Here is a 131,160-nt window from a genome sequence, read left to right as displayed (position 1 = left end):
CCCATAGACACCATAAAAAATTATAGGAGTAATGTATTAAACTCGTCAACGGCGATGTCAACTATGCTATCATCATGAGGTCATTTACAACAAACTCAAAAATTTTGTAAGCAAAAATTTCAACAAGTCATTATTGATAGCATTATATGAAAATGTGGATAAAATCATTATTTACATAGCAAAGTGGACACATCAACGCGTCTATCCTCTGTATTGCAAAATGAGTTGTCAATAAGATACAGTAAATCCTAAGAAAGTCCAGTTCCCTGGAATATTAAGAAATATTTAAAGTAATTTTTCAAAAGAGATAATAAAAAACTAATATACATATGAAACCTCAGTTTTATCTAACCCCCAACTTGTATCAGTTTTAAATCTTTGGACAAATTTGAAGCTTTAGTAGAAAAAATACATATGCGGGTCTCTGTCTGTGTTTCTATCTAGGGTCTCCCACATATTGTTGCTTAGTTAATACTCCACTTCACCAAAATATGTGGAGAATCTCATCCTTAAATCATTTCTCATGGTTCATTAGTCCCCGCGCTCCTCCGGTCCACGGAATAATATACACATGTATTAAAAAATATGTAATTTAGTAGAAAAATATAAGAAAAATGAGTAAAATAGTGAGATCAACTAATATTTACTAATATATAAAGTGAGTCTAGTGGAAAAAAATAATAAATGTAGTTAAGTACTTATATTATAAACTATTGATTGATTTAAAAATGTATATAATTGAATTGAACATTCAAAAAAAAAATTACATAGAAATGAACGGACAGAAGTAATAGTTGTTTCTGTTAGCTAAATTCAATGTTAGAGTATATTTGTACCAAATTAAGCTAAAGAAATGATATAAAATAAATCGATTGTCCTGACTTTTTGAGTACCAACTAAAACTGTACTTGCAAGTAAAGAAGACTTTGAAGACTTGAATATAACGAGTTGAATCATTTTTCACTCCTCTTGCAAATTATTTTCTTCTTGTTTATATGATTCAAACCACATATAAATTCATAACACCTCTTGCCAGACCTTCATCCAATACTGCAGTATCTAGCTGTTATTGCAATGGAATTTTCTGTAAGCAGATCAAGCGAAGGACTCGTTGCGCCTTCTGAGCCGACGCCAATTGAAGTTCTTGATCTCTCTGTGATCGATAAGTTGCATGTTCTTAGATGCAATGCTCGAACGTTGCATGTGTTTAGGCATGGGCCTAATGCGGCTGGTATAATTCGACAAGCATTGTCCAGAGCCTTGGTTCCTTACTATCCGCTCGCGGGGCGGCTTAAAGATGATGATCTGCAAGGCCAGCTACAAGTTTCATGCACTGGTGAAGGTGTCTGGTTTGTGGAAGCAACAGCAAGTTGTGAACTTGATGATGTTGCTTATTTTGATGATGTTATGTGCATTCCCTATGATAAGCTTCTTCCAGATTCTCCTCCCGAAGAACAGAAATCTGATCCCCTCATTTTAATGCAGGTATAGCTCATCACTACTTAATTGTAAATTATCTTCCCATTTGTTGGTTTTATATGTGCAACTAAGGTAAGTATCTGACAAGATAGTTTAGAGCTAAAAAATGAACTTAATAGTTTTTACTTGTTCAGTCCAAAGACTTTTGTTCTTCTTCAAATCTTTTTGGTTCTAATTTCTAAAGATCCCGTGATAATTCAAGGTTTTGAAAGAATTGGTTACTTAACATGGTATCAGAATTCAGTTTACGTCTTTCTCCTCACATAGGCCAATTAAAACACCCATGGGGAAATTTCCATAAATTTACTCTTGAAGGTTTGAAGTTTTAATAGTACATAAAATTTGTTTACTAATTTACTCGAGCTAGTAATGACTGCTCTGTAGAGACTATCTTCTGTCGAAAACTCATGGAAAACAATCTCAGGTAACACAATTCAAATGTGGTGGATATGTGATCGGCCTTGTATTCTGCCATAGCATTTGTGATGGACTGGGAGCAGCCCGGTTCTTGAATGCAGTCGGTGAGATGGCTCGAGGCCTCAAGCATCTCAGTGTTGAACCAATCTGGTCCAGAGACTTTGCTCCACCACCAAGCAGCCAATCAACACAAGTTACTCTCCCAATGCCAAACTTACCACCACCAATGCCAAATTACCAGCTGGAGCATGCAAACATAGACATAACTTTGGATCACATCAACCAGCTCAAGCAAAAATACAACAAGTCCACAGGGCAGACCTGTTCTGCCTTTGAGATCATAGCTGCAATGACATGGATGCATCGAACACGGGCCATAGACCTGCAAGAAGATACAGAAATGAAGCTTGTGTTTTTTGCAAATTGTCGCGATTTAATAACTCCACCATTGCCCCAAGGTTTCTATGGCAACTGTTTTTTTCCAGTGACCATCACTGCCTCAAGTGAAATGATCAAAAGTGAATCACTCTTCAATGTGGTAAAACTGATCCAACAGGCTAAGACCCAACTTCCCAATGAGTTTGGCAGATGGATCAGAGGTGAGCTGAGGGATGAAAATGGGCCTGTGGATCCATTTGCACCACCTCTTGTATACACCACATTGTTCATATCAGAGTGGGGAAAACTAGGCTTTAACCAGGTTGATTATGGACATGGGCTGCCAGTGAATGTAGTTCCAATACAGGGATCCAGTATCATTCCAGTTGGGATAATAGGCTCTCTTCCTGGGCCCAAGAAAGGCATCCGTTTGATGACTTGGTGCGTCGAGAAAGCCCATATTCAGCCCTTTATCCAATATATGACAAGCCTAATATGAGTTGCTTCTTGCCATCAACAAATATGGTTGTGATCGGATACAAATGCAAATTAAGTTCTCGAGTTTCGTATTTGTTTGCTACTATTCTTGTGTGTTATCCTCGTTTGCTGCTTTCTTGTTTTACAAAATGGTGAACTATCCTAACCAAATTGTACTCGCATGGAATTTGATAGAGAATATAGACAAAAATAACTGTTTGACAAGAACAATCTGTTGGATCGTATCAAGTTTGAAATACATGTGATGTTGAACACCTTCCGAAGTATAATTAATCACTTCAAAAATAATTATTGTTTTGTGACAAAAAAATAATAATAATAATTATTATTATTGTTTTTGCGGTACTCGACATCCTCTTCCATTCTCATCACTCGTCAGACAAGTCACATAACCGGTGATGGATGCATAAATTCATAAACGGGATCTCATTAGTATATAATTGTTTCCGAATATTGATAATTCTAATATCATGTATAAACTCATTAATTTTAAACTTATTTCTAAAAAAATTTAGTTTTTATATTAAATTTTATACTGGAATACTTATATAGTTATATATAGAAGATTTTGAATTTGATTGAGGTGAATAAATCGGACGAATGGAATGAAATTTGAACCATGTTATGGACAATTGTTTATGAATTTCATTTATTCCTTTGTTTCATACCTTACACCTTATACTAGAGATCATACCATCAAGCACGCTTGAATAACGGTTAATAATTTATCCTGTGTCGTTCAACGGTTAATAATTTATCCTGTGTCGTTCTAAATCCTAGGTTCGACCTACTTGTAAAGTTATAAGTAATATTTGTCAAAAAAAATCAAAGTCAAAATCAAGAAACTGGTGCTCGTACTTGGAAATAGAACTACAATAATTTGCACTCTTAATATAAGCTTTTAATACCTAACAAAAAAGATTGTCGAATGAACATGAGCTTCTCGAACTCGATTCGAACACGAGCTTAATGAACCGAGCACCTTAAAAGTTCAGTTCGGTTCGTTAAACTTATCGGACTGAAAATGTTGTTCGAACTCGTGTTCGGTAAGTTTATAAGACGAGCTTACCGAACTCGAACACGAACCAAACCTAGCGAGCTTACCGAACAGTTCGGTTCGTTTACTGCTCTAATCAAAATGAGTTGCGCTAGAAGTGCAATATAAACGAACTCGTGTATCCTCATAGAAACGAACAGGCACATCCAAAATTACAAAATTAATCATTAAAAAAGAAGCATAACTATCCCAAGAACACAAAGTAATTGTTCATTCCAACAATAGTGTAAAATAATAGAAAGGCATAACGATTTATAAGATTCTGATAAGATGCTTATAAGATTTTTTTTCATTAAAGATGCTTATATGATTCTTTTCCATCAACATAGGTTGCACGGAATCAAATAATCTCAAAGCCTCAATGGAACCATTCCCGAAGAAAATTGAAGTAACAACACCATTGATGATGGAGGCGTCCCCTATGAATCCCCTGACTTTTTGTCACATTTATTTCACACCCTAACACATCGCTGCAAACTATTTTGGTGTAAAACATATCTCGTCGGTATGAATCAAAAGGTCTCCATCTTAATTACAAACATCAATGCCATTTTCATTCTGCAAAATTTTGCCTTACATTATCCATAATATAATAGTACTGGAACCACAATATTAACTTTCACAAACTACAAAATACAAAGTTCTTAACATTAAAAAGAAAATAACAAGAAGGACACGTCCTTAGAGTTACAACATAAAACTTCTTGCAAGCCTTTTATGCGTCCTCCGCTGCTTTCTCCGAATCGTGGTCCGCTGTCACATCGAGACTCAATTAAATTATTACAAGAACACAATCACTCTAAATTGAATCAAAATTGGACAAGTGAGAATTAATAATTATAGAATACCTAATCACATTTCGGACGCTTGGACCTTAACCCCGATCCAGACTGATTGTCCAACCTCTCAAACTGGAATATATTGACAATTACATAAAAAGATTTGGATTTTCAATTACAGTCTTGTAAAAGTCAATTGCATTATCCATAATATAATATATACTACTAGAACTAGGGGAGAGCGTGGGCCAGTTCGGCTCGGTTTTGGGATAAAATTGGAACCGCAACCATATATCTTCGGTTTTTAAAATTAAAAACCGCAACCGCCGGTTCGGATTCGGTTTAAAAAACCTCGGTTCGGTTTTAGTCGGCTCGGTTTCGGTTATAAAACCGACAAATATAAGAAAGAAAAACGATATATGAACGAGACACATTGATATGCGTAATTTAGATATAGTAATTAATATAATATTGGAGGTTAACAAAAGTAACGATATTTCATTTGTTCAAAATTCTGACAGTGAGAATATAAATTAGCCTTAAGCAGAATTTCGATACATAATGCTTCTGTGTTACTGTGATCTGATATTAACTTGATCATAACAAGATTTGAAGGCCTACTTTAAGCTTTAGGATAAGAAACTCAAGTTGTTAGTGAAATTGGTGAACAAAATCTTTATTCAGTGAAGCTGGGATGATTCCATTGTCTATGTGCATGTCCCGAATGGCTAAATAAAATTCCTAATCTAACCATTTTCTTATGTTGTGAACATTGGACTCTTGTTCGCCTAATTTTATATGAACTTCAGGGAAATTTTCAAATTGATACTCAAACAAGCTTATTAAATATGATATAAATTATACATTTATTATATATTATATATATAATTTAATAACTTAGTTATTATTTTAATAAATGGTTCAGTTCGGTTTTTATCGGTTCGGTTGGAAGGTATAACCGGAACCGAACCATTTACATCATCCCTCATCTCTTCGATCTGCTTTAAAAGTTCGGTAAAAAAAATTACAACCATGTTTTAAATAATAAATAACTATTTTTGCACTAGTTTTCTTAGTAAAGAAGAGTATTAGATTTTGAGGAAAATTTTCCAACTAGTAGTATTGCACATAATGTTGTGAACGGTAAAAAATTACATAGTCTGAATATTAAATTTTTGTTTTCAGTGTTATCATTTTGGTATTGAACATTCTAATCAATGTGGACATGACATGTTTATGTTGTAAAATGGTAAAGATTTACATTATATAGACATTAAAATTTTATTTTCTGTGTTATTACTTTGATCTTGAATATTCTAATCAAGGTAGACATGACTTGTTTATTAATAAGTATTTAGATGTTCAAAAAAGATAAACTTAACATAACATTTAATGAAATCTGTGAGACTATCATATACAAAAGAATCAGATGAATGAAAAATAAAATCCAAACAATAACAAAGAGCAAGTGTCCCCCGAACTCCATAAGTTTATATGAGACATATGAATTCACGCACTTGGAAACTTGTCTTGGCATTTCAATTTTCCCAAAGACCTCGTTGTCAAAGTCAATTAACATCAAAAAAACTAACTAATGTGGTTACAACGGTACCCTCTCTCGTTCAGCATTTGTAACCAGTAAAAGCTACTATTAAAAAACACCTCATCATTAGTAGGGGTGTGCAGTCGGTTCAGTTAACCGAAAATCGAACCGAATAATCGAAATATTCGATTTTCATTAGTAATAAATTAATATTTCGGCTTTTTAACCGCGGGTAAACGATAACTGTTCGGTTAACCGAATTATTTTATCAATTATTAATATATTACTATCTTAGTAAATAACATAAATATATAGTACTATACTACAATTCAGTTTATACTCTACATCTACACTTTACTACTTGAAGCTTTTAACCATCAAAGCTGTCAATTGCATCATCTCAGAATCACTATCCTTACAGTCTGAGGAGATATCAGAGTTTGAGTCACTTTCAGAGTTTGATGACTCAATATCAGATTTTGTAACATGAGCCTTCCCTTTGTGTTTCACAGAAGCAGCCTCTTTTAGAACTGACTCTTGAACCTTCAGAGAAATAGGCTTGGGTTTTCCTCCATGCCTCTTGCTTCTCTGTTCCATCTCAAGTTCATAAGTTTTCAGCATTCCATAGATTTCATCAAGAGACATCTCTCCAAGATCATGATTGTCTCTTACGGTTGTTGCTTTCACTTCCCATTATTCAGGAAGAGCTAGTATGAATTTCATATTTGAATCTTCAAGATCATATTCCTTATCCACCATGGATAAGTCATTCGGTAGTTTGACAAATCTGTCATACAGGTCTGTCAATGATTCACCAGACTTTTATTCATAGTGTTCATACTCTTGGGTGAGTATTGTCTTCCTGTTTTTATTGATGGCTTTGGTTCCTTGACATCTGATTTCTAAAGCATCTGCTAAACTCAAAAACTAAAGTTGCGTCGAAAGATCAAAAGCTGCCTAGCTACTTAAATAAAGATAATTACTAATAAAACACTAAAATATATCCAAAAAAACACATAATCGAAATAATATATGGTACTCCCTATGTCCCATTATAACCGATATTTGACTTTTTGACACGTATATTAAGATGGAAAAAACAATATCTACACTTAATAAAAAAAGTTTAGATTTTAAATTTATTTGATATAAACTTAATAAAAAATAATTATGCCTAGATGTGATTTTTTTAACTCCTTAAAATACGTGCAAAAAGTCAAAGCAGTTAAAATGGGACGGAGGGAGTAGTTTATATTTGAAAAAAAAAATTAGACCACACACTAATTAGAACTGTTAACTACTGTACTTAACAATTATAGCTCAACAAAATGGGTTAAATGGCATTTTGGTCACTTAACTGACTACGAATTTAGTTGGATCATCAAACTCAAAAAGTTTTCATTCAAAACACCTAACAGCGTAAATATTTCACACGAATCACTAAACACACGAAAATTTTCACGGCTGTTATGTTAGGCCGAATATTAACACTATATAGATATATATAGTGAACACAATCAAAGACAATTCACAAGAACAAGAGAATAAATTAACTTAACTTTTATTAACTTTAATAAAACTCAATCATAGTAGCATACAAATAATCTCTCAGTGATTTATATTTTATCACTGAGAGCTGCTAGGTTACAGAGAATGATGTACTTAATTTCCAACTCCTCTAGAGTAAACACTAAACTGTGTTTATATATATAGTTACATGATATCTTCTGATTGATTTAGTAATGATCTGCTTCCTAAAATAAATCAATCAACAGCTATCTTTTGCTGTCCTGAGTTGTGCAATCTCCTTAGTCTTTATCTTCCTTGTTTATCCAGATCCGCTCCTAGAAATCAGCCGCCTCTAAACTCTGATCATCGTAAACTCTGATATCGCTTGTAGGCTATAACCTCTGATTTCCAGCTAAACTCTGATATGCAATTCTGAAACTAAACAAGTCGATTAGCCAAGACATCATCAAATATGTAACATGTTAAATAGGTTTGACTTTAAACGGTATGCCGTTTAATAGTGACACATCAGCTTCTTAACCCACTAATCTTTAAACCTGATCTAGCACAAACCTACATATTTATCCTAATTTAAAACCCTCAATTCAACCTCCAAATTAAACCTAATTCAGAAACTCCACCCTTAAATTATACATAAAACCTGCAAGGAAGATGTAGACAGCGAATCAGACTTATCAACTTTGTACCCAGGTTTGAGCCATGATTAGAATCAACTTCGTTGGGGCTTTATTCGCAAGATCTACGAAATTGTCGCTCAAATGATATTAACTACGATCATCTCCTTCGTCACCGTTCTTTATGCTCCGGTGAATGAAGTGCTTCGTAGGAATTCCGGGCTTTTGCTCTTCCTCCTCGTCTTGCCTCTCGTTTGTAAGCCTTTTCATATACATGGAACTTTAAATACTTGATTCCTTTATCGCAAATGCTTAAGAGATGGTGTAGTGGCCAAATGTATAAAAAAGTGGTAAGCTCAAGCAGTTACTACGATAAATAGTAAGAAAACTACAACTTTAAGAATCTTTCCGAATAATTATGCAAAAAAGTTATAACATTGATGAATGAGCGTAAAAATCCAGTCCACTTTGAACTACTATTGTCACATGGGTTTGATATCTTGCATAAACTTCAAACTGCATAGTTCTATAATGAATATAAGAAAGTTAAGTTTAATGTTCAGTTTTTTTTTCATTTTGCAGCAGCACCAGTCATGAGAGGAGCACCAATAGCTTGTATGTCTCCAGGCTCTAGCTAATCAGCACTTCAGCAGTCAGCCCTTAGCAGTTGCCACTTGCTAGTCTTATGTCTAACTATGATTCTTTGAACCTGTGAAGACTGTGATAGATATTAGACTTAGATATGAAGCGTTTTTGTTTTTAATGCTAGGGATGTATTTAAATTTTCAGATTCAGTAATCGTCATAACTTGTAAACTTATAATTTCTGCATTTGTTTTTTGTAATTCAAGATTCTGCAAATTTCGGTTTTAAAATTATGTTTTCGGTAATAACCGAAATATCAATTTCGGTTCGGTTTTAAAACAAAATTAATTTCGGTTCAATTTTCGATAGCATTTTCCTGTTGTTTCGGTTAACCGAATTTAAATTCGGTTCAGTTTGTTTTTTACTGAATGCTCAGTCCTAATGATCAACGTCAACATGTATACAAACAGAAAGTGAGCTAACCTCCTTCCAAGTATCCTGACTCGAACTATAAATCTCTACCTTACGCATCAGATTCGTAGTTGGAACTAGGGCTGAGCAAAAAACCGGAAAAAAACCGAACCGAAACCGAAACCGGTAAAAACCGGTAAAAACCGGTCCGGAAAAAACCGAGCCGAAACCGAAACCGAAAATTTAAAAACCGATCCGACTTCATGGGTTCGGTTCCGGTTATTAGTTAAAACCGAACCGAAAAAACCGAACCGAACCGATTATTTAAATAATATATATATTTATTTATAGTTTATTAGAAATTTTTTATTAAAATTAAATAAATAAATAGAAAATATTTCTAAGTCTGTGTAGTGTTCGGATCACAGAGTTGATGTATGGAGGTTGGATCACAGAATTGAGCTCTTTATCTATATTTGCAAATATAAACAAATCTATCTGTAACAAGAAGTATATTTTATGTGGTTTCAACTGCACTTCTCCATTTACTCTATGAACATTGCGGTCTGTCCGTAGCCTCTTAGTAAAATTCACATTCCAAGCTTTATTTATACCTACTTAAAGAAACAGTATTATCCTCGGCCTTCACAGACATGCAATACATTATGTCTGTAATGACTTTTTTATATCTCTTGCCCTGAAACCTCTCCATCTTAAATACAAATATGATGCCTGTTGTTCAAGGGATACTGAAACACTGTCTGTCTGTCGTTTTGAAATGGAAACTAATATAGTGTTTTAAAAATCTAATTGTTTTAATCGAAAACTTGAAATCCACTGTTTATTACTTATTGTTTCTGCGCTGTTCAATTTATCTTCATATTGTTTTTCAATCGTGTCGTTGTCGGTTTTGTAACCGAAACCGAGCCGATTAGAACCGAACCGGGTTTTTTAAACCGAAACCGAAACCGAATCCGAACCGGCGGTTGCGGTTTTCGATTTTAAAAACCGAGGATATATGGTTGCGGTTCCGGTTTTATCCCGAAACCGAGCCGAACCGGCCCATGCTCTCCCCTAGTTGGAACAGTAATTATCCTAATGATTACATAATCATTACTAACTTTGCTATATCCCAAGCCAACATAATCATGCCATACAAATTTTTTAATAAGGTTCTCAAAACAGGGAAAAGTAACTTTCCAGTAAATGTTAAGATTGGGGTTCCACAAATGCAAATATTGACAGTTATAGTAAATGTTAAGACTGGGGTTACACAAATACAAATCTCGAAAGTTATATTCTATGCATTACTTAGTAACAAAAGACCATGTACTGAATTGATGGTATCAGTTCCAGTAGTAAAAGAGAGTTCAAATTTTTTGACGGTATCGATTGTTGAACAGTGTGCAATATATCACTTGATGGATAAGAGGAGGGATAACTAATACATTATTGTGATCACAGAGGGATGCAGCATGCTCGATTGAACAGAAATGAACTCAGGATTATTGATTAGAGAATACCATAATTTGTTGACTCCGGGAGAATGAATGAGGTCTTTAACATGCAGTCCTAGGAGGATTTTTGTGGTCAATTGTCCAGGAATATCATTGAACGTAGTCAACTTCCTCGTCTTTGCACCGGGGTTAAACGTAATCCTAGCTAAATCGGAGTAAGTTTTTTAATGATAGTAAAAATCAATCTTTTCTACTTTCAATTTTTCTGAAATGAAATATCTAATTGGTTGGTTGGTATATTATATTATAAAATTAAAATTACATTTCTGAGTTTCATACGTTTTTGTGGGGTACTGTATTGAAATTTTAGAATTTTAAAAATTAAAAAAATTGTATATTAATTACTATATCTTAAAAAGTATGGAATAATATTTTTAATCATTTAAAAAACATCAACAATAAAAAATAATTGATAAAGTGAATTAAATTATATTAATTTTAATTTTTTATGTTTTAAATATTTTGGAAGCAAGTTTTTAATGGATTGGAAAGAAAAAATCAAAGCCGACTATTTTCAGTTTGTAATTGTTTGGAACGAAAATTTTTAAATCGTTAAAAAGACAATATTGAAGTCTCATGAAATTTTTCCGCATAAAATATGTTGTCGGAGAAAAGAAATTTTTGAGATATTGGGGCTGTTTGTATTGAAGAAGGAGAAGATGCTTCTGGCTTCTGCTTTTCTTGACCCGTTTGTGTAAAAAAGTAGAAGCATTTTTAAGAAGCTGGGAATGCTAACTTCTCCCTCAGAGCTTCTACTTCTTTTCCAAACGCTTAATTAATTTATTTACTTCTCATTTCTGATCCACTTCTTTACTTTAAGCACGGAATCACTTTTTTTAAGTTTGCCCAAACGGCCCCATTCTTTCGGAGATTGGATGGCACCACTTCTTCTGTACTCCACATTATTCATATACGTGTGGGGATAACTAGATTTTAACCAGGTTGATTATGGACATGGACAACAAGTGAATGTAGTTCCAATTCAGGGCTCCAGCATTATTCCAGTTGGAATAATAGGCTCTCTTCCTGAGCCCGAGAAAGGCATCCGTGTGATGACTTGGTTTGTCAAGAAAGCCCATATTGAGCCCTTTATCCAACACATGACAAGCCCAATATGAGTTGCTATCAACAAATTGAGTTCTTCTTATGTTTTGTTTTTCCTTGCTGCTATGCTTGTGTGTTATTCTCGTACCCTGCTTTCTTGTCCCACAAATTGTGATATATCCTAAACCAAATTGTATTATGCATGGAATATGATCGAGAATATAATGAATATAACTGTTTGACAAGAACGATATATTCTATTTTAAGTCTAAATCAAATTCGAAATAAAATTTGATTTTGTGCACCTTGGGAAATTTACTGAGCTTCCAAAATATATTGAACCACTGAACCGGCTTCTGAAGCATTTTTTAAACCTTTCATAAACTTTTTCGAGCAATAATTTTTTAGAAGTGTTTACTTAACAAAGTTTGCATGTCAAGGGTCTGTGACTCTGTGTTGCTTGTCAAAACTGAATACTCCTACAAGACTTACGAATTAAACAACTTTTGTACCTAAAGAAAAAACATTTGAAAAGTTGATAGCAATGTTTCTAGCTGAACAACTTAGACTAGTCTAAGTACAAGTTAGACCTGTTATCTATAGAGTCGGGATCCTCTGTCCTCTCTTTGTGTTCTGCAGTAACAAGAGAGAGATATTTAAATAACTAAGATATATTCTGTAGATTTGAAAAAGTTTATATAATAAACTCCGTGAGAAAATAAATAATAATTATAGAATTATAGATCACGTGATAAGTAAAAGAACTGACCAATAAAAAAAAAGAACACGTAGGTAGACACAAAGAGGGGACAGAGGATCCGCACTTTTATTTATATCAGATAATCATATTATACGGTTATCGGTAAATAAAATATGCACACAATGCAACGAACCAATTCGCAAATAGATGTATATTTTATTTTTTTACTCTAATTTAGATTAAAATTCCTAATATATATTTCTTTCTTTCTTTTTATTATATTCCTTATTCTTTTTTCTTTATAGTTGACAAGTTATGATTTATATTATTATTATTATATATAAATCGATACTATATTTTTGTATTAGTGCTATTTTGAATATAATTGTTATTTACAAAATCATTTTTTTTCCATCTTTTGTACAAATATTTTTAGTGGATTGTTAATATATAATTTATGTTTCTTATTACAAATTATATATTACTATAATTATTACTTTTTTCTGTTGTATTTATTAATATATTTAAAACACTAAGAGAATGTCCAACGGTGTTGGCTATAATCGTTGGCTAAATAGAACTTGTAAGACATTATGTAAAATTTGCTGAACCTGTAAGACATTGTACTTTAATGGTATTGGCTATATGGGTTGGTTATAATTTAAAAATAGAATGTTATTAATATTTTAGTTTGTTAAAATAGAATATATCAGTTTAATATGATAATAAATTATGTGCAATCATCTTACAGATTTCTTACAGACCTGTAGAGGTTCGACAAATATAGTCATCCATAGGAGGTTGGCTAAAATTATAGACAACAGGTTCACGTGGTTGGAGTATGAATTTTTCAACAGGTTAGCTAAATTTTTTATATTTGGAATGCTAACTCATTTTTTCGCCAAGAAGTTTGTATGGTTGGAGATGCTCTAAGAAGTTTGATAATGTCAGATTTTCACTTTTAAGTTCAGCTTCCAGTTAAAGTCATTCATATTCACGAGAAATCACCGGGACCTGTGTTATTCACGAATCACTTCACGAGTACAATTGTAGTAATGCATTATAATGCATGTATTTGACTAATCTTCGCATCATGTTCACCTTCTGTTCGCCATCCAACTCACTGTAATGGAACCTCATTCATATTCTTGGCCCCGGAAACTATCGAAAATTTTATTAATTATGATAACTGAAAAGGCTATCATTTTAAAATATATTAATTTAACAAGTAATTCCGTTGCATCACTTTTCTTGTCCTTTTGTCAAAACTAACGTTTTATTAATCATAAGAAATAAAGAGTTAATTACATTTTGTAATCATTTTTTTTGACAAATGCAAGAAAATTTCATTAACTTGAACATAATACAGTCGGGACAAACCCCCAACTGCCAATACAACCAGGTGGTAAAACAAATAACATACTAAAAACAATTAGATGATTTGTTTCCTGATCGTTTAACACATAGAATTTAACAATTCTTGAAGTTAAAAACGAAATCAAAGACATCTCAAGCGATCCAAATTGCACCAACACCTCTGGAAATAATAACATCGCAATTGACCATATCACATAAAAATCATTGGTAGCCCAATGTTCAGAAACACCAATCGCATAAATTGAGAAACACTTTGTAATCATTAGGTTTGCTCCAAACGCAGTTTAGTACCCGAACTTTAAAACGTGGCAATATGCACCCTAAACTTAACATTTCTGTGCAAGTTGTAACCCCTAGTCACTATTCCGTCCAAATCTGCCGATTACTTTAATTGTTTGAGAACAGTGTGTATATTAGTTTCTAACAACTACTTTACCCCGTGACCCCTCAAAAATTATGTATTATACTTTGAAATTATTTTTGAACAAACACAACGATGTGAAAAAAATTAAAAACAATTTTTAGAATATGTATCTAGATTTAGAATCTAAAAATTTTAAAATGTAACTTTAAAATTTTTAGAATATGTAACTTATTTTAAAATTTTAAAATAAATACATATTTTAAAAATTATTTTAGTTTTTTTTACATCATTGATTGTGTTCGGAAATAATTTCAAAATATAATACATAAACTTTGAGGGGTCACGTGGGTAAAGTAGTTGTTTGAAACTAATATACACACTCTTACCTCTCAAAATGTTAAAGTTAACGGCAGATTTGGGTGGAATAGTGGATAGGGGTTACAACTTGCACGGGAATGTTAAGTATAGGGTGCATATTGCCACGTTTTAAAATTCAGGTACTAAACTGCATTTGGAGCAAACCTAGGGGTTACAAAGTGTAATTAACTCATAAATAATTATATGCTATTAAAAATTTATACAACTCTATCATAAAAGTTAATAAACTTGACATGTAATTAGTCATATTAAGTTGTTTTTTTTTTTTTTTTGAAACAAAGGTGTTAATCTAATAATAAAAGGCCATACGGCATCTACACCAATGATCGAGTCGAACAAACAGTAAATTGCAATCGCCTGATCTCACAATGAGACAGTTAAACGATATTTTGAAGAAAATGTATGTACAAATACAAGTACCCGCTTCATGCATTCTCGTTGAATTACTGGTACCCTCTTCACCATGCTCCGATAGAGCTATCGTTTGAGCTATCGACCAAAACTGCGATTCCATACAAACTTTCATACCAAATCAAACCCCGCTTACAATTAAGAAGCGAAAAACAAAGCTCTCACCAGGGAGAGAAAACAACCTTAGATGAAACCACAAAAACAAGAGAAATCCGACTGAAAATCCACCCACTTGAAATAATAGAGGAGAAAGACAGCGAAATCTCCGATGGTTTAGATCTAAGAATCCCTCGAGAATAGATCTGGAGCAGAACCACAAAAACAAGAAAAATCGAACTGCAACTCACCCGCTTGGAAGAGAGACAACGAAATCTCCGATGGCTCTGGATCTAAGTTCCGAGAAGAAGTATTATTCAAAAACTAAGAATAAAACAAAGTAGTTAACTGATTCGGGGCTTTCCACCGGTGAAAACCGATGGAAGCCCCAGGCGGCTACGACAAAGGAGAGACTAGAAAGAATTAGGGTTTTTTTTGAGAGAGAGAAAACGTTTTTTTTTTTCCATACTTTTTGGAATAAATAAATTAAAAAATGAGAAACGGAATAATTGACGGTTGAGATATAACACAAAATTCATTTGGGACATTTCTCTTACACCTTAAGATTTTAGACGGATTGATTCTTAATATGATATTAGAGCTCTGGTTTGACGGAAGTCTCAAGTTTGATTTTGATACGTTAATATTTTCACAATTTAATATGGACATGAAGACATTAATTGTCCCAAAAATAAGCCCCGTCCTTGTGATCCTCTTATACCTTAAATGCTAGATGAATAGGTTTTGAACATATATCGATATTAATTTGAAAAAGTTTTAACTAAAAAGATTCTATTGTATGAATTCGATATGTTATAATACAACAATTTTCAAACACTATTTTCATATTTAGCTTTTATAAAAACAATTTATTATTGTCGATATCTTTTCGTATTCTTTATTATTATAGTTTATAATTTAATTTATATTTCTCTTACTAGTTATCATGTCTCTACATTTTTAAATACTTTGATTTATTAAATACTTTGATTTATAAATAGTTATATTTGGTTGTTGAGTTTTTAATTGAGTTTCAAAATTTTGATATTGGTGTATTAGTTGGTGTATTAAAATAATAATTTTTGTGAAATTAAAGCAAAAATTATTTATTATTAACATAATTACTTAATCAAATTTTAATAAAAAATATATTAAAATTTCAAATTATACTTATACTAGTCTTAAACCTTGTATGAACCATAACGAGTATATAATTCAAAATTTCAATGACATTTAGTCACTCAACTCGATACTAATTTTCAGTTGGGTCATCCAACTCAAAAAACTTTCAATGAGGTCAGAGATCAAACAATAATATTCAATTTAGTTATCATACACGATAAAAATTTTACAACCGCTAAGTGGTGTTGACAATAGACAAAACTCCGTCAATTATTGCCGCATCAAGTAACATATCACCTGCTACAACAATAATTAACCGCCTAATTACAAACACAGCCCACAACTCACCACCTTATAACTTCTATGGTGAAAATCTAACTTTCAATACTAAAAATCAAATTCTAATTGTAAATTTAGCTTCAGAGATGATTCAAATTCGACTAGGTGTTGAAATGAAAACCCAGGAGGAGTTTGCGTTGCGTGGGTGCATGCATCGACACCGAACTACCGAAGGAGTACGTGGTACTACTAGTCTACTATCATCAGAGAAGTAATACCTAGTCCCGAGGATGCTCCAGAATACGAAAGAAGATATGATTAATGATTAATAATAATAAATATCATATATTACTTAAACTTTTATAATTTAACTTTTTTAATATATTAAATTTATTTAAAACAAATTTTCACCGAATTTAGTGCATTACTTTCATTATCCTTGCATGTGATCATATTGTTATCCACCATAAAAAGAATTTGTGAAGTCAAAATTTCTTGGCCACGAAGGAAAAACCAAGTTTGACCCGAATCGGAAGATTATTAAGAAAAGTATATTATGGCGAAGTCACTAAAGAAAGTACTGTATGTAGCATTGCCGCTAATATTCCGGGAGCAGCTATGAGCATCTCCTCGTGAATAAACACTTAACTAAAATTTGGGTTGACATATAAAAATAAAAAATATAATCAATTTTTACAAACAAATCACACTCCAAACATAATGACCTCTTGTTTATAATTTACATGTAAGAATAAAATATTATATATCATTTATTACCATATTAAATTCATATATTATATTTATAACAATCTAAATATTAATAACATATTGTATTTAAATATAGTCGATCAATATTGTCAATACCATCCCAGCCCAATGTCTTTCATGTTCAACAAATTTTACGTTTTGTAAATTTAATTTAGCCAAAACCATTGGATGCTCAACTAGTTCTAGACTGTGTATGTCCTAATATTTTATTCCATTTGTCGAAGTGACAGCGGTATTTTTTAGGCCAACTCCAACCATGAATCCAAATTTGAATCACTAAATGATCCAAATTTAGGGTGGGATTCAAATCTTATGGATTCCAACCATGTGATCCAAATATATATCCAAATTCACTCATCTTTATAATATTCATATACTTTGATTTTAAATATTTAAATAATGATTAAATTTCATCAGTAATTATAATAATACAATTCGACTAAACAAAGATAAAATATTACAAAATAATTCAAAAAGTTGAAACGGTACATTTCGAAGTTCAATTGGCAATATTTATCTTTCATTTTTCTGTAACGATCGATAAATTGTTGAAATTGTATGTATTTTGAAATTTTATATATTTTGAAATTTTAATTTATAATTAATCATTTTTTTAATTATATTCTAATCTTAATTAATCTATCTTTAATAAGATTAACAAAATCATCAATTAATAAAAGTAATGATATTTTAATGTTAAAAAGATTTGGATCAGTGAATAGTAGTGATCCAAATTTGGATCAGTACTATTCACTGATTCAAATTTGGATCATTTTTTAGTCCACGATTGGAGTGGTTTGGGACGGAACTGCTCCAAATTTAGATTTTTGGATCACGGTTGGAGATGACCTTAGGACTGACAACAATTCAACTTATATTGGGTTTTGAACATGACACATATTTCTTTTTCATTCGTTCTGTAAATGAATAAAATCTGCAAAAAATATGTGTCCTAATAAAATATGATCCCGGATGTGAGTATTTTTACACCCCCTCTCACTAATTTTTTTTTATATAAAATGATATTACTCAAATATTCAAATATAATTCAGGGTTTGTATTTGTGTAAAACTCATATATAAATTTATTTTTAACCTATCATAAATTTTAATATCCTATTTGTAATGATTATGTTTTTGTAATATTATGTTTATTTTCGAATAAATTATAATTAGTTAAATAGTTAAAAAAAATCGATTTGTAGTGGATTTTTAATATTACTAGCCTTTAACCCGTGCGAAGCACGGGCGGGTATATACTTCGGAATTTATTATTTATAATTTAAATTTAAACATCATTTTATTTGTATTTTAGTATTAATAGATTGAATTTTAATTAAATTATATTATTCAACTGACTTATATATATATTAGTACATTTAATCTGAATTCAGTACATGTAGATTTAAAAATAAAAAATCAGAAAATTCAAATCTTTTCCAAACATAGCCGATCGTGTAATATCTTCGAAAGATTTATTAATCTAATCAATCGAATTTCAAACGTAATTTTGTAATCTTGATTTTTTTGACAACAATAACTTATAAGATTAGAGTTGCAGAGAGTTATGTAATGGTTCGTGTTTATATTGAAATAGAACACATTAAAGTTAAAAAGAATTATATGAAGGTTCTTGTTAAAAAAAGATATTCAAAATTGTATATTTATAATTTTATTTATAACATCATTATAATTTTTTTAATGAAATATTATATGATAATGTATTGTTATGAGTGTTTTTAGTATTTGAAATTGTATAACAACAATATAATACTAATAGACTCCACATTTGTAGAGTTGTAGCACCAAAAGGAGAGTACCAAACCAAAAAATATAACTAAAACTTAGGACTACAAATTATACCCATGTTGGCTTATTATAGTATAGTATAAATTAGATCATATACCGGTCAGAAAATACAGTTATGTTCAATATTCAGTTTGGATGCAAATCTCAAGTATTCCGCATCGATATATCCAAATAATACGATTCCAAACCCAAATCTGGACACAATAAAAATAATACAATCACAAATTTGAGTAAAGTAGCGCCAGGTTTCAGTGTTTCACCCTATCATTTTATAAGCCGGAATTTTAATGTTGGCTTGCTTTTGTTCTCTGTAGTCTCCCATTTTGGTAAATTGGTAAATATAAGCTACTTTCTAGATAGTTCCTTCACGTGTATACGACCCATTTGTATGTTTTAATGTAACTTTTTAGTCTAAATTTTCGGAGTTATACTCGCATGATTTTTGATTAGATGATAAATTTTCTTGAAAAAAAAAATCTCAATTGCAGTTTATTGTATTTCGATGCAATTACGAGTACGTAGATATTAAAAAAATAAAAAATAAAAATAAAAATCTAGATTGTTTTTGTTATCGTCATTGACTGGTATAATAGGACCTGAAGGTGTGGGGTTCAAGTATCGGGCTTGATCACCAAGTAAGCCTAGACTTTTCTCCCCTGCGTGTGAATAAATAGTTGCTGCTACAAGCACATAATTTTGAAACAAGTATCAAAATTCCATTTCTCCACAGGCATAGGAGTGCTGAGCTCCTTCATTTCAGGTATAAACATGTTCTCACGATTCACTTTGATTTCATTCTTATTTCTTCTTTACATGATTCACTTGGTTACGATACCATTTTATACGAGTTCTCTGGCAAAAGGCTTATTTTTATTGGTCATGTATAGTTAAAGGGCGTTGGAAACTAGCTGCGACTAATCGAAGAATTTGTGTCATGGCAACGGAGAATGAGGTAGATGGTGGTGATACAGAGTTCAGTTTAGCCTCTACATCAAGAGCTCAAATTCTGGAAAGAGAGGCAGAGAAAAGTACTGAAGATCTAAAGAAAAAGGAAACAGAGAATACCAAAGTAGTACCATTCTACAAGCTCTTTTCTTTTGCGGATTCAACGGATGTTATTTTGATGAGTATTGGTACCATAGCAGCTGTTGGTAACGGAGCCTGTCTGCCTCTGCTGAGTATTCTTTTCGGGGAATTAACGGATGCTTTTGGACAGAATCAGACTAATGATGAGACAGTAGATAAAGTTTCTGAGGTCAATGCTTATGATTTGTTAATTTGTATGCTTTCAATGTGCAAATGATCATGATGCTAATGTTTCTGACTCATTTCTTTCAGGTTTCGTTAAAATTAGTGTATCTGGCTATAGGGGCGGGAATAGCATCATTTTTTCGTGAGTCATATTTTTCTGATGATTTGTGTGCAGAGCTTGATGCTGGATATTGAAGTGTTTGAATTGAAACCTTTTTTTTAATTTTTTGGCAGAGGTGGCTTGCTGGATGGTTACAGGGGAGAGACAGGCTGCGAGGATAAGGAGCCTATATCTTAAAACTATATTAAGACAGGACATCAGTTTTTTTGATGTGGAAACAAATACTGGGGAAGTGGTGGGGAGGATGTCTGGTGACACTGTCCTCATACAAGATGCAATGGGGGAGAAGGTACAACCATCGTAACGATTTTATATTACTTGTCTTTCCTTCCCAAATGCAACCCTGAGAACATGTCAAGCGACCAGTTCTCCTAAAACCTTGAGGTCTTAGTTAAAAGGCTTTTTAATAGGATTGTTATATTTCAACAGAACATTAAAACCTCTATGTTGGTAACAAGAAAATATTATTAATTTATCGAGGTTGTTCTCAATGTAGATTCTTTTTGCTGCAATCTGCAGGTTGGAAAATTTATACAGCTGGTAGCAACATTTATTGGGGGTTTTACAGTAGCTTTTGTTAAAGGATGGCTTCTTACACTTGTTATGTTAAGTTCTATTCCCCCTCTTGTGGTAGCTGGTGCAATCATGTCCATTGTTATTGCCAAAATGGCATCACGCGGGCAAGAAGCTTATGCAAAAGCATCCATTATTGTTGAGCAGACAATTGGTTCAATCAGAACGGTATGTCACTAATATGGATAAGATATTATGAGATATTTACTTGTATGTTTCGCCAGCCAGAATAGGTATTGTAGAACTAACAGAATTCCTGATTGCCATCATGTAATTGACTGATTCAGGTGGCATCCTTCACCGGGGAAAAACAAGCTGTGGCAGATTACAGCAAGTCTCTTGTTAACGCCTATAAATCAGGGATTGGTGAAGGTTTGGCTACTGGATTTGGGGTTGGAACATTGTACTCTTTCGTCTTCTACAGTTATGCATTGGCTGTATGGTTTGGTGTCAAGATGATACTGGAAAAAGATTACAGCGGGGGTGATGTGCTCAGTGTCATTATAGCTGTGTTGACAGGGTCCTTGTAAGTTTTTTTTTTTTAATCAAGAACTTTGTATTGGTTGCTTCTCCAGTTAGTAATATCTAATCATATCCACTAAGACAACTTTCACTTGTCAGAAGTTTCTAAACATAATGTGTACCATCAAGCTAATTTTGCATTAAATTAAATATAACAGGAATCTGGGACAGGCTTCTCCATGTTTAAGTGCCTTTGCAGCAGGTCGAGCTGCAGCTTACAAGATGTTTGAGACTATACACAGGAAGCCAGAAATAGATGCATATGATACCCGAGGAAAGAAACTGGATGACATTCATGGTGATATTGAGTTAAGAGATGTGTGCTTCAGTTATCCAGCTCGGCCAGATGAGCAAATATTTAGTGGCTTCTCACTCTCTATTCCCAGTGGTACCACTGCAGCTTTAGTTGGACAAAGTGGAAGCGGAAAGTCAACAGTGATTAGCCTAATTGAGAGATTTTATGATCCACAAGCTGGTGAAGTACTTATTGACGGAACAAATATTAAAGAGTTTCAGCTAAAATGGATGAGAGAAAAGATTGGTCTCGTTAGTCAAGAACCTGTACTCTTCGCATCCAGTATTAAGGATAACATTGCATATGGAAAGGATGGGGCAACCATGGAAGAGATCAGAGCAGCAGCTGAGCTAGCAAATGCTGCTAGATTTATTGATAAACTTCCTCAGGTCCCAGCCTCTGTGATATATCTTTTAACCTTTTAATTTAGTATAAGGTTATTTGTTGCTTGACACCTCTGTGTTTCGTACAGGGACTGGATACCATGGTTGGTGAGCATGGAACTCAGCTTTCTGGCGGACAAAAGCAAAGAGTTGCTATTGCAAGAGCAATGTTGAAAAACCCGCGAATTCTGCTTTTAGATGAAGCAACTAGTGCACTCGATGCAGAGTCTGAGAGAATTGTTCAAGAAGCACTAGACAGGATAATGGTAAATAGAACAACTGTCATTGTTGCACATCGTTTGAGCACAGTTAGAAATGCTGATTTGATTGCAGTGATTCATCGTGGAAAAATGGTTGAAAAAGGTATATCCTGGAACAACATTTATCCTTCATATTTTCTCTTTATAGTTCTATATTTTGATGGAAAATTATGCTTTATTGAACTTCAAACTGTTCCCTGTTTATTTTAATAATTTAATTTTTTACCGAGCATAAAGGGGAATGCCTTAGAACCTGGTTTACCATTAGCTTTACCATTTTCTTCTACTCTGTTTTGTTATCAGGATCACATTCTGAACTACTTGAAGATTCTGAAGGTGCATACTCTCAGCTAATAAAACTGCAAGAAACGAAAAGTGAAGGCGTAGGGGACAATGACAAGTCAGGAACTAGAGCAAGTGACAGATTATCAAGTCGGGGAATGTCAATCAAACGATCAACAAGTCGGGACTCATCTGGACTGGGTAATAGCAGTCGACGGTCACTCTCTGTATCATTGAATCTAGGCACTGGACCTAGCTTTACTGAGGCTACATTAGTGGAATCTGAAGGCCCCGGTGAAAATAAATCAGAACAGCCTCCAAAAGTACCACTACGCCGACTTATGCATCTCAACAAGCCTGAGATACCAGTCCTAGCAATTGGAGCTATATCTGCTATCATCAATGGTGTAATATTTCCAATTTATGGTATACTACTAGCTAGCGTGATTAAGATATTTTATGAAGCCCCCCACGAAATGAGAAAGGATTCAAAGTTCTGGGCTCTAATGTTTGTCGTCCTTGGATTGGCATCTTTTATTGCTTATCCATCACAAACTTACTTTTTTGCGCTAGCTGGTTCTAAGTTGATAAGAAGGATTCGAATGATGTGCTTTGAAAAGGTCGTGAGGATGGAGATAGGTTGGTTTGACAAGCCTGAAAACTCAAGCGGAGCCATTGGTGCAAGGCTATCTGCGGATGCAGCCAGTGTGCGTGCTTTGGTTGGAGATGCACTTGGACAGGTGGTTCAAAATACATCTTCGGCAGTGGCTGGCCTGGTCATTGCTTTTGTAGCATGTTGGCAGTTGGCGTTCATTGTCGTTGCTCTGCTCCCATTAATAGGACTGAGCAATTATATTCAAGTGAAATTCATGACAGGATTCAGTGCAGATGCCAAGGTTTGTATAAGAATTGAAATAGTCTTTAGATAGCATTACTAAAACGATCTAGATCAATGACATTGTTTGTTTTTTTTGTAGTTGATGTATGAAGATGCCAGCCAAGTTGCTAATGATGCAGTAGGAAGTATAAGAACAGTTGCTTCTTTCTGTGCTGAAGAGAAAGTGATAGAGCTGTACAAACAGAAATGTGAAGGTCCCATGAAGAAAGGGATCAGGCAAGGGCTGATTAGCGGGGTCGGGTTTGGGGTGTCTTTCGCCTTGCTATTTTTACTCTATGCTACTTGTTTTTATGCTGGAGCACGGCTCGTTGATGATGGAAAGGCCACATTTGATGAAGTTTTCCGCGTAAGCTCTAATTCTATCTCAAATACTAATTTTTTTATTCTTGTCTATCGAATTTCTAACATATTTGTCTGCCTTGCAGGTTTTCTTTGCATTGACCATGGCATCTCTTTCAATTTCTCAATCAAGTTCCTTGACACCAAATTCAAGCAAAGCCGATAGTGCTGCTGCTTCTATTTTTGCAATCTTGGACCGAAAATCTGAGATAGATCCAGCTGATGAGTCTGGCGAAACTTTAGAAAATGTGAAGGGAGAAATAGAGCTGCGACATGTGAACTTCAAGTATCCATCTAGACCAGACATCCAGATCTTCCAAGACCTCAGCTTGACAATTCGTAGTGGCAAGGTAAAAGTTGTCCAACTCCTCCAAAAATTTTCAAGTATTTAATAAAAAGTATTAAATTCAGCTATTAATTGGGTAAAAATTGTTTTTCCATGCTTGTAGACTGTTGCCCTGGTTGGGGAAAGTGGAAGTGGAAAATCAACTGTGATTGCATTACTGCAGCGGTTTTATGATCCGGATTCGGGTCATATCACCCTTGATGGGGTTGAAATACGAAAGCTCCAATTGAAGTGGCTCAGGCAGCAGATGGGTCTTGTAAGCCAAGAACCGGTTCTATTTAATGACACAATTCGAGCAAACATTTCTTATGGAAAAGAAGGCGGCGCAACTGAAGCAGAAATAATATCTGCAGCTGAGAAGGCAAATGCTCACAAGTTCATCAGTGGGTTGGCCCAGGTTAGTATATTATATCTTCAGATTTTAACATTTTAATTGAAGCATAACATTATGTAAGTTTTAATAATGTTTGACATGATGCAAACATGCAGGGATATGACACTGTAGTAGGGGAGAGAGGAACACAATTGTCAGGTGGACAAAAACAGCGTGTGGCCATTGCGCGTGCCATAGTAAAAAGCCCGAAGATACTACTACTGGATGAAGCTACCAGTGCTCTGGATGCTGAATCTGAGAGAGTTGTTCAAGATGCATTGGATCGTGTGATGGTTAATCGGACAACAATAGTAGTTGCTCATCGACTGTCCACAATCAAAGGCGCGGATGTGATTGCAGTGGTGAAGAATGGAGTGATTGTAGAGAAAGGAAAGCATGAGGCCTTGATCAATATTGAAAATGGATTCTATGCCTCCTTGGTTGCCCTCCACATCAGTGCAGGAAAGTAGCATTGTTTTGATACTTTTGTAGTTCTTGTTGTTCTACCACTCTTGTAAAAAAGAGATCTTTTGTTTCAATGTTTGTAGTAAAGTAGTATAGTAGCAGTAGATAGCAGAGCAGGCCAGTCTTTCATTCCCATGTGAGCTTTTGTTCTTTCCTTTTTGTTATTGGAGCATGAATATCAAGTGATTAAAAAGGATGCAGCCAAATTCCAGAAAGAAATAAAAATCGATAAGGTTGATGTATTGCTATTGTCAAAGTTATCATTCACTGAAGATCATTATGAAAACATCGACGATATCCAAAATGAGAGAATATCCAGAACTGTATTGACTCAAATTTCTGAAAGTGTTCAATCCTCATAGAATCTAATCTAATCCAATCAACAAAATCTATCTCCTTACACCTAACTAAATCTACAAATCAGAGAAACAATATGAGAGAGATTTTAGAGAGAGAAAGAGTGAGGAGAGAGAACTTTTCAAATTTTCAAATTTCAAAACCAAGGGAAAGGGTATCAGATCTCCAGGCTCAGCATCATCAGTGGTTCAAGGTTGTTCGTGATAATAGGAATGGCAAACGCAAGTATGTTCCGCTGGATACAGAAAGGGAGGGCAATATGAAACAAAGTTGGTCGTATGCGGACGCAGTGCGAAGTACCGGAAGCAATCCAGTAGGAAGTATCAGGCTTAAGGAAAAGATAGCAAAAATAAACTGTTTGTCAGTCATGATTGTTAATCTACCATTGGAGGCTACGGTAAAGGATATCTGGCTTTACTTTAACAAACAAAGGAACATCAAAGATATTGTCCTGCCAAAGAGAAGGGATAGAAATAATAATAGGATTGGGTTCCTGATAGTAGAAAGTAAAAAGGAAGTGGAATATCTTATTACTAGTTTCAATGGAAGAAGAATGGGAAGAAATCATCTGGTGGTCAAGATGGCTCAGAATAATGGCAGTAGAGCTAAAATGCAACAGTCTGAGAACAACTCAGTCAGGAAAGGGGAAGAGTTAGGAGACAAAGCTGGGAACACTATAGCCAAGCCTCAAAATGGTGCAAATCATGAATGCATGGAGAACTTGGTTACGCAACCATCTTTCCGAACAATTGTTGGAAAGGTTGATGATGAATTTAAAGACATTCTTGGTAGAAGTTTAGTTGGAATCACAAAAGAGATAGAATGGGCAGATTCGATACAAGAAAAGATAATTGGACTAGGGTGCTCATTCATCAGGGTAAGAGGTATTTCACACAAGTCATTTCTACTCACAATGGAGGAAGATATTTTCAAAGCAAATGTTAACATTGAGTTTTTATATGAAATATTCACTGGGGTCTATAAGGCTACACATTCTGATTTGATAGTACCGCGTTTAGCTTGGTTGGACTGTGATGGACTGCCAATCTCAGTATGGAATAATTCTACTTGGAGTAGCATAATAGCAGATTGGGGTTATCTAGTAACGGAGAATAATAAACCACTTATAAGCTCTATGTTTTCTAAGTTGAAACTTTGTATAGCCACTTGCAAGGTAGAACGAATAAAAGAAACGCTCAAGGTCGTAATAGATGGAGAAGGCTATTGGGTAACAATACAAGAATCTGGGGGACTACAAGAGGAGTTGAAGGGATGGACTTATAATAGCCTTCTCAAGCCAGACAAGGAGATTTGGAATCAAGAAAACGTTTCAGGAATTTATAAAATAGGGGAAAATGGTCTTGAGGAAGTAAAAAGAAAAAATAAGGATGGAGAAAGAGTTCGCTCACCAACTACTTATCCAGACAGTAGCAATAAAAGGGGAGCAGATTCAGTTGAAAAGCCCGCAAATGATGTTGAGGATTGTAGGAGAGTACTGAATGATCCTTTGGTTGAGACAGTCAATGAGGTTGTTAATTCCCTGGCTGTGGAGGAAAATGAGGGAATCAATGAAAATCTAAACTCTCTCCCTGGAGGGGATGGGAAAGGGTCAAACGAGCATACAACGGTTGAAGAAGTTAGGAAGAACATTTGGCAGGTCAGAGATAAGAATACTTCTTTGTCTTCCTTATCAAGGGAGGAGGAATCCATCAAAATTCTGGATTCGGAAGAAACTGATTTTGTTGGGGTGACAGGTTCGAGTTGTTTGGTCAATGAAAGGTTCTTAAATCGGGTTGGTATGATGAATATAGGGAAGAAAAGAGGTCGTCCCAGGAAACATAGTAGGGTGTATAACTTTATGAAAGTGGGAATGAAGAAGAAAACAGGGAATCAGAATAAGGTTAAGGAGAGTGAAACGGTTAAAACGGTGAAGAAGAAAGGTTCTACAGCAAAGGAAGCAAGAAAGAAATTGCGACTAGATAAATTGAATGAAACAGAACATATTGACATAGATAAAGGCCTCCAAGTAATGCAAGAGAAAGATCTAGCTCTTCAAGTATTAGAAGCGGGTGAGTTGATGGGCCTGGTAGCCTATAAGGACAGAGAGGAGACGTTAGAAAGGATACGCCTTCATTTAGAAGACTAAGGCACTTTTCAGTTTTAGAATCTACCTTTTGATATGGACAAGTTGATTAGCTGGAATTGCAGAGGTGTAAATAATGGGGTTGTCAGAAGGCATGTAAGATCTTTCGTTAGGAAATTTGATCCGCATGTTGTGTTACTTCAGGAGACTAAATTCACGGGCTCTAGCCTGGAGTTGAAACGGCACTTGAGTTTGGATAGTAGTCTAGACATCATATCCGCTCCTTCAGAGGGGCTATCAGGAGGCCTAGCAGTGATCTGGAATTCAAATTTCTTAAAAAAAACGCACTCATGTGTATCGAGATATTGGATAGGAGTGGTTTTCTCTGAGACAAATCAAATGTCAGGAACGCGATGTGCAGTCATTAACATATATGGTCCGCATAAATATGACAGGAAAGTTGAAGTCTGGAACCAAATTTCGGATTTCATCATCACTATAGAGGAGGATCAGCTCTGTGTTATGGGGGATTTTAATTGTATCACGTGCAGTGTAGATAGAATCAACTGTGCATATCGAGCTAAAGATGTCGAAGGCTTCCAGAACTTTATAGACATTAATCATTTGATAGATGTTCCTCTTATGGGTCACTCATATACTTGGTTTGGCCCTAAAGGTAGATGTAGCAAACTAGATAGAGCATTAGTTTCGATAGAATGGCTTGCTTCAGCTACATGGCAACTCCAATCTCTAGGAAGGAAATCCTCTGATCACCTAGCATTACTGTTGAGTAAAGGTATAAAAGATTGGGGACCAAAACCGTTTAAGGTTTTTAACATATGGCTGGAACAAGATAGTTTGCAGGAAGTAATGAGGAATTGTTGGACATCTTTAGATGGGAATATGAATATTCATACCAAAATTAAACATCTGAGGAAGTGTATAAGTGAGTGGAATAAATCTGAGTTTGGCAATTGTTTTTCTCAGATTCAAGATTTAGAAGCTCGTCTGGGCAGATGTGATGAGAATGTCAACCTATTCAGTGAAAGGAGAGATCTCGAGATTGCACTTCATCAAGCCTATTTGCACAGAGAAGAAATCTTGAAGCAGAAATCTCGTTTGGACTGGGAGGCCAAAGGGGACCAAAACTCCAGATATTTTCATAGGATGTTGTCCATAAGACAACGAGTAAATCAAATTGATGGAGTAATGTGGAATGAAGAATGGATAACTAGGCCGGATCAAGTTAAGAATATTTTCAGAGAATACTTTCAACAGTTCTTTCTGAACAGAGGAGTGGGGAACTTATTCGGCATAGCAGATTTATTCTCGAAAAGATTAAGTGGGGAGGAAAGGAATTTTCTGGAACAAAGTTTCAGTAGGGAGGAACTTCAGCTAGCTTTGAACTCAATGAATTCCAACAAAAGCCCTGGCCCTGATGGTATCAATGTGGCCTTCTTGAAGAGTTTATGGTATTTGTTAAGTGATGATGTGTATCGTATGGCTCTTCAATTTCATGCAGATGGTTCCCTTCCTTTAGGTCTAAATTCTTCTTTTATTACACTTATTCCTAAAATTGCTAATCCGTTGAGAGTCACTGATTTTAGACCCATAAGCTTAATTAATTGCACGTTGAAAATTTTATTGAAGCTTCTGTCTAATCGGTTGAGCAAAGTGTTGAAATCTATTATTTCAGAGGAGCAATTTGCCTTCATAAAGGGAAGAAATATTTCAGAGAGTGTTTTAATTGTCCAAGAGGTAGTCCACAGCATGGGAAAATGTGGTGTTGAAGGTATTATCCTAAAATTAGATTTTGCCAAAGCTTTTGATTCGGTAAATTGGAGTTTCTTGTTTCAAGCTTTAGAGGAATTTGGTTTTGGAGGAAAATGGATATTATGGCTGAAATCGATACTCTCAACAACCAAAATGTCAGTATTGGTGAATGGTAGTCCCTCAACTGAATTTGGGATAGGCAGAGGGCTTCGTCAAGGGGATCCATTATCCCCTATGTTATTTAATATAGTGAGTGAAGTATTTCATTTGTTAATGGTTAGAGCTTCTCAAGTTGGTCTGATAAGGGGTATCTCATTGGGGTCAGGTCCTCCCCTCTCGCACGTTCTCTTTGCAGATGACACGATGGTTTTCATTGATAATTGTTGGGCTTCGTGCTGGGGGGTTAGGTTAGTTCTTATTCTTTTTGAAATACTCTCAGGTCTAAAAATCAATTTTGCCAAGAGCAAAATGTTTTCTAGTTCAGGAGCAGATCAACTGAAACTTAAATTTGCTAGTTGCCTCAAGTGTGATATGGGCTCCTGGCCACTTAATTATTTAGGTTATGAGATCTTTCCAGGGAAAAGGAGAGAGACCTTTTGGGCTCCCTTCACAAAAAAGATCAAAATCAGACTTGCTTCGTGGAAAAATAAATATTTGAATAAAGCAGGGAAAATGGTGCTAATTCAGTCTGTCATTAACAGTCTTCCGATTTATTGGATGAATATGGCACTTATACCTAAGGGTGTGATCAACTCTGTTGATTCTCTTAGAAGAGGTTTCTTCTGGAATTCTGCATCGCATAGCTCTGAATATCAGAGAAAGTTACATCTTATTTGTTGGGACATCCTGTGTAAATCTAAAGAGAAAGGTGGGCTGGGTTTATCCTCTCTTCGTGTAAAGAATATCGCTTTGTTATCAAAGTGGTTATGGAAATTGAAGAAAGACAGATCCTGTCTTAGTTCGAGGGTTATCTGTGGTAAATACGGGGAAGATCTGGTAGAGGAGTTATTTGAGAAAGAAAAGACACTCAACTTAGCAAGAGCATCAGATTTCATCAAAGACTTAGCAAAGGTACCAAAGGAATATCAGGAAGATATCTGGTCTAATAAGTCCTTTAAGTGGAAAATTAATAGTGGTCATACTGTTAGATTTTGGACAGATTGGTGGAATGGAGATTCATGCCTGAAAGAGAGATTTAATTCTTTATTCTCAGCATGCAAATTTCAATACATTACGGTATTTCATTTAAAACAGGTTTGGAATTTGAATTTTGAGGGACTGTGGATCAGGGAACTTACTAGTTATGAACTTATAGAGTGTGAATCTTTAGGTCTACTGTTAGACTCCATTCATCTCTCGGACAAAGAAGATGAAATACAATGGAAAGATGTTAATAGATTTTCTTCCATGTATTGTGTGAAGTTGTTGGATAAGTCAGTGTGCAGAGAAGGTCCCTGGTCCATGATATGGAAATTGAAGGTTCCACCTCGAGTTCGATATTTTTTGTGGCAATGTAGTCTCCAGAAGATCCCTTCTTTAGTCTTCTTAAAAGCAAGACTAGATTATATAGATGTGAAATGTCATAGATGCGGTCTTCAGGAAGAAACTCAGTCTCATATCCTATGGGAATGTTCGTTTGCAAGAAATGTTTGGAGGGAGAGTTGTAAATGGTTGGATGTTAAACTCCAACATGAAAGTTTTGTGAGTATGGAAGATTGTTTCAAGATGAAAGCAAAGTTAATGAAATCAGGTGGTGGTATCTGTATAGCTGCAATACTCTGGACACTATGGACCTCAAGGAATGATCTTATATTCAAAGGAGTAGTAGTTTCCCCTCAACAAGTGTTAGTGTTGATAAAATTAAGGTCGTTCTGTTGGGCAAGGATAGCAAACATGGCTTCAAATCAAGTCTCCAATCTGTGGCAAATTAGTCCCATAGACTCAATGAAAATGCATAGAAGGCATAGGCTTTATAAATTATTGAATCATTGGTTTTGCAGAACGGATTTCATTGGATTTGTAGATGGCTCATGGGGTAAATCTAACAGCAATATCTCAGCAGGAATTGGGGGGTTCATAATAGATAAAAATAGAGCAGTAAAGTTTATTTTTTCGGGCCCAACCCAACAAACTTCAATTTTTGATACAGAATTAGAAGCCCTCTTCTATCTACTCAACTCCTGTTATAATAGTGGGCTTAGGAATTGTAGTCTGGCCATTTTTCTGGACTCTCACCAAATCATCCAACATCTGCTAGCCTGCAAGCTGAAATTTAAAGGCCCAATAATGGAATGGGTGCGTAAGGTTAGTCCAGTATTTATAGAGAGTTTTTTAAATTCGTCTGCAGATCAGTTGGCGTCAAGTGGACGCTCAAAGAAGGCCATGATTTCTTCTTGGGTGTTCTAGTGCTATCCCCTATTAATGGTGTCATGTCTTATCAAGAGTTATGAAGACAAAAGGAATATTATGATATGATTCAATATTTATGGTGCCAAAGTCTCTATAAGCTCTGAGATTGGTCAATGGGAGGTACATTAATGTTGGATTAAGTGATTTCTTGCAAGCTTCAGCATTTTAATTAATATGAATTATGATCCATGATCTTCAGTATCTACTGCTATCAGATAGATTTCTTGCAGAAATGGCCATTGCATTTAAGACTTCTTCCAAAGCTTGGCTATTTAAAGGACGTTGTAGTTGAGGGCTCTACAACTCTCTTTTGTATCCTTGTATCACCTCTCTATCATGTCAGATTATGTGTTGCATTGGTCTCCGCCTCCTGAGGGGGTCATCAAAATCAACGTGCATGGGCACTTTTCTCATACTCCTTTAGCAAATGGTAACAAAACTGGAATTGGTGGAATCATCCGTGACTCAGAAGGGGAGCTGAAGTTCCTTACTGTGGGTGTCATTCCCAGGCTAACGCCTCTGGGAAATCAGTTGTGGGCGATGTACGCCCCCCTGCGACGTGCTGCTGTCCAGGGTTTTGATGATGTCCGTCTTGAGACTGACAATTATGAAGCTTACTTGATCGCGAAACACTTCTCTGAAGGAGCCCCGGCAACAGTCTTCGACATAGCACACCAGCTTGATGCTCTCATCCATAGTGCCAGCTGGAAGTGCATTGTGTCATATGTGCACCCGTCTCGCAGCCGTGTGCCTCGCTTTCTTGCAAAACTGGGTATGGAAACCTGCATGCAGCTCTATACACTTGATAGGCCAGTGGGAGGCGTCGAGGAGCTACTTGATTGGGATCAGGGTATGGGAATCCATCACCCTGATTTCATGGATGTGCTGGTGCCTTCTAATGCCCCGGACCCAGTGAACTTCAACGTTAGCATGTCTCTGGCAGAGCAAATTGATGATTTGGGTTTAGGTCAGCTCAATGCTCCAAAGTTGCCAAGGATGGACATGGAAATTGAAGAGCTTGAGGAGATAATGGAGGGAGCAGTGGAGGACTCGTTTGTTGGTAGCTTGGGACCGAATCGTTCTCTCTTGGCTCGTGAACCCCCATTGGGGGACCTGGATTAATCTGCAGGGTTTACATACTTGTGGTAGGAGACTATAGTAGTGCTACCTCCATAAGTTTAAGGGTTGATGGGAAGAAGACTATAGTAGAGCTTCTTCTTAGGGTTTCAGTTGTTGGGTTTGTCTGGTTCTAGTACTAGTTATGTGTGTTGTTTAGCTATGCTGCTCCTAGCTTAGGGTTCTTTTGGTGTCTCTGTTTTCGATCCCTCTGTGATGAGGATAATGTACCCTTTCTTCTCTTTCATAGAAGTTGTTAATAAATAATTTGGCTTATCAAAAAAAAAAAAAGTTATCATTCACTGGTGTAAAATGTCTTTATATAAATCACTTGCTATACAATTTATTCCATTTAACCGTGAGTGTGATTATCATTCGAGTTCAGTTTAGAATTTCATTCAAAATATTTTATATTTTCACATATTTTTTAAATTTACGTCGGTAAATTTGACTATGAACTTGAATTATGTCATGTTCAACTGCATAAACCGACATGAATATTTGTTAGTTGTCCAGGTGTTTCAACATACCATTAGGACATTGTTGGAGCTCACTTGGCATGTAACTTTGCCTAATTTTATTTTATGTTTTATAACAAATTAATTAATGGGAAATCTACAAAACTACCTACCTTTTCTTTTATTGTTTTCAAAAATACTACCTTCCAGAATTATTTTTAAAAATACCTTTTCATAAATTTTTTTTTTCAAAAATACTGTTTGCAACTTTTGCAACCTCATTTGCAACTACAGGCGGCGCCAGCCGTGTTGCAACCTCTTTTGCAACTTTATATGCAACTGAATTCCTGATTTCAAGTTCCAGTTTTCGACCTCATTTTCGGAATCGATATATATATATATATATATATATATATATATATATATATATATCGATTCCGAAAATGACATTTGAAAACTGGAACTTGAAATCAGGATTTGTAATTGCATATATGGTTGCATATGGTTGTATTCAGTTGCATATGGTTGCATTCAGTTGATTCTATTGTAATCTAATGGCCCCGCCAGGGGCACACTATACATCTGTTGTTACTTACAGTTTTCAGTTGCATTTAGTTGCAACTGAGGTTGCAAATGAAGTTGCAAAAGTTGCAACTGCAGTTGCAACCTCATTTGCAACTTTTGCAACCTCATTTACAACTATATATAGTTTTCAGTTGCATTTAGTTGCAACTGAGGTTGCAAATGAAGTTGCAACTACAGTTGCAAAAGTTGCAACTGCAATTGCAACCTCATTTGCAACTTTTGCAACCTCATTTGCAACTTACAGTTTTCAGTTGAACTAGTTGCAATTGTAGTTGCAACAGTTGCAACATTCCATTTTTATTTGCAACTTTTGCAACCTCATTTGCAACTTTTACGGCTGCGCCGCCCAAGGTTGCAAATGAGGTTGCAAAAGTTGCAAATCGTATTTTTGAAAAAAAAAATTTATGAAAAAGTATTTTTAAAAACAATGAAAAAGATGGTAGTATTTTTAAAAAAATAATTTTACAAATGGGTATTTTTAAAAAGATCCCTTAATTAATTTATTTTTATTGATGATGCATATTTATTTTATATATTTTTTTATGATGCAATTTTGATCAAGGATCCGGCCACGAACTGGGAAGTGAAGGTTAATCCCACGCGCACTCCTCAGATGCGCAGTTCAAACGCTCATTTACATTCATGCAGAGAAAGCTGCCTGTAAGAAGTAAAGATTATTGGCCTTGATCACATTCCTCGATTCGAATTTCTGTTATTCAATACACATCATCGTTTTGTTCCTGGTACATTTTAATATACTTAATTCTGTATTAATTCCTATTTTAATTTCTTATTCAACATTTTTGTTGTAATTCCTGTATTCTTTTCATTGTTAGGTTGTTAATTTGGAGGAAATCATGTTATATATGGGCTGTGTTTTGTGATTATGATGAATCTGTGTAAAGGTGAAATCTTGGTGTTTTCTTGAATTGGGTCATGATGATTGGTTATTGAGGCTTAATTCTTCATGATTTGAAATGGGGTTTTAAAAATACCCAGTTTCTCCCATTTAATGGGGGTTTTTAGATTCTGGGGTTTTAAGTTTTTGATGTATATTGCGGATTTTGTTTCTTCTCGAATGATGTTGAGCTGATTTCATGTTGTTATGGCCAATCAACCAAAAATTTCTAGTGCATATTCTGTTACTTTTGCCCCCTCTAACCCCAAATCACCTGAAGTTCGCCCGGAAACAAAGTTCACCCCTCCTCTTTCCTCACCAGTAGGGCCTACATATCCTTCGCCACCAGTTATAGTACCGAACCAGATTCCTTTGCCTTCTGTTAGGGTCCCCAGTTTGAATACAGCTATACAGACGAATTTTATTCCTTCGCCATATGGTAGGACCCCAACTCCAAGTTCAGTTACACCGCCTAATCATATTGCGTTGCAGCTTGCGAGGTCCCCAAGTCCAACTTCAGTTTCACCAGCAAATGGAATTAGGGATGGTAGCCTTTATCCGTATTTAAGCACTCCACCTGGTCCTCCTAGGTTCTCTTCCCCACTGCAACCTGCGTCTCTGCCCTTCCGAACTTCTACTGCAACTCCTCAGCAACTTCCTCTAACTTCCGGTTCATCTTTACCTACGTCAGCATCCCCTAGTCCTCGTTATTCGAATAGTTCAGTTGATTTGCAGGATCAAGTCTCAGAGGCTTCTGAGGATCTCTTGCCTTTTATAGAAGTAACAAATGTCTTATTCTCAGCTAGTAAGGTAATTTTATCTCCTTTTTTAAAATAAATTAATATATTTTAGTTTCTAACAATTTAAGGACTTCATCATATGCTTTTAATATATTGAAGTAGAATTTTTTTAGAATCGGGACAGTTTATATAAATAAAAAAATAAAAATACTATTAAAATAGTCCATTTCTAATGCAAATGTATACTAAATATACTGTTTTATTTAAACCTGTTAGACCCACATGGCCCAATTTGCGTACTAATGACGGAGGATCTCCCATTGGCTTTTATATGTAGTAAAGATCCATATCTATGCCCTTGGTAATATATCCTAATAATTTCTGTAGCTGTTTCAGGTTCAATTACAGTTAAGTTCTTCTGCAAGTGAATGCCGCTGATTATTTGTGGCTAGGACTTAAGATAACTCCTTTTTGTAATTTTTTCAGCTGTGCAAAACTTTGACATATTTCTAATAAGAGAGTATAGGATTTATTTATTTATTTTGGTGACAAGAAGTTCTGGATAAAGAGGAACTATGAAATGTTAAATAAAAACATTGTAAAATCATTTAAATAATTCTACTTAATCGGTTGATTACTAACTTGAACATGAAAATCAACAGTATCAAAAATATATGAATGATAAAAATTTAGATAGCAATATGAATCATCTAACTTCAATTAGATTCTGCCTTGATATTAACATTCTCTGTATTTTCTGTTCAATGAATAGACTCTCTGTTCTTTATTTTTAAAGATAATAATTAGTAACTTGTTACTTTAGTTGATGTTGATCTTTTGTTTATGTTTCTAGTTTTTATGAGTTGTAATTATAATTTTAAATTATTTGTTAATATACTTGATTTCGTTCTTATTTATTTTTGACTTGTACTTTCATAGTTTGTACATAGATAAATACTAATAGTTCTATAGTAAGCATATAAATTATGGCATACCTCAACTTAGCGCCTCACACCTAGGCTATAGGAGGGTCGTGGGACTCAAAGTGCCTTTTGCCTTATATAGATGCTTTCGATATAGGGATCCGATATCTGTTATAAAAGCCTATTCTTCCTTTTTTCCGAAAAGAAGAATATACTTTTAAATGTGAGATAATAAAATATTTCTTGTTAGATAATATAACAATTTATCACGGGGAGCTCAGTTTACTAGTTGGTTTTTGCTATGGTTTTTGTTTCGGTGATTTAGTCAGCTGCATTACTTTTAGTATATTATCCATCACATCACATGTTGGCATGTATAGTTGTTCAAGGTCTGTTATTTATTGGATCTATTCTTTTGGTTTTATGCTTGATAGGTATTGAAGCACAAAAAATTGGTAAACAGAACTAGTTTAGGGTTTGGAGCATTGGTTTCTTCTGGGAGAGATATTCCTTTGGGTCCTCAAATAATTCAACAGGATCCTCATCGCTGCCAAAATTGTGGAGCTTATGCAAATTTTTATTGTACTATACTAATTGGTTCAGGCCAGTGGCAGTGTGTGATTTGTCGAAATTTGAATGGAAGTGAAGGAGAATATATTGCTTCCAGCAAGGAAGAGCTTCGTACTCTTCCAGAGCTCTTATCTCCATTTGTCGATTACGTTCAGACCGGGAACAAGAGGCCTGAGTTTGTTCCGGTTTCTGATTCTAGAACGTCCGCACCTGTTGTCCTTGTCATAGATGAGTGTTTGGATGAGCCTCACCTCCAGCACTTGCAAGGCTCTTTGCACGCATTTGTAGATTATCTCCCCCCAGCAACAAGAATTGGGATTGTGCTCTTTGGGCGTACAGTGTCAGTATATGATTTCTCTGAAGAGTTAACTGCATCTGCTGATGTACTGCCTGGTAGAATCTCACCAAGTCGGGAATCTTTAAAAGCTCTAATATATGGAACTGGATTATATTTATCACCTGTTCATGCCTCTAGGCATGTTGCTCATTTAATAATTTCATCGTTGCGGCCATACGAGCTAAACTTTCCTGAAGCTTCTAGAGACCGTTGCCTGGGCACTGCAGTCGAGGTTGCTCTAGCTGTAATCCAAGGACCTTCAGCGGAGCTGCCAAGAGGAGCTATAAAGAGGTCTTTAGGTAATAGTCGAATAATCGTGTGTGCCGGAGGGCCAAATACTCATGGTCCTGGATCGGTGCCACACTCGTTTAGTCATCCTAACTATGCTTATATGGAAAACTCAGCATTGAAATGGATGGAGAATCTTGGCTGTGAGGCTCATCGGCAAAACACAGTGGTTGATATATTGTGTGCAGGAACGTGCCCCGTACGAGTTCCTGTTTTGCAACCTCTTGCAAAAGCTTCTGGGGGTGTTCTAATTGTCCATGATGACTTTGGAGAGGCCTTTGGTGTGAACTTGCAGAGGGCTTCTACTAGGTCAGCTGGTTCCCATGGTTTGTTAGAGGTGCGCTGTTCTGATGATATTCTTATAACTCAGGTTATAGGCCCTGGTGAAGAGGCAAATGTAGATAATCATGAAAGTTTTAAAAATGACAGCTCTCTGTCAATACAAATGCTTAGTGTTGAAGAAATGCAGTGCTTTGCGCTATCCATGGAAACAAGAAGTGACATCAAAAGCGATCATGTATACTTTCAGTTTGCAATTCAATACACAAATGTATATCTTGCTGATATATCAAGAGTGATCACTGTGAGATTACCAACAGTGGATAGTGTTTCTGCATATCTTGAGAGCATTCAAGATGAAGTGGCATCTGTTATTATTGCCAAAAGGACTCTCTTACGAGCCAAAAACTCTTCAACAGCAAATGATATGCGAGCAACAATCGATGAAAGAGTACGAGACATTGCTCTTAAGTTTGGGACACAGACACCAAGCTCAAAGCTTTATCGGTTCCCCAAGGAGCTTAACCTTTTGCCAGAACTTTTATTTCATCTTAAACGAGGGCCACTTTTGGGAAACATTATTGGTCATGAAGATGAGAGGTCTGTGTTGCGAAATCTATTTCTAAATGCTTCCTTTGATCTGTCTATTCGCATGGTAGCACCACGATGCCTTATGCACCGTGAAGGTGGCACCTTTGAAGAACTGCCGGCTCATGACCTTGTTATGCAGTCTGATTCAGCAGTTGTGCTTGACCATGGGACAGATGTCTTCATTTGGTTGGTATGTCACTGAAGTTATTTATTATATTTTTTTTGCTTTTAAATTTTGCATATATTTGTCAGAAAGCTACACGTTTTCATTTACCATATTGTTGATTAATAATGAACTTTTGCCAAAACTGGGGCTGGGCAGTCACTTTTTAAATAAGTTGGTCTGTAAGTTTTTTTTAACTTCCTGGTCTTCCAACTTGTTTAGACTTTAGAGTGAACTTTAAGTGTTAACTGCTAATTGACTACAATAAGAAACCATGAAAATGCAAACATAATACCTTTTTTAAGTTCTAATTTTCACTTCATGATGCCCAATCATCTATCATTATGATGTATTTGGTCAGTCCGTGATGAAAATTTGTTTAAGGCTGACCCTACCATCTTACTTTGTGTGTGCTTTCATAAAATTGGTTAATAGATCAGTAAGGTTAATTTTCAATCGAATAACTATTATGGCTTCAATTTATTCACTGTAATATAGGTCACTGGTGACTGAAACAAGTAATGATGTGCTTATCGTCCCTCCTCCTCCTTCCCATTTACATGAAGTTGTAAAAACTGTTGTTACCTTTTTGCCCCTGTAAAGTCTTATAATTTCTGCACGAATATGGATAAAGAATTTCTTTTGTTGAGTAAAGAATATAAGCAAATGATCACTGAACACTCTTTATTCTTTATTATGCATTACATTTCCGTTTCGGGGGAAGCAACAAATGATAAAGAATATTCAGTGATCATTTGCTTTTTGTATTTTATGCATAACATTTCCGTTTCGGGGGATGCAATCTATGGTTGCTGTAGATTGTTTTAGGGGTTACATTACTTGATTCAGATACCAAGCCAACTTGTTTGCCATCTGACAATGTCACTTACAAAAGTGTTCTTATAAAGTTTATATTTTTATTTGACTTTCTCTGATCCAGATTATATATACTTTTAGGGTATATATCTGCTTGCTAGTATATTTGAAAGTCAAATCTGCTCAATCTGAACCTGCAGTTACTTCATTGTAGAAGAACAGAAGATCTGATGTAATGTGAATTATAAACTTTTTCTAGATATCCACCACAAATATTTGTTTTGAAGATTTCTCCCTGGTTGTTTTCAGGGTGCTGAACTTGCTTCTCAAGCAGGTAAATGTGCTGCAGCTTTGGCAGCTTGTCGAACATTGACGGAGGAACTTACTGAAATGCGGTTTCCAGCTCCTAGGATCCTTGCATTTAAAGTAATTATGTGTCTTTATTTTAGGCGCAGTAGTCTACTTCCTTCTATGTCCACGAAATGTATACAATAAAAATATCTGATGTTAATGCATTTTCACAGGAGGGAAGCTCTCAAGCTCGGTATTTTGTTTCAAGGCTAATACCAGCACACAAGGATCCCCCATATGAGCAAGTAAGTAATAAATGGTGCTGACTGTTTATATTGGTTGAATGCAGATACTATAAGTGTGCCTCTATTCGATATGAGCCCTTTTCAATCGGAGTCATGAAACAACATATATACTATTAATGTTTACAGGAAGCAAGATTTCCACAGCTTCGAACTTTAAGTGCAGAGCAGAGAACAAAGTTGAAGAGTAGTTTTATTCACTTTGATGAACCTAGCTTCTGTGAATGGATGCGCGGTTTGAAAATCTCACCACCTGAACCAAGTTAACACAACCTTCTAAATGTTTTGTATCTACCTGTTTGAGGTATAGTGAATGAATCTGTATAGTGCATATAACTCGTGCTTGTATAATGTTCCTTCCATCAATTTCTTTAGCCTACACTTATTTATCTTTCGCACCCCCTAGCTCTTTCAAAAAGATGCAACTGAAGATCAAATGGACATAATTCTCGTTTTGTAATCCTTTTTTCTCCTTTTTATTTAGATAAACATTCTATACTTGTAGAAGGGGTTGCATATTTCCATTAAGAGTTCAAAATGTCAATTCTCAAGGCTAATCAATAAACATGTGTAATATACATTTTTCAGACTCTGTAACACTCACACACAAAATTGTTCCTAATAGATCGATAAAGATTCAAACAGCCAATCCAGGGGAAGAAATATTAGCGATTGAGCTGTTTTTAAGCTCCAGCTTCTTCCTATGGTATATTATTGTCATGTTCTATACATTCGTTCAGTTAACCCCATTAGTTTTATATAAAAAATTACACTGATGGTAGTGACAAGTGAATATGATGATAAATACAGAAAGTCGTGTATGAATACGGATTCCGGAAATATGTTCCGCAAACAGTTATTCTGTTGTGCTAAATCGAGCATATGCAATAATTCATTGTTAATTTGTCAAAATTGTTCTAATGCATATTCTGTCTGATTATGCAATTATTATTATTAGGTTTTTTTTCGGGTTAAGAAACTTATGTCTGTTTTGGCAGAGCTGAAGTTTGAAGTCTGAAGGGCAATTGTTTGAAGGGAGCTGATCTTGGCCATTAATGGGTGGGGAGCTCTTACCTAATCATCAGTTTCTCAGTCGTTGATAACGGTCGAGATTACAAATTCTGCTCCCCTCTGCCGGCACAATGAAAGTTTAGATTAAAGATTCTGCTCCCCTCTACCAGCACAAAAAAGTTGCAGGAGTTTTAGCTTCCACTCAAAAAGAAGTCACTGGAAGGAGGGTTGGCTTTCAAAAAATTTTGTCCTGCCGGAAAGAGCATCTCCAGTAGTATTAGGTAAATTGATCAGTATATAATAATAATTAGCTATATTATAGAATTATAGATGATGAAAAAGTGATTTTACTTCAATGCTATTAGCTATAATTGTTAGTTATATTTCGAAATTAAAATCTTATTATAATTATTGGAAGGAGATGAGTTGGACATGCAATAGGGAGACGAGCATGAAGTTGAAGGAAGAGGAGGTGGACATTTATATCTCATGTAAAAAAAATTATTGCTAACCGATTGTGGTTGGAGAAGGCAATTATATAAACGGCTTAGCTATACGAAGTGCCAACTAGGATTTAGCTAATAGATTCGTATGGGTGGGAGCTGAAAAAATGCTGATCATGTAAAAGCTCCCTGGACATTGATTGTCAGGGATCAACTCCCTTGTTTGAAGCTATTAATCTTTCTAATTGCAGAAATCACTTAAAAATATTCTTTAATATCAAATTTAGGGGCCGTTTGGTTTGCTTCGGAGAAACAGAATGTAGAGAAAGGAAAGGAATGATTCTGTATTGTTTTAACTGTTTGGTTTTGATCCGGAGGTGGAATGAAAAATTATATGACGAGTTTTATATTTGATTTTCATATAGCCAACCCAAATATAAACATTTGTAAAGGGCATATGTAGTTAAGAAAACAAGTAAACTGATGGTGAAACGATAGAAAAGTGAGGATAGCGATGAAGAGCGATTGATTGATATTTAATGTATAAATTAAGTCCAGTGGAGAAAAAGTATTTGGAATGTAAAGAATTAGATGGAACATCCAAATTTAAAGAAATGTTTGGGACATAGGAGTACTGTACTTGGCTGCATAAAAAAAAGTTATAAACATATATCACAAGAATCAGTTCAGGACAAATTCTATTCATCATGTTCTTCAAGTATTTATCAGAAAAAGCCCTTTTTGAACAAATTTACATAAAAAGCTGGTAAAAGACCGTTTATCTCATGAATCCATGAAATCTCGTACCTATCTTTTATTCTGGACTTTAGGTGACATCAATCTATATTCAAACTCATTATATACTATTAATTCACCATTGTTCCTCCTTCCTAAGATATTGAAACTTTAAGTGACATCAATCTATATTCAAACTCATTGTATACTATTAATTCACCATTGTTCTTCTTACCTAAAATATTTCAATCCCATCTTCTAGTTTTAGGGATATTAAAACTAATCTTCTCTCACAGCCGATCTAGAGAACATACGAAATATATTAGCATATATTCAGTCGAAAAAAATGTTTGCATGTGAAAAATCTTATGACGAGAAAAGTTTTAGCTGTATGATACTCTAACACTCCTGATATATACATCAAAATCTTAAGATTAAACTGTTCGAATTTATTTTTTCCTCTGAGTGTATGCTATTAACATACGACCCATCTTTTTTCCCCAGCAACCCTAGCCTCCTAGTACCCGCATGTAAAAGTCACATAACAATTTTCACCACTTTTGTAATTGCTGACAGAACCGATGTTGATGAGATTAGTATTAATTGTCTTTAGAAGATTGGTAGTTAGACTACAAATGTGAGCAAGATTAAACTGACTCTATTCAAGAAAATAATTGTCATCAGCATGTAATCCACATTAACAATCTTCACTACTTTGATATCGTTAAATTTTGGACAAAATCCAAAAGTCAGACCTACCGGCGTAAAACAAACCTACCGAAGTAAAACAGCTAGGAATATTCGGTATTACATAATACACAATTTCTGTAACAGAACATATTAAATCTTTGATACATATTGTACATCATCAAAACGTACTGGCAATAACCAGAAACCCCGTCTCAAGAGGAGTACATCATCAGGATGTATTGACAATAATCAAAAAGCACATCTCAAGAGAAGATACTTGTTATTTATTTTTTTACAATATTCTAAAATTATGTTTTTGTGTTTGTTCAATTATGTTTAGGTATTAGCCCACATGTCATTATTTAAAAAAAAATGTATCATACGTCACTTCTTGAAATTATGATTCCATATTTCATTTGAAAACGATACTTCGCATAATACTTTTAGAAAACGGAATTTCAGTGTACGTTTTGAATTTTTTTCCTTCTCAACAGCAGACGCAACATGAAGTTATGTTTTGAGGTTCAATCATTTTTTTTAAACACTACTTTATGTGGTGTTCTAAAGTCATTTAATGCTTTTGTATAACGTTTAAAAGCTATTTTAAGTACACGTATGATTCTATTTATTTTATCTTTATAACTTTAAATATTTCTAAAGCCCAAATGGAAAATTGTTGAACCTAAAATATTACAAATCGTTAAATTAGAGCCTCACGCTTGAATTTATAAATTAATTTCAAATTTGAAAATTTTCAACTTATGAAAAAATACTGGAAAATAAATAATATTAATAATAACAAATTTTTTAGTTGTGTTTTATTGTTAAAAATGTAACGCCAAATGTTATTGACTGGATCAAAATGTGACTTCAAAGTTATATAATTGATTAAACATAAAAAAGAAGTCTCAAAAATGGCAAATGAAGTCGCATTCTCTTGATAAAAGAAAACGTGATTTCATCCTATGTTTTAAAGTAATATATGGGATCTTTTTCAAATTGTGTTACTTGGGATATTTGTATCAATACAGTAACATTTGGATCTTTTCTTACTATAATTTGTTTTTTGAGCCTTTTAAAATTTAATCCGAGTTCGTAGAGATTTTGACCTGATTCAGGTTCAAAATTGGATTTTTAGAGAAGGATTCGAGTTATAGTCAAATAGCGTTTAGATATAAATTGAATACGTGTGTTAAAGCATAAAATATTTGTAATCCAACACAATTATAAAAAATTTGTAATCCAACACAATTTTATGATATAACTTATTCCTTATTTATCTTCAATAATAATATTAATTTCCTGTTTTATCTAAAAAAGAATTGATCGGTAATGAAAATTTTTAGATATCAAAACAAAATTTTTATCAATAACAAATCAAAATTTCTAATTTCAAAAAATGATCAAATAAATACATAATGATGGAAGCCGGTCTACTAATACAAAACACAGTTTGAGTTTGTATTAACACGTAAATTAAATATTAACAAAATATTTTAATTTAGTTATTTGTTTGTTTCCAATTCATTTACACAAAATTCAAATAGAGAAAAATAAATTGGCTAAAAATACGCGCCTTATCCTTACAACATCACCACCTTCACTTCCATTAATCCAATTATCCTCCTTCATTTCACAATGACAACGACGGTGGTGGTGGCGCCGCCGTCAAACTCGCCGGCGCTCCGGCTACTCTCATCTCTCTCCTCATCCAGCTCTCTACTCCCACTAACCCATTACAAAAGACCACTACCGGGTCGGGTCGGGTCAGAAAATGGGAAGTTTCTTGATCATGGGTCGGTCAAATTGAGAAGACCCATCAAGGCAATGGCTTCATTAGGTGGTTTATTTGGTGGGATTTTTAAGAGTACTGACACGGGCGAGTCGACTCGGCAGGAGTATGATTCTGTTGTGGCAGCTGTGAATCGTTTGGATAATGAAATGTGTGGATTGAGTGATTTGGAGTTGAGGGAAAGGACTAGTTTGTTGAAAGAGAGAGCTAGGAGTGGTGATTCTTTGGACTCGCTGTTGCCTGTGAGTATACTACCTATTTGATCAATATTGAAAATTTCTCGAATTTTGATGGACCATTGTTGAGCTTAAACCGTAATTTTGTTGTTTTTGTCGATATTATTGGTCACATTTTGAATAGTGTTTTCATAAATGTGTAGGGCTAGAATTGTTCAGAGTTTTGCATGTTTAAATATTTGATCGAGTTGAGTTTATGTTGTTCGCTGGTTATGTCTGAGTTGAATGTGATATTAATTGTTAAGTATGGTTAATTCTCATTTTTTAGCAAGTTAACACCAGCTTAAGCTGGACAACATCTCGTTCGGCTCAACTTAATTACAACTTGTACAACCTTGTACACAAACTGAAATGGTATATGTTGACGTTTTATAAACAACTGACAAAAGTAAGGGGTACAATGGCATAATCATAATCGAACTGGCACTCAACTTGCGACTGGGTGACTGAACTCAAAAAACTTGTGGTCAACTAATCAAACTATTAAAAACTTGCAACCGGGTAATCTCCGTCAACTCTGTTAACGGGACTAACGGAACACTGATGTGGCGCACTGATGTGTTCAAAAAATTACACGTTGGATGCTTGCTAGATGCTTACCTGGTGGAGTCTGACCCTAAATAAACCATCCAACATGACTCATCTATAACCCGATCAAACAATACCTATACATACTTTAAATTCAATTAGGTCTGAACTAGATTGTGTGAAATGAATTCTTCAAACTCGACTAACAGCAGCAATATAACATAAAAACCTACACACACTTTATATGGGATAAGCAAGTGCAGAATCTGCAACCCAGCTTCGACAATAATGTGTCATCAGCACATATTCCGACGACTCATCTCCAGTCACTTAATTAACATCCATAGAATCATTAACATCACCACCACCATCTTGTTTCTCTCTTGTCCATAATAACAAGCTGGGTATTAAGACATGCCGTGGTTCATTTTATGCAATTTCTTATTCTTTTGAAATCCGTGCCTTCACTAAAAACTATGTTCACATACTTAAAATCAAAATAAATGTATTAACAACCAATTTTATCCAGCCCTAGTTTACGTGTTTAATCTAAGTCAGGAGGTTGAAATTGGGGGAGGGTTATATGGATATGGGTTACATGGATATAGGTTAAATGTATACCCGGTTCGGGTCAGTTGGGTTAGGCTTGAATGATTATTGGGTAAAAATGTTATGTGGCAGCTGACTGGGCACATACTAACGGCCCTCCGTTAATAGTCAACGAGATTTCACGTTGATGCAAACTATCGTGAGTTTAGTTACCTGATTGCAAGTCGTTATTACTTAAATTAGTTGACCACAAGTTTTTTGAGTTCAGTCACCCAGTTGCAAGTTGAGTGTCAGTTTAATTATGATTAAGCCATTTTACCCCAAAAGTAAACTAAAAGTAAAACAGAAGTGTTCTATTATTATAACCATCAAATAGATTACATCCATAAGCCTTTATATAGGCTGTACATAAAACAAATTCACTAGAAAATAAGTACTAACCTTATTACTGCTAAACAAAACACTCAGAAATATACAACTATGTCCTGAACATTAGTATTTATTAAGATGAGATTATTGACACTCTTGCAACACAACCTTAGGTGGTATTTGGGAGACCACCCAATCTCCACTCACGTACTTTACTCTTATTTCTTCCCCCCCTTCGATATACCAATGGCTTTCCTATTTATAAACCCCAACATCAAATCATAATCCCTAAACTAAAGCTGAAATGATAATATTCCACCAATCACTCCCTTTTATATCCCAACTGATGCACAACTAATCATTCAGATTTTGTAACTGATTAAACAATTAATATGTTTATTATGTTTCTAACACCCATCTTTTAATTATTGCTTTACTTTTTATTAATGCCAGAAGAGTTTTGGTAGTACTTTGAGGGGGGTTAATATAGAGAAAATAATATTTTGGCTCTGAATTATCTGACAAGTCTACTTGAATGTTAGTAGCCATATAAATTTGAGTCTAATAAGATTGTGTTCAAATTAAAAAATGTTCAGATCTGCCTAAGCGTTTAGCTGACCTGCTTAGGTCCATGCCTACTCTATATAAATAACAATTATGGATCCTATTAGTTTTAATATGACTCTATGCATTGGAATTCATCCATACTGATTTTTTAACATTACTGTTGATGGTAAATTACAATAATATTAACACAATATGTTGGACCATAAATGCTGAAATATCATATTAGCCTGTTTTTGACCTGTAACTAGTAAGTACACCATTCAAACCTGAATTTGTCAATGCAAGCGATGGTGATTCCTAAGTGAGTGCTCAAAGATGCACCAACTCACTCTACTGTATTGGAGGCAGCGAAACCCAAATGTTTTTTCTCCTCAGTTTCTCAATTAATTGAAGTATAACAACCTGTTTCTGCAGGAGGCATTTGCAGTTGTGAGAGAGGCTTCCAAAAGGGTTCTAGGCCTTCGTCCATTTGATGTGCAACTGATAGGTAAGATCAGCTACCAATCCTTACTGTCTGGTGTTCAATTGCAAGCAACTTAGTAACTTAAAGTAGGAATTTAGTTGAATCATAATGACAACTGGGAAGAAAAATACTGAAAGTGAAAAGAAGCATGGTACTCTTACTTAAATTATTGCCATACTTGAATTTTTCGAGTGTATGATAGTTCTACTGATGTCTGATAATACATTGGATGTGGCACCTCTTGATCTAAGTTACACCAGGCGTGTCTGTTACTGGCACATCATTATCTTGCAGATGGGAGTCTATATTTACCAATAGGAGCTGTTGATCAGGATTTTGGATCTTTTTGAAAGATGTCTATATCTCTCTTACTTGCCTTGATTTCTTATTCTAGGTGGCATGGTTCTTCATAAAGGGGAAATTGCTGAAATGAGGACAGGTGAAGGAAAGACTCTTGTTGCCATATTGCCAGCTTTTCTGAATTCCTTAAGTGGTAAAGGAGTTCATGTTGTTACCGTTAATGATTATTTGGCTCGGCGTGATTGTGAATGGGTTGGTCAAGTTCCTCGATTTCTTGGACTGAAGGTTGGCCTAATTCAACGTATGTATTTTTTACTTCTAAATTTTTTTAATTTCTAGCTTGTATTGGTTTATCCTATAAGTCTGTGCCAGTCATAAGTCATTTAAAATAGGCCCTATTAATGCTTTATTATATCTTTCATTCTGTAGTCAACTCTACGACAAACTCTTAGTTTTATAATTGTGGTGCTCGTACTTCATATGAACATCATTGTTGCATATTAGTCTTAGATAAAACACATGTATGCACATGCATACATATGTGACTATATAGTATATTGCATGCCAACATCTTTTTGATGAACTGTTATTCGCCTTTTGGCAAATCACTAGTCCTCATTGTAAATACATCTGATAACCAATATAATTGATAAACTGTAAAAGTGTTAACCTGTTAAGTTTCAAAATGGTGTAGTAGAGGATTCAGTTGACTTGCCCAATAACACGTAAAAAGAAAAGATGTTAATTGTTGGTTTGATACTTGCTCCTGAATTTGGAAAATCTGATTTAGTTGTGCCTTCACTTTAACTAGTTGTTTATGTTGGCAGAGGATATGACAAGTGAGCAGAGGAGGGAGAACTACTTGTGTGACATCACATATGTCACCAATAGTGAGCTTGGTTTTGATTACTTAAGGGATAATCTTGCCACGGAAAGTAAATTTGTTAAATCAGAAGTTAGAATATCGATCTATATATATAGTTTTCAGTTTCGCTTTCATCGATATAAAAGTTTTTTTTCTTCCCTTGTACAGAGTGTTGATGAGCTTGTTATGAGGAAATTCAATTACTGTGTAATCGATGAGGTTGATTCCATCCTCATCGATGAAGCAAGAACTCCTCTTATCATATCAGGCCCTGCTGACAGACCAAGTGAACGTTATTATAAAGCTGCAAAGATAGCGTCTGCATTTGAGAGAGATATACATTACACCGTAAGTTGATAAGCTAATGTCTTTTCCTTGCATCAGTTTAGTCATTCAAGTGTAAACCAGAGAAAGGATAATCTGCACAAACAAAAGAATGGAAGTGGAATCCCTTTTGATAACCACTGCAATCTGATAGCATTTGTTTACCTTCTCTATTAATAACTATTTAGAGGACACCCTAGATACTTAAGTTAATCTCCAAGCAGTGCGATGTTATAGTAATAGGTGACTTTTTGGCAAAAAAAAATTATTCTTTATATAAGAGTCATAACTCTCTCGTGTACCCCAATGCAAACTGGGGAAGGCTCTTTTACTGCTCAAGAGCTGTCTCTGAAAATAAAACAAATTGTTGTATGTGTATCATCTCAAAGGGATGCAAACAGAAAACATTTGTTTAAACAATTGACATGTGCATCATGCAACATTTTGAGATTTAAATTTGACCTCTAGTTATATTGATACTCCTAGGCTGATGATGGATCATAAAAGGTTGTAAATTTCTGCTTTTTCTTGATTGATTGATCACTGATGGTCGTAGTGCTTCTGTATTTAGCTCTCTTTTAGAGATATAAAAGTCATTCTTACCAACATTAAAATCTTGTATAATCTCTCAAGTTATTTGCAGGTTGATGAGAAGCAGAAATCAGTATTACTTACAGAACAAGGTTATGTAGATGCGGAAGAAATTCTGGATGTAAAGGATCTATATGATCCCAGAGAACAGTGGGCATCATATATTTTGAATGCAATAAAATCTAAAGAACTTTTTCTGAGAGATGTGAACTATATAATTCGTGCGAAGGAGGTCCTAATCGTTGATGAGTTTACTGGTCGAGTTATGCAGGTGATTAGTTTCGGTCTGTTGTAATTTTTAAATGTTTTAATGAATGTTCATCATTTGTATACTATATCTTATTTTCTATGCTCCACAGTTCTGCCCATACCTAAAGCCAGTTGAATCTTAGTAACGTTTATGGACTTTATACCAAATTCTAAAAATTATTGTGGGAATCATATTTTTGAATTATAACACACACGAATTGTTACTTGGATATTAGGGGAGGCGGTGGAGCGATGGACTTCACCAGGCAGTAGAAGCAAAAGAAGGCTTGCCCATTCAAAATGAAACTGTTACATTGGCTTCTATTAGCTACCAGAACTTCTTTCTACAGGTCTAATCCCCCTTCTACAGACCTCTTGCATCAGGCTAGTTAATTTCCAATTAATTTTTCTTTTTCTGATTTTTTTATGTTCATGCATGACCTCTATGTTATAGTTTCCAAAACTCTGTGGCATGACGGGCACTGCAGCCACTGAGAGTGCTGAGTTTGAGAGTATATACAAGCTGAAAGTTACAATCGTACCCACAAACAAAGCTATGATTAGAAAGGTTTGTCAAACTTATCTTGTATTACAGTCTTTAACTGCCGTATATTTATATTCAGATGATCAGATCTATAAACATGAAACTGAAGTTATGTCAAATAAATTATTATATCTCATCTTTATCTCTTTCATCTAGTTGTTTAAAGCTTATCTCGTCTTTACTGCATTCAGGATGATTCAGATGTGGTGTTCAAAGCAACTTCTGGAAAATGGCGAGCTGTTGGGATCGAGATATCTAGAATGCACAAAACAGGTCGACCAGTTCTTGTTGGTACAACTAGCGTTGAACAGAGCGATACAGTATCGATGCAGCTCCGTGAAGCTGGGATTCCCCATGAGGTCAGATTTATTAGCTTAATGATCAGTTGTATCACTGGCTTCCTTCATTTACTAGTCGATGTTACTTGCTTACTGTGTGTGCGAATATAAGATTTTGGCATTTTGGAAATTATTTTACCTACTACATTTATGTAAAGGTTCTCAATGCAAAACCAGAAAATGTGGAGCGAGAAGCTGAAATTGTAGCACAAAGTGGTCGACTTGGGTCTGTCACTATTGCTACCAATATGGCAGGTCGTGGAACAGATATTATCCTCGGGGGAAATGCAGAATTTATGGCGAGGTTAAAGCTACGAGAGATGCTCATGCCAAGGTATTTAAAGTTTCAAGTATTTTTGCCTAATGTCAGTCTACTTACCCAGTTGGATGTATGGTTACACTCATTATTACAATAATAGTTCTGAGACGCATTCAAGTTGTTGTTGAGCTTGTTTTTTAAGCTTCAAGTTGAATCTGATAGAAGATAGTTTTTCTGGTCTATTATCACATATCCTGCATACTTACTTGAGTAGTAGCATGTAAGCATACTAATTGAAACTCTTATTTTTCAAAAAAATAATCTAGTAATATTGCGACCTGACTTCACTATATATACTAAGATATTGCCCATTGCTGCGGACGTTTTTTTTGTTGAATTTGTATTTTTAAACTATCGTAGATGGAAGATCTTTGTCGAAAGAAAAATATTTGTTTGCTTTGCAATCATTTTATATATGTCTCTTTAGTGCAACATTTGCAAAATTTTGTTAGTTATTCATGCTAATCACTTAACAACTTGAACCCGAAAAACTTAAAACATATGAAATTAAAAGCAAACAATTTATACAAAATAAAAAACAAAAATATTGTCAAGGAAGGAGACCCATGACTGGATATCCAATATCTCATCTGTGAAACAATTTAAGTTTTACTTAGTTTTGGAAGTGGTGGTTTTTCATTTAATGTTCTGACTGCCTAATTCCTTATCGATTAAAGAATCTGGTTCCTGACAAGTGATTCTTTGCAACCATCTCTGAGCTTCTTTTTTTTTATTGCCGTAAAACAAAAAGCCTAAAATGGGTGATTAAAGCGCTGATAGGTTGACGTAGCCCCTTATTTTCACATAAGAATTTAGGGTTAAAGCTTCTGGTGATAAAAACTGCTCAAAGATGGTTGTTTTAATCGCTTGTTAGGGACCAGACCCATTAATTAATACTGCAATGTGACTTCTCTATAATTATATTTATTCCCTTTTTTGCAGCATTGTTAAGCCAGGTGATGGTGTATATGTTTCTGTGAAGAAACCTGTTTTAAAGAAGTCATGGAAGGTCAGTTGCTCGTGGTTTCTTGTATTGTTCTGCATTAGATTTGCTGGCTATAAATATATTGTATAACCAATATTATAATTACGTAACTGCCAGGTGAATGAAAATCTATTTCCATGTGAACTATCAGAAAAGAATATTAATTTGGCTGAGAAAGCTGTTGAGCTGGCTGTCAAAACATGGGGGCGACGATCATTAACTGAACTTGAAGCAGAGGAACGGCTATCTTATTCTTGTGAGAAGGTGAAATATAGTAAGGATGTAGAACATTCCTGGCAGATAATTAATAATATGTGAACCTTAAATTCATATCTATGATATCTTCGATTGGTATGAACCTGTTCTTGTAAGAGATTGTAGTAGGGCACCCCTCATTCTCTTAAGTAGCATATCTTCCTGAATTGCAGGGTCCAGTTCAGGACGAAGTAATAGCAAGTCTGCGCAATGCATTTCTAGAAATCGGCAAGGAGTATAAGGTCTACACTGACGAAGAAAGGAAGAAGGTAGCTTTTTTTTTTTTCCCCTTTATTGTCTCACTGTTAGCCTTGTCAACTATTGTGAATTGTATCCAAGAAAGCCTGTTACAAGTTAAGCATCTAAGTGAACTGTTATGCAGGGAAAATTTTTTGGAAACTTAAAAACCTTTTTTTATTTTCTCTTACGTGTAATCCTTAGTTATATAAAGTATCCATGTTGAAAATGATTAAAAAACGTCATCATTTTTTAAAAATAACGCATAAATAAATTGTGCATTCAACACATTTATAATAGGGTTTAACATCGTGTTTTGAGTAGACCTGGCAATTCGTGCAGATCGTGTACTTTCGTGTCGTGTACCTTTTCGTGTCGTGTACTCAAAGGCCAAACACAAAACCGACCCGTTTAGTGTTCGTGTATTTTCGTGTCGTGTACCTCCGTTTTCGTGTTGTTCCCGTATCGTGTTTCATGTAAAATCGAATTTAAATATAAATATAAATAAATATATAAATTAATGTAAATATTAGATTTCTAGGAAAAAAATTTACAAAATAGTATGAAATATATATATTTAAATCATTTACACTTACAATATTATAAACTATGTATTATTTTATAAGAAAATATACATATATTTATTATAAATATACATATTTATAATTAAATATTAATATTTAACTATTAAATTATATTTATTTCGTGTACCTCGTGTGTCGTGTACCCGAAGGGTAAACACAAAACCGACACGACATCTCAGTCGTGTACTTCGTGTCGTGTACCTTTTCGTGTCGTGTACTCAAAATGCAAACACAAACACTAAATTTTTGTGTCGTTTTCGTGTCGTGTATTTGTGTCGTGTGAAAATTTGCCGGGTCTAGTTTTGAGCACTAGTTATCATGGTGTTGAATAAATTTGTAGAGGCATTTAAACTATTCTTCTGGGGTTGACCAAACCCAACTAGGGTATAGAAACATAAAATATTGTTTATATAATACATTACCTTAGTTCTACCATTGGAAAATTAGTTAGTCTATCTTTTCAACGCATATTAAAGTGATGTTCGACAAATTATGTTAAAAAAATGTTGAACGCAAGTTATATGTGTTGAATGCACAGTTTAGCTATGGGTTTTCTAATGAAGTGGTGATGTTTTTTCACTTATTTTCAACATAGATACTTAATTTGTAAATTTGTAACTTTAAAAGTTTTTATCGGAACCCTCCCTCATATATATATTTAGGCAATTGCTCACATACAAACCAAATTAGAGTATAAAAATACAAACTTAATTTAGGCCCTTAGATGAATCTATCTAATGGCTCTCTAAAAGTCATCACATATAATTAAAGTACAACCTCCCGCACAATCTCACATAATCTCCTCTGTTTCTAATTTGATTTTTCCCGTCAATGGGCGAGTTTTTTTTTTTTTTTTTTTTTTAAATCTGACTTCACTGTATTTTTCTTCATCTCCCAACGATCAATTTGCATACCATATGTGCTATATTTCGATGTGATTTAGAATTTTTTTATTTTAGTTTGTACTTTGTATTTTGAGGAGGTTTGTATTGGAGTAGGACCCTATTTATTCAAGGATGTTTAGCTCGCATTTATATTGCAGAAAATCAATTAATTACTAAATAGCTGGCATGATGGCAGAAAGAGCATGAGCTTCCATGTTTTAGAATGCAAAATGGACATTGCTTTAAACAGTGTCGATCCAGTAGGTTTTTTCTAGACAACTTTGTTTAGCTTAAATATGGACAGCATCTTCTTAAATTTTAACAGTAAATTGGTCTGTAGTTGCAATTGCCAAGCTTCTTACAACTCATCAGGAGAATCTGAACTTTTTTCAAGCAAGTTCAATTTTATTCGAGAATGACTGTTGAATTGTCAGGTCTTTGATTATTAAATTATTCATGTATCCTGATAGGTGGTATCTGCTGGGGGACTTCATGTGGTTGGGACAGAACGCCATGAGTCACGTCGCATTGACAATCAGGTACAAGTTTTTCTGGTCTATATTTAGATAAAAAGAAGCTACCATTTTCAATTCACTCATTACTTCCCTACTTCACTCTGTAGTCCCACCTTTGTTTCACACACCTAGTTTATTTTTGATATCCTAGTGTTTAGATTCAATTTTTTTTCTAAAAATGCAATATTTTACAGTTGCGTGGTCGAAGTGGTAGACAAGGAGATCCCGGAAGTTCTCGCTTCTTTCTTAGTCTTGAAGATAACATTTTCAGGATATTTGGTGGAGATCGGATTCAGGTTTAATCTTTTACCTCCCAATGCTACAGTTGCTGATCAAGTTAATGATGCTTAAACACAGTCATTAACTGTTACTATCAGGGGTTAATGAGAGCTTTTAGAGTTGAGGACTTGCCAATTGAATCCAAGATGCTCACCAAAGCACTAGATGAAGCTCAGAGGAAAGTCGAAAATTACTTCTTTGATATTCGTAAGCAATTATTTGAGTATGATGAGGTCTTGAACAGCCAAAGAGATCGTGTGTATACAGAGAGAAGACGTGCACTAGAATCTGATGATCTTCAGTCTCTAGTTATTGAGTATGCTGAATTAACAATGGATGACATCTTAGAGGTAATTTAAGATTAACATTGTTATTATATGTCTCTGGAAAGACATTAGGTGCTTGAACATGCTTCTACAAAGTTTAAAAATAAATTGGTATCTTTAAAAAAGAAGAAGAAAAAGAATAAACTGGTTATAATATACTAGAAAAAGAAAAGGGTTTGGTATATTTCGAGGAAACGACTTTTACGCTAAATCTTATCTTTAGGTGTACTTATTCATTGTCCTTTGAATACCTGTAGGCAAATATAGGTTCTGACGCTCCGAAGGAAAGTTGGGATCTTCATAAGCTCGTTGCAAAAGTTCAACAGTAAGAATGTCCATTCTACTTATATTGAAATGCTCTACTTATCTTCATGTTTCATGATGAAAAACTGGTCATAATCATGGGTCGGAACTTGGATCTTATAACTATCTTGTTTAGTGATAAAGTCTGTTTGCATTAGCTTATTTTGACAAGCACATTAATATAGGCACAGGTACTTTCAGGAAAAATCACGTCTGTGACTAAGATAAGCTGAAAAAAGGGTGACGTAGACTGCTAGCATTTAAGCTACTAAATTCTTAGTGTTATAATAGTTCTTACCCTACTCGCACACGATTTCGTTTAGGTATTGCCATCTATTAAGTGATTTGACCCCAGATGTGTTGGCAAGCAACTGTTCAAATTATGAGGAGTTGCAGGATTACCTTCGACTTTGTGGACGTGAAGCTTATATGCAGAAAAGGGTATGATTTTAATTCTTATGGAGTTGGGAATTGTTTTTATTTTTATAGTAAGGCATTTTTCTTAAGGTAGCATCTCAACTATTTCCATATTTCACCTCTTTACTTCCAAAATTATCTTTAGGAAATTGTTGAAAAACAAAAATCAGGCTTAATGAAGGAAGCGGAAAGATTTCTCATTTTAAGTAACATTGACCGGCTGTGGAAGGAGCACTTGCAAGCATTGAAGTTTGTTCAGCAAGCAGTAGGTTTACGTGGATATGCACAACGTGATCCACTTATTGAGTATAAACTAGAAGGCTATAATCTCTTCATAGAGATGATGGCGCAAATCAGAAGAAATGTTATATATTCCATATACGAGGTTTGTAGTATGTTCCGTTACATAATAGTAGAAGTGCTGCCAACTTATTTTATGATCCTTGCTTGTGCACTATTACATATATCTAACTACTATAACTAGGTAAGTTTTGTTCACAGTTTAAACCACTGGTGAATGATAAGGAGAAAGCACGACTGGAAAAATCAAGCAAGCCTGTTAAGAAAGGAAAGGGTGGTGTTGGCAAAAAACCTAGGCCAGTTGGCGCTTAAGGCACTTTTTTCAGGTATATGAATTGGTACATTAATATTCTTGATCTGTCCATTTTTGTTAATATATTAATGCAAATTATATAATGTAAAGCATTGTATGTTATACATACACACGTCCTGTATATCTTATAAAGGTGTTGTAATTAGTATGACAGACGAATCTAGAAGGCTGGACCTTAAGGAGCCTGTAGTTTGTAGGTTAACGAAAGGCTTATGTATTCAACAAGAACATTCTATTAACAGTATATAGCGGTTAAATAACAGTTGACTACTATTTCTGATCCATGAAGATCATGTTTGTTTGAATAAATGTTGCATTTCGACTTGTATAAAAAAAAATTGCAAGTATCTCAACAGAGCATCTTTCTGTTAAAGAATGTCTAACAGTAAATCAAAAATATGAAATTAAAGACATTGCATTTGATAACAAAATCAAAAGAAAATATTGACACTAGTTCTGCTCTTTGGAATGTTCCTTGTCTCCATTTAACGGTATATCATATGCACAATTATTCCCAGAGAAGCACATGTGTTGAAAGTTGAAATTAAGCCACTGACTCTACTCATACCATTTGAATAACATGTTTTTCTGAGAAATGAATGTTTGACTTGAATGACAATTTTTTAAAAAAATGAATGTTTGACTTGACAAATGTTCTTTTGACTGACATATTTTTTTAAGAAATGAATATTTGACTTCAGAATCACCAAAAGAACAAAAATGAGATAATGGATATCAGATAATATGAATGTATATGAATGTGCGGTTGTAATGAACTTAGATAAATGTAACAGACGGAGATACAATCCTAAAATGACACCAAAATGACACGCGAACTTAAATAAATGTAATAAACGGAGATACAATCCCAAAATGACCATGTTAACCATGTGCTCTAACATTCACACAGCATTATGAAGCCATTCCAGGTATCAGTTGCTTCTTAAAACCAATCTCAATTGTTTTCAGTTTTCTGCTGACCGGCAGCTATGAAGTTTGAAGGTAGGCAAATGACAAATGTTGCATGTTAAAGGATCGCAACGAATGATCCGATCTTCATACTGGATTCTATCCACTCCTTTGCCAGCCGATTAATCTTTGATGAGTGGCCCAAAAAGTGTTGAAAAATGAGAAGACTATTTCATAATTGTTAATGAAATGCTTGAATGAGCATAGCTGCAAAGGCAAACTTGTAGTCTAGGAGATTTATGTTGTCCATATTAGAATCTATCCACTCCTCTGACAGCAGAATTAATATCTGATTAGTGGCCCGGAAAGTGTTGAAAAATGAGAGAGACTGTTTCATAATTGTTGATGAAATGTTTGAATGAACATTGCAGTAGTCTAGGAGGTTGTTGTTTGTCTAAAAGCAACCCAACCATAGAGCCTTTTGCAATAATTTTCATTAGCTACACTGCAACTGCTTCAGAGCTTCCATTCCAGACACCCGTGTTTCGTTCCTTCCGTATCCATTCACCCCGACCAAAGACAACATAGATCTGTAGACAGGAGAACTTCCTTGGCAAGAAGCAGCCCAAGTAAAAAAGACTCTACATGATCCACACAACTTGTGCTCAGAGATAATTAGTTTCACATCATATTCATACATGTATCTGTAGGATCCCAAAAAATTAGTACTACATACAGATTTAAGGTACAATCAGAGCCTTTCTCAAAGGCTGAGAAAAATCAAATTTGAAATTCTATCTCGGAGAAGCTTCACACCCGGTTTCTTTCAGTACAGAACACAAAACTTGCCTCGATATATAAGTCTCAAGCTCCTGCGAGACCTCAGTTAACTTTAAGTCGAAACTGCTTTTATATCTATGCTTTGGTGAAGCTGCTACAGCAGCCGCTGTTCTTGATGGGGAGCTGGAAAACCGTCTCCTTGGACTTGAAAATAGTGATGGTGATGTTGAATGATTTGCTTGGGAGATGATAGTTGTTGAACCGGAGACCTCACTTGCCATATCTTTCTCTATGTTAATAGATGGTCCTCTTTTCGTCTCCAGTGGTAATGGCTTCAGCGAATCTTGTTCAGACGTTGCCTTTTCTTCCGCGAGCTTATCCCTGGCTTTAGCAGCTGCCAGGAGAGCTTTCTCCCGATTCATTGTTATTAGTTTCCATGGATTGATACTTGCATGGAAGCCTTGCTTCTTGTTCAATATGGGTTGTTCAGGTTCTTTATCTATTCTTATGGACAATCTTTGTGGTTTCTGCAACTCAAAACGTAATTAAATTAGACATCTGCTGTTTACCTGCGAACAAAACTACTCATTTTACAAATATACCTGATTAACTTGGTCCCTGCATATGAACTTCGAAATAAAAGAGGGCTTTTCAGACAAGTCTGAGTCGATGCTCTCGTCGTCTGAAGAGAAATCTGAATCATCAATTGATTCTAGTTCCATAGACTGGTTTGCCTCTTTCATTGCCAATATGTAATCATAAGTTTTCATTCCCTACCACAAAAGAAAATTCCATTTACTTCTAGTTTTGAAATCAATAAACTTAATATATAATATATGAATTGGAGTGAAACAGCAACATCCTAGCAGATAGCAAACCACGCAAATAAACTGTAATCTATCGATGAATCATTTAACTTATTATTAATACCTTTCGGATGAGAACAACGTGAAAGAAGAAAAGTTGTCCCAATGCAGCAGAACTGTATGCTGTCAATAAAACCAGCAACATCTGTAGCATAGAGACAGTTAATATCATTCCAAAACTAAAGTACATTGATCATTGATGTCAAGAAGAAAGCTTACAGATATTGCTGCCAGAAGTCCTCTGGGAAACTTCATGTACAGCCTTCTCTCTAATTCGTGCTCTACACCTCGTTTATCAGTGAAGCATCTAATAAATATTGCAAGAGCAGTCCCTCCTTCTATTAATAGCTGAAATTGGAACCATTGGATGAGCTTATACCTCTATGCCGTTATAAGCGTACTCAGGAAAAAAAAGAGGAAAGAATTAGGATTGCTTACCATCAACAAGACAAATACCATGAGAAGGATAAATGTTGTATAGTTCCTTTTACCAACACAGTTGTTCAGCCACTATAACATCCAAATGCAAGTCTTGTTATTACTGGCTCAAACTCTATACATAGACAAACAATGAAAGAACATGCTTCTTACTCTGCAGTGATGGTCGAACCCTTCAACACATCGGTTGCAAGTCCTGCAGTGCTTGCTATGCTTTTTCACCTGATAAGAAACAATTCTTGTAAGAAAGTATCTTATGATTCATAATACATATCACGCTTTCTCATTTCAATATTTCCATCTACTCAAATTTGCATTCATGTATACAATCTTTCTCTCTCACTTATTCCCTACAATAGCTCATTATCTTACTTACTATCACTGACATTATAGCCCAGTTGATACTCCCCTAATCTTAGCAATACCAACCTCCATGTCGCAGAGAGCACAGAAGGAGATATCATCTTCTTTAGGATCAGGGGCAATTGCATCATCTTTCATGACGAGTGGAAATGGTAAAAGGGGTTCCATTTGAGCACTAGTTTTCCATGGATCAAGATATTTCCTCCTTATAAAATTCCTCAGAATCTTGCGCTCCATCCTTCTAAAAAACCTCACAATCAGCTGACTAAATACAAACCCATAATTTAACTTCAAAACCAAATTGGCTCTTTTTTTCAGCTTCCTAGAGCTGGTTTTATCAGTTGGGTTGATGGCAGTGCATCTTACGAATAAAAACATAACTGCAAGTACCTGAGAATTGAACAATTTGTTAACGCCTTAAATTTCTTATCAATTTCATGAACATGTAAGAAGAAGAAGATAAATGATGAGTAATATGTGCCATTGTCGCATTCTCACCACAAAGGAATATATTGTAGTAACGCTGATCTCTGCACTTCGATTTCCAAGGAAAAGCCCCAAAAAGCAATAAAAGGCCACAACCAAGAAACTGAAAATTGACATTCCTACAATCTGCAATACCACCCAAAAAACACATACAACAAAATTAAGCAACATTACTCAATATCAAGGGTTTCAAAACACCAATTTAGTCAATTTCACATGAGATAAGATCTGGTCTCATGTTACCTTTCCCTAGACCTTGTGGGATATACCGGTTATATCTCGTATGTTTGCTTAAAAATTTTCATTAATCAAGAAGTAAATTGATTTAATATGGGTTTCGAGAATAAGCAAAAACCAAACTATTTTAAAGTGTGTACAATGCAAATCTAGTCAATTAACACAAAATTATATCAAGAATGTTATAAAGATTGAATCTTTGCACTAAAAGTGAGATCTTTAATCCAATTTGCATAAAAACAACAAAAGGGTACACAGAAATTTACCTGCAAAGGGTGCAGAGGGCGTTGCCAACCATGGCTTCTCATCATTTTCTTGTTTGTATGTATAACTTATGTATACAAGATGATATTGTGAGCTTCAAGAATCCATGTGAGAGACTTTAGGGGATGAAAAAAGGGGTGTGGTTGACAATTTCATTATGTTTAAAACTGATTGGCGGCTTGTGCACTTCCTCCAACGGTTCATTTTCTCTGTTATTTTTGAAATTTGAAAAACTGAGAGATCTGATTTTGATGATCATTGTGTGGGCTTGTCTCATTTGTTCTGCCAGGCCCACAAAACCTATCGCTATACTTTACATTTTTCTCCTTCCAGCTATACTTCACATTTTTCTTGACTATAATTTATTTACAATTTGTAGTCGGATACTTGTAAATAATATTTACACTATATCAGCATTTTCATTATTATTTTATTTTTATCTTTTTGTCAGGAGCATTTTCATTATTAATTACAGTAAAAGTGTATTTTCATACGGTTAAGATTAATGTGTATGTCAACCCACTATATAGTTTTGAAATTTAGTTTTAGTCGCATACAAATTAAATGCAAAATTTTCTATGTGTTTATATAACTTTAAGGATAAGTACATTCTTACTTAAGTGCATTATATCTCATACAAGTAACCTTTATTATTTATTCAAATTTTTTAAATTACAATTTAAATAATATAATATTTGTTATTAATTGTATTTGTATTCAGTTTTAACTTAATATGTGTCTGTTGCTAGAGATATATTTTATATTTAAAATATATTTGTAAGACATTTTACTTTGATGGTATTAGTTATATTGGTTGAGTATAATTTAAAAATAGTATGTTATTAATATTTAAATTGTTGGAAATAGAATATATAAATTTAATATGATAATTAGTGAGGTGTAATCCTCCTCCTACATGCGGCTGTAGTGGATCGACATAAGAGCTTAGACAATAGATTGGTATTGGTTGAAGTGTCATTTTTTGAAGCGATTGGCTATAATTTTTATTTGTGATATGTCAACTCATTTTTCAGCACTTTGCTGGAACCAGAGCCGAGCAAACTATCCGAAGATAAAGGCAAACAAACAGGACATAAACATGCAGAACCTTAATTTTACATGCGTTTAAGAGGAGCCAGGAGGGATACTTTGCTGGTGTCCGAAGAAGTTAGTAGGATCAACTTTGGACTTGATGTGAACCAATCTATCAAAATTATTCTTATAGTACATTTTACCCCACTTGCTGGCTTCTGTATAGTTTGTGACACCATTTTCATTATTCACTCCCAAGTCAAGATCAACAAAATTCACATACGCCGTCCTTGGAGACGACACGTATGGAGTCAAGTAGCTGTAAAAGCTTCTGATCCAGTCCAAGGCCTTTTTGGTATCGCGCAGCACTCTGATGGAGGTCATGTATAGTGTACCAGCTCTATGTGGGAATGGAATTGCAGATTCTGAAATTTCATCCATTTTCCCCCCATACGAAGTCAAGAACAGGCTTGTCGTGTCCGGATCAGATTTTAGCATCATTTCCCAGATTCCATTCAAGCCTTCTTTTGAAATTGGTCGTGTCACGTAGTCTGTTTTCACCTTGCAAGGAACTTTGAATGTAGTCCTATCCAAGAGAGTTTCAAGAGGTTGTTCAACAGAATTGGTGGCGAAATACAGCACAGACTGAATGTAACTAACTTGAACACAATCTTTGTGAACCAAATTCAGTTCTGGGAATATTTCTTGCATTAGTGAAAGTAGTTTATCTACGCCCCCAAGGTACGAGCCTAAAATTCTTACTACTATTGCTGTATCATCTGCAAGGCTGTCTTTCTTGACTGTATTTGCTTGGATTCTTATCTCCGCGTCTTTTGGAAGGCTGGGAGCAAGCGTTTGCCAGCGCCAAACAATATCAGTTGCATTCTGTTGTATAGTCCTTGTGACACTAAATATGGTGACTCTTTCTGGGACAGAAACTAGGTTCAACTTCCAAGAAAGAATAATCCCAAAGCTGGAAGGGCCACCACCTCTGATGGCCCAAAATAGATCTTCACCCATTGATCCGCGATTAATAATTCTTCCATTAACGTCCACCATACGAGCATCAATGACATTATCAGCAGCAAGGCCATACTTTCGTCTCAAGACACCATACCCCCCTCCACCGATTAGTCCAGTCACACCAACACTGGCATAAGTTCCCCCTGGAAAACCAAGTGTTTTACTTTTTTGAGCAATTGCATAGTAAACCTCACCCATCGTTGCACCAGATTGAACCCATGCAGTTGCAGCTACAGGATCAACATCAACTGACCGAAGATTAATCATATCAAGCAACACAAATGGGACCTGAGATACATAAGATATACCCTCGAAATCATGACCACCACCACGAATCCTCATCTCCAACTCATGCTTCTTGGAGCAATACACCACAGTTTGGACCTGAGATTCTTGCATGGGGGTCACAATGACAAGAGGTTTTGGAGTTTCAGGTGTTGCAAAACGCAGGTTGTGCAAAGAAAACTCCAAGACAGAGGCGTAAGAGGAGTTGCTTCGGGTGTAAATAACTTCTTTCATAGATGTGGAGTTTGAAACAAGGCATCCAACAAAATCTTGATGATTGCCATAAGATGCAGATGCAGAAGAAATTACTGGCAAAAGATTAAAAGAAAGAAGCGAAAGCAATAAGCAAATGAAGTTTCTCATTTTGTTCTTATTACCTGAACATATTAACAACATTTTCATCCTAAACACACATTTATAGATGATGTCCAAGTGCAAGTTCAGCAGTATGATCATTTTTTATTTTCTTTTATTTTCTGGATAAATTCCGGGATTTTTGGCTCTGTTTGGCTTATATACCGACTTTTTGACTTAGAACAATTTCTTCGTAATAAAGAAGCTATAAACAAACTTATGACCTGTAAGTCAAAATACGACAAGTTGAAAATCTTAACTTCTCTTGGTGACTTTTTTTAATTTAGACTTTATAAATATGTATAGGATCACTTTAAAAATAATTTATAATATTTTATTATTATATTAATAAGTTTTATGCCTGTTAAGTATCAAAAAAATTATCTAAACATATAAACAAAAAATCTTTTTACTTACCAGCAACTTTCACTCCTCACTTATAAGCAATAAACACCTTTTAAAGTTAAACTAAACCACTTATGTCTCTGCCGACGGAATAAAATATGTTACAAAGATGTGGCTTCGGGCTTCCTGTTTATGCATTTGCTGGCAAAATTTCTGATGAACTCTGAGATTATTTGGTCAGTTAGTTAGCTAGATTGTTAGTTACTCCTGTTTACAAGGGCCTGGTAACTTGCGTAGTTGATAAAACTCCAGATTAACATCTTAATGGCAATACACCTGGATTAACACATCTTAACGGCAATACACCTAATAGTGAATGCAGATACGTAATCCAGATGTGTACAATTTAATTATCTTCATTGGTTTCTATGATTTTAACATATGGAGCTATGTTAACTACAATTTAAATTACTACTCCATCTGCAGATCCAGAAAACTAATCCCAACAAGTCGGATCGGATGCCTAGAGGGACTACGGCTACAATTTACTCATCAGAGATTTTGTGCTGGTATCTCGTCGGATTACTCAGGTTTACTTGATTATCTGGCGGTATCCTAGAACATTTTAAATTTATCGCAACAAGCACAATTAAACGTGATTGTTGTATTCGTAAACAGAATGTCAGCAATCACCATATTCTTACTTTAGTTCTCTTGAGAGCTGATATTTTTGTTTAAAATATCAGCACTAAGGGGCCGTTTCAACACTAAGCGGCCGTTTGGGTGAGTTTAAAATAAGTGTTTATTGCTTAAAATATAAAAGTGAAGTAGAAGTTAGAGACAAGTTAAGACTTATAAGTGATTAAAATATTTGGGAAAGAAGTAGAAGCCGTGAAACAAAAAAACTAGCATTCTCAACTTCAACTTCTTTAAAGTACTTATTGACTTTTTACACAAACGGTACGAATAAGTGCTTCTAGCTCATAAATCCAGAAGCCGGACTTTTAAGCCCCGGCCAAAACCCACCTAATACTGTCCCAAACATATACTATCCGTTGTGTTGTACAGAGTATCTTTTTTGATAAATCCCCTCTTAACACATTCCTAAGGCTACGTGAATGTTGTATTCCTAAGGCTAAACAGACATAAGCTCAAGAATGTGAGCTTTTTTTCACTTCTAGTTCTCTTGAGAGCTGATATGTTCTGTTGGGTTAATTAGCACAAGAAACACATTATTAACTGTAACTAGCTGATAGCAAAAGATTAACAGAAGAAGCCTTAGAACAAGTCTAGCCATCATCGTTATCATCTTTTCATATAATTAATCATCTATTCAAATAAAATCATATAATCATACTACTATATACTTGAACCCATCACTAATACCATTTCTATTTCAAAAGTCAACTGTAATTTTGTTATGCCCATTCTGAAACAATATAAATATGTCCACTCCCACCACTTATTCATCCACAAACTAACAACATCAAACCTCACTTGCACCTTACATATGGCACCTCCCCTTTCATTTCCTCTGCTTCTTCTCACACTAATAATCTTCTCTTCAACTACATTCTCTTCGTCCCAAGCAACAAAAACTTCACAGATTATCACCCGAGATCTTTACAAATCAATCTTTTTGCATAAAGACGACTCTGCATGTCCAGCTAACCACTTCTACGGTTATTCTGCTTTCATCAAAGCAACCAAACGCTTCCCCAGTTTTGGCAATTCTGGAAGCCTTGCAACCCGAAAGCGCGAAATAGCAGCGTTTCTTGCACAAATCTCCCACGAGACCACTGGAGGATGGGCCACTGCACCGGACGGACCGTATTCTTGGGGTCTGTGTTACAAGGAAGAGATTAGTCCTGGGAGTAGCTACTGTGATTCCACGGACCTGCAATGGCCTTGTTATCCTAACAAAACTTATCACGGAAGAGGACCTATTCAGCTTTCATGGTACTAGTGTCTTTCTCTACTAAACTCAATCATTTCAAAATGTTCCTTTTCCTTCTAAAGCACCATCTAGCTGGATACCTCACTAGTTACAGAGTCTAACTACAATTAGAAACATGGCTTGATACTTCAATGCTAGGAATCTAGGATTTTACGAGATTAATGAATACTGTGCACAAGAACTGGTCACTTGATACAGTATCATTTCCACATAAGTTCCGATAGACTTGTATGACATTAGAGTGTTACTGAAACTAGCTTGTAGGATAAAAATTTAAGTCACTTTCATTGATGAACAACCTGCCGCCTCCACAACTAATACGAAATCACCCAAAATTTATTAAATTGATAAGCAGGAACTACGGGGATCTGCAGTTGTATTCTAGTATTCTACTCATTCAAACTTTTATTGGAACCTTCCTTGTATGTAGATGTCAACTGTGTGCAACTGATATTTTTATGAAGTAACCTCTACCCAAGCGTTGTTGACTTCTGCACGTGTGTGACAAATAATAACTAACTCAAACAGGCCAGCTGCTAATCGTTTTTTTATAATTTTTAGTATGAATTTGGATATAAGTGGAATGATAAAAGAAATTACAAAAAAATTATGCAAATAACAATGATCTTATAGGATGAACTTGACATGTGCAGGAATTTCAACTATGGTCCTGCTGGAAAGGCCTTGGGATTCGACGGTCTCAAAACGCCAGAACTCGTATCCAACAGCTCTGTGACCGCATTCAAAACTGCGCTCTGGTTCTGGATGACTGAGCAAAAGCCAAAGCCATCGTGCCACGACGTCATGACAGGGAAATACAAGCCCACTGCTGCCGACTTGGCTGCTAATCGGACAGCCGGATACGGGTTGGTTACAAATATAATTAACGGGGGACTAGAATGCGGTATAGTTAGTGATGCAAGGGTCAATGATAGAATAGGGTATTTCCAGAGATATGCCAAATTGTTCAAGGTTGACACTGGACCTAATTTGGATTGTGAGTCTCAGAAATCATTTTAATCAATGTATTCCGCCTTCGTTTCAATAATAGATATGCGTATATCTCACCCTCTCGCAACTTATCAACGAGCAAGTTACACATACAAAATCGAGATAGGACAAATAAATATACAAGACAACAAGTAATGTACAAAAAAACAAAACTAAAATGTTGAAAGTGTTGTATTCAATAGTAGTTTTCATTCTCAGAGAAACATAAACAATAGTAGTATAAAATTGTTAAAGTAGTTACATTCCAGAAAATGATGGATGATGGCTGATACTTTAGTAGACGGCATGAGAAGTGGAGCCTCTGAGTTTTTGTTTTTTTTTGTCCGGCCAAGGCAATTTGGGATAAAATATAGCAAAGGGTTCTCACTATGTTTTCTAGAACACATTAATTAACTGAATTTGTATATAAGTAGTAAAGAAACTACTCCTGGTAAAATTTTAGCTACTAGCTGTTTTTATTGTCAACAGCTATACAGGAAATTCCAAAATACAAGAGTCCAAGATGAGATAATCAAATTAGGGAAGTAACTGATGTGAGAATCAAAGTACGAAATGCGCCACCTTCGCAACCCTAAAGCGAAAGGTTGTGGTAGAATTTATCAGCATCTTTAGTTGGTCATGCTCAACTGCTTCCGCAATTTGGCCTTCGCTCTGCAGTTTTTCAAGTCCTCAAAACTGCTTATGAGCTTATCATCATCTAGATGAATGATAATTCCAATATATAGAACGGGAAATCTTGTTCCTAACGCAGGTGAACTTGGAGTCATTGAGCGGAAAAGCGTCTCATCAAAGAAATGTATGATTTATCAAATTACCTGCGCAGGCTGTGGCTGTCATCTAGGTCCTAATGTGTCACAGAAGTAGTGCCTGTAACGGTGAGATACAAGTTTACGGGGCCGTTTGGACGAGTTTAAAAGAAGTAGCTTTTTGCTTAAACCAAAGGAGTGGAGTAGAATTGAGAAGTAAAAGCAAAATTTTAACTTTTAAGTTTTTTTTAGTGTTTGGATAGTTTGACTTCTAAGATAAGTCCAAGAGTGCCCTATATTGATGTCCTAAATCAAAATTTAAGGCACATGAAGCAAATCAATGCTACAACAATGTCCAAGTGGTGCCTCAAAACACTAGGACATGTAACAAGTGCCTTATTTTTGAGGCTCCACTATGCATGCCCTATCAATAAAAAAAATAGTTTCGTATCATTCCACTACATCTCTCTCCTCCCTCTTTTTCATTTCCCTCAAATAACAATTCAAATATATATTATTATTTTAGTAACAGGGCACAATAGTGAGGCATGTTGTTGGACTTGATACATTAAGATAATCTCTTAAGTCACTAGGACACAATATTTTATTATATTTATAAAGCATTTGCTAGGACACTGTGGACTTGCTCTAAGTTGGTACAGTTTTTAGTATTATAATTATTTTTAAATTTTTTTATATTGATAATAGATAAAACTTGGTAATAAATTAAAATACAAAATGATTGAAATATATTTTAAAAGTAATAAAACTTGATACAAAATAATTAAACTTTAACGCATAATAATTGAAATACAAAATAATTAAACTTGATATTTTTTAAAATAGTTTTTTCCATTAATAATAGATAAAACTAGGTAACAAATAAAATAAATCAAAAAAGTATTTTTTTTTTTTTGGTTTATTTTAGAATTAGAAAATATCGTAGGGTGAAGGGGTTAGATTGTTTTGTTTCTCACGAGACACGAAAGAAGAGAGAAGCAAAAAAAGAAGCAAAGGAACGTAGCTTCTCACTTCCAGCACTGAAATCCCAAAAAAAAAAAAGCACTTCGACTTTTTTATCCAAACAGACCTCGGGCTCCTGAAGTGGGCTTCTCCTTCAAAAAAGCGAGTACTTCTTCAATCCAAACACCCCCTGTGACTTATCAGCTTCAGTTAAAATTCTTATTCATCGAGGCTTGTCTTGAATAAAATTCCAAAAATATTTCCGGGCGTCGCTCACATAGGATGAAGAAGTGACAACATCATCATCATATTTCATTGATAATGACATGATCCTCCTCTTTATCAACAGGCACATCATCAACACAGATTGAAAAACTACCACACTCTTCATCACCTGTAAGTAGAGGTGGCAATATGGTTGCAAAACCATTAAACCAATCCAAACCAAACCAAAAATGTGGATTTGGATCAATATAAAATCACATTTAAAAAAATGGATTTGGTTTGGTTTCTAATCTCATATTTCTCACAAAATATGGGTCTAACCACATTTCTTGGGGAAATGAAGGAGCCTACGTTAGTATGTTATTAATATCCATCAAAGTAACGGCAGTTTTATAAGAAAAACACAAATTGCGAATTCTATAATGATGGGGCTGCTTTATATTTGGTGTAGGAAATAATAACGAGAGAGATTTTGTAGAATATCAATACACACACTGTGCAGACACGCACTGTGCTTTAGCGGAGGCGGTTGTTTTATTTCTCATTCTTCAATCTGTGGGGCCCACTCTCCTCGTCCCAATCTATTAGAACCAACAATCTACTGTTCATCCATAACTGTGTAGCAGTTCCCCTTGGTCGATTTTGTGTTTCTTTCATTTTTGAATTTTGTTTGTTGACAGAGCTGCTGGCTTTTTCCTTAAACTTAAAATAGTTTATCCATAATTCAAACTAAAACCATAACCATATTTATTGAAATATGGTTTGAAAATAGTTTTGGTTCACTTATCCAAACTAAATCCATTTCATTAGAACCAAAACCAAAGCAAAACCACATTTTGCCACCTCTACCTGTAAGAATGACAACATCATCATCATATTACATTGATAATGACATGATCCTCCTCTTTATCAACAAGCACATCATCAACACAGATTGAAAAACTACCACACTCTTCATCACCTGTAAGAATGATAGTACTTATGTCATCTTCAACCTGGAAAGATGAAAATAGAGAAGATTCGGTTTGCCATGTAGTAGGATAACTAGCCAACTGTGTGATTTGAGCCTCCATAATCAATATTTTAGCTTTAAGTTCCTTAATCATCTTGATACTCTCTTCAAAACTTCTCTGAAAGTTCATAATACCATCCTCAAAACTCATGTTCATATTTATCAACATATCGCATACCTCATTCGTCTGATTTGATAGCACATCTACATTGGTAAGAGGAACTTGTAGCTCTTGTTGTAGTTGATGAGTATATAGATATTCTTGAAATTATGATTGCTCATATTGAGGTTGATAGTATTGTTGCTCATGCGACACATATTGTTGTAGTGGCGGTTCTTCATTGTGTTGTTGCTGAAATTGGTGTTTATCATGATATGAGAAATTCTGAATATTATTATCCATGAAAGAGAAATCTGGTTGATCCATTCATTGTTGATCACAAGAATCAAAGTACTGATTATAATTTGTACCCATGTTCATCTTGATAATCATTCACTTGTCCCAACTGAAAATTTTGAGAATTGAAAACATTATATGAACATTCATAATCATAGTGACCCTAAACACCACAAATTTAACAGAAGTTGTAAGTCTTAAGGACAACTTGTGAGATCTTGTTGATACTAAGTAAAAGTGTAATAGGCTATGTAGCTTAGTGAGGCATTTTAACGAGTATATGCCTCGACTACGGAAGATAGAAGTGCAGAGTTATCAGCTTCCTCCGTTGTAAATTTGTACGAACATACCAAAGCCAAAAAACGTGGTAAAATCTACCTCTCTTGAAACAGAAATCCCAAAGAGTTTTTGGTGCCGCTGTCGGGGAGACTCTATTAATTTTGTTTAGTTATTTAGACCGTTAAAAGGACATTAAACATTAAGGTTAAAAGGAACATGTAATGTATTGTAATGTACTCCCTCCGTCCTCTTTTATATGTCATTTTTGATTTTTATCAGTCAAATTGATTATATTTTGACAGAAATTTACATATATTATTCAATAGAAAAAAACAATAATAAATATATCATCATAAAGTATGTTTAGTCTACTTTATTATGCAACTTTCATTTTAAAAATAACAAACTGATAATTTGTAATGTTTAGTCAAAAATTAGTCAATTTGACATATTAAAAATCAAAATGGACATGTAAAAGGGGACCAAGAGAATATTCTTTGAGGGTCAAAAGAAACATCTAATGTATTCATTAGGGGTTAAAAGAAACGAGCAAAATTGATGTTAAATAATAATTGTCAAGTTTATTTTCTGTTATATATTATTTTTTGACTTCATCCCGATACGAGGCCTAATCAAAACATATCGGAGGGTTGAATCGGGTGAGTTAAACATTGAGTTCGCATCTGTACGCATCTATATAATAACAATCTCTTAAGATTAATTATACTCCTTCCGTCCCAATTTATTTGTTTTGTTTGATTTTTTACGGTCAAATTGACCAAACTCTTTACATATATAAAATAATTTGAAAAAATTATAAAAAATATATTAATAGAATCTATATACATTCTAATTTAAAATGTATTTTTCCGATTTTCAAGATCATATAAGTATAATTACTAAATGCCGGTCAAAATTTGTTCAATTTGACCACAAAAAGTCAAACAAGATAGATAAATCGGAATAGAGGGAGTATTTTTTTTCATTATAACGGACACGTGCCCTCAAACCCCAAATCCTAATTAGCAATTATTAAACGCGATATTCCCGAATTATAAACGGGAGGAAAACAAGTGAAGATGAAGTAAAGTTATAAAACTTCCACTTCTTTTTGTGCGCCGAGTTTTTTAAAAGAACGAAAACAAGTTAAAATGGATGCAATTATAACATAATTTCACTTCAAAACTTTTACTCTAAAAATAGATAAAAGTGAAAATATATTTTATTTTTACTTACATTTACTTTTTTCCCTACTAAAAAAATTTCGAGAGCAAGGCCAAGAAAAACTAATTTAAATTATTCTTACAACTAAGCGCGAAAAATCGTTAATCTATTGTCATGAGCTTAACATTTTTTTTCATTTTATGCCCCGAGTTTGAGACGCATACAGTGGTCTCTCCCCCAACTTATTTTCCCGCGTCCGTGGTGCATATTGATCTCCCTCCCGTTTAAATTTCAACCTCTCCCCGATCGCAAATCACATATCGGAGCTTCTAACCACCGCTTCCGCTTACTAGAGCGCCGTTCCGGTATGTTTATCACCGCTTGCTTATTTTTACCGGCTCCTTATGTATCAATTTTTATCATTTGCATATCTCTCCTCACTCTTAATTACAAACACACTCTCACCAAAAGACACACACACACACACAGAGAGAGAGAGAGAGAGAGAGAGAGAGAGAGAAGACTACTTGAATTGTGATAATGTTTTATTTTTCCAAGTAAATTTCTGTCTGTAATCATTGATTTCGATTAGTACGGACTGTTTGTGTCATTCTAATTTTGTGTTTATGTACGCATTCGTTTATATATGTATGATACATCTAGGGTTTTGATGCTCGATTGGTTGATTTACTCGATTCCAAAGTGCTTCGCTTAGAAACATATATGAAGAGTATCTGACTATAGAAACTTTTGTAATATGCTCATGATTTGTATTTTACAAAGCTGTATTTGTCTATATTAAGACGTAAGCAGCTGAGCGCTTGCTTTTTTACATCCTATACACCCTGTCTTGACTCCGATTTCACGTGATTTAAGTTTGTTATTTCTTCTTAAGTTTACTTTTGTGGTTTTTTACACTTGGTAGTTTCTGTTTGTTGTAATTTGTTGCAGCATGTCATATTTTAGTAATAGCAAGATGTATTTATGGATTCATATTGTTAATACTAGGATACAATGAGTCAGTGTCGGAGTTTTGGGAGTAATTACCATCCGAGTAGTCAATCCAGGAAGGTGTCTATAGGGATTGTGGTGGATCAGTTTGCAAAAAAGCCTAGTGACATAAGAGAATATGGTGCTGTGCCGTTTACAGGGAATCTGGGCTCTAGCAAAGAGAATACTAATGAAGAAACGCGCAAGAATGGGAAGGGCAAAGATGCAGGTAAAGAAAAGGAGAGTGAGGCTGCAGTGCATGAGGCTTCCCTGTTGGTTGCCACTCCAACCGGAGTTTTTGATCCAAAACAGGGTCAGAGATACAATGTTCCAAACAATTCACCGAAAAACACCAGGAAATTTAATTCCAGTCAAATGTCGGTTTTAAAGTCTGATGATGGACAGCAAAAGAAGTTTGGCAGTGTTACTTATGGCAAGAAGGGACAGAGAGATGGTAGCTCTAACAGGGTTGAGGAAGTTTCATTTGCAATTGGTCAAAAATTAAAAGATCCAGTTGAAGAAGTGGTGCTGGAGAAACCCGTGTATACAGAAAAACAGGGACATGAAGCTTTACGGATGAAGATTTGGGAAGCGTTGGCAGCTGTTTCAACACCAACCAAGGAATTATCCAACTCTCAGACTAAAAACAATTGCACTGATAATTTAGAGCCAGAACAGAAAAGTGATGAAAAGAAAAGTTCTGCTGTTAAGCCCAGACAGAATTCTGATACAATAGAAAGTGATTCTGACGGTCCGAGTCATACCATGAAGAGGCCAGTGACACGATCTTTAACTCGGAAGAGACCTACTAAAGTCCAACAACACAAGACCACAAATGCACCTTCATCTAGTGATAGACATAAGCAGATAGAAAAAACTACATTCTTTTTTAATGAAGGATTGTCTAGGAGAACTACTTCTGCTACCATTGGCGGTTCTTCTGGTTCCAGGGGCAGAAAGAAAAACTGTTCCACAATTGAACCACGCAAGTTGCATTTTCCTAAAAGCAGCAATGCATCTGAGACTTTCCATGTAACTGATACTGGGTATATGGAAGATCATATTGACAGTTCATCTGGATTCAAAAAAGGTACTGGTAGACACTCTTACCAATTCCCATTTATTGAGAAGACTGATAAGCCGGGTGGTAATTTTGAATCAATATTTCCAAAAAGTGTGGATGAACAAGTGGATGGTATCGGTCCATCACTGAGGAACAATGGAGAGCCTCATTTTGATTTTAACAGTCCTACGCACAGAGTAAACACCCCCACAGAAACCTGTTTTGGTGGCTTGTCTCCAAATAATAAACAAGGAGATCAGGAGGATGTCTATAGTCCTATGAAGGGAATAATTAATATGGAAAATATCCGGAGCTTTAAGAGTTTCTATGCTTCAGATCCAAATAGCAAGAAAAGCAACGAAGCAAAAGAGATATCTGTATCCTATCTAAAGATGCTGGTTACTAGTGACATGTTTTTAATTTTTTACATCATTATTTCAATTTTATTGTTTGTCCTTGATTAACCTATAGGAGGATGAAGTAGAGCAAGAAGACTTTTCTTCAGAGCCTCAGTTTAATTTCAAACCTCCAACGCTTGGTTTGCAACCTCCTGCAGAATCTTGTTTTGGAGGCTCGTCATTAAAAACTAACCAGGGGAAACAGGAGGATGTCAATAGACCTACGAAGGTAGTATACAACATGAAAAATATTCGAAGATTCAGTAATTTCTTTGCTTCAAAATCGGACAGTAACAAAGAGAACAAGAAAACAGAAGTATCTGTATCCTTTATAAAGTTGCTGATTCGATATTAAATCAGTGTCATGTTCTGTTTCTAATCTGTATTATTATGCATTCTTTTTTCTTTTCCTTGATTAAATTATAGGATGATGAGGTAGAGCATGAAAATTCTCCTGTAGAGCCTCGGTTTGATTTCAAAAGTCATACACTTGGAATGAACACCCCCACAAAAACCTGTTTTGATGGCTTCTCGCCAATAAATGACCAGGGAAAACAGGAGGATGTATGTAGTCCTATGAAGGGAGTACTTCAGAGTGGAAAATTCCCGCGGTTTCAGAACTTCTTTGCTTCACAGCCAGAAAGTAACGAGAACAAAAAAAGAGAAATATCTGTATCCTTCCATAAGATGGCATGTTCTGATTTCTAGTGTTTTTGAGTCTCTATATCTTTTGGTTTTCCTTAATTGAACCTCTAGGATGATGAGGTAGAGCAGGAAGAATCTCCTGTTGAGAAATCACTTCCCAGCCAGAAAGTAATGAACACAGCCAACATTCTTTCTACACCGTCATCTGAAGAAGATGGTTCTGAAAGCTCTGATGAAGGTTCACCTAATCACCTACTTGATATTATTTGTTTCGACGCCAGTGCCAAATTTGTATATGCTGAGTTTGAACATAACAATCTTTGGGACCTTGCTTTCAATTTATTAAGCTGTTGTATCTTCTCTACTGTTGTTTCTTATGACAACCATATTCAGATCTCTATATATTTGTTTGAAATATCTCTTGATTTCACATGTTTTTAACTTTCATTTCAATTTTATCAAAGATGAGCTAAGCATGTACTATGTACAGTTGTTCAAAATCCCTCATCATCGAATGATGGTACATGCTTAGCAGTCAAGTGGCTTATTAGCACAGAGGAGATTACTTTCAGTAATATCTTAGCCACTATGATGTCACTTTGAATAATAGTCCATCGGATCCTATACTTTGTGACTCTACTGAATAATACCTCATAGAACTAATTGACATCCATCCATGTAAGAAAGCCATAAGCCATGATTACAGCACCTGAGCTTCTACTTCAAATACTTTATAATTCAATAATCAGTGAACTTGTACGTAGAAATTATTATATGTACCAGTGTTCGTTCCATAGGCATTCTGATAGCTTTACTCGATGGTTCAGCTGAAAGCATGCTGGTTAGTGGATTATAATTTTTGGGATTGTACCCAGTTAGATAATATATTATTGGTTTCTGCAGGTCCAAGTGAAGCTGAAACACCAGAAATTGCTACAGCTCAGCAACCAGAAATTCTATTCCATCCAACTAAGAGATGTCGGCTCAATGATGGTGCTGATGCTACCGTATACAGTCCCCCATCTTCTCCAAAAGGTATTATTTTTAAAACTTTGCTCGTCTTTGGCTTTTGATTGCTCTTGATATTCATTTTCTGCTGCACTAATATCACAGTGTCTGAAAACTTCTATGAGCTTCCCTCTGAAATGAATGAAGAGGATGGGCTGGCTAGGTAATATTTCTTGTTGGATACATCAATAAGCATTCCATGGAATAAAACATGTAGATAACTCTCTACCATATATGAGATCTTTCACTTTTGATCTGTTTTCTTCCAGAGCTGTTTCTTTGTTTGCTATGGTTTTGAAACGAGTTAAAAGCAAGATGAAGTCTGTAGCTAACAGAAGATCTGCGGAAATTTTGACTTCTGTTGCCACGGAAATGCATCTACAGTTGCAGAATGCTGAATCTCAGATCCAAACTGATTTGTATGTAATCTAAATTGAAATGTTAGAAGTGAATTTACTTTGTCCTTAATCTACACCCTGGATGATGTTTCAGGTGGAAGCTAAGTGGCATTGGTAAAACAAAAAGGAGACGTCTAGAGATTAGATTCCAAGGTGATTGACCAGTAAGATTGTAATTAGTTGTTATTTAGCTACTTACTAGTCTATACTCTAACACGGACACCTGAAGATGGTAACCGTAATTTATTTGGAGATATGGTATATTTGAGATGTGGCATATTTTAAGTCTTGTGATTTTTGCTTAGATTGCACAATTTCTGATCCATCAGCAATCTGCATATTATGTAGTCACTCACATTATAGCTGGTGACATTAAGTTCTCTGTTTGTGTGATAAGGAATGGGTTAGAAATTTATTTTTTGAACGAAAAATATCAAGTTACCAGTGCATATATACAGATTGTTGCTATTGACAGTTATATATATTTTTTTCAAAAAAATAATTTACTGTTATTATCTGCAATTAGTAATGGTATTGCTACTACTCCTGGGTTGTGAATCCTTACTGGTACACTTTCTCTGCAATTCTTGATTTTGTCCGTCATTTAATGCTAGATATCTACCTCATTTTAAACAAGTATTAATCTTTTAACATATTATTGACTACTTAACTCTTGAACAAAATAATTGATTTTTTGTAAAAGAGTTCGTGTAATTTGGCTGAGCTCATCTATATATAGTCTTGTTCAATTGTAGATTGTGTGAGGATTAGTCTTATAAGTAACAATCTCTATAATTAAATACAGCTACCTGTTGCCTATGTTTTGGTCTGTGTAAGGATCATCAAAATTTGCAAAATAAACATATGGCCTAAATGAAAATGTAAAGCAATCTTTTACCTGATCCTTTGTTTGGTAGTACATGGATTAGCATGTCCTGAAACATATCACATGGAAAGTAAGTATAAACTTTCCATGGATCTGTCTACCTTACAATGTTAATTCTAAATTGATTTGCTGGTCAAATTACCAAACATATATAGCAATATGGAACAAAATACATTTAATGAAACATTCTGTTGTTAAGGAGTTTTAAATTCCAAGCATCCTTGTTTATTCACTATAGGTTGTCGTCGCATTCTTTGTCGTCTTCCATGTGTATGTGTGTCCCCTTTTTGAATTGTAGACCGTAGCTACAATTAGTGAATATCAATGCAGAGCAACAGGAACAACTCAAAGGCATATACGAAAGGTTCAGAAATGAGGTTAATATGCATCTTCAGGATTGCCGAAGTACTTTTGAAGAGTTGGAATCACAGCAGACAGAGTTTAGAGATATTGTTGAGAAACAAAGTATGTCATCTTCTTTTTATATAATATTCTGAAGTAGATTTTATTTATTGTGTTGATCGACTTGCATTGTCTTGTAAGTTGTATGATGTATCTGTTTTACAATGCTAGTGTGCTATTGATATGTTCAAGCAGGTTCCAGTTATTTATTCTGCGTCTCTTTTTAAAAGCATTTTTGCCAAGTTTGAACAACATTATGAAACCAAATCAATCAAATTTATTATTAATAAGGTTAAAAATGATGTGTATATAGAATCATGGAAGTTGTGAACAAGCTTCCTATGTTAAATGATACTTTACTATGCTTGTTACTTTTTCTTTTGAAAGTGCTCAGCTAACAATCAAGCCTAATCTTCTTTATTTACGAGATAGATATTATGTTTCATGTGAAAAATTGTCAAGAGTTAGCAAGCTTTCCTTGATCAACTCGCCTATGATGCTAGGCAGCTCGAGTTACATGACTAAAAGTTTTAAATTAAATTTGGCTGCGAAGTGGATATAGATTCCCCCCCCCCCCCCCCCCCCCCCCCCCCTTTCATCTCTTTAAGAATATTAATTATGATTCTTTGAAAGCTCTGTTTTGAATTTAATTATCTTTTATTTGATCTATATTATCAGAAGCATCACATGGTAAACTTATGTTGGAAGCGGAACAAGCAATCAAAACCCAACTTGATGGTGCTGAAAGAAGAATAACGACGGTCCACAAGGTGATTTTCTTCCCTTACAAATTTAACAGCATGACTCGAGCAATGTTTCATGCGTTGTTTATTCACCCGGATTTGAATCTGATAGCCACCTTGTCAAGTTGTTATGGTTCTGCAGAGTACACTCTAATCCAGATATCCATTCTGGTGACCGTATAATTTATGCTTTTTTTTCTTTCATTTTTAATTAAATAATTGCTACATGTGATCAGATTATTGCAGATTCAGATTGTTATATTATGTTTTTTAATCTTATATACAAGATAGTCTAGAAAAAAAGGACACAAGATCTACTATACTCTTGATTCTCACTCGCTAAAACTCCATAATTAATGTTCTTGTATATTAGTTACATAGGCCACAACTTATGAAATTTATCATTAAGATGACAGTATAGAAAGAGTATGAAACAGCGGTAAACTGTTCAACTCTGTAATCTTAAATTGTGCATATGCCAGTAATAGTTTCTTATGAACTTGTAATTTCAATGTGGCATTCTTGCAACTGGTACTATTTGCTGCAGTCGGCAAGGCAAAAGATGCTTCAACTGAGATATGTGATAGCAGAGTGTCTAAAAGAGGACGTCCTCTACTAATGTGTATAGCCTATTGGTTTTGAGCAACATCGAGATGATGCCAGGAGTTGGTGAAGAGCCTGAAAGTTTTAGTTGAACCTAAGAACTTAATTGTATAGTTAAAAGTAACAGCTTTAGACTTGGCTCATTTTTTCTTATGTCAACGCGTACATTGTTCTTCAACCTGGCCACATATATCTCCTGGGCTGTTACATAAGCCTTCGTAGTCTCTGGTCACCTCAACATATATATCTTTACAGTTTATATATTAATAGCTACTCCACTTGAGAAGTTCTGTATTATGCTTTTTGACACCTTTTGTAAATCTGACCAGAGAATGCATCAAGGTGCATTTATTATGATCTAGTTCTCTGCTGTTGATGCTTTTGCGTAAATAGCTATTACAAATATGAAATCTGCATTTGGTTCTAATTTGGTTTCGTTCTAATATAGTGAATATATTAGAAAAACTTTGTCACATATGGCTACTCTACGCCATGACATACCTCATTCTCAACATTTGCAATACTTTATACCTCAATTCCTGCTTCACAAAACCTTTACTACGAATCAGCAAAGTGAACGCGTTTTCTATTGTTTATGTCCCCCTAATAGTATATTGTTTACACAAACAAACACGATATAGGACCCCACAGATTTATATTCATGTTAGTAATATTTTATGACGTTAACAGATTTGGTAAGTACGTGGATAACAGTGTATTTAATCCCAACCACCTTATAACTTATAACGCCGAATTAAGACGATACGAGAGGGGCAGGGGTAGCACGTGTTGGAACATTGCTGCTTGTATTTTTAAATAAGTTTAAACTAATTCTTTCTTGATCAACAAATCAATATGTTGAGCTAATTAGTGAAATACTAATACCAAGTTACCACCCTTCCTCGAAGCCTTGGACGTTTTATACTTTCACAGACTGAAAATTTATATGGAGTATCTTAACTCTTAAGCATCGAGTAATACAAGAAACACTGACTCACACAGTCATATCAAGTACTATAATCTATTAGTTTTATTCTGATACTTTATATTATCACTTCATCACTTCACTTCTACTAGGCTCATTCCGTGTATTGCATCAAATATATCAAACCACACACACATTACACACACGAATGCATATATACGAAAAATTCCATGTCTTTTCTAGACGTTTCAAATTTGGTTTCCTCAATCGGTTACAACACGTCATAAATTCATATTTGTCAAATAATAATATATATTTTTAATTATTCATTTAGTTATTGTGAGCTCAATACAATATTTCATAAAATTCATTCTTATATGGAGTTCGCAATATAACATTATAGACTATTAATTCGGGTTGGGTCGGATTCCGGTGAACATGGGTTCTGGTAAGGGGTTGGCCACCCCTTACCCCCCCTTCCCTCCGTCCCTGGTGAACATGGGTTGGGTTGGGCGGGTTTTTGGAAAAAAACGACCCAACCCAATTAGTTCGGGTTAATAAAAGCTTAACCCGTTAACTGAAAAAAATTTATCTAACCCAACCCTACCCAACCCAATTAATTCGGGTTGGGTCGGATTGGTTTGGGTTAAACTTGCGAAAATAAATAAAAATTTAGTCATTCATCGCGACAGGAAAAAAAAACTCACTCGCACACCGGTAGCTAGTAACAGTCGGCATACATATTTATAGTTACGTAGTTTCTATGAATCATTCACTAATATCAGTCGATGCGTAAGTTTTTGATCGAAGGGGGAAACCTATTACATTGGTGAAACATTTAAACAATGGTGAAATAATATGAAATTGTTGTACACACACTCAGTTATGAACTCTTATTTATAATGTGTATATCAGTTCATTAACAAATCATTAATCATGTTCAAATTCCAAAAGTCATCATTTACATTTTATAGTTATCGAGATACTTAAAATTATTCATATTGGTGTTGTAAATGTATAGACACACCCTAGATAAATCAAATTTAGGTTAAAGATTGATTGAGATAAACTAAAAAATGTAAAATAGGTATATAAATATTATATATATGAAGATATATATATATGCGGAAGATCCTAAGAAAACCCAGCTTATCAAGAAAACTGAGGAACCCTTCTCATCACCGTTGATCACGTATTCTTGTTTGATAATATACTGTATTCTAATATTTAATTATGTCAATCAAATCTAGCGTATATATGGTAATTTTCTAATATAAATATAACCAAATCAATCAGACATTAATACATTCTCCAAATCTTAATCAATCATTTAATGTCTATTCAATTTGAATTTCAAATTTTAAAAATTCACCTTGAAAAGATTTAAAAACTACTATTTCACATCTTACATTTTACATTTTACATTTAACATATAATATTTATAATAAAATATCTTAGAGAATCTTGTAATATATTTTAGAGAATCTTCTATATATATTAATAAAATATTTTAGAGAAACTCCTATATATATTGATAATATTAAGATTCTATTAAGTGTTTCACCTATAACTTTTAACATTTGAAGGATTCTTGAAGTGTTCTTTTAAATATTTCTATAAATTTTAAATTAGGATTCTTTAATATTAATTATTTTGAAATTCTTCAAAGAAAATATTAATTTAAAAATATTTGAAGAGTCAAAAGAATATTATAGGGTGTATAATTTATACAAGGAAAATTAAATATTCCAAAAGAATCTTGCACAATACAAATATTTATTACTAGAAATAATAAAATATTTTAGAATAACTTCTATATATATTACCGATATTAAGATTCTATTAAGTGTTTCACCTATAACTTTTAACATTTGAAGGATTCTTGAAGTGTTCTTTTGAATATTATTATAATTTTTAAATTAGAATTCTTTAATATTAATTAGTTTGAAATTTTTCAAAATAATATTATTTTAAAAATATTTGAAGAGTCGAAAGAATATTATAGAGTGAATAATTTATACAAGAATTAAATATTATAAAAGAATCTTGCACGATACAAATATATATTACTAGAAATAATAAAATATTTTAGAGAATCTCCAATATATATTGATAATATTAAGATTCTATTAAGTGTTTCACCTAAACTTTTAAACATTTGAATGTTTCTTGAAGTGTTCTTTTAAATAATATTATAATTTTTAAATTAGGATTCTATAATATTAATTAGTTTAAATTCTTCAAAAGAATATTAATTTAAAAATATTTGAAGAGTCAAAAGAATATTACAATGTGAATAATTTATACAAGAAAAATTAAATATTCCAAAAGAATCTTGCACGATACAAATATTTATTACTAGAAATAATAAAATATTTTAGAGAATCTTCTATATATATTAATATATTAATAATATTAAGATTCTATTAAGTGATTCGCCTATAACTTAATATAAATGTTAGAATAAATATATCGAATATTAAAATAATAGAAATCTAGTGCCATTAGTAAATTATTTAGTGGAATCTTAATAATATTGATATGACATTTTGTAGAATATTAATAAATTTTTTAATAGAATCTCAATGTATTTATTAGTATGACGTTTAGTAGAATCTTATGTTTGCTAAATTTATTATTTAGTTGATTCCACTAAGTGTTTTATTAGAAGTTAATATATTTATTAAGAAATCAAGTTAATTGATTGAATTTTGGAAATGTAATTCACATTAATTGATATACATAATTGAATTTTGGAAATACCATAAATAGAAGATATGTTATTATTCACCAGATTCTGTCTAGGATTGTCCTCATATTTATGATTGCAATTAAAAAAGGAATACGGTACAATATACGTAATTAATACAGGTTTTCTCGGTTTTCTCCATACTTTGGTTTTCTCTGGAACCTCACATATATATATATATATATATATATATATATATAATCGGGTTGGGTTGGGTTAGTTCAGGGTTAAAATCTGTAAAACCCTGACCCAACCCAACTTAATCGGGTTTTTTAAAAATTAACCCATTTATTTTTCGGTTTTGAACGGGTCGGGTTAATCGACCTAAAAAAGGGTCGGTTTGGGTTGGGTTAGCGGGTTGAATGGGTTTATGTTCACCCCTAGTTAGCGGTCTATTTAGTTTGTCCATCTTATCAATGTTTGTCTATTTTCCTGTTACATAGTTAATCATCACAAGACACAAAAGTTTGTCAAAGACGCGTGAATTTCTTCTTTTTCTTTTTCTATTATGTACAATTTATTAAGAGTTACTTATAATAACAATAGAGAAGTGATGAGATGAGATGAGATGAGGTCGGTGGCCAAAAGGTTTAGTTGATTAAATCCATTTATGTGTGATTCACCTTTCTAAAACATTTTCTTATAAAAATGTGCGACATCAATAATATTCCATCTAAATTCTAGAATCCCAAACACGTACAGAGTGTAAACAAAAGTATCAGAAGATACGATATGTTACACTTACGGCAGGTGTATTCTAGAGCCTCTCTGGCCCCGTCTTGTATTTACAGAGTCTAAATTCATAAAATTTTATGCTAATATACAATATGTTTTGTTTGTATAATAAGTAAAAAATTAAATTGAAATTAAAAATTAGTTTGAAACTGTCTTAAAATCAGAATTTGATTAAATGTATTTTACAATTTATTTTTTCTCACTCAATTTTTCAGTAAAAATTAATTTCATCATTCAAATAACTAAAATATCATATTTATATTTATTAAATCGCAAGTCATTTATAATACAAAATTACACAAATATAAAATTTAAACTACGCATTTATGATAATAAATCAATCCTAAAATAAAATCATTATTTAAAATCCACTCAAACGGGTTCAAAATAGTGAATAAATAAATAGTGGACGTATAAATTATAAATAATGAATAAATAAATAGTGGACATATAAATTATGAATATAGGATCAAGTTAATGAAGTACACAAAAATATTGGAATATTAGAGTATAAAATTGGATAAAATATAATTTAGTAATTTAAATCTAAATTTTTTTTATTTTATAATATTCGCAAACATCCCACAAGTTGCACATTATGTTGTACAACATAAATATTTGAGCGAATTGCATTTTGCATCTCTTATCTAGGGTCAAAAAAGCAATTCTTTATACCTACTTTCCAAAGTTGCATTTTGCATCCCATATGTTTCAAACCTAATACAAGCTACACCCTTAGTCCGTTTTAGCAAATTGACGTTAACGTTAAGTTTTTTAAAAGTATAATAGGCTTTATACATTTCAAGTTTTCAACATACTCATTCTAAACATTATAATCAAAAGTTAGAACAATTACTTTTATAAACCACATGACACTATCTTATATTCTTAATACTTGTTAATGTTGAAATATATTAAGGGTTAATTGATAATTACGTTTATGAATTTTGATAAACGATAGATTTTATATAAATTTGGATAATAAAAATATTATTTATAATAAAATTAAAAAATTGTGATCGGTACTATGATATTTTTATATTTTAAAAAACACCATATTCATGCGTCATCGAAAGTATAAAAAAGAAGGGGGAAAAGGTGAAATTATCATATTACTACTTTCCAACTACCAATGTAATTGGTTGATTTATTAATAAGATCAAATGAAATCGATTTCTAAAACATCTTACTCTATACTGCCAAATGCAATATTTTCATTGGGAAGTTATGTAGAGAAAAGCGTGTGAAGGTCGCGTACAGTAACTACACAAGTAAATTAGAGAGGATTTGGTCAAGCCGAATGGAGTTTTAACCAAATTAAAAACAAGATAAAAATGGAGCACGGTTGGATAGCTCAGCGGTAAAGAGCTTATCATCTGTCGTCCCAGATCTTGGGTTCGACCCTGGCTCACCCCGAGAGTTTCGTAGAACAGATACTCATTTGTAAGGCTATAAGCCATATTTGTCAAAAAAAAAAAAAAACAAGATAAAAATGAGCGGTGGTTAATTAATTAAATGAATATAAAGTAGGCGACCACGTTTTGATTTGATTTGAAATCATAGTTAAACACTTAAACCTGAATCAAATCGGATAATTCTTCAAAATTTCAAATCAATCCATAAACAAATTAAATCAAATAAATAATTTGATTCAGTCTACTTCAATTCGAATTAGCGAATTTTATGATTTTTTTTTATACCATAACTTGACTTACAAAATTTTACAATGAAATAATATTTCTAATATTCTAACTTTGATTCTTTTATTATTTATAACTAATAGTAAAATTATTAATCAATAATATATTAAAGTAGGCCACATAAATCATGAATGATTAATCTCTAATAATTGTAATATAATTCTAGTTGACAACTTGACATAAATAATAATATAATACCTTTTGAATACTTTTATAAAAATAGATAAATACGAAAGATAATGGGGTTTTATGTCAAAATAGTCATCCGTTATGTCAAAATATCTCGTTTGACCCACAAATCTCCTTAGTGACTCATGTAAGCCACTATAAACCAAATATATATATCATTTTACTCACATCACTATTCATAACTTTTCACTTAATCATTTAACAAAAATCAAAAGTTTTACTTTTTACTGTAAAATCACTTTAAAGTACTTTCATAATTGTCTCTAATATTTATTAAAATAATTTGAGTATTTATAAAACAACATAGATAGGGTGATCACATGAATTATTGTGTCACCGTTTGATTCTCCGATCTACTAAAATGAGTACTAAAATAAGTACAAGATTGTTAGGGTAATTATATTTTTCAAAAATACGACCTTAGCCCTGTCAGGAAGTTAGAGGTTTGGGATAAAATTAGAGGTTTGTGGTGTTTTAGAGGTTTGACCATTTCAATCAGCTAATGCTGGTGCTTGATAGTTAGCGAATTGAAATAGAGGTTTTAGCTCAAAAAGCTAATTTTCAAAAAGTTACTTTGAGAAGCTTTTAGGCCAAAGGTTTTGATATAGGTCACAAAAAACTAATCAAACAGCTATTTTCCAAACAGTTTTACAATAAACCGCTAATCCAATCCGCTAGTCAAAACATCTATTTCAATCGGCCAGTCAAAACATCTAATTCAATCCGCTAACAGCTAATCGCTAATATGCAAAACATCTAATTCAATCCGCTAACAGCTAATCGATAATCTGCAAACATGTCCCTTATTTTTGAAGAAAATATATAAAATTATATCTTTTTCTTCAAACAATCCCTTATTATTTGATCAAATAACAAATATAAATAACTCTTTAACATTTATATTCAGGAAAAATTATACACAAAATTTTTAAAAAACTAAAAACTTTTATTATTATTTTTTTAATTGAAAGGTTGGCGAAGAGGCCCACGGTAGTACTCAATTAGGGGATAATTGCAAAACCAAATTCCAGTGCAGATGGACCGTGTGTGCAGATAGAGTGTTGAAATAACGGCAACTTTGCATCATTCATTTGACCTTTTATTTGTCTTTAATTTAATTTAACTGCCCCCTCCCCCTTTTGTTAACACTGGGACACGTACTCATCAACAAACCCCATCTAATTACATTGTTTACCTGGTCATCAGTCTTTACAGTTCATCAATTTGGTGGCCTTTTCACATCCACACTGAACTTAAACTCCAACAATCTTATTTAAATTAACTTTTAATGTTAACATGAACTCCAGCAATTTATATACTCTTTTATTATATTAAATTTGTATACTATTTCAATAAAAAAATTGAGAGGATCTTCAGGTGATAATAAGTAAAATTATTTATTATTCTGTACATTTGAAAAGTAGAGAACTTCTTAAGATTGAATTTTCAAGTGAAAGGAGCATTAATATAAAAGAACTAAAACCAAGTGAGAAGAAATAAAAAGGAGAATCAGAGACATTGCTCAACACACATAGAGTAGAGTTGAAATGATGTATGATGATTTGACACTTGTCATCTAACACAGGGCCAAGGCTCCTTCTTGGCACTCTGCTGTGTCCATTTTCACCAGATAATTTCAAGTATCCTATCCTCCATCCTTTATACCATGATCCATCAGTATAAATACTCCCCTTATCATGCTTTTACTTGGATATATTTTCACACACTACTTCACTTGTATACATATCCAAAACACATCAAAGTAAGACCAAGAATAAATAGATACCATTCTCAATTAGAAGACCTTTCAAATTTCACTTTCTTGATCATAAATGTATTTCCCACAAGTCTTTTACTATTAGTTTATTAAATACACCTATTGATATTGCTAGATCCTTTGGTTTTTAAAAGTCCTTTTTTGGGTGATTAAAGTTGAGTTCTTTCAAGAAAATGGCTTCTTGGGAAGATTTGGTGGATGATCAAGAGGATGATCATCAAGAATCTCAGTCTCAGAGTCATAGTCTCTCAAGGCTAGCTACCTGCACTAGCTATTCTACTTTGGATTATGATAATTATGATGATGACAATCATGGGACTATTAGTACCATGATTTCAAGATTATCTCTTGAGAGTTTTGATGTTGGTGGATATGCTGATGGGGAGTTTTCTGAGGGGACTTATGGTGCTGGAGGCCAAGAAATCTCATGTTTATTTATAGATTCTGATGATGAGAAGGAGCCTGCAGTGCCAGGTTCTTACTCACTGCCTGCCTCACCACTGCAAGAACAAAGGTACCAGAGTGATGCTTTGTTTGGGAAGCTGAGTGGGAGTGGAGCCAAGCTCTACTCAAGTGACAACAATTGTGAAAGAATGAGTAGAAGGGAAAAGAGGGTGTTGAGGAGGAAGAAATGGGAAGAAAGGAAAGCTAGTAAAAGCGATACGGATGATGAGGATGATAATGATGACGACGATGATGTTGTTCATGAGGATGATGATGATGAGGTAAAGATGAATTTGGGCATTGGAGAAAGGAGTTTGAGCCAGAGTAACTATAGTTTTAGTGGAGAGAGTGAAGGAGGGTTGAGGGTCATAACAAGGCCTAAAGGAGGAAGAAGATCACTGTGTATGGATATGGAAGAAGTTAAGGCATGTAGAGAACTTGGATTTGAGTTGGAACACCAGCAAATGTTTGACATGACCGCGACACCAAGCCGCTTAAATCTCTCTACATCCACTCTTGACACCAACACTACCAGCAGTGGTGGCAGTTCTCCCATTCCCAATTGGCGGATTTCTAGTCCAGGTCCACACCATTTCATTCTGCAGTTATTCATACATTTTCATCAAACATCTTTTAACCATGGATTAGTACTGAATTTATGTCGAATAAAATTGTATGTGCATTGATTCCATGTCTAAAAGCTTGTTCTGGCAATGTGAACAGGGGATGATCCAAAGGATGTAAAGGCAAGGTTGAAGGTTTGGGCACAAGCTGTGGCACTTGCTTCTAGCTCCAGCTCTTCATCTAGATATGGAGGCAACTAAGCAGCAAGTACTCCTTATGTCTGCCTTTCCATGTCTATCCTGGGATTGCTTATTGCATATTTGATGCTTCATTTTTATGATTGTTGAGGATTGTGTAATTGATTTTGTCAAGAGATGTTTAGAAAATGAGGCAACTAGTGCCCTGCTCCCACTATATTGTTGAGGAGGTGATTGTGGTATGGGATCTCTTTATGGTCCTTTTACTAGGTTTCTTTCTTTACTTTTCTTTCTCCCCTCTGTACCTTACCTTTTGGTACCTCTGCTTGTAAATACAAATACTGCAACTCTGGTCCATATCAATTTGCTCTCCATTCGTCACCGAAAATGCTAGAGCTACTAAATTGAGTACAAAATTACACGCAACATATTTTTATCGATTATAACTTAAATAATAACAGTGGACCCTGTATTCACATTAATCTCTTCAATTAAATCATTCCAAACTGTCGAACACACTCTACTTCGGTACTATGGCTTTATAAAGACTGGAGCCCCAGTGTCGTATTTCAACAGCTTTCGGAAATGGTGTCGGTGGACAGGAAGCAGCTGTAGCTGTTTAGAAATCGGTAGCACCACCAATTTGGCTGGACATCACAATTTGGTGCAGTAATAATAACTCGCACAAGACCACAGAAAAGTGAGGGTGTGAATTAGCCACAGAGAAATAGGAACCACTGAGCATAGTGGTAAAGACTCTGAGCATAACGTGGCCAACCTTTCATTATTGCTGTTCGGTAAGTTGTAAACATGGAAACGAAGAATCACATCTACTAGTGTCAAATTATGGACAAGAGCAGCAGGTTTTGTATTCAAAGTACTGAGAAGATGTCTAACTATATTTCTGTAACATTTATTGAATTTGGACCTCCTCAGATTCCTCTAGGTCCCAGAAAGATATATCAGTTGTTCCTATCATAAACACTCAATTTATCTGTGACATATATACATAATATTACTGACTATTTAGCCTTCCGGGCATGATTAATATAAACTAACTACAAAACCATGAAATGGCCTTCATAGGCGACAAATCTACCTGCTGACACGATCAAATTATTGAAGATTTATATGGTAATTTTAGAGCCGAATTGCAACCTGTAGAATATATGGACGGAGAAATGGTGCAGAACTCTGATGGATTTGAACTGTGTTATTAAACTGAGCTAGCTGTTAAGACTTGCTATGTCTTCATCAAATTTGTAACCTTCGTATACTTCAAGAAGCATTTCTCTGCATGGTACAACAGCTCCTACCTTGATGCAAGCAAGGAAAGCACCAGAAAGTTTCCGGTGGAGGCTGTAAGCTTCCTCAGGAGGGGCTGTCAACCTATGCTTTATCATTGTTGCCCCGAGGTTTGTAACGTTATGTGTGATATTCGTGGACCGGAAATCATATCCACCAGGCTCTGCAAATGGCAATCCCACAATAAATCCAGCTTGAACGTGAGCCTCTAACATTATGTCTGACTCCATTCCAGTAAGAAACCCCAGTCTTTTAGACATCTCGACCACAGCTTCTTTGTCTTTATTTGCACATGCTAGAACCTGCTCCGACAATGCATGGAAGTCCTTATATTAGATGGCTTGTAAGAGAAAAGCTTTAAAGATAACCAGGATTTCATTAGAGAATGGAATCATCAGTCAAAATGCAGCATCATGCAGCACAAAATACATCTTAATATCTAATCCGTCAGGCTTTGTGGAAAGAAAGAAATCATAACTTATAACAGCATTTTCATTTCAATCATATCTTAATTTTTTAAAAATTTGCATCTGGAATAGAATAAGCAACAAGACATTATCATTAACAAACATATCTTAGAAAAAAGGTAATTTCAAATCCTTTTGGGCCATTTCACTGACCAAGAATGCAACAAGAAACCATCACATTTCTAAATAATCATATTTTTAGTGTTTGATTTATTATCCTCAGGCCAATGACAAGCACCTTGGACAGATTTCAAGATGTTGTGCATGTAACTGTTTTCTGCAAATTCAAAAAAGAAAAAAGAAGCAAATTGACAAACAATTACATGCTGGCTTGATGTTCCACACTATTACTATATGCCCTCTATTTTCAACCCAAGAGAACTATTCTAAATCCTATTTGTGTAAGAATTAGTTTAAGGCGAGTGCAGTCCAACAATCATGCCCATAATATCTTATTTGGTAACCTACTACATTGTAAACTAATGAGTAAAATATTAGACAATGACTGAAAGAGCTTGAAAGCAAAAAATATATTTACCATTCTCAAATAATCATCAACAAAACGCTTTGGGTAATCCCGAGCTGCACCAAAATCAATGAGATTGATGGTCCTTTTATTCTCGTCATATAAAAAGTTACCCCAATTGGGATCCGTCTGCATTGGATCAAGCAAATTAAAACAATATTAAATCCGAAATGCTGAGGATGGCAGAAACCTAATCTAACAAACAATTAACAATTTAGAAAAATTGAGACAGAAAATGTAAGACAGGAGGTATAACTGTACAATGCATGTGACAATATTTTCTATCAGTCATGAGGTCTTTGATCCCTAGTTGAATACATGATAGCTAATTATGTCCATTATATTCATCATATGGCATATATAGACAAAATATGGGACATTATAAGGACATGACAATGAAGAAAACCATTAGAAGATATATCAACAACGTGCCTGCATAAAACGGAAGACAAACAGCTCCAATAAAGTTAAATGAAGCAACTTTCTTCCAACATTATTACGAGTCTCTTGATCAAGGGACGCAACCTTATCAATCGGAACTCCTGTAAGAAAGATCAAGTTTAACCCTAGTTGATACGATAAATTGCACAGACTTCACAGCTCATAAATTAGAGGGAAAAAACCTACCAATGAAATTCAACAGAACTGATTCTAAAAGTGTCAATGGCAAAGAATATGCCTAAACAAGAATGCTTAATCTGAACAATATTAAAACCATTTTACATGAAGGAAGAGTAAAGAGATTTTGCTGGAGTTCAATCAATATATCAGGTTCTCATCTCGGCCAAAAAAAAAAGGGTTTGTTATCTGGTTTTATCTATGCCTGGTATTTCAGATTAACAATTCTAGTTTTCAATTTCTTTTTGTGTCCCACAGCATTTTTAGGCTCCAAAATCAGCCCAATTATATGAAGGTTTCTACTAAAACCATTCTGAATGTAATATTATTCTACTGCAAAAAATCTTTCGTACTTAATTTATAGTTACAAACCATGTTAGACTTCAATTCAAGGCAAGCTATAATGCTGAGACCCTAAGTTAAGCACCAACAATCTTACTTTACTCACAGCAACTGTGATGCAGGACAAGTTACAATTACAACAATTGAATAAAGGGGGGCAAAAGAGGTGTCTCAGGGCTACAAAGATATCAAGTCAATAATCGACCAAGGGAATTGCATTTAGGATTCATATCAGATTATATTAATTAAAGGAAACAAAAACTTAGAGTTCAGGTGAAATTTAACAATTGTATACAAAAAGTTCCAGTATTTTTCCTGAAATAAGCTCTAGAATCGTCTCCCTACTTTTATATTAAAGATGTCTGCTCCTATGACAATCAGACAATGTAATTAACAGGTTGATATATATACAACTCTCTTGAGTCTTGAATAAGGATACTGTCTGAAGATCCATCTTGCACAGACATTTATCAGAATAGAGGTGCTAATACAGTAATACTGGCTCAAGATATATTATCATAGCGCACAATTCAAAGAGATACATTAAGTGAATTACCAGAAACAAGTTCTGTAGTTAGAACCCTTTTACTCCGTATATCATCTATCACCATGGGAACATAACAACCTTCTGTATTAGATAACAATTCACGAAATCTTTTCTGGTTAGTTGCCTCCAATTCATAGTCACATTCACGAGATAATTCTTCTTTAGCCACCTGGAAATATATTTCAGAAGTATTACACTTTAAAGAGGTAGTAATGCAATCAATACTAGTGAATAATGTTTCTATGGCAACGAATTACAGATATCATAGAACAACAACATGTTTTTGATTTAATTGAATTGCAAAAGGAATACATACAAATAACTGAAGTGCGAAATGAACACATGACATGTTAAAACATTGAATTCTTTTTCAAAGTTATAGTCCCACTTAATTAATTATCCTTCAATAAAATAAAACTAATTATTCCTAAACCTCGGGACTGTGTCAGAATCTATAATCAACAAGGTCAACAACTTGCAGTTACCATTGTGAAGGTCATAATGAAGACACAAGCAAGGTAATCATGACTTGCTCATACACATATAATTAAAACTTAAAAGGATATGCTCTACATATTAGAGAAGAAAGGAAACACAATCACTAATAAAAAAAAAATCGATTGTATACACACAGTACTTACTTTTATAGCGCTGTCAATGTACATTTGTTCTGGAAGCAAATTCGTGTAATCTAAAATCAGTTTGACATTATCAATGTCACTATCAATGCTATCCGCAACACCAGGATACTGGATTTTCATAGCAACGTCCAAACCATCCTTTGTGACGGCATGATGTACCTAAAATAGTTTATTTTTTTAAGAGAATAGAAAGGACAGAATATGTTAATAGCAATGTTAGTACAAGTGAATTCCCATAATAAACTTTAAAAGTAACACTAGAAAACAATAAAATTTTCTGAAGTGCCGCATCACCTGTCCTATACTTGCAGCTGCTAGTGGTTCATAATCAAAGCTTGTCAATTTAGACGACCATTGAGGCCCCAATTCAGCTTCCAAAACCTGATTGAGCTGGCTTCTAGGCATCACATCTGCGCCTTGACGAACGATATCCAAAGCAGCTAGGATCTGTAGGTCATACAAGTTGTAGCTATCACATATGAACCAAACCATAAGAGTAAAATCCAGTTCTGGAGCAAATTCTATATCTATGAGTTGGTTCTAGACCAATTAAATAGTAACTTCACTAGAAGCACGATGCCAAAACCCATCCCCGTTATGGTTCATTGAGAATAGTTTGGCCTCGATGCATCTACAGTGGTAATGTTTCCACGACTCACTACAGAGCTAAAGTAACTTCATTGAAACTTTAGGCATAGTCACCGTTTCATCATACACAGTAAAAATGTACATACCGGAGCAGGTACAAGAGATTCATCCTGAATACTTAACATCTGGCCCAACTTGAGTGCAGCACCACGCATTCTGCATAATGCAAGAGCCAAACGTTCTGCGTTTTTATCTGACAAGAAAGGGGAAACTGCAGATTTCTGATCTTTCGAGATAGGCGTACCATAAACAAGTCTTTTGGTCGATTCCTGAATGGTTCCCCATGCTAAACCAGCACCCAAACCAGCAAACCTTCAAACATAATAGTGGAAGAAGAATCTATAAATCTCTATCACAAGAGGTAATAAAATAAATTTATGATAAAACTACCATCCCTACAGATTTCAGAACTTTGATTATCATCCGTATATGATTTCAAAACTTACTGGAATTATAAAGCGAAAATACATATTTCACCTAGGTATTGCAATCGACAAAATTAATGGTTTTCAGAATATCTATCCATATAGAAGGGATCCATTAAAATTCACAAGCGGCTTGGATGGATATAACCACCTCACTCGTGATCCTTATTCACAATCCATTATCCAAAATAATGCATCTCCCTCAACAAAACAAACTGCTTTTCTCCACATTTGTTCTTCTAATTATAAATAATCGCATAGAACATGAAACCATTCAACGATTTCTCGAAATTCACTCTAAACTAATGTAAAACATGATCACATGTACTTAATATGCAAGAGCAATAAGCTATCATTAAAGCCTGTAAAACATCAAGAATTAAACACAACTACTCACCCCAGGGCTCTCGAAAACGACGTCGAAGGAACCTTCCTTTCCCTCAGCTTCCTCCTCTTCACCGGAGGAACCTTAGCTTCTCCCTGAACAACATCAACATCCACAGCTGCTGCTGCATTATCAATCTCTCCACGTACATCACCACCAAACTGAGGATCAACAACACCAACACCCCCATTATCACCCACATTACTCACATTAATATCATCATTCAACGAAACCTCCGTATCCACCACACCCGTTTGATTAAAATACACAACGCTAGATGAACCAGAAGCAGAACCCGCAGAGGCTGAGTCACGAGGCGAAGAATCTGGAAGATGGGCTCGATTGAGTCCGGTTAAATCAGTGGCGGAGATGAATGTGGTTTTGATGAGGGTTTGCAGATCATTAGCGGTGGTTTGAAAAGAAGTGGCTCGTTGGGTGGCGGCGACTTCTTTGAAAACAAGCGTGAGGCCATTGAATAATCTGGTGAGTTCGTTTAACGACGGCGGCATTGCGAGTGAGTGAATGAATGGAAAACTCGGGGGCGTTTGATACGGGAAGATGAATATAAAGTTGGTGGGGATGGACTATATTTTTGGCCCGAAAACCAAGGTGGGGTGCGAGAAAGAACAATGGAGATTCACTCTACGTGTGCTGTGTATCTCCATTACTTTTTTCATCTTGCTTCCGTTAATAAAAAGCATTATTTATCGAAAATACGGTCATTTTACTGCGCAATAAAAATTTATTACGTTTAAGCGGTTTATTTATTCATGTCGATATTATATAGGAGACCGGTCGTGGAATTCGATAATCAGACTTAATCGATTGATCTATTAATTTAGAATTATCAAAAATCAGTGATTATTCATAATATTGTACTTTTTATTATGATACGGATTCAATCGAAAATTTTAATTGATATTTAGAATCTGTCCGAATCAATCCAGCCCGTCATTAATTAGTAGGGTTTTATTGAATAATATTTTCAGATTTGTGTTGAAAATTTATGATACGAACTAATTAGTTTGGGTCATCAAAATGATCGTGACCCAACTGACCCAACTCATGTGTGACCGTGAAAAAAAATATATCAATTTGAAATAATAATAATTATAATAATAATATATTATTTTAAAAATATTACTAATCATAGACCGAACATAATCATATTTCTTTGGTTTATTTTACCAACTATTTTAACAAACATCATCAAATATGCTCTAAAATAATATAAAATGGTGATTATTTATCAAATAATAGGATATAATGTTTCGTACTTTCGTATTTGTTCCGTAATACTGTACCAAATAATCGAATTATTCTTCATTGGACAACTTTTATATATATATATATATATATATATATTGTTGATAGAGGAATTTGGTGAATCAACAAACGTGAGGTTCGTTGCCGGAATAAGGTGTTTCACGGTGATTATACGACGGAAATCCGCCGTGGGCGGTGGTTTTAAGTGTTTGAGGGTGGCTGAGATCAAGGGAATATATTTCTGCTCTCGTTCTCACAACTCTCGATATATCCCCCTGATGTGCCTACGTACCCCTTTATATAGGGGATCAAGCCATACGTAGTTCTATGGAACCAGGAGTCCTAGTTTGATCAGGACTAGGCCTCTTGGCGATAATGTCGGGGATAGGCCGAAGGCCCATCTTGGGAGAGTCCTACCCCTGTTAGAATTAGTCTTGAGTATGACTACCTCAGACTCCTAATCCAAATAGATCACGGATTCAACGATATCTCCACTACGAGAGATAGCATCTACCACGACTCTTATGGAGAAGTTATCTGGGAGAGCCATGACTAACCCCTCGAGGTGCAGGGACATGTCCTCTCCTCCCGGAGAGGTCTTCATCTTCAAACAAGGTAGACAAGGAGCCACATTACACGATCGTCTCAATCCCCCAATGAGGGCTAACTCACCAGAATACAGGATTCAGACATATGATCGGCCTTCGCATTACCCCGGAGGGCCTTTAAGAATCATGATCACCTCAAGCCCCCACACGAGGGTTAACTCGGCAGATAGCAGGATTGAGGATTGTAGATCATGCCCGGATGAGCCCGGGAACTATCAGATGAGCCTGATAACTACCAAATGAGCTTGGTAACTGGTCTTCATATCCCTCGGAAGGGTCGTCACGGAGACTCACTCATCCTCTCTCAATCACCATTCATTCACAATTATGCCACTTCTTAAGTCAAAGGGCGCGTCCTTCGCGAGGAGACGCGTCCTTCCTCTTCCTTGTCTTCAGGTTCCTCTTACTGGACAAGAGACCGCACCTCCCGGGTCATGTCCGGGGAGGGCGCGTCCTCCCCTTCATATGATATACAAAATCGGCCACAACAAGTACTCCCCAGGTTTTATAGGTATTGGTGATGCTTGTGAAACCTTTACCTCTCCTTTCTTCCCACCTTGTTTAAAAACATGACGCGCCTTCCCCGCAGGGCGCGCCTTTACAAATCCCTGCTCACCTTCATTCTCATACGGAATTCGAAACGTCCAGACCGTGGCAACCTTTCAGAAAAAATAAAAATCAAAAATAAAAGGACAGCTGTCCCACGTACACTCCCACCTATAAATATCCCTGGCCATTCTTACTTCGTCTTCTTCATCTCTTTTCGACAATTCTCTCTCACCACCGACGACTGAAGTTTTCTGAGCACCGTACCCGCTTCTCCGGCATCTTTCTGCGAAACTATTCCGGTCAATCGAATCGTCTACTTCCAAGGTACATTTTCCTTCCTTCTTTCTCCCCTTTCGCCTTGTACATTAACAGATCTGAGCACTTGTCTTTTGAACTGCCATGGTGTTCTTCGTGTTCTTTAATTTTATATAGTGTATATATATGTGTGTATATTATTGTTTGATCCAATAGATCTACTTTAGCCGGATAGCGAGAGTGTTTGTAAACCCGCATCTCTAGGCTCAGGGCGCGTCCTTCCCTCTCGGACGCGCCCCCTGTAGCTCTCATAGGTTACGGTCTCCTAAGCATATTCCTCTGGGTGACCCTCCCATTTCGAAAATTCTCCCAACCGATAGGAGGACGCGCCTTGCTTACACCACGTGTCTTCCTATATACCCCAAACCTGCACCCTTCTTCTTTCCTCCACCTCTTTCTAGTTCATTTTCTCAATCTTGCTACCAAGAGGGCGCGCCCTGACTTCTTTCTTATTTTCTTTCAGCTGGCAGGCGAGGGTGCGTCTCCACCTTTTCATCCGTTCAGAAACTTCCTAGAAAGACGAGGCATCTCCCTCTCTCCTCCAGAGGTGTTTTCTCCAACTCCGCCACGCCCCTCTTATATTCTTTCTGAAGACGAGAAGGAAAGAATCATCCGCAACCTTGCACGAGATATGGAGTCTTCGCACTCCTCAACTCCCCATATGACTACTCCACCCCCACCGGCTGACGAGGCCACCAGCACTCCTCCCTTGACTAACTGTCCTGCAGATTATGACTCCGAGTTCGAAAATTGGCTCGAGGAACCGGAGGGCGCGTCCATCCCCACTCGCAAAGGGAAGGGGAAATGCTACCAGATAATTTCGTCTTCGGAGCAGGACACCTCTTCTTCCTCATCTAGTGACAAAGATGATTTGAACTACGAGCTTTCCGACAAGGGGGGTGAGGGCGCGTCCTCTCACCAAGCTAGCGAGAATAACGATAGCCAAGAGGAATCCCAGGGCGCGTCCTCAAGTAGGGTGCCCAAGATTCACCCCTCTCCTCCACCTTCTCCTGAACCATACTCTCATCCAAAGGTGGAAGAGTGGGAAGAAGACGTGGATTGGACTGAATACGAGGATATGGAGCTCTCTCTCAAAATGGTCGAAGAAATAAAGAAAAATAAAGGCAAGCTCAGCTGTGTCGACCAACCTTCTTCACTTTCTTGGGAGGAGCTGGAGTGGACAATGGCTTATTATGAGCAAAAGGGGACTGTTGTGGTGCCCCTCGAGGAAATGAGGGCTCACCGATTTGACATAGGGAATTACAGAATTCCTCGTCTCGTCCTGACCCCCCGACATGTGAGCTTAGGAGTGGGCGCGCCCTTACATGAATACTTCGAGGCCATCTGCGAATGGTTTGACATCGCGCCCATCCAGCTGTCACCAAACTCCTACAAGTTGGCAGCAGGCCTATACATTCTATACAAAGACGAGGGGTACGGCGCGCCCTCTATGGAAGAGCTAAGCTATTTCTTCCGGCTCACGAGAAGTTCTTTGGGCTACTTCTTCCTTGTTGTCAGGAAGCAACACAACAACAAAGGATTTAGTGAAGGGCGCGCCTCCCATATCAAGAAATGGAAAGAACCTTTCTTTTACGTCTATGACGTTAAAAGGGTTAGGACGCAGTTCAACATTTCTCCAGGTTAGCAATTTTTCTTAGGACGCGTCCTTCCATCTATTAAGATCCTTTTCGTTGACTTGTCCTTTGCCTTCTTTAGTTGAACGAGGGATGCCCTCCCTAGAGAATGAGGCTCTGGAAAGGGCGCAACACATTCTGAATCTTCCTCACGAGAGGAAGAACATGACACTTCTCGTCACCACCCCGAATCTTGTTAGGGCTGGTTTCCTTTCCCCCACCATAGGCACTAAGGTGGGGTTCAAAGTGTTTAGGGACGGCAAACCCCTCACGGACAGAAAGCATAGGTTTTCTAGGAAAGAGTCCAGGGAGCCAAGTCCGGAAGATTTATCTGACCAAGGTATGACGGGGCGCGCCTTCCCTGTATCTTGAAGGCGCGTCTTACACCTTTCATGTATTGGCCACATTTTACTTGTTTACTTTTGAAGCACATTTCTTATTCATATCTCTGGTTTATTAACTTATGTATATGACTGACGTGTCTTTACCATTGCTATGCAGACATGGCGAACGTCCCTGCTTTTTTCAACCGGACAAAGCTTGGGGAGGGCGCGTCCTCCCAACCTTCGGGATCAAAACGGGGCGCGCCCGCCCTTGACACCCAGAAGCAGGGTGACAAGGCCAATCCTGCACAGGAGGACTCTCGGGTCCAGAAAAGACAGAGGGTGTTGAAGAAGGGGCAATCCTCCACTGGCCTTACAACCAGGGCTCTAGGTGAGATAGGCGCGTCTATCGCCTCAGACGAGGAATTAAGGGCATGGCGCGCCAAGTCCGAGGCCGATAAGGATGCATGGATCCTCAAGGCCAGCTGTGAGATGTTGGTCCACAACATGGACCGAGAGAATGCTAAGGTGGCTCAGGAGACGCGCCTTTCGAACCTTGAGAAGGAGGTCTCCCAGCTTAAAAAAGATGCGAAGAAGCAGGAGAAGGCGTTGCAGGCAGCCGAGAGCGCCAAAAAGGCAGCCGAGGAGAGCTTATCTTCCGAAAGGGCGCGCCTTGACAAGGAAATTGCTGATCTAAAGAAGGCGAACTCTACCCTCGAGTCTTCCAACCGGAGTCTGGTGGAGGAGAAAGATAAGGTTGAGGGCGCGTCCTTCTTTGAGGGTGTTTGCAGCTATATTGCTACGTTCCTCTCTGGGGAGCCTAACTATGATTGGCTTCCCAAATTTGGGAAGTCCGCAGCCGATTTCATGGCTAAGTTCCCCGAGGAGCACCCTGAACTGATGGCGGCCAAACGAGCTGAGCTGGAGGCCACCCTAGCCAAGGAGGCGGCTGAAGGGACGGCGCGCCAAGAAGGCAACTTTCAAGGGGAGGACGCGTCCATCCAATGAATCATATTTTTATTTAATCTGACATTGTATCAGACATTGAATGTTTTGAGTATTTTGAGGAGCGGGTCCTCTGTAAAACCCTGCAAGTTGTAATTTATACATCTCGTTGGCCGGCGCGCCTAAACGTCTTCATCAATGCATGCAGTCTTTTTATTTAATTCTGCCGTCTTTGTCTTTTACTTGCAATGCGTGAACGTTTATTATTGCAAGCAAAACGAACTTTGTCTTGCCAGAGGGCGCGTCCTCTGGTAAGTTATTTTAATTCATTCTTTGTATTTACAATCATAGTGTGAATCACAAAGGGAGAGCGCGTCCTCGGGGATTTGTCTATATGTATGAGGTTATCCACTTATCTTTTGTATAAGCAAAAGATCCCACACAACATTTAGATTAAGATAGGTTGGGTGCCTACCTTCAAGGAGGGCGCGTCCTTTCATCGGGTATATCATTCTACTCCCTAACTTAGGGAGGATCACCCTTCTCCCCGAGTTACTCTTTTTGATGGGGGTGGTGAACTAATCAAGTAGTTTTCGTTAACTCGTGTTGTGAGTGAGACAAGTACCTTTTGACGATGGGGCCAGGCGCGTCCTCCTTCGTTCATTGGGGGCGCGCCTCGTCCTTCTTTTCTAGATTTTCATGTTTATGAGTCATTACCCTTAATAAATTGTCGATGTGTTTTGACTTTTATGTAGGCATATATTGAACACATTGCACACTCATCTTTTCGGGGAAAGAGTGGCTTTAAGCCTTTATTAAGGAAAACTGAATTACAACGTGGCCTCTGGCCCATAGTAAATCTGATAACTAATGCGCTCGAGTACGAAACCGCACCCGTCCCAAGGAGCTGTTAACTCCAAGGGGACATAAAAGGACTAGCAAGGGCCTTAGCCCAAAGAGGGGCATATATATACCACTCCCCTAGACTGGGGATGACGTTTAGTCATTGCTAGTCTACGTAGCCCGTGGCTACTGATAATATTTCTTTAAATGCTCCGCGTTCCAAGGTCTTGGAACGGGCTTTCCCTCTAGGTCTTCTAATCTGTAAGTACCCTTCCATAATATGACCTTGACTCTGTAAGGGCCTTCCCAGTTGGCTCCAAAGGCTCCATGTTGGGGATTCTTGTTGTTGAGTACAACCTTTCTAAGGACAAGGTCCCCAACTTGGAAGGGGTGAGCCTTTACTTTACTGTTGTAATACTTAGCCGTCCTACGTTGATACGCGGCCAAGCGTAGTTGTGATGTAGCTCTGATTTCTTCAATCATATCCAAGTATAATCTCTGATTTGCATCATTATCCAATTGGTCGAAGTAGTCTCTCCTGAACGATCCTGCTCCAATCTCAATTGGGACCATGGCCTCGCACCCATAAGATAGGACGAAAGGCGACTCCCCGGTCGTTGTCCTAGGGGTTGTGTTGTAAGACCATAGGACCATGGGGAGTTCTTCCGGCCAATTCCCTTTGCTATCTTCCAACTTTGTCTTTAGAGTATGCTTGATGATTTTGTTGACCGCCTCCGTCTGCCCGTTGCTTTGGGGATGGTACACTGCCGCAAAATCTTTCTTGATTCCGAGATTTTCACATAGGCCTCTTAGCTCTTTGCTGTCGAACTGCTTTCCATTATCCGAGATCAGCTTGTAAGGGACTCCAAACCTGCAAACAATAGAGTTAAAAACAAAATCTGTTATTTTCTTGGCTGTGATGGTGGCCAAGGGTACGGCCTCTGCCCATTTGGTGAAGTAGTCGACCGCAACCACTGCATACTTCACTCCTCCCTTGGCTTTTGGGAGTTCTCCGATCAAGTCTATCCCCCACATAGCGAAGGGCCAAGGACTAGTCATGGTGGTGAGGGACGTGGCTGGGCTGTTGGTGAAGTTGGCGAATCGTTGGCATTTGTCACATGCTCTGGCGAAATTGAAAGCATCACTCCTCAAGGTTGGCCAGTAGTACCCTTGCCTCAAGATCTTCATGGCCAATGAGTTACCTCCCGAGTGGTTCCCACATATGCCTTCGTGGACCTCCCTCATCACGTAGGTGCACTCCTCCCCATCTATGCATTTGAGAAGGGGCTGATTGAAGCCTCTTTTATACAACTTCCCATCATATTCCACATACCTGGCAGCCTTGTATTTTAACTTTCGGGCTTCAGCTTTATCTTCGGGCAGCGTACCCTCCTTGATGTATTTCCAGATCGGGGTCATCCACGTTGAATCTCCATTCTTGCCTTGTATTTCCGTTACCTCAAGCTCGGGGATGCTGGGTACCTCCTGTATCTCTAGGCGGATAACTCCCAATAGGGCCGGATCTTTCTGGGACGCTAACTTTGCGAGAGCATCGGCATCCCCGTTGAATTCTCTGGGTACCCTGTTTACTTGCACCTCTTCGAACTGATCTATTAATCCCTGAACACATTTGAGATATATCGCCGTCTTGGGTCCCTTTGCTTGGTATCCTCCTCTGATGTGCTCAACCACCAGCATGGAGTCGACCTTTATAACAAGCTTTCTTACCTTTATTTCAAGGGCAAGCCTGAGCCCTCCGATCAGGGCTTCATACTCTGCGTCATTGTTCGAGAGCTGGAAGGTAAAGTGAGTTGCGTTCAAGAGTCTATGTCCTTCCGGACTTACGAGCACTATCCCAGCTCCTGCTCCTTCATTATTCACCGCTCCATCTGTATGCAATATCCACCAGAGTTCGGGTATGCTTTCCTTAGGGCATGCCTGCTGAGGTGGTAGGTTGGGATCATATTTGATCAGGAGACCAGACTCCTCTCCGTCTTCCGGGAATTCCAAGATAAACTCTGCTAGTGCCTGTCCTTTGATGGCGGTTCTTGGTTTGTAATCTAGGTCAAATTGCCCCAACTCGACTGCCCACTTCATCATTCTACCGGTTACCTCTGGTTTATGCATGATTTGTCGGAGGGGGTACGCCGTCCTAACCTCCACTTTATGAGCCTGGAAGTATGGTCGCAGTTTCCTAGTTGCATGTACCAAGGCGTATACCAGCTTCTCCATGCTTGTGTAACGAGTCTCTGCATCCAGCAACCGCTTGCTTACGTAGTAGATTGGGGACTGCCCCTCCTCATCTTCTTTTACCAATACAGCACTTATGGAGTAGTCTGAAACGGCTAAGTAAAGGACAAGCGTCTCTCCTTCCTGAGGTTTGGCTAAGAGGGGTGGCTCGCCCAAATGTTTCTTAATTTTTATGAAGGCGTCCTCGCACTCCTCTGTCCATTCGAAATCTTTGGATGCGTTTTTGATGGCCTTGAAGAACTCCTTGCATTTCTCCGAGGATTTCGACACAAACCTGTTTAAGGCGGCTATCCTTCCTGTCAGACTCTGCACTTGCTTAACGTTGGCTGGGGACTTCATGTCTAGTAATGCCTTGATCTTTGCTGGGTTGGCCTCTATGCCTCTGTGGTTAACCATAAAACCAAGGAATTTCCCTGACTCTACCCCAAACACGCACTTCTGCGGGTTGAGCTTCATCCTGTATTTCCTTAAGATTTCGAACATCTCTGACAAGTGGGCAACATGGTCAGTGTCTTTCTTGGATTTAACCAGCATATCGTCCACGTATACTTCCATTGTTTTCCCAATCTGATCCTTGAACATCATGTTCACCAATCGCTGATAGGTCGCCCCTGCGTTAATAAGCCCAAATGGCATACCAATGTAGCAATATAGACCCCTGTCCGTGATGAAGGAAGTGTGCTCCTGGTCAGGCTCATACATGGGAATCTGATTGTATCCCGAGTAGGCATCCATAAAGCTGAGGAGGGCGTGTCCTGCCGTTGAATCTACCAGTTGGTCAATGCGAGGGAGCGGGAAACTATCTTTAGGACACGCCTTGTTGAGATCCGTGAAATCTATGCATGTGCGCCACTTCCCGTTGGGTTTCTTAACAAGTACGGGATTTGCTAGCCATTTCGGGTAGAACGATTCCTTTACCAATCCTGCTTTCAAGAGGCGATCGACTTCCTCCTGCAGGGCCTCGGCTCTTTCTCCGCTGATGGGTCTTCTCTTTTGTCTAGCACCTTTTTTAGAGGGGTCGACATTCAGGTGATGGCACATAACTGCCGGGTCTATCCCTACCATATCTTCGTGGCTCCAAGCAAATACGTCGAGGCTATTCGTAAGGAATTCTATCAGCTTGCTCCTTATCTCCGGACCTAGTTTGGATCCTATCTTCAGGACCTTGCCATCACTCCCCGGTGTAACTTGCACATCGATCGTATCCTCAGCCGGCCCTGTGTTTTGCACTTGCATGGGTAATCTTGGGTCTAAGTCGAAGTCGAACTGGTACGGGGTTTCCCTTGGTTCTGAGGGCGCGTCCTTAGAAACTTTTTTGGGAGGAGAGGGCTCTTCTAATTCCATGACGACCTCCCGTGGATCCATCCTTCTGACTCTTTTTGGAGGTGCCTCTTCCACTTCGATAACCAGTTCTTCACATTCTTCAGATGTCGAGTCCTCGACAAGAGTGGGCTCACCCATGTGAAGGACGCGTCCTCCGAGTAGTGGGATGTCGGGCGTGTCCTCACTGTCGCTCTCTGGATATTGAACGAGGTAGAGAGCATGGACTGAGTGGAGTTCTTCATGGGGCGGCACTCCCCTTTTGTCTCGAAAATTCTTAAGTGACCGGCCATAGCAATCGCGAGATTCATATTGGGATCCCTTTACACAACCAACCCCTCCAGGAGTGGGGAACTTCAAAGTAAGATGATAAATGGAGGTGATTATCCTCATGTCTTTCAAGAGGGGACGTCCCATAAGTGCATTATGTGCCGAGGGATGGTCGATGATCACAAACTCGGCAACCTGAGTGGCTGCTCGTGGAGCCTCTCCTAGGGTGACTGGCAAGCGTATGGTTCCTTTGGCTTTGATGGCCTCCCCTCCGAAACCATATATGTAGAGATTCTCCACCGTCATGTCCTTGTCTGGTAATCCCATTTTCTTGTAAGTGTCGTAGTAAAGGATGTTGACCGAACTCCCATTGTCGACAAATACTCGGTGAATGTTTAAGGCGGCAATACGCATGGCGACTACTAAAGCATCGTTATGGGGATGGTGTACCCACTTCGCGTCATCCTCGGTGAAGGTGATGTCCATTGTTTCTCCTTTGAACACTCTCGGGGCCCTAGCTGATAGGTGGTTCACATTGGTCAGGGGGTAGTCTCTCGCTTCTTTGGCGTATCTCTCCATTGCCTTTCGACTGCCTCCCCCTATGTATGGTCCCCCAAATATGCTCCTGATGCTGCCTTCTCTTACAAACTGAGTATCGTTCTGCTTTTCATCAGCCCTGTCATTCTGTGAAGCACCGAGGGCGCGTCTTTCCGGAGGATGGTCTGTCCTGTACTTTTTTACCCATTCCGTTAGGTATCCTTCTTTGAGTAGATATTCGATTTCCTCTTTCAGATGCCGACACTCGGAGGTGCTATGTCCTGCTGATTCGTGGAAGTCGCAATACTTCTTTTTGTCTTTGGCTATATGTTGGGGAATAGGTTGAGGTTTCTGGAACGGCACCTTATCCTTGGTCATCGCATAGACGTGTTCAGCTGAGGCTGTTAGCGGGGTATATACTCCTGACTGTCTCGGAGGAGGACTCCAAGTCCTTTTGCTCGAAGTCATATTTACCCTACCCGGAGAGCGGGCGCGTCCTCTTGGTTCTGGACTGGGAGTGCGATCTTTTCTTTTGTATTTAGATTTGGCGATCTCCTTTTGATTTTCGGCCAGCGACTGCTCCACCTTTTTGAAGGATTCGGCTGCGGAGTATAGCTCGGACAGAGAGGCCGGGTCCTTCCCTTGGAGGTGCTTCCAGAAGTCGGTACCAACCTTGAGTCCAGCGATAAGGAAGTTCTTCAAGGTTTCGTCTGAGGCTCCCTTCACTCCCATAGATTCCTGGTTAAACCTCTTGAAATATGCAGTCAAAGTTTCATTGTCACGCTGCTTGACATTGGCGAGTGTAGTAACGGGTGGAGCGTATTTGGTTGCGGCTTGGAATTGTGTCATGAACATCTGCTGCATGCCTTCCCAAGAGGAGATGACCCCTCCTCCCAACTTCTGAAACCATTGTTGAGTGCTATCCCTCAGGGTTGCTGCTAGGAATCTACACCTGACCAGGTCGGGGATCTGGTATAAGTCCATTTCAATGTTGAACCTGATCAAGAATTCGCGGGGGTCGGCGTTCCCGTGATAGCGGAGATCTGCATTCAAGTTTCTGAAACCGGTTGGTAGCTGGGCTTCTCGGACTGCTACGGTAAATGGTGACGAGATCTGTGGCGCCGTTGTGGCAGCGCTGGCTTGCAAAAGGGCCAGTAACTTCTTCAGGTCTTCGGGGTTGATCGTTCCGACTCCTGGAATGGTCTGGGTGTTTACCGGAGGGGTAGCAGTGGTAGTTGCTAGGTTTGTGTTGGCCACCGTGGTCTGAAGCACGTTGTTGGCTAGAGTCTGGGTAGCAGTTGGTTGGACGATTTTGGTGAGTGTTTGTGTTGGGGGAGTAGGTGTAGTGGACACAGGAATAGTTTGCTGCAGAGTGGGAATGGGCGGAATTGACGTGGCTTGTTGATTAGCAGTAGTCATGATTGGAGGTGACGTAGTTTGTTGATTGGCAGTAGGCGGGCCTTGGGGAGGCGCGTCTCCTTGATTGCCGAGGGGGCGCGTCCTTCCCGTGGTTCTTGGGTGAGGAGTGTGTTGGCTCGAGTCACTTTGCGAAGGGAGGTACTCTATCAAGGGTCCCCCTCGACGCCTTCCCCTTGAGTTTGGTGTGAGGCCTCCTCCCCTTCCTCGCACTCCTCGGAATGTCCTGCCCGTTCCTGTTTCACGTCTTGCCTCAGGGGGCGCGTCGTTCCCTTGAGGACGTAGGGGCGCGCCGTTTCCCTGGGAGGGTCTCCTCTGCTCCTGCTCTGCCATTCGCACAATTATAGCCAGACTGTCCGGGGTGATCCCTAATCTTTCAGCCAAGGGTCGGGCGTCTGCGTTTTGGTTGACCGTCTCTTGTCCCGTCCCTCCTGTTTGTGCGGGAGGCGTGGTCACGTCCAGGGGCGCGCCGTTTGCGTCATAGACTCCTTGGCTTATTATGGCTCCTGGTGGGAGGTTAGTGTTGGGAGGCGCATCTCCGTACTCCAACATTCGGGGGGTTGGTCGTCTGAAGCGTCTACGTCCTCTCCTACCATGGCTTTTGGAATGACGCGAGTGTCTGGGGACGAGTTCTTCGAGTACAGACTCCATGGTATTCAACCTTGCATCATACCTCGCTTGACCTTGCTCCATCCGGTGGAGGGCACTAAGGAGCTCCGTGTTACTGACTACAACCGGGGGTGGGTTGTTCGGCAAAGTGCGGGGGTCCTGTATGTGCACCGGGGAGTATGGTTCTACTGGTTCATCTTCAACATAGTAATCTCCTTCGTACGGGTCATCATCGTGATTGGCCATCTCTTCCTCTTCGAGATTTCACCTAGTCCCCTCCTTCTAGCGCCAATTTGTTGATAGAGGAATTTGGTGAATCAACAAACGTGAGGTTCGTTGCCGGAATAAGGTGTTTCACGGTGATTATACGACGGAAATCCGCCGTGGGCGGTGGTTTTAAGTGTTTGAGGGTGGCTGAGATCAAGGGAATATATTTCTGCTCTCGTTCTCACAACTCTCGATATATCCCCCTGATGTGCCTACGTACCCCTTTATATAGGGGATCAAGCCATACGTAGTTCTATGGAACCAGGAGTCCTAGTTTGATCAGGACTAGGCCTCTTGGCGATAATGTCGGGGATAGGCCGAAGGCCCATCTTGGGAGAGTCCTACCCCTGTTAGAATTAGTCTTGAGTATGACTACCTCAGACTCCTAATCCAAATAGATCACGGATTCAACGATATCTCCACTACGAGAGATAGCATCTACCACGACTCTTATGGAGAAGTTATCTGGGAGAGCCATGACTAACCCCTCGAGGTGCAGGGACATGTCCTCTCCTCCCGGAGAGGTCTTCATCTTCAAACAAGGTAGACAAGGAGCCACATTACACGATCGTCTCAATCCCCCAATGAGGGCTAACTCACCAGAATACAGGATTCAGACATATGATCGGCCTTCGCATTACCCCGGAGGGCCTTCAAGAATCATGATCACCTCAAGCCCCCACACGAGGGTTAACTCGGCAGATAGCAGGATTGAGGATTGTAGATCATGCCCGGATGAGCCCGGGAACTATCAGATGAGCCTGATAACTACCAAATGAGCTTGGTAACTGGTCTTCATATCCCTCGGAAGGGTCGTCACGGAGACTCACTCATCCTCTCTCAATCACCATTCATTCACAATTATGCCACTTCTTAAGTCAAAGGGCGCGTCCTTCGCGAGGAGACGCGTCCTTCCTCTTCCTTGTCTTCAGGTTCCTCTTACTGGACAAGAGACCGCACCTCCCGGGTCATGTCCGGGGAGGGCGCGTCCTCCCCTTCATATGATATACATAATCGGCCACAACATATATATATATATATATATATATATATATATATATATATATATATATATATATATATATATATATATATATATATAAGGGATGGTTCAATGAGGCAGTGGCGGATCTGACTATAAAGTTAAGGGGGGTCAATTTTTTTGTAAAAAAAAAATAAAAGGGGTCACAAAAAAATTAAGGGGGGTCAATTTCAATTTTACAACCTAAAAATATGTATAATATTAAAAAAAATAAAAATTAAGGGGGGTCAGTTGCCCCCTCTTGCCCCTTCTAAGATCCGCCTCTGCAATGAGGAACTATTCTATCGTGGTAACCTAGGAACTTTCAATCTCAGCCACACAATATCTGTCCTACTCTAACTGCTTATGCGTACCCACTTTTGTGTAACTGCTATAACCTGTATATGTTAATCTGTGCACATATGAATGATTTTTAATTTTGGTTTTGTATTTCATATTATTAATATATTTTATATTTTTATTTTGCTATCATATATATTTTTTTGAGTTCTATTAAATCATACTATCAATATTAAAATATAATGTTTACAAAGTTTAGAAAACTATCTTCAAATTTTAAGAACTTACAACATATTTCATAAAACCAAATAAAAGGCATAAAAATATATTAAAACAAAAAACAAAAATTGAAATACATGAAAAATAAAATACAGAACATATAAGAAAATCCAGAACAGAAAATACAGAACACTAAATAATTAAAATATATAACTGCCAACATGAGTTCGGTATTCCCTTTTTTTTTAAATATTTTATTGTATAATTTTTTTCATAGGTTACTTGCATTCTTGTAAATTATCTGATTCTTCCATGTATTAAAACAAATAAATACACATAATTTATAAAAAATACAGTATACAAACAAAGTTAAAATATATCCTGTATGTTCTATGTTCTGTATTTTTTTTATTAAATTTTATATATAGTTATTAGAATATTTTTGTATTCTTAATTGTTTTTTAGAGTCCTGTATATTAAAATATATAGAATTTTAAATACTATGAATGTATTCTATATATATAATACAGAAGCACATTTATCAGTACTCTAAGCATTTAGAAAAAAATAAAAAAATAAAATAATATTATACTAAAATAAATACATAACATCATAATATTATTATTTTTAGTATATAATATTGTTAAGAGTACAGTACATAACACATAGAATAGTTTATAACATACAAGTAACTGCAATCACATCACAGAACAGCACTATTTGCAACCGCTACCAGCATGTTTTAAAATAGAGTTCCTAGGTTACCCATTTGACTAGTTCCTCGCTGAGAAGCCCCCTATATATATATATATATATATATATATATATATATATATATATATATATATATATATATATAATAACTCCATTGACAACCTTGATTAACTTAATTCAGTTAAATAATCCGCTGCAATCGGAGCACGATTGGATAGCCCAGTGGTGGGTTTATCCTCTGTTGTCCCGGGTCACCCGCGTTCGACTGTAGCTCACCTCGAGAATTATTAGAACAGATACTAACTAGTTGAAAAACCGCGCGTTGCGGCGGCCTATAAAAATTATATTAATAATTCAATATTAATATATGTAGAATAAAATAATTTTGTGGTTGTCAATAAAAAGTATATTAATGTTTCAAAGTTAATATTTGTAGGATAAAATAAATTTATATTATAAAAATCTTGTTATAATACCAATACTAATATATAAAATTGCAAAATTGGACTATAATTAATGCTGAAAAAATGAAAATAAATTTATACATGTAATTAACAATTTAAAGCATGACGAATCTTAATATTTTTTTTTAAAAGTAATCATGTTTTTACATTGTCACATTCCTCCAATTTTTTTTGGATTGATTGTGCACAAAAACATCTAACTTAAATCTGTGAAATAGCGGTCTATAACTATCCTCTTAAAAGTTGCTTCAACGGAGCAAACAGATAATGCATGAATAATTTTTTCTAGTATACAAAGTAAATCATATAAAAATTAACAACAACAAACATGTCCGATGAACAAAACAAATATTATAAAAAAATAACCAACAAACATACATCACTAATAGTTTGTTTTGTTGATATCAACCATCAATATCATGTCAAGACTATATTCTTTTCCCGTATTTGGATTTGTCACTCCAATATAATGATCTATAACTACCTTCAATATCATGTCAAGACTATATTCTTTTCCCATATTTGGATTTGTCGACTCCAATATAACGGTATATAACTACCTTTGCTTGCAACAACTTTTGTTTTTTTAATACTGTATAAACAGCCTTCACTTATCGTTGCAGAAAAACGGCACCTCCGAGTTAGAAATCGAGCAAGAGAAAGATAGTTCTAATTTTTGATATTTTTCATCCAAAAATTTCAGAAAATTAGAAAAATAGAACGGAGCGATGTGAGAGGCGCCACCTACACGCCCCTCGCTTCTCCTTTAAAAATCGAGTAAGAGAACTATCACCAAAAAGAGGTAGGTCTATGGTATTGAGAGAGGAGATTGTGTTTTTTTTTTTTTTTTTTTTTTGGCCACAAGAGGAGATTGTGTTTAGATGATCCAAAATCCTACGATCTATACGGGTATTTATAGTTGCAGAGAGACTTGTTTGCTACTCTTTCCCATAATTAAATAATCTGAACAAAATCAGATTAAAATTTTCAAACTACTATATTCCATAAATAATCTGTCTTTCCCATAATTAAATAATATGAAACAAAATCAGATTAAAACTTTCAAGATATTATATTCCATAAATAATCTGAAACAAAATCAGATTCTGAAACTTGTTTCTAATATACCTGAAACTAAAAAAGATAATTCTAATTTTTGATATTTTTCATCCAAAAATTTCAGAAAATTAGAAAAATAGAACGGAGCGATATGAGAGGCGCCACCTAGACGCCCCTCGTCAATATACTTATATATAAGTATATTGATGATTGATGATTTGTAAGGCATATAAACCTGCATTGTAAAAAAAAAAAAAAAAAATCCGCTGCAATCCTTTTTAAGGACGAAAGGATCTCAGACAATTAATTTCATTCAGAATTACATTAATTCCAAAATTATGAACATCTTACCTTACGTTACATGTTTAATTCAGTAAATTTAAAAGATTATAGTACTATTATTAAAGAGTATCAAGCATTATAGTATCGGTTTGGCTAGTGTGTGCCCATGGGCACATGCTAAGCACTAACATTAATAAAAATGGAGGATTTTGATTGGTGTGGTTGTTGTAACTGCAGGGGGTCCACCATTATTAAAGAAGGTAAGTCAATAGAAACCCTCCAATTTCATAAATTTTAGTGCTTAATGTGTGCCTATGGGCACACCATAGAAAAACCGTTATAGTATTGACTTTATGTGTGAAATAGGGAAAACACAACTATCTCATCGGTTGTCAGAATTCAGAAATAACAGTGTTACCCAAGTCTAGTTTCGCTTATTACATACACACGCAACATAACATATATAAACTGAATCTAAAAGTGTGTTAAAACAACCCAACCAACCTCAATTGTCCCCAATTTCCCCAAACCCTAATGGCAGAAGCTACCACCAGAGACCTCTTGCCAGTCCCTCAGCCACCCGATTTCCACCCCACAATCACCGTGGCGCCGCCGTCTCACGACGGCCTTCACTTCTGGCAATTCATGGTCGCCGGCTCCGTCGCCGGCATGATAGAGCACATGGCCATGTTCCCTGTTGATACTGTCAAGACCCAAATGCAAGCACTTGGGTCTTGTCCGATTAAGTCGGCGTCTCTTTCGCAGGCGCTTACAACGATTCTTAAGTCTCAGGGGACTGCTGGGTTGTACCGGGGGATTGCTGCCATGGGTCTCGGCGCTGGCCCGGCTCACGCTGTGTATTTTTCGGTTTACGAGAATTTTAAGAGGAGGTTCACGGTGGAGGATGGTGGTGGGGGTAATGCGTTGGGGCATGCGGGGGCGGGGGTGGCGGCGACGGTGGCGAGTGATGCGGTGTTTACGCCGATGGATATGGTGAAGCAGAGATTGCAGTTGAGTAGTAGTCCGTATAAGGGGGTGGTGGATTGTGTTAGGAGGGTTGTTAAGGAGGAGGGGTATAGGGCGTTTTATGCGTCGTATAGGACGACGGTGTTGATGAATGCTCCGTTTACGGCTGTGCATTTTAGTACTTATGAGGCTATGAAGAAGGGGTTGAGTGAGGTTTCGCCTGAGAGTGCGGAGGATGAGAGGTTGGTGGTTCATGCTACAGCTGGGGCGGTTGCTGGGGCATTGGCAGCTGCGGTGACCACTCCGCTTGATGTGGTGAAGACTCAATTGCAGTGTCAGGTAATGTGCTGTCTTCAACTGGTGGTTTTAAGATTTGTGTATTTGTAAGTTCCGATTTTTGGCTAATCTATGCTTAGAGTATCTCGGATTGGATTATTTAGTGTGTGTTGGTTATGTCAAAGTGAAATTTTTAATGATATTAGCTTATGAATATGATTCTTGTGGAAGGAATCTATGTGTCTGAAATGTAACTAATGCAATTGTATTGGAATTGCTTGACATTGTTTTAGGGGTGTGTGTGTGTGTGTGGGGGGGGGGGGGGGGGGGGGGGTTGGTGTTCCACTAGCATCCGGTTACTAGGAATTAGAATATTATTCCCATATTTTGCTGTTTAATTAGAGATTTTTCTGATTGGAATAGGTAATGCATACCATACTAGACCTTTGGTTTTGGGATATTGGAACTTAGGCAACTAACTGAGCCATTCGTGTGGGAGACTCATGTGTTTGCGATGATGAAATCAGAAAGAACTTTAAATAATGAGAGACCTTTATGGTAAGCATATTTTTATTTTGGATCGAATTTTGTCTAATTAGGCAATATAGTAGGTGTTTTTTAAGTTCCAACTAAGTAACATATAATTAGCTTATAAATTGGGTTGCATAGGAAGGGTGATTTAATGAGAGCTAAAAACTGGCTTCACTTTGCTTATCATATGATGAGACCCTGCCATTGTAATCTTTATTTTAGCATGAAGTGGCCCAGTCCTTTTCTTTTGAAGCCACTTTATGTTGCTTAAAAATTCTTGCTACAATTAAGACTAAGCAATCACATGGGACTGCATGTTTCCTTTCCTTCATCCATTTTACCCGCTCTGCTAAAGAGTTTAGCTTGGTATAATACAAAACGTTAGATCTTGACATAACCGAGTGAGTATGACTTCTGATTGGCAAGAAAGCCCAACTATGACTGATGGAGATAATACCAGTCGCCAAATTCATTAAACAGGAAAGAACCTCTTTCCTTTATCTCTGATAGAGAAAGGCTGCATTTCTTTATAGTTCTCCTATAAGTACCAGTTTTCTGAAGGCAGCCTAGAAGGCAGGAGTAAACACCTGAATTTTTTGAAAAATCGGGCAATTTCACATCTTCTCGGAATTAGGCGAGGTTAAGTGGGAATTGTAAATAGGTGAATAAGCTCAGTCAAACCTGAAAGAATCAGTAAAACTTGAGGGTAAAATACCAAAACTGCAAATTAAGATTTTGCTTTACCTAGTATTTGATTTACTATAACTATATCTAAACCTATTTGATAAAAAAAGCCGAACACAGAGAATCAGATAAGTAGTCACTTCTTTCTCATATGAGTTTGTTTAGGGTGATATGAGCTTGTATTCTATCTTTTATATGATTTGTTTGATTTCATGTTATGGCTTTTTACTTGTACAAGAAAAATAATCATATGAATATAATATTAAGATTTTGAGATGCATCTGGTTAATCCCCAAGTACCTAATTAATTGCTAGAAACTATTCTCACCACGGTTGGTGATACTTGTTTAAAGGAGTTTATAAGTATAAATATCTCCTGCTGCCCTTCTAGTGTTGATAAGATGGTTCTATTTTATTGGAATTTCACTTAGTGTTTTGTCTGATGAAAACCTGCCACTGTATTTGCCATTGTAGCATGTGTGTGTCCCAGACCTTTTCTTTGGAAGGCACTTTCAATTGCTTGGAAAGTCTAGCTTCCAGAAAATGAGCAGATAAGCAATCACCCGTGGCTTGTCATAGAACCCTCTGCCGTGGAGCTGGTCTTGGTCGGTCCTTAGCATTAGATCTTGATATAATGGAAAGTGAGGATGATTTCAAATTGCTAAGAAAGCCCCCCTGCTGATATGTATGAGATCATTGACTTAAAAAGATAAGTCCAGTCCAAATTCATCGAAATAAATTAAAATCCATACCTCTTTCTCTAATAGAGAACAAGGTTATCATTACAAGTCATCCTCTAAAAATTTATGCCCAGGATATTTGTTTATAGTTTATAATAAAGAAGTAAAATCTTTTTGTTGCCAGTCAAGTTTTGATGACAGATGCTATATGCTATATGGATTTGGTTAGCTTTTTTTTTTTTTCCCTATTTCATAGTCTTATTGAATACTGAGGATAAACATTCATGAGACTCGTTAGAGAAGATTTAACAGTTTTCAGTGTTTGAGAAAGAGTATATTGAATATTGTATGTAGTCAAAGCAGTGTGTAGGATTGGCAGATATGTTTACCTTGCATATTAGCCGCATCCCGCATCTATCGTCTATGAGTTCCTAGTTAGAACTATTTAGTTGAATATTATCCTTGCCCTTAAGTTGTTAATAGAGGAGGATTTACTTAGTGACACGATGGTATGAAAATGGTGCATCTATCCAAAGCATAATATGGGTATGAATCATAGCTTAAAAGCTTCCCCGCGCATTAACTTTGTGTTCAGTGCTCTGTCCTATTAAGATAATTATTGAAGCCTGTGACATACACTCTAGTATGGCAATCTGTAAAAAAAAAATTGTTATAATTTTCAAGTTGTTCAGGATAAAGTAATTTTAGTCTGCTGCTTATTTGTTTGATACTGGCAACCTACGTGTTCGGCTACTACCAGTGTCTGGTTCACATGCCAGGACCCAAGCAACCAAAAAGGATGGGTCTTTAACTGTCACTAGCCCATGCCAAAATACCCATGTTTTCAAACTTATTTTCGAAAATACCGTCAAAGTTTCATATGAGGTTGTAATGCTGGTTGAAAGCAGTTGCTTTTCAAGTTGCAACCATTTGCATATGAGGTTGCACCATATTCTTGAATATTTGTTTTTGGAGCCTGGTACTTTTGCAAAAAGCCCACCTAAAGTGCGTGCACTCATAAACACAAGCCCTTATTATCTATTCTACTCTCTTCAAGAAGAGGCACTATATTATTTATCATCTGCAGTCTAGTGCCAAGTAAATTAGAAGTTGAGGAACATTAGGGAACATAAAGAAGAACCTTTATATATGTATAATCAGTTTAACTATAGTTTCTTTTGTCAGGAGTTTAACTATAGTTAGTCTAGAGGGAAATATTGTATTTATCAGTGTGTTTAATATGTTGGGGCAGTAATTTATTAGTAGGTTATTTCTAATAAGCCTAATTGTTTTGGGCCCTAGTCCATTAGCGTTTTATTCTCCCCAAAAGTAATGTAATCCCTACATATTAGACAAGATTTGATAATTAACATATTTTTCAATATTAAATTAAGTCTTGGGCTCCTTTCACAGGGTGCAATTTATCATATTCTCCCTTCTGCAGTTGGAAACCCCATAGGGTAGTGATTCTTCCACTGCTGAATCATCCAAGTTTATATTCATATCATTTACATTTAAACTTCCATGATCAATTTTCTTAAATTATAGTGCTTGTTTCACTAATCCACAAGAGTTCAATCATGCTTGTTTCACCAATCCACAAGAATTTATATGATAATATGGATGTATGCTGTGTAAGCTGATAGGCTACATAGAACTACTATGATGTTTAATAGATTATAAGCTATGTTGCTCAGCCTGGGTGGTATACCACGGATCTGATTGTTGACCATGGTTGAAGACGACTAGTTGACTACTAATCTTCACTAAGATATGGAGGGTCGTCGAGGACCCTAAGGCGCGCCCTGGCGCAGTTATAACTATGATTATGTTGCTCAGACATTTGTCATCACTTATGCTTATATATGCTCTTACATGTCTGATATCTGGTATTTGGAAGTTATCATGTTGTGACCAGGCTTAATTCAAACTTGTTTCATTACTTTTGATTTAAAAAATGATTCATGTGTTTATTTATATTATATATTAAATCTAGTAAATACATGTATATGATAGACTCGTCAACCTTTTACGACTAGTCGGGCGACTTGTCAACTAGTCTCGGGTGTCAAGGCTTGACTTGGCACCGTAATAACCATGGTGTTGACTAAATATATTTTACAATATAGAAAAACATTATTTTGGTCTTAAAAAAAGTTTAATGGACAAAATATTGTAGGAAATATTTGAAAATATATTCAATCTAGGCATGATTTCGTATAGGCCTTTGTAAACTCCTCTAATGTATTATGCTAGATTATTTCATCAATACACGTTTTTACAGAAATATCTTGATGGCGCTTTCGCCTCTTCTATATTTATTTATTGTCCTCTCTTATCCCCCCATCCTAAATTCATCCCACAAGCAGTCCTTCAATTGATAAAAGTGTCCAAATTTCAGTCGAAGGACCAGAATGTGTCATTTGTGAGTGTCAAACAATCTGACACGAGTAATACGGCCGAAACAAATTAGTCCTTAAAATATATAAAGCAGGTAATATATTTTAAAGGAAGTGCTCTTTATAAGGGGTGTCTGAGTGTACTGTACATCATATAGGGAATATCTGACATGGTACTGATTCCAGTGTTATGTTAGTAAAACATCTTTTTAAACTTTACACAAACTTTAATGTGAATGCAGGGTGTCTGTGGATGTGATAGATTCAAGAGTGGTTCAATAAGAGATGTCGTCGAAACTATACTGAAAAAGGATGGATACATGGGATTAATGAGGGGATGGATGCCCAGGATGCTCTTCCACGCTCCTGCTGCTGCTATTTGTTGGTCTACATATGAAGCAGGAAAAGCGTTTTTCCAAGATGTCAATTGTAGTAGCAATATTAGCAAAGGTACCTGAGGCATGAAGAATGGTAATAGTTTCTTCTCTGGCTGTTATGTCCACTGATACTGTGAATTACTAGAAGATCAAATATAGATGGTGGTCAAGCAAATCGCATGAATAATTTCCCAAACCTTCCTCTTGTCGGCATAACCATGGTGATGAGCAGATAACCACAGTGAGTTTGCTTCTATTTATTTGTAATCTATAAGCTGTTGTCCTCGTAAATTCTTATTTATTTAGTGCTGGAATAGCAATATAGGTGTTCTATTCCACTTTCCTGCCTCGGAAATATTGACCTTGCAAAGATTTAGGCTTACAATTTTGATTGTTAAAAGTTGTTAAAGCTTCATCTGTGAAGTGGACAACCCAAATTTTGAAACATCCTTGAGCTATGTTAAATGATTGGTTGGAATAATTATGGCAAGAATGGAATGCACTTTACATACTTACTTTTTGTGTTTTTTTTTGTTTTCTGATGATTTGACTATTACAGTTTAAGTCTGGTCTTGTGTTTGGTCGAGGACACCGGAAAGAAATGGAATGCAATGATTGAACTTTAGGATTAATCTTAAAGGTCCTAGTGTTCTACCTATAGTAGTTTTAGATAAAGAAAAATTTCTACTGCTGTTTGACTTATTTATTTTTTGGAAATAAATTACTTATTTGACATGAATAGTGTATTTTTTTTTCCAGAAATAAATGATTAATTTCTGCAAATAAGATATTAAAAATTCATATTACATGTTTTTTCCGAAATTTAAATAAAATGGAGGAGCAAACATGACCGATATTTATTTCTTGCTGACATGTCATCTTCTCATACTTGGTTCTCCCTTTATAGTTTATGGAACGGTATTTTTCATTTCCCCTCAGTTTTATCTGTACCAACAGTTAAATCGAAATTTTTTCAGACAATAGCTGAGTCTTTTAATTTGATTAAAAATAATAACTAGAGGTAAATTAACCCAGGTTAATACTCTTTGCCTTTTTGGTAATGGGGCATTAACTTATTTGAAGTGTATAGCAAGGTTTTGCACAGGTTAATACTTTTTGGTAATGGGGCATTAACCCAGGTTAATTCTTTTTGCCTTTTTAGTTAACCATCCCATTAGCCATAAAAATTTAAATAAAAGTGAATCCTGGAAAATGTGAATATGAATTTTCCAACATATAAATATAGTATGATCAGCATTGTAAAGCTTGAGTTGGTTGAATCAGAATCATGTAGGTACTATGCAGTTCAGTTTCAAGAGGGACAGTAAATCCCAAGGCTGTTTTTCATGTATTTACCGGAAATTGTAAAGATAGTATCATTTCTCAGACCCCCTTCCCTGAATTAGCAGCAGCTTCATCCTCCAACAAAAGGAATTATGTAAACTTGCTCTGTCTACAACTTAAAGAAGAATAGTTGGTAACATCTGTTATGTCTAACTTGAACCTATCTCTACGGGTGATATCTAGAACTTTAGCTTATGCCAATTTGTCTGCAAAATATTAATACAAATTCTCCTCTATTCTATAATCTAAACTATTTTGGATCATGAATGTGGTAGTCTTCCTCAGTCGAGTTCTTTAAGTATCTTTGAACCAGCGTTTGATACGAGTACTTGAAAATGAACTGATATGCTTCTTGCCCGGGATGAACACTATCAAAAAATAAGTACTTTGAAGAGTTTGAGCACATTGAAGCTGTTGCGGTGCACAAAGGTCCTGCTTCCAGAAATATTCCTGTCCCGCAACACCCCCTTCTCGTTTCCACAAATCCTGTTTACACGTGTAATTAAAATGTGGATTAGACGTTAATTTCAAATTAAATTCATTGACTACAAGTTATAAATGTCTCATAGTACCTCAATACTGAATCTTAGAGGTTCAGTCGGGACTTTAGCCTACCCTATTCCTAACGGATGTTCACCCGTGATTATGTGTGCGTGTGTGTGGGCGCATATGTTCTGGGAAAAGAAGAAAAAGACTGAAAAAGAGCTCTTACTACCATATTTCTGGGGATTGTCAATCATCTTCATAATTGGTTTGTAGATATCAGAATAAACAAGTCTACTCCCTTGAAGATCTTTCTGCGTATTCTGCAATAATTTTTTGAGCTTGTCATTATATAATATAGAATCCTGATTTTGATTCTGTAAACATCCATTGATCACCTCCCTCGCAAGAGCCCTTTGAAATGGCAAACAGCCTATGGGTGGAAGCCCCGTTACAACCATGATCCGCAGTCCAAGACTGTACAATTCTTGCAGGAAGCTTTTGAGCCTCGTCTGCACAAAGTTCTGGTAGCTGCTGATATTGAACTGAAGCTCTCTTATTGGCATGGTATAATAATTAAAAAGAAAATCATTAGTCCCTGCACTAATTAGAGCCAGGGCTCTACTAATTATTATCCGAGCCTCTTCTTCCCCTACGAGGCTCACAAGTTTCTCAAAATATTGCCTCAAATACCCTGATTGTTGCGACAAGGGGATCACATCAAAGATTGAACCTGTAAAATCATCGTATCCAGCTCCAGCTGACGCGAAGTTTACACCAGAGATCAGTTCAAAGCGGGATAAATTTGGTTGCAGGAATGGCGGAATTGTTTCCTTGATTCCTAGTGTCGAGACTAGGAGATCGGGCACTAACTTTCCATCTGAAAACCTGCCTGTGGGAACTTGTCCCGGAAAATTTTGGCCATAGGGATTATGGTTTGCCTTGACAAAGGTGGTCAGGTAATTGTTGTTCCCCGTGTCGACAGATGAATCTCCAAAAACCAGAACAGTTGTAATGTTAAGTAAATCTTTATCACCATTACATGTAATTGTATTGATTTGGAATAGTTGAAGTGTAGCCAAGAAGAGGAGAAGGGGGGTCTGCATAATTGCCAGCAATCTTTTGTAGCTTATTGTTGGATTAGTATGTAAAATTTTTTAAGTCATTTCTTGCAGTAGTAGTTGTTTATGAAGAAGACAGTAATCTTTTGATGACTAGTAAAAACATCATCTTAGTAATTTAATACATGCTATGTTAAAGATTGTGCTTATGCTATAGCTTTTGCCCAAATGCTAAACTCAACTAAATCATATCTGGACTCAGAACTATCTACTTCTTTTGGGGCTTTTACTTCTTTACCAAACACCTTTATAACTTATAATAACTTATAAGTATTAACTTACTTCTCACTTCTAAACCAATTCTTTCCTTAAAAAAAGAAGTCACTTCTTCTAAATTCACCCAAAGGGCCCATTATATTTTTATTTTTTGCAGTAGTAGTTGTTTATGAAGAAGATAGTAATATTTAGATGTAAGGATTTAACTAGTGAAAACATCATCTTAGTAATTTAATACATGCTATGTTAAAGATTGTGCTTAGCTAGCTTTTGCCCAAATGCCAAACTCAACTAAATCATATCCGGACTCAGAACTATCTGTATACACAATACTACATGTATTGAGAGCTTCATCACTTGTATATTTTTAGACCAAAAGCTTGATTTCTGGTTGTTTATGTTTGGCAGAATCTTTCTACAAGTGTACAAGTTAGAGAATTATGCTACAAATCACATTTTCTTAAGTGTGTCGACTCCTCGGGGTCTTGCAATCCCCATAGTTTGGTCTGCTGTTGCATTACCAGAACAGAAGCCTCACAATTGTATTCAGGATAAGCAAGTATTTCTCCGACTTCCCCTAACTCTCCCTTGTCCCTCCACTTCTTTAGCTGATACATTAGGAGTGACTCCCCGTGTCGCCTACCAACCAAGACAAGGTCATGAGAAACACCTACTGATCTTGTTGATGAAACCACATCCTTACCACTTGACACCACCTCCTCTTGGTACGAAACACGTTTAGAGCTCATAGTGTTGTGCTTGTAGTCACTCAAGATGTTATCGTCTAGCATCTTGCTTCGTTCTTTCCCTCCCACGATGTTTTGTGAAGTTGAAGTAATGAATCGGACTAAATGGAGCTCGATAGTAGAGTTTCTTGACATTCTTTGGCCGTATGACAGGGCTTCTCTATCATCAGGACCCCCAAAGAAGAGAACAGCTACTTTCTGTAACAACTGCTCTGACAATACGTATCTGGGGTTCTTCTGTTTTACGCGATCAAGAAGGACCCCGACAGAGCAAGGAGCCTTATCCAAGACCTTTTTGTTCAAGTTCCTGAATGCATGAGAGGTTTCTACTGTTTCCCCATATATCCACTGCTTGTGAAAAGGGAGGATGATGAGAATTGATCTTTTTTCAAGGGCGAGGGAGCAGACATCGTCGTGCATTGTTGCATAAGGCGAAATTCCTTTAAAAGTATTGTTTACAAATACACTGCCATGGTTGAGTTGTTCATACTTTCTGAATGCAGAGAATATTTGTTCTGATTCTGAACGTTTTGATGAAGGCTTTTCGCGTTGCCTGTATGGGACTAGTAGAGAACTGGCGCGACCAATGAGCTTGACAAGGTGGAGAACCACAAGATTAATTGGGCTCTCTTTTGTTGGATTAGATGCCTGGAGGAGGCTTATGACTGCCTGGACATTTTCTGGAGAGTGTAGGCAAGTAAGTACACGAAGCTCTTCGTTTCGTCTGAGGTGCAAGATAGTCCTCCTCCTGTAGGCAAGGTACCTTCTTGAAGGATCATATAGGAATTTCACGATAGGCGAAATTACTCCTGTTATAACCACCACTGAGATTACCATAATGGTATATGGTTCTGCTGTCAATTGCTGCATTTTGTAAATAATATCAACAAATTAGTATTCCTTGAAGAAAACACTACATACTAAGAATGTTTACTGCTGACTTACATTCATATGTTTCATCTGGATCATGAAACCAAGTTCAGCTATGCCTTTCGTGTTCATGATAAGAGCAAGAGAAAGGGCGTCGCGGATTGGCATCCTGCAGCAAAGAGGGGGCAATATAGTCCCCAGAACCTTTCCAACAAATGAAGCACATGCAAGCAATTGAATAGCTCCTACATTGTCCATCTGCTTTATGGCAAAAACATCCGTCTGTAATCCAGAAACAACGAAAAACAGTGGCATGAATACTTCAACAAAGCTATCAAGTTTCTCAGTTAATGCAGCTCCCAGTGGCGGTCCATCGGGTATAACCAATCCCAAGGCCAAGGAGGCACCAAAAGCAGTAATTCCAATAAGTTCACCGATAAAACCACAGATCATAAGAGTAACAAGAACAAGAAATATGTATAGCTCCTTCACAGGCCTCCCTTCCGGGGTACGTCTTACTGCCCACAATGCTGCAGGACGGATTCCATAGACAATGGTAAACAGATACAATAGAGTGGAGAAAACAGATCCTATGGTTATCCTGAATGATCTGGTCTTATCAGCTAGCCTAACAGTATAATTAGTCACCATGACAGCCCAATTGCATACATCACAGATGATAGAAGATGAAGATGCTAAACGTCCAATTTCTGAGTTAAGGATCTTAAGGTCATCCAGAAAGCAAGTAACTACTGGAAATGCTGTCATAGACATCACTGCAACAATAAATGGTATCCCATCAAAGGTGTCACGGTCCAGATACGCGTACCTCTGGAGGAGAAATGCAACGAAACTAGCAAGTCCATAAGGAATAAAGAACCCCAGAATTCCTATAATCAAAGGTTGCTTCCCTGTTCTATAAACCATCATTGGATCTACTTTAACCCCAATTAGGAATATAAAGAGCATGAAGCCAAAAGCTGCAGTCGTCTCTAGTACTATCCGAGTTTCCTTAGGAAACACATTTGATAAGAATGTTGTACTCTGCCCGAGTATCGATGGACCTAGAACAACACCAGCCTGGTCAAGATGATCACCCAAAATAAGCAACAGTTAAACAATCTCATGCTTTAAAGGAAAATGCTAGATAACTTAATTGTTACATTGCATGGATCACCCTCATATCAATCAACATGCATGCATGCAAAATGCAATAAAATCAAATGATCAGACAAACAATAACACAAGAACAAATTACATAGAAAGATGATAAAATGGGCTTACCAGAGTCTGAGAAATGATGGTAGGTTGGCCAAGAGGCTTGAGAAAAAAGTGAATGCACTTGGTGAGAATATTAACAAGAGAGAGGTGCAGCAGAAGTGAAGGAACATAGAACATAAGAGGGTTGTCTCCAAACCAGAGTCCCTTAGAATTTGAATGATCCATAATAGAACAAACGCGGGACGCGTTATTGCTGGCAGGTGAGTCCATCGATTCATATATACTCCCCTGCAATTCTTGTTGCACTTATGTTGTAACATCAGATATATCATAAATCACACATACATGTATTGATGTGTTGATCTTGATGGTTTATCCGAGGAGAATAATGTACAGAAATGTTCGAAGATTGAGATGGATTAGCAGCATGTTACAGATGATGATAGAGATGAATGGAGGAGGAGCATTGCCTTTCGAAGAACATGGGAATTTTGGGAGATGAAGACAGAGACATGTAAGAAGCCTTCCTTTTTTTCATATTAGACTAACCATAGATCTAGTTGTTTTAGTTTGATTTTATATTTAAATTATCATTTTGCACAACTGATAATCTTTTTATACTATAGAAAAAGTCATTTATAATGGTTTTGAATTCTTTTATAATTAACTTTTTAAAGTTAATTTTGCATCAAGCTCATGCTGATACTGCATCTAACTCGACAAGTCTCTGATTGGCTTCTTTAACTGAGCAAAAACTTTTATCAGTGTAACCATAGAACCCAAAATCACGTTTTAGTCGATTCACAGAGTGTCTCACCTACCTAATACTTAAGCCTAACTTCAGAGTAGTATGATATTGTCTGTTTTGGTTCGAGTCCAAACAGGTTTGTTTTTGGACACACCCCAAAAGACCTTATTCTAGTGGACTAGTGGAGTTATCTGACTGCTTATAATCTAGCTATCTGCTCCTCCCAGAGCGAATGTGGGACAATTCCTAACATCACCTAGGAGAGAGAGCTGAGAAAGTGATCTCATTGATAGATGAACCAACATCTTTAGGGACGATTCGGAGAGGAGCAGGTTGAGTAGTTCGTCGTCCCAGAAAGAATGCAGGCTCTGTGGCTTCAGGAAGCTGCACAATGTCATTTTCCAGCATAAAAACTACTTCTGACATTGTAGGTCTATATGCAGGATCTTCTTGGACGCATAACAAAGCGATATGAATGCACCTCAACACATCGTTTTCCACGTATGTTTCCTCTAATAATGGGTCCATCAGCTCCAGCTCATGGTTATTGCTCCATAATTTCCATGCCTGAGAATATAAGTTAATGAACAAACACATTAGCTTTATTATCTATTGAAACCAGATCTGTAAGAATATTTTTGATTGAAAAATCTAATTAGCAAGTTTGTTACATAAGATGCAATAAGAAGTTTGTTTACTTGAATTTAGATTCTTATAAGCCTGCGGTTTTAGTACAAGGAGACTTTTAAAAGTGTTGTACAGAGAATTCAAGCCACATTACCAGTCCTTGCTACATTTATACAATAAACAAACTCAGTAGAAATGAGCAATTCGTCTTAAATTGAACTCTACTCATCTACCAAGTTCAAATGCAGATGCAAAGTCGAACTCAGCTATTTAAAAGCTCGAATCGACTTGGCTCAGCAGTCTCAGAACATATGAAGGGTTACCAGCATACCAGACTACTAGTGCATGGCAACACAGGATTTGTATTTAGCAAAGAAAATACAAATTTCTGGGAAAATAGAACATACGAAAGTGAGGAGGCTTTGACCATGTTCCGATAGATGAAAGCGGCTCGTCTTCTTTCCACTAATTATTTCCAGAAGTAAGACTCCAAAACTGAATACATCTGATTTTACTGAAATTGTTCCTTGCATAGCATACTCAGGAGCCATGTACCCGCTATAAATCGGGGAATATGGATCAGTCATCTTTATATCACTCAGACAGTAAAATATATCATCAGAGGTTGTAATAAAAAAAGCAAGTTCAAAATTGAAAGGAAAGAAGCTTACAATGTTCCCACCACTCTTCTTGTGATAGCTTCACTTTGATTGGTATTAAACATTCTTGCCATGCCAAAGTCGGATATCTTTGGGTTCAATTCGTTATCAAGCAGAACGTTACTACATTTGAGATCTCTGTGAATGATCTTAAGACGAGAATCCTCATGTAAATACAGCAAGCCTCTAGCAATCCCTTTGATGATTCTGTGTCGCATCTTCCAATCTAGGCGTGCCTCGCTAACTGAATCTATTACATAAGCAATCGTTTCATTTTCAGCCACTCTACCAGATAGAAAGAACACTTCCCAGACATATTAAACCTGGGGGTGCTTTTCATATCAATTAAACAACCAACTACTCCAGTGATTATTTGCATCTATGGGTCGCGCTCAAGAGAGAACCAATGCTTAAAATAGAACCATCGAACCACTAACTGAATCTAATACATGATTTTTTTCATGTTTTTTCATCGTTGTGTGTGTTCAAAAATAATTTATAACATAATACATTGATATTGACATTTTTTGCATGTGAAGTTCTGCTGCAGAACCAACTAATACTAGAAATAAGGTAAGGGTTCCATGGGTTCTCTCTCTAACGGTTCTCTCTTGAACATGACCATGTTATTAACCTCCAATAAGGTCATTCCTTCTTGTTAAAATCTTAATTATGTTCATTCTGTCATCTAAACCAATTCTTTCACAAACTTATTCTTCATTTTTATTCTCATCATCCGAGTGACCTCTTATCGTTCACAAAACATTTTCATCCATTCCTATATACAAACGCAAACCTAGATAGACACTCAGCTGGTTGGGAAAATGGAATACAAAATGAAGGTAATGAAAAATTGCAAAAAATAAGGAGACCCTTCTGGTCCATAAGCATTGAAGGTCCCCGCCCTTTAAATTCCAAATTCCAAATTCAGATTTAAATAATTGAATGGAGGGAAGAACAGAAATTGATTTAATCTTTCAAATTTGATTTTTTTTTTCCCCACCTAATATCAGCCTTCAAACCAAGTGAAGCAGCATAAGATGTCAAGGAAGGAAATATGGTAATCTTGCTGATGCAGAGCTGATGTGTGCTACTGATGTAATGTAATCATAGAAAAGAAGCAATCTTTATGGAACAAATAGATTGAAATTAATGAGAAACTAACTAAAGTTTGAGGTTCAAACCGAAGAGGGTTGCTTCCAAGCTTCCATTGGGCATGTAATCATAGACAAGAAGCATTTCTTTCCCCTCCATGCAGCAGCCCAATAGTCTGACAAGATTCTTGTGCTGTAACTTAGCAATCAAACTGACTTCTGTCTTAAACTCTTTTATTCCTTGACCAGAATTCCTGGAAAGTCTCTTTACTGCAATTTCCTTCCCATCAAGCAATGTTCCCTGCAAGAGGAATTAGACCATGATTGTTTTGGCTATACTTGGTGGTAGAGAGTGATGCGATTACTGGTGTTCAAACAATAAGACATGCATTTGGTTAAAATGTTAATAGTACTGTTGTGTGTACCTTGTACACTGGACCAAATCCCCCTTGTCCAAGCTTGTTTTCCTGAGCGAATTCTTGAGTAGCTGCACGTATAACAGCTAGCGGGATGAAAGGGACATCTTGTTCATCGGCCAGCGTCTCTCCAGTCAAATCAAGTAGCTGGATGTCTTGGTAATTCTCTCTCATTTCTGCATATCAGATAAACAATTCTAAAGGAGTATAGATTTTGTTATAGTTATTTATTTTACTACTTGCACTATATATAACCAATAGATACCTTTGGCCTCTCGGCCCTCTCTTAACTTTCTTCGTCGACAATAAACACAACAAAATCCTCCTACAAGTGAAGCTCCTGCTAAAGACGCTGCAGTGACTGCAATTATCTTTATTATATTTATCCCTGCTTATAAATGACCGCAGACACACTTTTAGTGAAGCAGGGGTAAACTTATATATTCATATAAATCAAGGGCCGTGCACTTCAAATTGATTAAATTAGCAAGTATTTTTCTGCAAGTCAGGATAGAATTTTGACAGGTTGCGGCTTCACACACCATAGAAAAATTCTATGTGTACCTGAGTTATGTGGCGAAGCAACTGCAGTCTCATATCTAATGTTGCAGCTAGGTGTTGCAGCTTTTCCACTAAAATTCCCTTGTAAACATCTGGAAACAACTCCTAAAACATTGTCCAAACATTCATTGCATTGTTGCACTGTCAAATCCGGAGTACACTGCACCAGCCCATATATCTTTACATTGTCTGCAAAAGTCATGCTGTCGTTAGCAAATTTTGAACTACTTCTAGCTGCTTGTTCTCGCAGAATTGCCATATGATCTTCCACTGCACTGTTAAATTGACTGTGATCCCCAGAATTTGCAACTGCGCTACGTAAACAATAATCTGGTTTGTTCTCTGGAATATGAATTATTGAGTTATTAGAGTACCTCAGCATACATTTTTCATACCATCCAACAGCCTCTTTACGATTAGAGCAGAGCTGTCTTAGTTTCATGGCCGAGTTAGCCAGACATGAACGACACGTGTCTGATTCTAAATTGCCCTCACAGAGGCCGATCCCATGTGCAATCTTCAGATTTTGTCCAGAAGAGAAGTTGTAAAATCTTGATGTAACAAAATTGGAGGAGATCGAATCAAGAACATTGTTGAGGTTAGTCATGTAAGTACTGTCACCTGCGTCACTGCCACAAGAGTAGTAGATAAAATCTGGCGGCTGTCCAAACGTTATACCGATGACATTTATAGCAAGGTACAGAAATGGTATGCTAAATTTCATCTGCCTTTTTTCTCTGCAGCTACTTGAAGAGGTATTTTCATTACTTTATTGATCTGCAATAATCTTGTTAACTTCATAGCAAGAATGTTATTGAAAATTCTCAGTGGAGCCGTGGAGGACTTGGCCATTTCATGTACGTTGGTTGACTTGGGCGATGACTAGTAGAATTAAAGAGACATTAGTACTACTTCCATGTAAGAACAGTAATGCCTTTGATTCAGTATTGTAAAAAGCGGGAATCGGATTTAATCAATGAAGTCACGGAACAAGGACTAATTAGAAATTAATTATATTGACCGGGGATTAATCAGAAATTTAATCAATTCGACAAGTTACGGAACACGGATTAATCGGATTAATCACCAACTTTTAGAATAGAGCTTTTATTACTTAAAACATATCAAAGTATTAAACAAATATTTTAAAATATTTGTATCATATTTTTAAAAATTTTGATATGTTATAGTACAATTTTATGTTGTGTTAGATATGATCATGGCAGGAGTTTCCAACCACAATCTGGTGCTTTGAATGTGAGGATTCAGAAGTATAGGTGTTCAAACCTGAGCCAGGGAAGCGAGTCAGCATTGTGTGCTCCAAAATGCTTGGATAAGTTTGCTTAGTTCCATTACCGGATCTAAAGAGATCGGCAAGGCTGACTGGGACCAGTCTGGAACCTTGAAAGTATTACAATAAAATGTTAAGGCACCAAAAACATTTATAGACCATCAAGGAGCGGAGCTGTTTGTGTATAGCCATCACTAGCAGGCTGGTCATGTAGGCTAAGAAGCTCCATGCTCAACACCAACGTTGTAATTGCAAGTCCAAGATTTCACAAGAAATGAAGACTTTAGACTATCTATTCAAATTTAAAGATATGTTTGTGCACAATAATTAGAAGCCTTTCTCTGACTGCCCATGTTTCCATTCCCATTTCCCAATCTACCCGCATTCGTTGCTTTCTTCCCAAACTACCCAACTTTTACCTTTTCCAAAATAAACAAGACTTGATATGGACCCCACCAGATTATTATGCAGCAAAAGGACAAGAAATCACATGCACCCCTCATGTACATTTTGCATATATATCACTTAGGTTTCATGTTTTTTATTAAATTGACCCTACACTTTCTTAATTAATCATTGTCAATTATAATTAAAATTAATTGAACATATCAACAAAAAAACAAACATCTAATATTAAATTTAACAATTCTAAAATATTGTATCAAAGAAGTTTAAAATAAAATTAAACTTGATAATTAAAATACAACAGAATAATATTTTTAAAACAACATAATATTTTTAAAACTAATGTCCGTGATGTGGACATCGGCGACTCCGTCTTGTATGACCTTCTTGACCGCATCTCCCACAAGTTTTAACTCTTTGAGAATTATCCATTTCCGTTCGAATACGTTGACTTTGTCCTCTTTGTCCACGTTTCTTCCTATTCTTCCTCAGATTTTCGTCAGCAATAAGGGTACCATACATCTCCCAATTGTATGCTAGTGGAAACGTCCAATAAGCTTGATTGGGTAGTGGATAAAATTCGTACTTCCACATTTCATACAATATTGTTAGATTGTGATAACCTTCGATGTATTGCTTCCGATCGAGATTACATACTAAACACGCAGCAACTATATGTGAACATGGAGAGTGATGCCGACTCCATTTTCCACAAGAACAGAAACCTTGAAACAAATTTAGTGTGTGTTTGTTTCCTCCTTTCCAAAATCCATTCGTTGTTCGATAACGTGCAGTAATAACCTCAAAGACCCCTTTTTGCTCATTATATGGAATAACCTTGTGGGCTGAAGCCTTTTCTTCTATTTTCTCAAACAGCTCTCTCGATTTTTTACAATATGTATGTCCATCTTGAAGGTCACTCAATGTTTGAGTGCGCCTTTCTGCAACCAACTTGACAGAACGATAATAGATATACTCAATCATAGATGTGACTGGGAGAAAACGAGCTGACCTTAAGAGCCCATTGAAACTTTCAATCATATTTGTAGTCGCCTGACCATACCGATATCCTCCATCGTGAGACATAGTCCACATCTCCAACGGAATCTCCAACTAAAAAAATGCAAACAAAAACAAACCTGATTAGCTTGATATATATCAGCACATATTGCAAGGTATATATAGCCATCCGAAAATTTAGATCCAAAATTTAGCAATTGGACAAGACATAAAGTATGAATAGTTGAGTTGATATAAAGCCAAACAGTTGAAATGACAATTCTGCATTTAAATTTGAGTAGACAATACACTTTAAATTTGAGTAGACAAAAGCCTGTAAAGTTAAGCATTATTTTTCAAAAAGCTAGATATTGTGCAGTATATATTATTTTGTAAATATTTGATTTGATAACTCATAAAAAGTATCAAAATTATATAATGTATTAGATTATATATAATGACATATTGTTATTATTTATTAAATATTTTTTAATATATAATTTTTAGTTATTTTTAATGTATAAATATGTTAAAAATGAATTTAAATTTGATGAAAGTAGATACGTAAGTTATATGAAATTTGGGTGGCTTGTTTGCAATTTATGCATGTAGGTGTATAAGATAAAATTACCTGTGCATTGATTTAAGAGCATGTTGGCCAGGCTTTTTGTTTTTTTCATGGCTGAAGTACAAAAGGTGGGTATTTAGGGAAATATTGAATGAAAGTGGGTAGTGTGGGAAAAATGAATGAGAGGTTGGGTAATCTGAGAATGGATTCCAATAATTATGTATGTCGAGAAAAGAGTATTGAACCTTTTTCAAGTGCCCATCTTCTTTCAAGTATCTCGTAACACAATTTAAGATAGTTACAATCATTATCAGAAAATAAATACGGAACGGTTATCTGGAATCTAATCCAAAATAATACATTATTATAACGAGTCTGAGTCCCGGCATTAATATTACATTACTATCATGAGTCCGGATCCCAACATACGAATATCATGACATATTATCAGCAGTAAAAAAAAACATTGGACGTGTAAATCTCAGTTTTTTTATATATAATCATTCAGCAACGAACCGATTCATTTTAGAGTTTTTTTTAATGACACTACACTTTTTTTCTTTACTAATAATCGATTGTTCTCCAAAACCCTCCTATAATTTCTTCCTTTAAAAATATAATTTCTTTTAATTTTCTAAAATACAATTTCCATAAGCTTA

The 131,160-nt window shown here is 36.1% G+C and overlaps 14 protein-coding genes across 24 annotated transcripts; 8 read left to right on the top strand and 6 right to left on the bottom strand.

The window, feature by feature from the left end:
- Positions 1 to 891: 891 nt before the first annotated feature.
- LOC108206632 (acyl transferase 4) lies at positions 892 to 2,933 on the top strand. The gene is made up of 2 exons (XM_017376999.2): positions 892 to 1,485; positions 1,904 to 2,933. The coding sequence occupies exons 1-2, from the start codon at positions 1,075 to 1,077 to the stop codon at positions 2,771 to 2,773; spliced, it is 1,281 nt and encodes a 426-aa protein (XP_017232488.1). The 5' UTR covers positions 892 to 1,074; the 3' UTR covers positions 2,774 to 2,933.
- A 16,841-nt stretch (positions 2,934 to 19,774) lies between these two features.
- LOC108209446 (ABC transporter B family member 4) lies at positions 19,775 to 25,504 on the top strand. The gene is made up of 13 exons (XM_017380353.2): positions 19,775 to 19,914; positions 20,042 to 20,409; positions 20,493 to 20,547; positions 20,640 to 20,815; positions 21,046 to 21,267; positions 21,387 to 21,625; positions 21,780 to 22,305; positions 22,389 to 22,662; positions 22,863 to 23,737; positions 23,819 to 24,085; positions 24,165 to 24,428; positions 24,528 to 24,821; positions 24,914 to 25,504. Exons 2-13 carry the CDS (start codon positions 20,089 to 20,091, stop codon positions 25,265 to 25,267), a joined length of 3,867 nt encoding a protein of 1,288 aa, XP_017235842.1. The 5' UTR covers positions 19,775 to 19,914; positions 20,042 to 20,088; the 3' UTR covers positions 25,268 to 25,504.
- Positions 25,505 to 34,606: 9,102 nt separating this feature from the next.
- Positions 34,607 to 42,113, top strand: LOC108206222 (protein transport protein SEC23 A). 2 transcript variants are annotated; one of them, XR_001804073.2, is made up of 8 exons: positions 34,613 to 34,786; positions 34,880 to 35,751; positions 37,039 to 38,859; positions 39,958 to 40,074; positions 40,173 to 40,244; positions 40,371 to 40,545; positions 41,240 to 41,533; positions 41,671 to 42,113. XR_001804073.2 is itself a non-coding variant. In XM_017376450.2 (7 exons), exons 2-6 carry the CDS (start codon positions 35,149 to 35,151, stop codon positions 40,506 to 40,508), a joined length of 2,751 nt encoding a protein of 916 aa, XP_017231939.1. In that variant the 5' UTR covers positions 34,607 to 34,786; positions 34,880 to 35,148; the 3' UTR covers positions 40,509 to 40,545; positions 41,240 to 42,113. The 2 variants fall into 2 exon arrangements, 1 of the variants encoding a protein (XP_017231939.1); XM_017376450.2 differs by having other exon boundaries at positions 34,607 to 34,786; positions 41,240 to 42,113.
- Positions 42,114 to 44,689: 2,576 nt separating this feature from the next.
- Positions 44,690 to 56,836, top strand: LOC108209441 (protein translocase subunit SECA1, chloroplastic). Its single transcript, XM_017380347.2, has 20 exons — positions 44,690 to 45,154; positions 47,576 to 47,648; positions 48,019 to 48,225; positions 48,752 to 48,855; positions 48,958 to 49,137; positions 49,757 to 49,975; positions 50,190 to 50,303; positions 50,408 to 50,521; positions 50,689 to 50,856; positions 50,994 to 51,169; positions 52,097 to 52,163; positions 52,257 to 52,403; positions 52,568 to 52,663; positions 54,570 to 54,638; positions 54,809 to 54,910; positions 54,992 to 55,243; positions 55,477 to 55,544; positions 55,846 to 55,963; positions 56,085 to 56,324; positions 56,441 to 56,836. The coding sequence occupies exons 1-20, from the start codon at positions 44,759 to 44,761 to the stop codon at positions 56,549 to 56,551; spliced, it is 3,021 nt and encodes a 1,006-aa protein (XP_017235836.1). The 5' UTR covers positions 44,690 to 44,758; the 3' UTR covers positions 56,552 to 56,836.
- A 1,231-nt stretch (positions 56,837 to 58,067) lies between these two features.
- LOC108206823 (protein S-acyltransferase 18) lies at positions 58,068 to 61,132 on the bottom strand. The gene is made up of 9 exons (XM_017377238.2): positions 60,898 to 61,132; positions 60,407 to 60,520; positions 59,975 to 60,298; positions 59,699 to 59,767; positions 59,546 to 59,617; positions 59,327 to 59,455; positions 59,172 to 59,252; positions 58,844 to 59,014; positions 58,068 to 58,768 (listed from the first exon to the last, which is right to left on the bottom strand). The coding sequence occupies exons 1-9, from the start codon at positions 60,940 to 60,942 to the stop codon at positions 58,256 to 58,258; spliced, it is 1,518 nt and encodes a 505-aa protein (XP_017232727.1). The 5' UTR covers positions 60,943 to 61,132; the 3' UTR covers positions 58,068 to 58,255.
- Positions 61,133 to 62,020: 888 nt separating this feature from the next.
- LOC108207397 (tetrahydroberberine oxidase) lies at positions 62,021 to 63,604 on the bottom strand. The gene has a single exon (XM_017377849.2). It carries the CDS (start codon positions 63,596 to 63,598, stop codon positions 62,021 to 62,023), a length of 1,578 nt encoding a protein of 525 aa, XP_017233338.1. The 5' UTR covers positions 63,599 to 63,604.
- A 1,787-nt stretch (positions 63,605 to 65,391) lies between these two features.
- On the top strand, positions 65,392 to 66,969 carry LOC108208365 (chitinase 10). Its single transcript, XM_017378895.2, has 2 exons — positions 65,392 to 65,893; positions 66,545 to 66,969. Exons 1-2 carry the CDS (start codon positions 65,445 to 65,447, stop codon positions 66,909 to 66,911), a joined length of 816 nt encoding a protein of 271 aa, XP_017234384.1. The 5' UTR covers positions 65,392 to 65,444; the 3' UTR covers positions 66,912 to 66,969.
- Positions 66,970 to 71,911: 4,942 nt separating this feature from the next.
- On the top strand, positions 71,912 to 79,227 carry LOC108208166 (meiosis-specific protein ASY3). Of its 3 annotated transcripts, none has more exons than XM_064087184.1 (12): positions 71,912 to 72,053; positions 72,697 to 74,118; positions 74,213 to 74,368; positions 74,566 to 74,811; positions 74,896 to 75,022; positions 75,688 to 75,819; positions 75,898 to 75,955; positions 76,062 to 76,211; positions 76,285 to 76,343; positions 77,407 to 77,541; positions 78,157 to 78,248; positions 78,769 to 79,227. In XM_064087184.1, exons 2-12 carry the CDS (start codon positions 72,703 to 72,705, stop codon positions 78,838 to 78,840), a joined length of 2,643 nt encoding a protein of 880 aa, XP_063943254.1. In that variant the 5' UTR covers positions 71,912 to 72,053; positions 72,697 to 72,702; the 3' UTR covers positions 78,841 to 79,227. The 3 variants fall into 3 exon arrangements, with proteins under 3 accessions (XP_063943254.1, XP_017234157.1, XP_063943255.1); XM_017378668.2 differs by having other exon boundaries at positions 74,213 to 74,461; XM_064087185.1 differs by lacking the exon at positions 74,566 to 74,811 and having other exon boundaries at positions 74,213 to 74,461.
- Positions 79,228 to 86,695: 7,468 nt separating this feature from the next.
- On the top strand, positions 86,696 to 88,467 carry LOC108205959 (uncharacterized). Its single transcript, XM_017376094.2, has 2 exons — positions 86,696 to 87,925; positions 88,067 to 88,467. The coding sequence occupies exons 1-2, from the start codon at positions 87,073 to 87,075 to the stop codon at positions 88,165 to 88,167; spliced, it is 954 nt and encodes a 317-aa protein (XP_017231583.1). The 5' UTR covers positions 86,696 to 87,072; the 3' UTR covers positions 88,168 to 88,467.
- Positions 88,468 to 88,993: 526 nt separating this feature from the next.
- On the bottom strand, positions 88,994 to 94,685 carry LOC108205958 (protein ABC transporter 1, mitochondrial). Its single transcript, XM_017376093.2, has 8 exons — positions 94,021 to 94,685; positions 93,285 to 93,510; positions 92,845 to 92,997; positions 92,551 to 92,709; positions 91,919 to 92,078; positions 90,835 to 90,944; positions 90,415 to 90,531; positions 88,994 to 89,711 (listed from the first exon to the last, which is right to left on the bottom strand). The coding sequence occupies exons 1-8, from the start codon at positions 94,515 to 94,517 to the stop codon at positions 89,331 to 89,333; spliced, it is 1,803 nt and encodes a 600-aa protein (XP_017231582.1). The 5' UTR covers positions 94,518 to 94,685; the 3' UTR covers positions 88,994 to 89,330.
- Positions 94,686 to 111,638: 16,953 nt separating this feature from the next.
- Positions 111,639 to 117,647, top strand: LOC108209538 (uncharacterized). 5 transcript variants are annotated; one of them, XR_010288813.1, is made up of 4 exons: positions 111,639 to 112,524; positions 112,885 to 113,019; positions 114,151 to 114,361; positions 116,998 to 117,138. XR_010288813.1 is itself a non-coding variant. In XM_017380496.2 (2 exons), exons 1-2 carry the CDS (start codon positions 111,754 to 111,756, stop codon positions 117,211 to 117,213), a joined length of 987 nt encoding a protein of 328 aa, XP_017235985.1. In that variant the 5' UTR covers positions 111,651 to 111,753; the 3' UTR covers positions 117,214 to 117,647. The 5 variants fall into 5 exon arrangements, 1 of the variants encoding a protein (XP_017235985.1); XR_001804654.2 differs by lacking the exon at positions 114,151 to 114,361 and having other exon boundaries at positions 116,998 to 117,137; XR_010288811.1 differs by lacking the exon at positions 112,885 to 113,019 and having other exon boundaries at positions 111,640 to 112,524.
- A 123-nt stretch (positions 117,648 to 117,770) lies between these two features.
- Positions 117,771 to 120,201, bottom strand: LOC108208446 (GDSL esterase/lipase At1g58430). 2 transcript variants are annotated; one of them, XM_017378975.2, is made up of 2 exons: positions 119,189 to 120,201; positions 117,771 to 118,962 (listed from the first exon to the last, which is right to left on the bottom strand). In XM_017378975.2, exons 1-2 carry the CDS (start codon positions 120,063 to 120,065, stop codon positions 118,727 to 118,729), a joined length of 1,113 nt encoding a protein of 370 aa, XP_017234464.1. In that variant the 5' UTR covers positions 120,066 to 120,201; the 3' UTR covers positions 117,771 to 118,726. The 2 variants fall into 2 exon arrangements, with proteins under 2 accessions (XP_017234464.1, XP_017234465.1); XM_017378976.2 differs by having other exon boundaries at positions 119,192 to 120,199.
- Positions 120,202 to 120,633: 432 nt separating this feature from the next.
- Positions 120,634 to 123,889, bottom strand: LOC108205976 (cation/H(+) antiporter 15). Its single transcript, XM_017376114.2, has 3 exons — positions 123,197 to 123,889; positions 121,988 to 122,992; positions 120,634 to 121,906 (listed from the first exon to the last, which is right to left on the bottom strand). Exons 1-3 carry the CDS (start codon positions 123,401 to 123,403, stop codon positions 120,740 to 120,742), a joined length of 2,379 nt encoding a protein of 792 aa, XP_017231603.1. The 5' UTR covers positions 123,404 to 123,889; the 3' UTR covers positions 120,634 to 120,739.
- Positions 123,890 to 124,037: 148 nt separating this feature from the next.
- Positions 124,038 to 128,912, bottom strand: LOC108205977 (cysteine-rich receptor-like protein kinase 44). 3 transcript variants are annotated; one of them, XM_017376116.2, is made up of 8 exons: positions 128,526 to 128,912; positions 127,242 to 128,120; positions 126,943 to 127,065; positions 126,687 to 126,853; positions 126,352 to 126,562; positions 125,180 to 125,417; positions 124,916 to 125,066; positions 124,038 to 124,448 (listed from the first exon to the last, which is right to left on the bottom strand). In XM_017376116.2, exons 2-8 carry the CDS (start codon positions 127,960 to 127,962, stop codon positions 124,134 to 124,136), a joined length of 1,926 nt encoding a protein of 641 aa, XP_017231605.1. In that variant the 5' UTR covers positions 127,963 to 128,120; positions 128,526 to 128,912; the 3' UTR covers positions 124,038 to 124,133. The 3 variants fall into 3 exon arrangements, with proteins under 3 accessions (XP_017231605.1, XP_017231606.1, XP_017231604.1); XM_017376117.2 differs by having other exon boundaries at positions 127,242 to 127,867; positions 128,526 to 128,911; XM_017376115.2 differs by lacking the exon at positions 128,526 to 128,912 and having other exon boundaries at positions 127,242 to 128,509.
- Positions 128,913 to 131,160: the final 2,248 nt, after the last annotated feature.

Source organism: Daucus carota, chromosome 2 (genome assembly GCF_001625215.2).
Source record: "Daucus carota subsp. sativus chromosome 2, DH1 v3.0, whole genome shotgun sequence".
Classification (NCBI taxonomy): Eukaryota; Viridiplantae; Streptophyta; class Magnoliopsida; order Apiales; family Apiaceae; genus Daucus; species Daucus carota.
This window is presented reverse-complemented; position numbering and strand designations above follow the sequence as displayed.

What these genes read in the sequence shown, in the direction of transcription:
- LOC108206632 (XM_017376999.2), top strand. Translation starts at nt 1,075, where the DNA reads ATGGAATTTTCTGTAAGCAGATCAAGCGAAGGACTCGTTGCGCCTTCT. An exon ending in ATCCCCTCATTTTAATGCAG is followed by an intron (nt 1,486 to 1,903) that starts GTATAGCTCATC and finishes AAACAATCTCAG; the next exon opens with GTAACACAATTCAAATGTGG.
- LOC108209446 (XM_017380353.2), top strand. Translation starts at nt 20,089, where the DNA reads ATGGCAACGGAGAATGAGGTAGATGGTGGTGATACAGAGTTCAGTTTA. An exon ending in TGGAAAAATGGTTGAAAAAG is followed by an intron (nt 22,663 to 22,862) that starts GTATATCCTGGA and finishes TTTTGTTATCAG; the next exon opens with GATCACATTCTGAACTACTT. An exon ending in GATTCAGTGCAGATGCCAAG is followed by an intron (nt 23,738 to 23,818) that starts GTTTGTATAAGA and finishes TTTTTTTTGTAG; the next exon opens with TTGATGTATGAAGATGCCAG.
- LOC108206222 (XM_017376450.2), top strand. Translation starts at nt 35,149, where the DNA reads ATGGCCAATCAACCAAAAATTTCTAGTGCATATTCTGTTACTTTTGCC. An exon ending in CAGATGTCTTCATTTGGTTG is followed by an intron (nt 38,860 to 39,957) that starts GTATGTCACTGA and finishes GGTTGTTTTCAG; the next exon opens with GGTGCTGAACTTGCTTCTCA. An exon ending in AGGATCCCCCATATGAGCAA is followed by an intron (nt 40,245 to 40,370) that starts GTAAGTAATAAA and finishes TAATGTTTACAG; the next exon opens with GAAGCAAGATTTCCACAGCT.
- LOC108209441 (XM_017380347.2), top strand. Translation starts at nt 44,759, where the DNA reads ATGACAACGACGGTGGTGGTGGCGCCGCCGTCAAACTCGCCGGCGCTC. An exon ending in TTTTAAAGAAGTCATGGAAG is followed by an intron (nt 52,164 to 52,256) that starts GTCAGTTGCTCG and finishes CGTAACTGCCAG; the next exon opens with GTGAATGAAAATCTATTTCC. An exon ending in CACGTCGCATTGACAATCAG is followed by an intron (nt 54,639 to 54,808) that starts GTACAAGTTTTT and finishes AATATTTTACAG; the next exon opens with TTGCGTGGTCGAAGTGGTAG.
- LOC108206823 (XM_017377238.2), bottom strand. Translation starts at nt 60,942, where the DNA reads ATGATGAGAAGCCATGGTTGGCAACGCCCTCTGCACCCTTTGCAG. An exon ending in TGGTATTTGTCTTGTTGATG is followed by an intron (nt 59,456 to 59,545) that starts GTAAGCAATCCT and finishes TTCCAATTTCAG; the next exon opens with CTATTAATAGAAGGAGGGAC. An exon ending in GCAGGGACCAAGTTAATCAG is followed by an intron (nt 58,769 to 58,843) that starts GTATATTTGTAA and finishes TTTGAGTTGCAG; the next exon opens with AAACCACAAAGATTGTCCAT.
- LOC108207397 (XM_017377849.2), bottom strand. Translation starts at nt 63,598, where the DNA reads ATGAGAAACTTCATTTGCTTATTGCTTTCGCTTCTTTCTTTTAATCTT.
- LOC108208365 (XM_017378895.2), top strand. Translation starts at nt 65,445, where the DNA reads ATGGCACCTCCCCTTTCATTTCCTCTGCTTCTTCTCACACTAATAATC. An exon ending in GGACCTATTCAGCTTTCATG is followed by an intron (nt 65,894 to 66,544) that starts GTACTAGTGTCT and finishes TGACATGTGCAG; the next exon opens with GAATTTCAACTATGGTCCTG.
- LOC108208166 (XM_017378668.2), top strand. Translation starts at nt 72,703, where the DNA reads ATGAGTCAGTGTCGGAGTTTTGGGAGTAATTACCATCCGAGTAGTCAA. An exon ending in TCCCCCATCTTCTCCAAAAG is followed by an intron (nt 75,820 to 75,897) that starts GTATTATTTTTA and finishes CTAATATCACAG; the next exon opens with TGTCTGAAAACTTCTATGAG. An exon ending in GAAGAGGATGGGCTGGCTAG is followed by an intron (nt 75,956 to 76,061) that starts GTAATATTTCTT and finishes GTTTTCTTCCAG; the next exon opens with AGCTGTTTCTTTGTTTGCTA.
- LOC108205959 (XM_017376094.2), top strand. Translation starts at nt 87,073, where the DNA reads ATGGCTTCTTGGGAAGATTTGGTGGATGATCAAGAGGATGATCATCAA. An exon ending in TTGGCGGATTTCTAGTCCAG is followed by an intron (nt 87,926 to 88,066) that starts GTCCACACCATT and finishes CAATGTGAACAG; the next exon opens with GGGATGATCCAAAGGATGTA.
- LOC108205958 (XM_017376093.2), bottom strand. Translation starts at nt 94,517, where the DNA reads ATGCCGCCGTCGTTAAACGAACTCACCAGATTATTCAATGGCCTCACG. An exon ending in CAGCTGCAAGTATAGGACAG is followed by an intron (nt 92,710 to 92,844) that starts GTGATGCGGCAC and finishes AAACTATTTTAG; the next exon opens with GTACATCATGCCGTCACAAA. An exon ending in ACATTGACAGCGCTATAAAA is followed by an intron (nt 92,079 to 92,550) that starts GTAAGTACTGTG and finishes ATATATTTCCAG; the next exon opens with GTGGCTAAAGAAGAATTATC.
- LOC108209538 (XM_017380496.2), top strand. Translation starts at nt 111,754, where the DNA reads ATGGCAGAAGCTACCACCAGAGACCTCTTGCCAGTCCCTCAGCCACCC. An exon ending in AGACTCAATTGCAGTGTCAG is followed by an intron (nt 112,525 to 116,997) that starts GTAATGTGCTGT and finishes ATGTGAATGCAG; the next exon opens with GGTGTCTGTGGATGTGATAG.
- LOC108208446 (XM_017378975.2), bottom strand. Translation starts at nt 120,065, where the DNA reads ATGCAGACCCCCCTTCTCCTCTTCTTGGCTACACTTCAACTATTCCAA. An exon ending in CAATCCCCAGAAATATGGTA is followed by an intron (nt 118,963 to 119,188) that starts GTAAGAGCTCTT and finishes ACGTGTAAACAG; the next exon opens with GATTTGTGGAAACGAGAAGG.
- LOC108205976 (XM_017376114.2), bottom strand. Translation starts at nt 123,403, where the DNA reads ATGGACTCACCTGCCAGCAATAACGCGTCCCGCGTTTGTTCTATTATG. An exon ending in CCATCATTTCTCAGACTCTG is followed by an intron (nt 122,993 to 123,196) that starts GTAAGCCCATTT and finishes CATCTTGACCAG; the next exon opens with GCTGGTGTTGTTCTAGGTCC. An exon ending in TCCAGATGAAACATATGAAT is followed by an intron (nt 121,907 to 121,987) that starts GTAAGTCAGCAG and finishes TACAAAATGCAG; the next exon opens with CAATTGACAGCAGAACCATA.
- LOC108205977 (XM_017376116.2), bottom strand. Translation starts at nt 127,962, where the DNA reads ATGAAATTTAGCATACCATTTCTGTACCTTGCTATAAATGTCATCGGT. An exon ending in TGCTTCGCCACATAACTCAG is followed by an intron (nt 127,066 to 127,241) that starts GTACACATAGAA and finishes ATTTATAAGCAG; the next exon opens with GGATAAATATAATAAAGATA. An exon ending in GTCAAAGCCTCCTCACTTTC is followed by an intron (nt 124,449 to 124,915) that starts GTATGTTCTATT and finishes TTATATTCTCAG; the next exon opens with GCATGGAAATTATGGAGCAA.